General features: G+C 37.0%; 1 long non-coding RNA gene across 1 annotated transcript; it reads right to left on the bottom strand.

The window, feature by feature from the left end:
* Positions 1 to 78,155: 78,155 nt before the first annotated feature.
* On the bottom strand, positions 78,156 to 128,097 carry LOC309620118. Its single transcript, XR_014239423.1, has 2 exons — positions 97,799 to 128,097; positions 78,156 to 97,485 (listed from the first exon to the last, which is right to left on the bottom strand). It is a non-coding gene; the product is annotated as an uncharacterized lncRNA (long non-coding RNA).
* Positions 128,098 to 144,179: the final 16,082 nt, after the last annotated feature.

The raw sequence follows: 144,179 nt of genomic DNA, 5'->3' as shown, positions 1-144,179 counted from the left end.
AGTTTCTGCTTTATAACAAAGTGAATCAGTTATATATATACATATGTTCCCATATCTCTTCCCTCTTGCATCTCCCTCCCTCCCACCCTCCCTATCCCACCCCTCTAGGTGGTCACCAAGCACCGAGCTGATCTCCCTGTGCTGTGCGGCTGCTTCCCACTAGCTGTCTATTTTACATTTGGTAGTGTATATATGTCCATGCCACTCTCTCACTTTGTCCCAGCTTACCCTTCCCCCTCCCCGTATCCTCAACTCCATTCTCTAGTAGGTCTGCATCTTTATTCCTGTCCTGCCCCTAGGTTCATCAGTACCATGGTTTTTTAGATTCCATATATATGTGTTAGTATACGGTATTCGTTTTTCTCTTTCTGACTTACTTCACGCTGTATGACAGACTCTAGGTCCATCCACCTCACTTCAAATGACTCAATTTCGTTTCTTTTTATGGCTGAGTAATATTCCATTGTATATACGTGCCACATCTTCTTTATCCATTCATCTGTTGATGGACACTTAGGTTGCTTCCATGTCCTGGCTATTGTAAATAGAGCTGCAATGAACATTGTGGTACATGACTCTTTTTGAATTATGGTTTTCTCAGGGTATATGCCCAGTAGTGGGATTGCTGGGTTGTATGGTAGTTCTTAAATTACAGACCTCAGTATAGTTCCCTGTTCTATGCAGTAGGTCCTTATTGTCCTAAGTTCAATATCTTGTAATAACCAATAATGGAAAAAAATCTCAAAAAAATATACATATATATATTTATGTATAACTGAATCACTTTGCTGTACACTCGAAACTAACACATTGTAAATTAACTATACTTCAATTAAAAATAAAATAAATTTTAAAATTACAGACCTTAGAACCAGTTTTGGATGCACACGTGTTTAGTACCTTCTGATGATGCCTCATTTTGTTTTGTTGTTATTGTTTACCAAAAGCCATATTGTCATCTACCCTATTTTTTAGAGCTGATTTTCAAGTAAAATTCTACCCTTAACCAAGAAATATAACCATTAAGGGTTATTCAAAATAACATGCCATAGGTGCTGAGAGTCAGTGTGTTAGACTGGAAAGCATAAGGGCATTAGAATAAAACAAGCTTGGGTTTGAATTCCAGCCCTGCTACGATCTTACACCATTTTCTGTACCTTGGTCTGTCCACCTGTATGATCATTACAATAATACTACCTGGGGTTGTTGAGAACACTAAATGAGTCAATATGAGTCAATGCATGTGAAGTGTCTGGCAAAAAAAAAAATGATGTTTTCTCCAATATTTGCTGAACTTCTGGAAGGTCTCCAGTAGGACTACAACGTTTCTTCTGCTTGTATGTCTAAGGACCTCCCACTTCAGCTTGCCATATTTGAGCAATTGGATCTACTTTTCTCTTTCCCGCAATGTGTTCTCTAAACCACATCCTGTAACACTGCTCTCAGTCAAGGCTCTACACAAGCTCTCCAGTAACCTATTCTACATACGATAGAACCTCTAGTCATAATCCTTCACCACTGCTCTCTTCCAACAGAATCTAGGAAATCCAAATTCAAGAAAGCCTTTTTACATTAAGCTAAAATCTCCTAATATTACCTGTTTCCCTCACTTTACATTTCTGGTCCTGTTGATGTTATAACCATACATTTCATATCTAATTATCCACTGTCTATTAGATGGTAAAACACATGGTGTCTAGGAATGCTTTTTATTTTTAAACATATTGCAACTCAGATGAAGAGGGGAAGTCCTCTACAATGTGTATGGATAGACCGCCAGTAGAGTTCCCTACACTGACAACGAGTTGCACTTGAGTCAGAAAAACGTTTAGGCATTTTTTACAATGTTGTGAGATATATGACATGTAGATTTTACTACATCTGATACAAATATGTGGAACTCATTTACAATATATGAAGAGGTTAAAATAATGTTGCTGTCATTTTGAGTTACATATTCAAATATAAATCTGGCTCCAGATATTACCTTGGAGGAAAAAGGTAATTCTCATTTCAAGTTGGGACACATTATCCTTGAACCTAATTTTTCAGCCAAGTAATGATCCCTATGTTTCCTTTTTATCATATTACTCATCAAGTTATTTATGATCTGGGTAAGATGCTAAAATGGTTTTGGCATATCAGAGGAACATCAGTTGTGAATTGCTGGTCCTAGTTAGAATGACATGCTGTCTTTGACCTTCTTCATTTTTGGAGATAACTTTAGATGGCTAACTTATTTTTTTAAATCTTTGACAAATTGGTTTAGAGAACTCAATGCATGTCTTGGTATGGTAATCCCATGGAGAAACTATCTCAAAACTTTCATCTGGTGGACCAGACTTAGAAATGAGAATTATACACTATCATCCCCAAAGGGCATGGGGAGGGAGAAGGATAATACGAACAACATAAGTCCCAGCTGTCTTTCATAAATTACAGATTAAAATTATAGGTATCAATATATCTCAAGAAGACTAGATACTAAGCATCTGGATAATAGGAGTTACACATAATCATTTCTATCTCCCCTCTCCATCAGTTCCTATTAAGGAGGTCTGGAAAATAGTAGATGTTCCAAGATTCTTCCTAGCATCTTACACTTATAGTTGGAAATGTCCTACTGAGAGGTGCAGGCTTCCAGAGGGACGGCCTGATGTCCTTTCCTTCATCCTCTGATATGTAGTCTCCAGAAGATAACAGTAAACTCAGAAAGGAACACACAATTTTGAGCATGGAAATAAACTCTCACTTCAGCTGTGGATGATGGAAAAGGATGATGATGATGATGGTGATGATGTATGTGTGTGTGACAGGAGGATGAGTTTGACAGTGAACGGGCACACAGCACATAACTTCATGAATATCAAAATTTTCTCTCTCCTGTAGAATTATAGATCTGGTTTACTAAAGCCTTGACAAAAGTTAGTTTATACATGATAGCTACTTATCTGGAACTTGAATCTAGGATAGATAATTACACATTGCACTATTCCATTCTTTTAGCAGCTTTAAAGATTATACCTGTGCATGTGTGGGAGAGATTAGACAATTTCTCTTGTTCTGTCCAGTAAGCAAATGGATAGAACCTCTGAATAGAAAGTGGTCCTTTTCAGGCAAAAACAAAATAGTCATTTAAAAAGATTAAGATAGGCTCAAGGATGTATTGTACAACACGGGGAATATAGCCAATATTTTGTAATAACTGTAAATGGAAAGTAACCTTTAAAAATTGCATAAAAATTTTTTTAAATTTTTAAAAAAAGAAAAAAATCATTCTTTTATTCTCAAAGCCTCAGAGTTATTACAAATTATTTTACATTGAAAGTAATACAACTTAGCCTTGCTAAAATAAAATGATCAGTAATAGAGGGCACTGAGATTTGAAATAAATCATGCCAATTCAGCCTTTATTTATTTATTTACTTACTTGTATTCATTTGCTTAGAGAATAAGTATTTACTCACTTATTTTTGACACAAATTGTACTGTGTATAGCACATGTAGGAGGTTGATAGAGGACACCAGTGACTGCCTTCAAGGAACTGACAGTCCAGTGAGAGAGCTAAGAATAGATTTTAAATCTAGAATATACTACTTAAGAAAATATTTGCAAACGATGCAACCGACAAGGGATTAGTCTCCAAAATTTACAAACAGCTCATGTGGCTCAATATCAAAAAAACAAACAACCCAATCAAAAAAATGGGCAGAAGAACTAAATACGTATTTCTCTAAAGAAGACATACAGATGGCCAAGAGACACATGAAAAGATGCTCAACATCGCTAATTATCAGAGAAATGCAAATTAAAACTACAATGAGATATCACCTCACACCAGTCAGAATGGCCATCATCAAAAAATCTACAAACAATAATTACTGGTGAGGGTGTGGAGAAAAAGGAACCCTCCTACACTGTTGGAGGGAATGTAAAGTGGTACAACCACTATGGAGAACAGTATGGAGGTTCTTTAAGAAACTGCAAATAGAGCTACCATATGATCCAGCAATCCCACTCCTGGGCATATATCTGGAGAAAACCATAATTCGAAAAGATACATGTACCCAATGTTCACTGCAGTACTATTTACAGTAGCCAAGACATGGAAGCAACCTAAATGTCCATCAACAGAGGAATGGATAAAGAAGATGTGGTACATATATACAATGGAATATTACTTGGCCATAAATAGAATGAAATCATGCCATTTGCAGCAACATGGATGGACCTAGAGATTATCAGACTAAGAAAAGTAAGTCAGACAAAGAAAGACAAATATCATATGACATTGCTTATATGTGGAATCTAAAAAAAGGTTACAAATGAACTTATTTACAAAATAGAAACAGACTCACAGCCTTAGAGAATGAATTTATGGTTACCAGGGGAGAAGGGTGAGGGGAGGGATAGATTGGGAGTTTGAGATTGACATGTACACACTGCTATATTTAAAATAGATAACCAACAAGGACCTACTGTATAGCACAGTGAACTCTACTCAGTACTCTGTAATAACCTAAATGGGAAAAGAATTTGAAAAAGAATAGATACATGTATATGTAAAAATAAATAAATAAATAAATAAGAAAGAAAAAGGAAAAAAGAAAAGAGAGATGAAAACTGTTTTCTGAGAACTCAAAGCAAGCTATCACTTGTAGTTGAGAGGCTCCGGAATGGGCTCATGCCAAAGGTGGCTCTGAGCACAGCTCCAATTCATGGGTCAGACAGACACACATCAAGCTTGGGGACAGGTGTTCCAGAGAGAGGTTTGTTTGAATGGGTTGAAGGTAACTTAAGTTGGAAGCACATTGCATAAGTTCTTCAAGGTCAGGCTAAGGAAAGTAGAATGACAAATATTTAATATATTTAACATCTTAATACATATAATTCAGATGCCACAGATATACTGCAAGTCACTCTCCCAGCAGCTAGAGGGATCTTTTGGAAACAAAGACCTGATACTGTCACTCTACTTATTTTTTCTCTCTGATTTTTGGCAAAAAGTCCCCAAATCTTAACACACCTACAAGACCTTGCGTGACCTGAGTCTTCCCTTCATTCTACGAAATTTCCAATCTGCTTTCTCTACTTCCCTTAGACTGGGGTTCTTGTGGGTACCAGAAATATACCTTATTTCCCACATCTAGGTCTTTACGTACCCTTTTTTTCTGCAGAATATTCTTCCCACTAAACTTTGACTGGCTTATTCTTATTCATGCTTCAAAAGCTTAGCTAAAATATCACTTTCTTGATACTCCTGACTAGGTCAGATATAAACCCTGTCATCAAATGGCCTTCATAATACTTAAAAATGATCCCATGGTAAGGACTAATATACTGAGCAATCGTCATGTACCAGGTACTATACTAACTGCTAAATGAACTTTTGTTGAATGGATGGATGAAGGAAGGAATAAATTAATCAATATTGTTAGCCCAGAAAGAATGAATAACTCAGATATCATCAAGTTTTAAGTTCACACTTCCTTTTAACTCCCAAATTAAAATAGTATCTGTCCATATGACTGCTGGAAGTTCTGGCTTGTCCCTCAAATATGTGGAATCATCGGGAAATTGTCAGGTGTTCCAGAAACCATTCCTGGGTGTTACCCAGGAGAAAGCTCATATCACGAGATATTTGGATAACAGTGGTTAAAATCTATTGAACGACTGCCATATTCCAGGGACTGTTTACATATACTCTACATATGTAACTACATGAAATGTCTATGTATCCCTATATTCACGTGTGCATGTGTCTCTATGTGTGTATACTCATTTAATACTCATAATGCCCCAATGAGACTGATTTAGTGTCACAATATATTAAAAAGAGGATACTAAGTCCTGGTAAAGTAAGTAACGTCTTCAAGGTCTCCATGTGGTGGAACTTAAAACTGGAGGCTGGAGAGGGTGGTACTCACCACCCTCCTCCCTGCCCCACCGTCTGCTACAATATTTTGGGGATTGCTTTACCTTCTCCCAACAGTAGTGCTCTTAGGTAACATTTCTCCTGTTAATAGGGTTGCCAGATTAAAAAAAAAAAAATACAAGGCAACCAGTTAAACTTGAATTTCAGATAAACAGCAAATGATTGTTGAATATAAATATGTCTCAAATATTGCAGGGAAGATGCACTAAAAACGTATTTAGTTTTTATACAAAATTCCAATTTAACTGAGCATCCTGTAATTTTATTTGCTAAATCTGGCAACTAAACAAAATCTAGTCTCCCAAATTCCCAAAGTTCGGAGTAGGGAGACAATTTCCCCTTTCCTCTATCACAGGCCTGACAGTCAACTCCTCATTTCCTATCCTAGTAAGCTGTGGGTAACTATTTTTGTCTCCTATTTCTGCTTTGCTAGTCCCTTCTAAGTGGGTCTTCTACCTCCTTTTACATAGTACAGCACAATTTTTTCTCTTAATCTCAGCTCATTTTGGTACCACACACGTATGCTTCCTCATCTCTCTTATGCCTATGTCCTCCTCTCTCTTTACTCAGCCCTTTCCACTCTCTCATCTCTCAACAAGTTACAATTTACGAGGATTAAAAGAAAACTGCAACTTCTCAGTTTAACTGGGTTCCCCATCTAGAGAACAAGCTTCTTAATTTCTACTCTTTTCCCTGCCTCAATTCTGAGCACATGTCTCTTTAGGTAGTTAATACTCAGTAAAGATTTGATTGCCAAATTTTATAGGTGTGCTTATAATGTTCTTTCTGGGGATATGTTTAGGCAACACATTTTTCTCATAACAGGAGTTTAGCAGGTCACTCAGGGTGGCAGTCATCAGGAACTTTCTGGAAGAGAAAGAAAAAGCAAGCCACATCTTATGTTCTAGGGCCTGATGAATCCCGAGAGGCCAAGAGTGTGTACTTTGCAAAGATCTACAGACCATCAGAGCTAAAAACAGTCCTCAGAGCTGTCCTAATGCCACCCCTTAGTGAATTCAGATAAAACATGACTGAGGCTTATAAAGGAAAAGTGACTAGACTGAGTTCAGAGAGGATCCTTGGTTAATAATACACAACCATCAAGTTGTGTTGTCAGAAAAACTGCAGTGGGGGGAATCATTTGAATCTAGGCTCCAACGCTAGATAGCTTCCTGATACTTTAGACATCATTTATTCTTTTGGCACCTTATTTGTCTCTGAAATGAAGATAATAATATTGAGCCATGTACCTCAAGGAACTGTTTCAAGGATCAACTGAAATAATGTAGGTGACAGCATTCTGAAAACTGTGAAGTGTTATGTCAATGCAAGAAAGTGTTATTTGTAGCCACTCCTACTGTAGCAAGGATTGGAGTTAGTGAATTTGAGGCGGCCATTGTCCTCTGAGTTAGGCAGGGTCTGTGACCTGGCCCTTTGTTGGAGCCCTCTCTTCCAGATATGGGTTCTCTTAAACAAATATTTAACACTGTATGTTCTGATCATCTGTAGTCATTAAAAAGATTAAGGGTGGTTTTTTTTTTTCTTTCCTAATAATAATGTATTAGCCTCAGTAGTCTGACCAAATTCCAGACTCAGTAATTGTCTTCCTCCTTACTATTCCTTAATGAGGTTCAAAAGGTTAATTAGTTGTCTGCAAAATACCAAAGTACTTAATGGAGGTAATCTAGCATGACAATATCTAAATGTAGTGCTTTGGTGAATGACTAGATAGACAGTGGTATAAAGAGCTAAGAAACTGACAGTTTCTATTAATATTCTGTTAATTGAATACAAGGAGATTTAAAAATAAAAACAAAAACAAAGATACCTTTGTTATAAATAGTGATTTAAAGATAGAGAAGCAATTTTTGATGTTGGCCTAAGACTGTCAACACAAAAATAAATATTTTAAAAGAATAACAAAATATAATATCACATTGTCCTTGGAATTACAATAAATTGATAGCTGGGTAAAGCAGTAATTTGTATTGACTTGAATTGCAAACCATCGTAAGACCCTGATATATCCCTAAAGAAGAGAATGTGCTCTGTTTACACAGCTATACACTGTCATATTCTACTGGAATCTCTTTTTTTGCAGATATTGGCTTGACTTATTTAGGGGAAATCAATTTACATTATACATGCACATAATTATATTCTCATATGTATACCCAATGAGAAGTAGTATGTTTCTTCTTTTTTTTTTTGTTTCTTTGTTTGTTTGGTTTTTATTTGGTTATTTTTTCAGAGATATTTGTAAAATCCACAAGCTGGAGAAGGTACTAGCAGAAATTATATGAGATCACATGACTTGGTATGTGACTTTTTCAGCAAACTGCAGGTGGTTAGCTTCAAGGACAGTAATATCTAATTGGAAAATAACTGGAAAATGTGAAATTATCTTTCCATCATACACACACATGCATATACATATACATTCATGTGTGTGCATATGTATGTGTAATTCATTTTTAAATTCCTAATAATGAATATCATCTGTTACAGTTACATTGCTTTCTTGCCTACCATTCATTTTTTTCCTTGCAATGATGACCCTGTAATTTTATTTGAGGTGAGGGAGAGAGATAGCTAATTGAATAAGACAGAAGAGACCTTCAAGATGACGGAGGAGTAAGACGTGGAGATCACCTTCTTCCTTACAAATACATCAGAAATACATCTACATGTGGAACAACTCCTACAGAACACCTACTGAACGCTGGCAGAAGACCTCAGACTTCCCAAAAGGCAAGAAACACCCCACGTACCTGGGTAGGGCAAAAGAAAAAAGAAAAAACAGAGACATAAGAATAGGGATGGGACCCGCACCAGTGGGAGGGAGCTGTGAAGGAGGAAAGGTTTCCACACACTAGGAAGCCCCTTCGCGGGCGGAGACTGCGGGGGGCGGAGGGGGGAAGCTTCGGAACCACGGAGGAGAGCACAGCCACAGGGGTGCGGAGGGCACAGCGGAGAGATTCCTGCACAGAGGATCGGCGCCGAGCAGCACTCACCAGCCCGAGAGGCTTGTCTGCTCAGCCGCCAGGGCGGGCGGGGGCTGGGAGCTGAGGCTTGGGCTTCAGAGGTCAGACCCCAGGGAGAGGACTGGGGTTGGCTGCGTGAACACAGCCTGAAGGGGGCTAGTGCGCCACAGCTAGCCGGGAGGGAGTCCGGGAAAAGGTCTGGACCTGCCTAAGAGGCAAGAGACCTTTGTTTCGGGGTGTGAGAGGAGAGGGGATTCCTTCCCCATGTGCCCACAGAAGGCAGAGCACTGCTTAAGCGAGCTCCAGAGACAGAGGTGAGCTGTGACTATCAGCTCGGATCCCAGAGACGGGCATGAAATGCTAACACTGCTGTTGCTGCCACCAACAATCCTGTGTGCAAACACAGGTCACTACCCACACTGTCCTGGGAGCCTGCGCAGCCCGCCACTGCCAGGGTCCTGAGATCCAGGGACAACTACCCCAGGAGAACACACGGCGCGCCTCAGGCTGTTGCAATGTCATGCTGGCCTCTGCCGCTGTAGGCTCGCCCCGCATTCCAGTTATGACTGCTGTACCCCTCCCTCTCCCTGGCCTCAGTGAGCAAGGGAGGCCTAATCAGCCACTGCTTTAATCCCTTCCCGTCTGTGTGGGGAACAGACGCCTGAGGGCGACCTACACGCAGAGGCGGAGCCAAAACCAAAGCTGAACCCCAGGAGCTGTGCGAATAAAGAAGAGAAAGGAAAATTTCTCCATGCAGTCTCAGGAAAAGCAGATTAAACCCCGACAATCAACTTGATGAACACTGCATCTGTGGAACAGCTGAACAGAAAACAAATGTTCCCAAAACTGAGGTGGTGGACTTTGGGAGCAACTGTAGACTTGGGGTTTGCTGTCTGTGACTGACTTGGTTCTGATTTTTGTGTTAATCTTAGTCTAGTTTTAATGCTTGTTATCATTGGCGGAATTGTTTATTGGTTTGGTTGCTCTCTTCTTTATTTTTATTTTGTTTTATTTTTTAAATTTTATTATTATTTTTTCCTTTTTTTTCCTTCCTTTTCTTCTGAGCCGTGTGGCTGGCAGGGTCTTGGTGCTCCGGCCAGGTGTCAGGCCTGAGCCTCCCAGGTGGGAGAGCCGAGTCCAGGACACTGGACCACCAGAGACATCTCGGCCCCACGTAATATCAATTGGCGAGAGCTCTCCCAGATATCTCCATCTCAGCACTAAGACCCAGTTCCACCCAACAGCCGTCAAACTCCAGTGCTGGAAGCCCCATGCCAAACAACTAGCAAGACAGGAACACAACCCCACCCATTAGCAGAGAGGCTGCCTAAAGTCATACTAAGTTCACAGACAGCAAAAAAAACACCACCGGATGCAGCCCTGTCCACCAGAAAGACAAGATCCAGCCTCATCCACCAGAACACAGGCACCAGTCCCCTCCACCAGGAAGCCTACACAAGCCACTGAACCAACCTCACCCACTCAGGACTGACACCAAAAACAATGGGAACTACGAACCTGCAGTCTGCAAAAAGGAGACCCCCAAACACAGTAAGTTAAACAAAATGAGAAAACAGAGAAATACACAGCAGATGAAGGAGCAAGGTAAAAACCCACCAGACCAAACAAATGAAGAGGAAATAGGCAGTCTCCCTGAAAAAGAATTCAGAGTAATGATAGTAAAGATGATCCAAAATCTTGGAAATAGAATGAAGAAAATACAAGAAACATTTAACAAGGACCTAGAAAAAGTAAAGAGCAAAGAAACAATGATAAACAATGCAATACATGAAATTAAAAATTCTCTAGAAGGAATCAATAGCAAAATAACTGAGGCAGAAGAACAGAGAAGTGACCTGGAATATAAAATAGTGGAAATAACTTCCACAGAGCAGAATAAAGAAAAAAGAATGAAAAGAATTGAGGACAGTATTAGAGACCTCTGGGACAACATTAAACACACCAGCATTCAAATTATAGGGGTCCCAGAAGAAGAAGAGATAAAGAAAGTGTCTTGACAAAATATTTGAAGAGATTATAGTTGAAAACTTCCCTAACATGGGAAAGGAAATAGTCAATCAAGTCCAGGAAGCACAGAGAGTCCCATACAGGATAAATCCAACGAGAAACAGGCCAAGACACATGTTAATCGAACTATCAAAAATTAAATACAAAGAAAAAATATTAAAAGCAGCAAGGGAAAAGCAACAAATAACATACAAGGGAATCCCCATAAGGTTAACAGCTGATCTTTCAGCAGAAACTCTGCAAGCCAGAAGGGAGTGGCAGGACATATTTAAAGTGATGAAAGGGAAAAACCTACAACCAAGATTACTCTCCCCAGCAAGGATCTCATTCAGGTTTGATGGAGAAATTAAAACCTTTAAAGACAAGCAAAAGCTAAGAGAATTCAGCACCACCAAACCAGCTTTACAACAAATGTTAAAGGAACTTCTCTAGGCAGGAAGCACAAGAGAAGGAAAAGACTTACAAAAACAAACCCAAAAGAGTTGAGAAAATGGTAATAGGAACATACAAGTTGATAATTACCTTAAATGTTAATGGATTAAATGCTCCGACCAAAAGACAGACACTGGCTGAATGGATACAAAAACAAGACCCACATATACGTTGTCTACAAGAGACCCACTTCAGACTTAGGGACACATAGAGACTGAAAGTGAGGGGATGGAAAAAGATATGCTATGCAAATGGAAATCTAGAGAAACCTGGAGTAGCAATTCTCGTATCAGACAAAATAGACTTTAAAACAAAGACTATTACAAGAGACAAAGAAGGACACTACATAATGATCAAGGGATCAATCCAAGAAGAAGATATAATAATTGCAATTATGTATGCACCCAACATAGGAGCACCTCAATACATAAGGCAAAGGCTAACAGCCATAAAAGGGGAAATTGACAGTAACACAATAACAGTAGAGGACTTTAACACCCCACGTTCACCAATGGACAGATCACCCAAAATGAATATAAATAAGGAAACACAAGGTTTAAATGACACATTCGACCAGATTTTTCTTGAAAAATCTCAAATAAAAAATTTAACCTTACCCCTAAAGGAGCTAGAGAAAGAAGAACAAACAAAACCCAAAGTTAGTAGTAGGAAAGAAATCATAAAGTTCAGACCAGAAATAAATGAAATAGAAACAAAACAATAGCAAAGATCAATAAAACTAAAAGCGGGTTCTTTGAGAAGATAAACAAAATTGATAAACCTTTAGCCAGGCTCATCAAGAAAAAGAGGGAGAGGATTCAAACCAATAAAATGAGAAATGAAAAAGGATAAATTACAATGAACACTGCAGAAACACAAAGCATCCTAAGAGACTACTACAAGCAACTATACGCCAATAAAATGGACAACCTGGAAGAAATGGACAAATTCTTAGAAAGGTAGAACCTTCCAAGAGTGAACCAGGCAGAAATAGAAAATATGAACAGACAAATCACAAGCACTGAAATTGAAACTGTGATTAAAAATCTTCCAACAAACAAAAGTGCAGGACCAGATGGCTTCACAGGCGAATTCTATCAAACATTTAGAGAAGAGCTAACACCTATCCTTCTCAAACTCTTCCAAAATATAATAGAGGGAGGAACACTCCCACACTCATACTACGAGGCCACAATCACCCTGATACCAAAACCAGACAAAGATGTCACAAAAAAAAACTACACGCCAATATTACTGATGAACACAGATACAAAACCCCTCAACAAAATACTAGCAAACAGAATCCAACAGCACATTAAAAGGATCATACACCATGATCAAGTGGTGTCTATCCCAGGAATGCAAGGATTGTTCAACAAATGCAAATCAATCAGTGTGATACACCATATTAACAAATGAAGGATAAACACCATATTATCATCTCAATAGATGCAGAAAAAGCTTTCAACAAAATTCAACAACGATTTATGATAAAAACTCTCCAGAAAGTAGGTATAGAGGGCACCTACCTCAACATAATAAAGGCCATATATGACAAACCCATAGCCAACATCATTCTCAATGGTGAAAAAATGAAACCATTTCCTCTAAGATCAGGAACAAGACAAGGTTGCCCACTCTCACCACTATTATTCAACATAGTTTTGGAAGTTTTAGCCATGGCATTCAGAGAAGAAAAAGAAATTAAAGGAATCCAAATCACAAAATAAGAAGTAAAACTGTCACTGTTTGCAGATAACATGATACTATACATAGAGAATCCTAAAGATGCTACCTGAAAACTTCTAGAACTAATCAATGAATTTGGTAAAGTAGCAGGATACAAAATTAATGCACAGAAATCTCTTGCATGCCTATACACTAACGGTGAAAAATCTGAAAGAGAAATTAAGGAAACACTCCCATTTACCACTGCAACAAAAAGAATAAAATACCTAGGAATAAACCTACCTAAGGAGACAAAAGACCTGTATGCAGAAAACTCTAAGACACTGATAAAGAAATTAAAGATGACAGAAACAGATGGAGAGATATACCATGCTCTTGGATTGGAAGAATCAACATTGTGAAAATGACTATACTACTCAAAGCAATCTACAGATTCATTGCCATCTCTATCAAACTAACAAAGGCATTTTTCACAGAACTAGAACAAAAAGCTTTACAATTTGTATGAAAATACAAAGACCCTGAATAGCCAAAGCAATCTTGAGAAAGAAAAACAGAGCTGGGGGAATCAGGCTCCCTGACTTCAGAGTATAATACAAAGCTACAGTAATCAAGCCAGTATGGTACTGGCACAAAAACAGAAATATACATCAATGGAACAGGATAGAAAACCCAGAGATAAACCCACACACCTATGGTCACCTTATCTTTGATAAAGGAGGCAAGAATATACAATGGAGAAAAGACAGCATCTTCAATAATTGGTGCTGGGAAAACTGGACAGCTACTTATAAAAGTACGAAATTAGAATACTTCCTAGCACCATACACAAAGATAAACTCAAAACGTATTAAAGGCCTAAATGTAAGGCCAGACACTATAAAGTTCTTAGAGGGAAACACAGGCAGAACACTCTAGGACATAAATCACAGCAAGATCCTCTTTGAACCATCTCCTACAGAAATGGAAATAAAAACAAAAATAAACAAATGGGACCTAATGAAACTTAAAAGCTTTTGCACAGCAAAGGAAACCATAAACAAGACGAAAAGACAACCCTCACAATGGGAGAAAATAATTGCAAATGAAGCAACTGACAAAGGATTAATCTCCAAAATATACAAGCAGCTCATGCAGCTCAATATCCAAAAAACCAACAACCCAATCCAAAAATGGCAGAAGACCTAAATAGACATTTCTCCAAAGAAGATGTACAGATTGCCAACAAACATATGAAAGGATGGTCAACATCACTAATCATTAGAGAAATGCAAATCAAAACCACAATGAGGTATCACCTCACACCAGTCAGAATGGCCATCATCAAAAAATCTACAAACAATAAATGCTGGAGAGTGTGTGGAGAAAAGGGAACCCTCTTGCCCTGTTGGTGGGAATGTAAATTGATACAGCCACTATGGAGAACAGTATGGCGGTTTCTTAAATATCTAAAAATAGAACTACCATATGACCCAGCAATCCTACTACTAGGCATATACCCTGGGAAAACCGTAATTCAAAAAGAGACATGTACCATAATGTTCATTGCAGCACTATTTACAATAGCCAGGACATGGAAGCAATCTAACTCTCCATCGACAGATGAATGGATAAAGAGGATGTGGTACATATATACAATGGAATATTACTCAGCCATAGAAAGAATCGAAATTGGGTTATTTGTAGTGAGGTGGATAGACCTAGAGTCTGTCATACAGAGTGAAGTAAGTCAGAAAGAGAAAAACAAATACCGTATGCTACACATATATATGGAATCTAAAAAAACAAAAATGGTTAAGACGCAGATGTAGAGAATGTACTTGAGCACACAGGGAGTGGGAAGTGTAAGCTGGGACGAAGTGAGAGAGTAGCATTGACATATATACACTACCAAATATAAAATAGATAGCTAGTGGGAAGCAGCGGCATAGCACAGGAAGATCAGTTTGATGCTTTGTGGCCACCTAGGTTGGGATAGGGAGGGTGGGAGGGAGATGCAAGAGCGAGGGGATATGGGGATATAGGTATACGTATAGCTGATTCACTTTGTTATACAGCAGCAACTAATACAACATTGTAAAGCAATTATACTCCAAAAAAGATGTTAAAAAATAAAATAAAGACAATATGATGTACACACACACACACACATATATACACAAGATGGAATACTACTCAGCCATAAAAAAGAATGAAATAATGCCATTTGCAGCAACATGGACGGACCTAGAGATTATAATACTAAGTGAAGTAAGTCAGACAGAGAAAGACAAATACCATATAATATCACTTATATGTGGAATCTAAAATATGACACAAATGAACCTATCTATGAAGCAGAAACAGAATCACAGACCTAGAGAACAGACTAGTGGTTGCCAAGGGTGAGAGGGCATGGGTGAAGGATGGAGTGGGAGTCTGAGATTAGCTGATGCAAACTAATATATATATGTATAACTGAATCACTTTGCTCTATACCAGAAGCTGACACAACATTGTAAATCAACTATACGTCAATAAAATAAATTTTAAAAAAAACAAAAGACAAAAACAGAAGTCCAACTCGTGTGTTTCTACAGAGGATTTAGGCAAATTTCACAAAAATAAAATCTCTAATAAAATAGGAATAGAAAAACAAACAAAAAAACGGAAACTAAAATTGTGCTGACCACAAGTTCAGTTGTGTTTCCTGACAGACATGGAAGAAAGGAGACACAGTTGGATCTAAAAGATCCTGTTAGAGGAAAGAAGAAATGCTAACATTCCTCTAGAGGTACAGTTTTTCCAGCACTAAATTCAAAGAGAAATAGATTATGAAGTGTTTGATATAGGAGACACTGACTAATATGAAATAAATTATCCTCAACAGTGATGTTATCAGGGAAAAAGGGAGTTAAAATCCACACAGCTATTACTCCAAACTGCCATTAGTAAGCAGAGAGGGAATAAAATCCCTTGCTAGTCTGACAAAGGACTAGCCAAATCATGCAACTTTCTGGCGATTTCACTTGCTTTCAGTACAGGATGTGAGGTATCAGGTGGAATAGACATAAAATACATGGCCCTTAAACTACTTTCCCTAAACATGTTTTTTTGATACAGTAGAAATCCTTTATTATATCTTAAGTTAAAATATTATATTCTTAAGGAACCTATGCAAACTCTAGGCAAAATATATAATATATATATGGAACCACCTTATAGCCATCTAAAAGCTCATAAATGAGGCATGTCTGCCCTTATCTAGTGAAATCTCTTTCAAAAAAAAAAAAAAAAAACCTGACATTTCCCAGGAGCCAAAGGGACAATCAACCCACTTAGAACAGGTATCCATTAAGCCAATGGCTCAAAGCCAAACTTTCTGAAAGAGTTACCAATTTTTACCGTCTTCCCTATCTCACCTCCCATTCACTTCTCTTCTCAATGCAAATTGACTCAGTTCCCTACTACTTCATCTAAACTGTTTATGAGAAGGGCACTGATGATCTCTGTTTGGCTAAATTCAGTGGATATTTTTGTTTCATCATTCTTCCTTCATTTGTTCAATAAATATTTGTTGATTGAAAACCATATGCCAGGGACTCCCTTCCAGAATAGAAAGACAGATATCAATTAAATCATATAATTGCAGTGATAATAAGTGCAATGAAGAAAATGTACAGGGCACTATGGAAGCATACAACAAAGAACTTGACTTAATCGTGGGGAATCAGTTGACCTTGCAGCAGCACTTGGCTTCTGAGACACTATACTTCCTTGGCTTTCCTCCCTTCTTACTGACTGCACTTTCTGTTACTTTCTCTGTTTGACCTTTAAATATTTGCCAAGGACAATCATGGTTGACACAGGACAATTCTGGTTTATGCTTGCCATCCTGGCATAATGCTTAATAGTGTCCCCTTTAACTCTCAAAAGAGTCTGGGTTTGGACCATAAATGCTATGATCACCCTTTTTCTAGGTGACCTCACTCAGTATTGAAGCATTAAATAGCACATATATATGTTGATGACTCCCCAATCTTTCTCTAACTTGGCACTTTTTTTTCTGAGCTACTGACATGTATATTGAACTGCGGGCTCAGTAACTCCAACCTGATCTCTCCCAAGCTCAGTATAGCCCAAACTGAATTTAATTTGCTGTCCCTACTATCTATCTAGTTGTGGAAGCTATAAACCTGTCACTCAACCTTGAATCCTTCTTCTCTGACATATCCTTATTGTCAAACGACCACCAAAATCTCTAAACCACATTCTAAATGTACCTTGAGTCATACTGCCCAAGTCTAGCCAACCAACCTGTCTCACCAGAATGACTGCATCTGTCTCCTAACTGTGCTCCCAAACTTCATTCTCCCCCTACACACATCAGTTTCCTCTTCCAAACAGCCGTCAGAACGATCTCTCTAAATCTCACTAAATCACCATCCTGTTGAAAACTCTTTAGTGATTTTCATTGAATTCAGGGTAAAGAACAAAATCTCTATTACCTACCTACCTTTATTGTTAATCTCATTTTGTAGCTGATTCTACCTTTTGTTAACTACCTTCCAGACACCCCCATGCCGCACATCTGCCTTTTTCCTGTCTGGGACACTCTGCCTGCCATTCCAATGCAAATATCACTTCTCCAAAGAAGGCCATATGTCCTTTTTTATACATTCACATGTATTTATTTTTCATATCAATCATCACCAGTAATTAAATAATGATGTCTTTTAATTAATTTGGAAATTATTTCTTTTAATGTCAGTCATTTTCCGACTATAAAACTCAATGAAGACAGTGATTTATTGTCTGTTTAGAGCTTTTATCCTCAGCACCTAGCCCAGTACCTGGCACACTGCAGAACCTCAATAAATATTTCTTACAGGAAATAAAGGAAGGAAAGGACATTGATTAAATGGGAAACAGTGTCTTTAGACATGTCCTCATGACCTGAGAAGAACTTCAGAATCCTGATACTTTGCACTGTAATCAGAATATACTCTAGATTGAAGGATTGAAGACTGAAGACGTCAGGAGCTCTGAATGACTGCTTGTAAGGAGAACTTCCTGCCCATCAGGAACACTTGTTTTGCCCTTGACATGGGTAAGAAATTCCTGCTGTGTTAGTCCACTGTGATTTTTTTCTTCCTGTTCAGTAGCTCATGTTACTTTAAATACCCCTTGCTTAATACCTCAAGCAAATTTGTTTCAATTTGACAAATGAGATTATCAATGATTATAGAGTAGTACCAATTAGTCTCAGAGATCTGAATTAATGTTGAACTGACTCTGATGATGAGAGTGTTGAGAACAACAACAACCAAAAATGCGCCTTGATAGCCATGAAGGATACGTCTTGACACTTCTGTAAATATCATTATATCTTGTGATTTTCCAGGCAAAGGACATTTTAATTTTTTCTCACTGAGCTGGGGCCTTGTTAACTAGACACTATACTTCTACACTCCATTACTTAGTATCTCAACAAACTGGGACCATTTGACTGTTATGGGTAGAGGAGGAAGGGGTTGAATGGGGAAGAATGTCAGAAGAAAAATAAGGAAGAAATACAGGTTGGTAAGGCATCCAGTTACTGTTCAGATCTATGGGCTGCTTTGAGCTCCTCGTGTTAGGAGGACCAGATATTTATGGTACATATTTTCATGAGAAAACTGCTAATGATTTGGGCAAGGGTTGAGGAAAAGAGTAGATACAAATTTGAAAGGAAACTGAGAAGCCAGGCACAAGCAGAGCAGCATCAGGTTCCAGTAACAAATTATAACAACGTTTCCCCACAGAATTGAGACATGTTCTGCCACCCTGAGGGCTGGAAACATCTACATTCAGCATCCTTAGTATAATCATTGATTTTTCTCACAATTGGTCAAGGCCTGTGTAAGATTTCTCCAAGTGGACCCATATGCAGCAGGTGTGGACAAATGGGTGTCAGAGCAAGAGACAAACAACCAGGTATATTGCACAGCCACATGTTGGTGACAGGTAACAGACTGGTTTGTGCATGCTTATGAGGCAGTCCTTTGGAGATTCCAAGAGAGGGGCTAAAATATAGCCATTTAAACAATAGGATTCATATTTGGTTTGTGGAAAAGAAGTATGTGCTTGCTTAATTAATAATGACTAGTGGTAAAATTTAAGATAAGATAATTGGATTATAGCACACCACCACCATCATGAAATTAAGTCAAGTATAATTGAAAAAAATTAAGTAGCTCATGCAATTCCTTAATCAGAACTACAACATATGTGAAGGTGAATGAAGAACAGTGCACTGCATTTAGAGAAATATGTTGGGGGGACTGGATGCTTAAGTATTTCTATGATAATTTTATAAATGAGTTAAGTAATACACCAGAGCATTCAGTGGCTTTCATGAAGCCTCTCCACTAGGATTAAAAACAAGTTTCTGGTTTTTTTACACCACACTCCACACTGGAGCTCCCTAATCACATAGTTAGAAGGGAATTCATCTTCCTCTAAACTCTCATACTGAAATTCAAATTTTACTTGTGCATTTTCACTCCTCTGAACTTTGCACTTACTACTTTATTAATATTATTGATGTAAAGGGTTTATCTTTCCCGCTAAAATGTGAATTCCTTGAGGACAGAGATAGTATCAGATTAATTTCTGTGTCTTCAGTGATAAAATACCACCCAGTCCCTAGCATAAGTTCATTAGTTGTTTACTGAGTGAATGTTTGATTTTTTATCAAAGAAATTACATAAGTTGAAATAGCAGCCTCTTTCCAAACTCTCTGTTTCATCATGATAAAACTTGAATGGGTTTAGCATCAAAGCATCCTGCCAAGGATTGCTCAAGAGATTGCCCCAAATTCTCCATCTAAGTCAAGTTGCCCCTCCTGTATGAAGGCCATGGAAAGCAATTCACTTAACATTTCATTCAACAAATATTTACTGTGACCCTACCATATGTCAGGTACTGTCCTAGACACTAACAATACCTCAGTGAAATTGGCAGATAATGTCCCTGCTCTTATGGACTCTACCTGCAGTGGAGGGAGACAGACAACAAACAAATGATGTCAAGTAGTGTAAGTGCTGTAAGGGAAAGTAAAGCAGTGCAAGAACATAAGTGTATACCAGAGTGAAGGATGGGGAATTGTTATTTTATACAGAATGGAAATGAAGATTTCTCTGATATGCTCTCATGTAAGTAGAGATCAGAATTAAGTGAGGGAGAAAGCAATGAGATCTCTGGGGAAGATCATTCCAGTCATAGGGAACAGTGAGAGAAAAAAACCATGAGGCAGGACCATGCCTGGTGTGTTTAAGGAACAGCAAGGGAGACAGTGTGACTGAAACACTGTGAGAAAAGGATAGGAGGGCAGGCGATGAGATCAGAGGTAGAGGGGGTCAGATCATAGAGGGCCTTGTAGGTCAGAGAGCCTCGTGGCTTTTACTCTGAGTGAGATGGGAAATGCCTGGAGGGATAGGAGCAGAAGAGTGGCATAATCGGACATTCAAACTTTCAGAAATTACACTTCCTGAAAAAAATAACTTGAATACCTTGCCGGAAGAATGAAAAAAGAATCATTCAAGAACTAAAAACTGAGAAAACTGTCTCTAGAAGGATCTGTGTTTTAAGCATAGGATCCAATTAAATATATGGGACTGAGTATAAATATTTTTTTCTAAATATGGTTATAAATCTGATATTTTAATCTTTGAAAGAGATGCTCTCTGTAAAAAAAAAAAGTGATAATCACAGAATAAATAAAAGACTGGGGAAATGGAGAAAGGGGGTTAATAAAAGTAATTAACTGCTTTTCTACAATGGGCAATAAAAACGTTTTTTTTTTTTTGCTTTGTGGCAAGTTCAATATAAATTTGAGAATGCTTTGAAAAGCTTTGTGATGACTACTTCTGGAATTAAAAGCCGAATGTCTATCCTTTAAATCACTGCAGAAAATAATAATAAACAAAAATAGTCTATAAAAAACTAAGTGGGAATAAAACAACAAGAAATGATAAAAAACAGAGCTTTATAAGAAGATGGAAGAAGTAAAATCAAACACAGTATTAGTGATGATAAATGAAAATTAATTAAATTTCTTATTAAAAGAAAAATATTCTCAGGCTCTCAGTTGTTTTATCCATTAATGAGCTACTTACAAGAGAAACAGTGGCAATAAGACGTAGAAAGGCCACACACACACACACACACACACACATACAACAATGGGCAGCAATAATCCAGGCAATCAAAACAAGGAAAAAAAAATAGGCACAGTGCTAACTGGAATTAAAAGATTAATTTATATCAATAAAGTATATTATCTCTAATGAAAAATGAACAATTATGGGGCTCTATGTGCTATCATAACATGAAAGTATACAAAAGCCAGAAGTTCTTCTCGACTGAATTAAAAAAAGAAACATAGGAAGGAAGAAAGAAAGGAATGAATGAACAAAAGAAAGAAAGAAAAAAAAATACCAAGTGAAGTGCAGTGGAGATTGTGCATATCACTATCAGAATATGACAGATCACGGGAAATCATAAATAAATAAGTATAGGTCATCAAGATGGTGACATAGATTGTTCTCAACTTTGGCCCCCCTCACAAGATCAACTAGCAACTATTCATAGACAAGACACCTTTGTGAAAATCCCAGAACCCAGGGGTGAGGTCAAAGCATCCCCCAGCCCCGGACCACAGAGATGGAGAAGAACCATATTAGAAGGGAGAGAGGTGCAGCTACACTCTGACCATAGCACCCTCCCATCCCAGGCAGGCATAATGCAGCCTACTAAATGATAGAAAACATATGCAGACCACATATCTGATAAGTGGTTAATATCCAAAATATATAAGGAATAATAATAATAATAAACCAATTAAAAATGGGCAAATGATCCAAATAGATATTTTTCCAAAGGAGACATAAAAATGGCCAACAGCTACATGAAAAAGGCTCAATATCACTAATCATCAGGGAAGTGCAAATTAAACCACAGTGAGATGTCACCTCATAGTTGTTATGAAATCTGTTATCCAAAAGACAAGCGATAAGAAATGCTGGTGAGGATGTGGAGAAAAGGGAACTCTTGTAGCTGTTAGTGGGAATGCAAATTGATGCAGCCACTATGGAAAACAGATTGGAGTGTCCTTAAGAAATTAAAAGTAGAACTACCACATGATCCAGCAATCCCACTTCTGGGTATATATTCAAAAGAAATGAAATCACTATCTTAAAGAGATATCTGTATATCCATGTTCATTGCAGCATTATTCACAATAGCCAAGGTTTGTAAAAATTTGTTTCTACTGACAGATAAATACAGAAAATGTGATACATATCTATATAACTATCTGTTGATCGATAGATCGATCTATGAATGAACATTATTCAGCCTTAAAAAAGAAGTAAGTACTGCCATTTGCAACAACATGGAATGAACCTGCAGGGCATTATGCTCAGTGAAACAAGCCAGAAAGAGAAAGACAAATAATGCACAGTATCACTTACATGTGGAGTCTGGAAAAAAAGGGGAAAAAAGTCAAACTCATAGAAAAGGAAAATAGAATGATGGTTGCAGTTGCCAGGGGCTGGAGTGGTAGAGGCTGGCAAAAGGGTACAAATTTTTAGTTGTAAGTTGAATGAGGTCTGAGGATCTAATATATGATGTGGTGACTATAGTCTATAATACTGTATTGTATAATTGAAATTTGCAAAGAGAGTAGATGTCAACTTTTTTTTTTTTAACCAATAAAAGGGTAGGTGAAGTAATTAATGTGTTAACTCATTAATTAACTCAATGGTCAGAATACTTTTACAATATATACATATATCAAATCATGTTGTACACTTAAAATATATTACAATTTTGTCAATTATACCTCAATAAAGCTGAAAAAAGTTGCAGGTGATCTTAAAAAAACCCAGAATACTTTGCAAAAATACAAAATAATAGACAAATGAAAGAAGACAATAAGAAATACTCCCCAAATCTTCATTCTTATAAGAATTATGTATATAATAAAAATGACTTAAAATCACAAGGATGGAGTTTTTTAAGGTGTTATGGACCGATTGATTAACTATTTTTAAGAATCATTATATACTATATATAAATGTATGTTTATGTATTAGTATATAATATAAACATGATAAATGTACCACATACCAAAATAAATTCTAGATTCATTGAAAATATATATATTAGATAATTAAACCATAAATCAAAAGAACTAAATAGAAAAAATAAGTTACTGTTTATATGATCTCAAGTTGGAAAAAACATTTCCAAGCATACAAGCGAAAACAGAAACCACAAAGAAAAAAATCTCAAAGTTGAGCTACATAAACCCCAAATACCAACGTGTGTATTTTATCTACTTATTCTTAGAAGTAGTAGCTGTTATTAATGCTATTAGTTGAAAACATCGTATAGAACTAATTAAAGGCAAATAATAAACTTGGAAAATGTTTAAAACATATATGACAAAATGTTACTGATCTAATATATAAAGAACTGTTGTAACTCAATAAGAAAATAGAATTAGTCCAATAGAAAAAATGAGCAGAAATCATGAGCAGACAATTCAAAGGAGAAGGAAAATAGAGCTCTCGTCCACTGCAGAGCACAAGTAGGAAGGGGAAGCATTCACTTAGCTGTTCATACATAGAATCTATACTATAGATTCTAATATATCTATTCTCGTTTACGCTCTCTCTCTCTCTCTCTCTCTTTCTCTTTCTCTTTGAATCTTTCCAAATATGTGATCTCCTAATGGCTCTCTTGTCTTCCAGCATTGTTGTATGGAGTCATTATTTGTTTCTTTGTATTATGTCTTCTTACATTTCATTATATGAAATTTAGCATAGAGAAGTGAGCTCAGTCTGCAACTTGATATATAATCCATTATCCCTAAATATTTTATGACCCTTTCAATCATATCTACTGGAGCTTTCAAGGTTACCACTGGTCTACTCTCAACTCCTTCTAAAAGAAACTACCCAGTACGTAGGCCCTCAAGGCAAAACCACTGATGGACATGATTTTTACCCACTTACTCATTATCTTCTGGCTAATTAGACCACAGAGAGACCCTTGACACAACGGCTGCCAATCCATAGACTAGGTGATGAATTAAGGTACAACCTGATATGAAAAGATGAGATAGCTCAGGGGAATTTCTTGCTTGGGAATTGAAACGTACAATTGAAATTTAAAAGAACAAAAGGAAAAGTTAATTGAGACAGTTACTGGTGAAAGCCACAGCTTAAAGCATGGAAGCTATTCAGTAGATCACAGGACAGAGGATAAACCCAGAGAGAAGCAGAGGACCCATGAATAAGCCTTACGAGTTCCCACATAAATTTCAGTCCTTGCCAACTTTTGAATTCCTGTCCTGGTCCACAAAGAACCACCATATTGTTGCAGTAAGTTAAATGAATCATTAGTTTTCTATTACTGAACAACATATTGCCACAAACGTAGCAGCCTCAAAACACACACATAATTTTATAGTTCTGTAGGTCAGGAGTCTGATTCTAACTTAAATGCAACTTTTCCTCAGCATCTCAAAAGCAACAGTCAAGGAGTTGGCCAGGCTGCATTCCATTCTGTAGCTAGGAGCTCTCTTCCCATTGAGGTTGCTGCAACAACTCAGTTCCTTGTAGCTGTAGAGATGACATTCCTATTTTTTGCTAGCTGTAGGTCAGGGGACATTCTGAGTTCCTAGAGCCCTCACATTTCTCTGCCACATGGTCTACTCCATGGGCAATTCACAACGTGGATATTTGATTCTTCAAGATCAAGAAGAGAATTTCTTGCTCCTGGCTACTAAGATGTAGGCTGATATAATGGGAGGCATCCCATCATCTTTGCCATACTATATTGGTTAATACCAAGTTACAGGTCCTGCTGCACTCAAGGGGAGGGTATTATTTAAGGGTGTGATTCATTGGGGGTCAACTTAGGGTACGTCCATCACAGTGAGTTCCTGCTACCTGCAATCAAATGTGGCTATGGAACATGTTACCTCAAATTCTTTGTGAATGACAGAACTTTAATAAACAGATACAAGGACACATACATTCTCTCTTTTTTATTTACTTTCTATCAACATCTACCCCCCTTTGACAGAATAAGAAACCATTTTATTCATTAATATAATTTCTCTTCTAGTCGAATGTTAGTTGGCAATAACTCTAGGTCTGAACCTCAGAAAGTTGGTTAAACTAGCTGAAGAGGTATGCACTGTGTTTAATTTACCATTGTTCATTGATTTTGTTCTTTTTTAATCAGGTCTCGGATACTGCATTGCTATTTAATAAGGTGAATTTCAGCTCTGAGAATCACCAATGTACAACCTCACCTTTATCCCTGAACTGATTTTATCAAACATATAAAATAGAGGAAGCATGCTTGAGGAAATACGAAGCTACCATGAAAAATTAAATGGTTACATAATTTAAAATACAAACAAGCAGGTGTTTTGTAGAAACATACTGGTTTTTCTAAATGAAGCATTTCTTTTCACTAATTTAAACTAAATAAAAGATGCAGTAACTAATTGCAAGAACCTAGATTTTACTTTCAGGAAAGCAAGAACCATTCAATAGAGAATGCTTATGAGGCCTAAACCATGTAAAATGGCTATTTTAGCATACTTCTTCAAAGGACAGGGTTTCATTATATTTGAAAGTTCAACTCAACAGCAACCTCTAAGTCTGAAGCAATTAATAAAATGTGCATCTTATATAGAATTGCAGTACTATTAGGAAAAGGAGGAAGATGAGCTGTAAATATCAATTAATGGAACCTACTTATTTGTATATCTATTCATAGAGAGGAAACTCATAAAGCAAAAAGTATACCTATTTACTTTAGAAGATCAATTTTCCCTATCTAAATAAGCTCAGATAACATTTTAAAGTGTTTCTCTTTCTGCAAGAAAATATTTTGTGCAACCTTAAATGTAAGTACTTCCACACAGCCACCATCCTAAAAAGTTAGTGGCTACCTCTTTGAAAATATTAAATCAAAATTAGGCTGACACTGAATTTCTATGTAATATGCACCTGCTTGTTGATACATCCTGAAGAAAGGGCACAAACAAGGAAGGATAGAGTCCTGGTTCTTAAGTAGTTTGCAATAAAAAAGTTATCATCAACAAAGAAAAGGGAATTATCGATGTGAAGATGAAACAATGACTTAAAAATACAACTATAAGAGAGGTGACAAGGCAGTTCATGACTGCCTTGTCAAATGAGCTGCAGAAAGTGACTGCAGGATTTCACATGAGAGAAAAGTCATTGGGAGGAATGGGTGGTATATTGAATAGAGCACCAGTCAAGTAGGTAGAAGGAGTTTTCCATTTCTAGTTTTGTTACCGATTAGTTGTATGAACGACAAAAATCCATTTTCTTTTCTTGTAATTGCTTCATTTATTAAATGAAAGCTATGGCTATCATGGATGGTATATATAGTTCGTTCCAACTCTAAAAGTCTATGCTCTGATCATGGCTATGAAAAGCTTAATAAAGGAAGATGATAAGGCAGCTGAGCTGGGTCTTTTTGAACGTGATTTGACCAGACAAGAGGCAGCATGAAGATATTTCCTGAAAGGGAAAGTACCTAAGCCAATATGTAGATGTAGGTACCACAAGGTTTAATTAAATAGAATTCATCAATGTGGAATCAGTATTTTTTCCTAATTTTCCTGATTGTGAAAACACATTTTAGGTTATTTTTTTCTTTGACTATAACAAAAACTCTTTGTGAGATACCCAGGCTTCATTTCCCCAATAATAATCAACATTAGGACATTGGAAGGTGACTCTGAATAGACTTCCAGTATATCACTTTAAATGAACCATGGATTCCTTAAAGTAACACACATAAAATTTCAGAACCTCTGTCTTCACAGTGGATCTCAGGTCAAATCTATTAATTTTCAGTTTTCCTATTTGAAATTTAAAGTGAGGAAAGAAAAATGCAAAACCTAGACTGATCAGAATCTTTCTCTATTCAGGAGAGGTGCCAGGTCCTAGTCTTTATTAAATTTCTTGTCATTTGATGAATTAAATATAATTACAATGAATTCACCTGGGATTTGATTATAATCTATGGAGTTTTTCTTTCCAATTATATAGTTTCATATTAACTCTTAAATGGAAATGTGTAATCTTTCTCTCAAAGACTAGAGAGCCACATTCCTTTGAGCATTTTGCAGAAGTGTTATTTGAAAGGATCTTGAAGACTATACAAGATTCTTTTAAATCTGACAACAGCACTCAAAAGCAGGTGAGTGGCCCCAATTATTATTCTCTTTTCATAGGTTGGCAGTTCCAGACCCAGACTCATCATAAAGGACTCAAGGGACTGCTAAATTGTCTGTTGGCTTTTGCCTTTTGCTCGCGCTCCTATTGGTCAAGTGAAAACTTCCCATTCACTAGAAGTTCATTCTTAGCCATTAAGTGGGACAAGTGGCTAATGAAGACTGTGGGAAGAGTCTGGATCTGTCATTTTATCAAATGATTTGTTAACCTTAGGCTTCAGATAACGTGAAAAAAAACCTGAATGTTTCTGAATGGCTGAATGGATACGTGAAAAGAGGTGATACTAGTTTCTCAATGTTACAGGATATTTAAGGGAGACTTGTTTTATATATTTGTTCATTCATTAGTTCATCCATTCATCTTAATTTTGGCTTACCCCTTCAAGTGTTTGTATAGTATATATATCAGATAATTTGTGAATACATTCTGTAATTTTATTTTCAGAAAGCTTATAAAATGCATTTTACTTTTCTGAAACTTCTTTTTATGAATCTAAGTCCATTTGAGGCTGAGCCTCCTTCACTGTCTGAATTTGAAGTTAAAGATTCATTCTGTACATTTATTCATGCCATAACAATATGCCAAGCCTTGTGCTAGGCAGTATAACAAATACAGAGTGTTCCACATATATATATGTGGAATATTACTCAGCCATAAAAAAGAATGAAATAATGCCATTTGCAGCAACATGGATTGACCTAGAGATTATCATACTAAGCAAAGTAAGTCAGAAAGAGAAAGACAAACACCGTATGATATCACTCATATGTGGAATCTAAAATACGACACAAATGAACATATCTATGAAACAGAAACAGAGTCACAGACACAGAGAAGAGACTTGTGGTTGCCAAGGGGGAAGAGGGTGGGGGAGGGATGGATTGGGAGTTTGGGATTAGCAGATGCAAACTAGTATGTAGAGAATGGATAAACAACAAGGTCCTACTGTAAAGCATAGGGAACTATATTCAATATCCTGTGATAAACCATAATGGAAAAGAATACGAAAGAGAATATACATATGTATAACTTAATCACTTTGCTGTACAGTGGAAATTAACACAACGTTGTAAATCAACTATACTTCAATAAAAATTTTTTAAAAAAATGTTAGATCTCAGTGCCTACCTCAAAAAGCCTAATGTACAGAGGAAAGCAGACCAATTTTTAAACAAGTAATCACATAGTAGGACAAAAAAAAACGAAGTAAAGTATGTCCAAATTGCTATGGGAACCCAGAGGATGGTGTATTCTTACGTCAGTAGAGAAGGTCAGCAAGGCTACGTCTCTCTGTATTAGTTCCAGAGACACAATTTACATTGTAGTCTATGTGTTATGGTGTACTACAGAGTGGCAATATTTGAAGGAAATATCTAGAAAGACTTTCATGACGAGGTAGCATATAAGTTGATTCTTGAAGGAATAGCAGAAATTTGTCACCCAGAGAAATAGAGAAGGGGCACTGCTGGCAAAGAATATACCGAGTTCAAAGACTTGCATGTGGGAAAGAACATGTGACATCTGTTGAATGGAGACTGAGGTGTTTGGGGATGTCCCTAGAAATGAGAATGGTGAAGTTGCAGGAAAAGGGAATAGCAAAGAAGCAGCATGTTGAGAAAGAACACGTCATACCAGAAAGTGGCAAGAAGTTTGTGCGGCTGTAGCATTATCTGTGTGAGGTGTGACATACCAGTCTCTCATCTCAATCTTCAAAGGTTTAATGAGAAGAGGAAAGGTAAGAACTTGGCTTTAAAATTCATCTGTTGGCAAAAGGAAACCATTTAAGGACTTTTTTTTTGGGTCACACTGTGCGGGCTTGCAGGATCTTAGTTCCCCAACCAAGGATCGAACCTGCACCCTCAGCAGTGAAAGTGCCAAGTCCTAACCACTGGACCGCCAGGGAATTCCCTCAAGGACTTTTTAAGAATGAAAATGACTTGGTCAAATTAGTGTGTTAAAACAACCTATTATTTGTGTGGAGAATGAATAGATGGGACAAATAAGAGAAATGATTGTAGGACTGTATGGAGATCAGAGGTATAGATGAGTATTAGAGTCAAATAAATCTACAAAATCTCAGCCTCTCCCCACTCTGTGACCGTGTGCAAACCTTTTATTCTGAAACCTCAGTTTCCTCATGTATAAGGTGGAGCATGTATTAATAATTATCTTGTATGTGATAATTCAGTGAAATAAAATTTATTAGCACCAAGAATCTAGGAAAATAGATGGATTGGATGGGTAGCTGTCAATAAGAAGGAAAGATACATATAATGAATTCAATAATGTTTCATAGCAACAGTGAGAAATGTCTATGTGAAGTAATCATGGAACAGTATGGAGAAAATAACTATATCAACTCTTTGGTCTATTTAAGTTAATTCTTAATAGCATCTTAGTTATTGCTCTTCTAACAATGCTAAGATAGAAGTCCATAAAATGTTACTATCTTATAGAGAAATCAATGCAACACCAATCATTTCTCTGGCCCTTTGGTTGCCTTTGGCCCAGATTCTACCTGTGAGGTTTCAGAAGCTTTACAAGCCCTTGATGGAATCCATGGTCTTCAAAGCATGCAGAGGATCAGTAAGCAGCTCCTGCACCATTTGAGAACTGATCAGAGAGAATGTTATGGAACAATCCCTTGCAGTCTGCAGATAACCCTGGTTATGCATACTGCTGACCTCATTCCTAACTTGCCACATCTCCAGGCTAGGAAATACAGATTTAAAGTAAAGATCCAAAATCACAGAGCTAATTTCTCCATCACTTAGCCCAAATTTAAATTTAGATTTGACAGAATACAACATTAGTGTTTGCTTTATTCACTGAAGATATAACTTCTCTTCAAATTTGTTTGAATTACCCATGGGCAGTGCAGAGTGGAAAGGAAATGTGTTTATGCTATGGTTCCCTCAATATCTCCTGTAAGGAAGAAACTTTATATAGTTCATGGTAAAATTTATCATAGGACACTTTATAAAATGTATTGAAAATAACTCTATTGAAAAGAATCAGATATATGTGTATCTGTATTCTGTTGCCTAATTTTCTGTGTTTTTCTTCTCCTTGTCTTATCTCCTTACTCTCTCAGTTGACAGGCCATAGGCTGTGAAGCTAAATTATTTAGAACATATTTTATAGGGAGTGTTAGGTATCTATACCACTCTATACCAATGACTCTTCTGTCTACTCCATTACAAAACCACTTTCTCATCTGTAAAAGAAACAATATCTCACCTTGACATTCAGCCTAATCTTCAGAGCAGAGCCTGTGTTGCTTGGTTCCTATATCCTTTATGACCAATGCATGAAAATCTATGGTAACATCAACTTTTTCACGCTTACTAAATGGCTTTTGAGGATCATAATACATCTACTAACTCCTGACAAGGAGAATTTGCATGAGCCTGTTATCTGAGATTATAAAGCCATGATGAATGTATCTTGGCTAAACCATGGCCCAGTGGGTTAATGAAGTGACTCTCAAGCTAAATAAGGAAGAAATGGGAAAATGTTAGAAAAATAGAACGTGCTAAACTGAGAAAAGACTGATGAACAATCTGGTTATGCCAATGTTCAACACTGGAGCATCTCTACACTTTATAGCCAGACATTTTATTCTTGTCAGTCTAATCCCACACCATGCCTTTTTATACCTTTCATGCGCTCAACCACTCAGTATTCATTTCTCTGTGCTTCACTTCTCACAGTGCTCAGCACAGCATGTATTAGGTACCCAATAAATACCTATTGAATAGAAGAAAGTATATGCCTTCTTCTTTAGGTGTATGTTTCACAAATACTCTAAAATTTTACTCCTATTACTTTACATACTACTTTCTGGGTCAGTCACATGAATCAGCCAATCTTTGACTGTCCCTGACAGAGGCAATAAGAGATGTATTGTAGAAAGGCCCATGGCTTCCATTAACTTGTTTGAAACTCTTCATATATTAAGATAATGTCTCCTCCTGGGTCAAATTTCTCAAAGCTGTGCTTCCTGCTGTGTAAAAGAGACCTTCAATATGAGTTTATTTTATTGATGCTACCACTGCTTGCTTTAATGTTCTGGCCACTGCCAGTTCCAAAGCTTGATCAGCACACATCATTTTCTTCTTGATTTTCTTAAGCAACCAGTGCCGTTAACGTGGCTACGGAAAAAAAGAAACCTACTTAAATATGCAAAACTTTACTCTTCAGTGAGTAACAACCATATTCACTGATACAAAGGGGCTCTTGGATTTTGCAAAGCACTGAGTAACAGCTAGAATCAAATCGAAATAGAAGACATAAAGAAATTGCTTTCAACCCTCATTACTCTAGTATAGGCTAATGAAAATAGCTGCTATTAATATTTGCCCTAATTTAAAGAAAAAACACATGACACCAAACATAAAAAGAGACCTTTGTTCAAAATCTTGTAATAAACTCTAATGGAAAAGAATCTGAAAAAGAATATATAACTGGATCACTTTGCTGTACACCAGAAACTAACACAATACTGTAAACCAACTATACTTCAATAATTTTTTTTTTAAAAAGAGACCTTTGTCTACAAGATGGGAAGTGCTTATATAAGTGGAAATACCCAGCTGTTTGGTATCATTTGACAAAACTTCTGTTTACTGGATATCCAAAATTCCTTTGTATAGATGTTTGGCATAGTGTAGAAATAGACAAAATACATCTATTCCTAATGGAGAAGCTAAACTGTAAAACGTTAGAATAGTAATGAACCTTATATAAGTTGACCCAAAGCATATTTGAACATCATTGTCACTTGAAGAAACACTTGAGTGACTCTAAGTAGTAGCAGCCCATCAGTGGCCAGGCTGATTAGCATTCTCTAGCTGCAATGTTTACTGAAAGTTAGCCCAGGTGTGAGAAAATAAAACACAATCAAGCTTTGGACGCTTTGCCTGGACATTATAAAATAATTATACTGTCTAAAAAGGTAAGAAGTGATTTCCTGTATATAAGATGACAAAGACAGTGATTACCAGTAGAAATCCTATGTAAAAAGCAGATTGGAATGTCGGCTTTCAAAATATCTCGGAAATTATCTAAAGAGATGTCAATACTGGCAGAAACCAGTGCATATCTCTTTTATGACTCTCAGTAAGAGTCTTTTGGAGTGGTTTTAAAAGAATGATATTTGGGTTTTTTGTTTCCTTTGATAAAGGAAACAGATTCACAGTTAAAGACTTGAAAATGTGTATAAATTAAAATTTGTCTTTTGAATTTCTGTTTCTGAAGGAGTTCATGGTAAAGTCACATTTTGATCTTCAAGAATATTTTAAAATCATAAACTCAACAATCAAAATTTCATCTCTTACATAATATATAAGTACCTTTAGACAGGTTAAATGATGCTCGTGCACTTAGGAAATGACCATGAAGACCATTTTAAAAGAAATTAATCTGTGCAAAAAATCCCCCACCTTTACTGCCTGACCTTTCTAGATCCTCACTGTAAAGATGCCTTACTAGACAATGACTGTATATTGATTCTTATGATCTGGTGGAGTTCTTCATACAACAGATCATCTATACTCTAAATGATAAGTGTGACAAAACTTAAATTTCATGCCAAAGGCTGTTGCCTCATGCCATCAGGAATTTGTGGGAGTCATTTGCCTAGGCTCTGAAGCCTTACTAATGCCACCAGCACAGCTTGTATGTCATGGAATTGCTCTTGTACTGGACATTGGTAGTGCAGAGACCACTCTGAAAAAGTTTAGCCATATTGTTCTTTCTCATCCAATAAATATAAACAAAGAGAACTAAACAATAAAAACCAAAAAGAAGGTTTTGTTCAGTTGCAAGAACACTTTTCATTTTTTTCTTAGCATTATTACTCAGTATGAACAGTGCTCAAGGAAGAGAAACCAATTCCCCCAGAACTCAAAACATTCTTCCTTACTTTTTAACTCTTTCTCTTTTTTCCTTTCTGTGTGTCTCTTTGATGTTTCAGAGCCTAAATACCTGATGGAGGTGGAGATGGGAGTGTTGTTTTGACTCACAGGAATATAAAATATTACAAATGGAAATTCTATAAATAATTGCACATGTTTATGTTTGTTTGGGGGGGGGAGTGGAATGCCTCGTGTATCAAAAAATATCCTACTTAAGAAAATTCTAAAACACCATTATCCCATTGAACAGTTTAAATGATAGAGAACTTAAAAACCCAAAGGCATCCCACTCCGTCTGAAGAGGGTACTGTGTATCAGAAAGTACTCCTTATGTTGAGAAGCCATTTTTCTATATCGAAATGAACATAACATGCTTGGTAAGTTATGAACTGTAAAAAGTAGAAGAGGATACTTACTGCCTTCTTTTAAATAACTTATCTTTAGAGGAGGTGGCCAAGAAGGTGGAGTAGGAAGACCCTGAATTCACCTTCTCCCATGGACACACCAAATTACAATTATTTACAGAGCAACTATCTATGAGAACCACCTGAAAACTAACAGAAAGATTTTCTACAACTAACGACTAAAGATGAAATTACGACAAGACAGGTAGGAGGGGCAGAGATGTGGTATTGTCAAGACCTAAACCCCTGGGACAACGACACACAAATGGGAGAAATATCACAATCATAGGAGGCCCCCCCAAAGAGTGAAGGGTCTGAGCCCCACGTCAGGCTCCCCAGCCCAGGGACCTGCATTGGGAAGATGAGTCCCCAAAATGTCTGTATTTCAAAACCAGCAGGGCTTATTTTCAGGAGAGCCAGAGGGCTATAGGAAACAGAGATCCCACTCTTAAAAGGTGTGCACAAAATCTCACACACTCCAAGTTCCAGCACAGAGGCAGTAGTTTGAAAGGAGCCTGTGTCAGACCACTTGAAGAGCCTGCCAGTGAGGCAAGAGGCAGCTGAGCCTCCCCATGGGGAGAGAGACACTAGCGGCAGCCATTTTGGAGAGCTTGACCACTGACATTTTGGAATCCTCCTTCTACTCTCTTAGCACCAGGGGATTACCTACCCACCAGTGGGTTGGTACCAGCCCTGAGACCCCCCAGACCACATAGGCAGCCATGTAGGGACCTGCCACCACCCACCAGTGGCACAGCAAATACTAGCAAACAGAAAGGGATAAATTGACAGTACCACAATAATAGTAGTGGAATTTAACACCCCATTTACATCTGTGTACAGATAATCCAAATATTGCATTCAAAAGCAGCAGAACACACATTCTTTTCAAGTGCACATGGAACATTCTCCAAGATAACTCACATGCTAGGCCATAAAACAAATCTCCATAAATTTAAGAAGACTGAAATCATATCATGCCTCTTTTCTGACCACAATGGTATCAGAAAGCAAAATTAAGAAAATAATCCCATTGACAATTTCATCAAAAAGAATAAAATATCTAGGAATAAATCTACACAAAGAGGTAAAAGACTTTAGACTTGTACTCTGAAAACTTTAAGATATTGATGAAAGAAATTTAACACAATACACACAAATGGAAAGATATCTTGTGCTCATGGATTGAAAGAATTAATATTGTTAAAATGACCATACTATCCACGGCAATCTACAGATTCAAAGTAATCCCTATCAAAATACCAAAGGCATTTTTCACAGAACTAGAACAAATAGCTCTAAAATTTATATGGAAACATAAAATACCCTGAATAGCCAAAGCAATCTTGAGAAAGAAGAACAAAGCTGGAGGTATCACACTCCCAGATTTGAAACTATATTACAGAGTTACAGTCAACAAAACAGTTTGTTACTGGCACAAAAAAAGACACATAGATCAATGGGACAGAATAGAGAGTCCAGAAACACACCCATGTTTATGAGGTCAACTAACACATGACAAAGGAGGTAAGAATATACAATGGGGAAAAGACAAAGACAGCTTCTTCATTAAATGGTATTGGGAAAACTGGACAGCTACATGCAAAAGAATCAAACTGATTTACTTTCTCACACCATATATAAAAATAAACTCAAAATGAATTAAAGGCTTAAAGGCTTAAGTGTAAGACCTGAAACCATAAAACTAGTAGAAGAAAACATAGACAGTAGACTCTTTGATATTGGTCTTAGCAATATATTTTTGAATCTGTCTCTTCAGGCAAGGGAAACAAAAGCAAAAACAAACAAATGGGACTACATCAGACTAAAAAGCTTTTGTACTATGAAGGAAACTATCAACAAAATGAAAAGGCAGATAATTGAATTGGAGAAAATATTTACAAATTGTATATCTGATAAGGAGTTAATATCCAGAATATGCAAATAACTCATAAAACTCAGCATCAAAAAACCAAACCACCTGATTTAAAAATGGGCTGAAGGGGACTTCCCTGGTGGCGCAGTGGTTAAGAATCTGCCTGCCAATGCAGAGGACACGGGTTCGAGCCCTGGCCTGGGAAGGTCCCACATGCCGCGGAACAACTAAGCCCATGCACCACAACTACTGAGCCTGTGCTCTAGAGCCCATGAGCCACAAGTACTGAGCCTGCATGCCACAACTACTGAAGCCCACATGCCTGGAGCCCATGCTCCACAACAAGAGAAGCCACCACAATGAGAAGCCCGCACACCGCAACAAAGACCCAATGCAGCCAATAATAAATAAATAAATAAATGAATGAATAAATGAATAAATAAATAAATTTATTAAAAAAATAGATTACAAGTAAAGATTAAAAAAAATTTTTTAAAAATGGACTGAGGACCTGAATAGACATTTTTCCAAATAAGACATACAGATGGCCAATAGGTATATGAAAAGATGCTCAATATTCCTGATCATCAGGGAAATAAAAATCAAAACCACAATGAGATACCACCTTACACCTGTCAGAATGTCTATCATCAAAAAGACAACAAATAACAGGTGTTGGTGAGGATGTGGAGAATAGGAAACCCTTGTGTACTGTGGTGGCACTGTAAATTTGTGCAGCCGCTATACAAAACATTATGAAGTTTCCTCAAAAAATTAAAAATAGAACTATTATATCATCCAGTAATTTCTTTTCTGGGTATTTATCTGAAGAAAACAAAAACACTAATTTGAAAGATATATGCACACCAGTGTTCACTGCTGCATTGTTTACAATAGCCTAGATATAGAAGCAATTCATGTGCCCATCAGAATGAATAAAGAATATGTGGTGTGTGTGTGTGTGTATATATATATATATATACACATACACAATGGAATATTGCTCAGCCATAAAAAAATGAAATCTTGCCATTTGTGAAAAACATTAATGGATCTAGAAGGTATTATTATGCTAAGTGAAATAAGTCAGATAGAAAGATATCATATGATGTCACTTATATGTAGAATCTAAAAATAAAACAAACAAAACAAAGGAAAACAGACTCATAGATACAGGAAACAAACTGATGGTTGCCAGAGGGAAGTGGGTTGGGAGGGGTGAAATAGATGAAGAGGATTAACAGGTACAAACCTCCAGTTATAAAATAAATAAGGCATGGGATGTAATATACTACATAAAGAATAAGATCAACCATATTCTAATAACTTTCTATGGGCATTAGATTTATTTCTATGGTCACTAGATTTATTGTGGTGATCATTTCATAGTACATGCAAATGTCAAACCACTATATAATACACCTGAAACTAACATAATATTGGATGTCCACTATATTTCAATTTTAAAAATAACAAATAAATAACATCTGTAAATAAATTTTAAGAGTCTAACATCATGTTGTTGAATCACACTGCAATAACTATCAACTAATTCACCTTGTAGACCACATACACTTCTGAACCAGTATAGATGATGATTTGAATACATTCAGAACCACATAATACTAGCGTAAGGATACAAAGGAAATAACATTTGGCAAAAGCTATCACACAGTCTGGTGAAGCTGAAGCATGGCATGGACAGCTTGAACTCATCTGAAGGCATTTATTTTTCTGTAAATATATTTGGAAACAGCCAAAACACAAGTTTGTATTCATTAACTTATTTCACTGTTGGAAATAATGCAACTATCTTAACACATACAATTCCTCCACCACTTCTTTTCATTACCCAATCTTCTAGCTAAACTGATTAACTCACGATCACGCTTGCATATTTCGCCATGTTCCTCCATGCAGTATGCCCTTCTCTTCATTCTTCATACAACCCAACAAATATGTTTTAAATACTTATTGTGTGCCAGGCACTTTTCAAGGTGTTGGGGATTCAGTACAAAACAAAAAGACAAAAATTGCTGCCCTCACCTAACTCACTGTAGTTAGGGAGAAATAGATAATAAAAATAATAACTCTGACAAGACTTTTCCTCAATTCCTCATCGTGAAAGCTGAGAACAGACTAAGAGTTTGTAAATGGAATTATAATATAGAACTCTAAACGTGGACATCATATAGCTCTCTGCAGACTCCATACAGCCACTGGACACCTCTCTGAGTCCTTGTCTGCTACAGCGTTGCAGACACCTCTTTACTGCCTCTCAACGATAGTAAAAATAACTTATTAATATCATTATATAATATATAAGCAATGTCTAGAATATATAAAGCTCAAAGTGCTTTCTATTGATTAATCTAATACACACTGCAATCTTAGGTGGTAAATAGAAAAATCATTTCCATTTTCAGATGAGGAAACCAAAGCACAGACACATTTAGTAATTCCACAAGATCACTCAGCAAGGAAGTAGCAGAGCCCATAATATTAACCACATATGATATCTTGTCTCCCATGGTTTGCTGGTAAATGTTCAAAAGCTGGCTCTCTTGGGTGGGGTAGGGAGGTGGCTGATTTGTAGCATTTGTTGATTTCCATGGTGTTTTTCCAAGCTACCAACATGATGCTAACCAGCTCACAAAATTCCTGAAAATGTAGCAACCAGTACGAGCAGACCCAAGTACAATCATGGCTGCCCCCCAAAAGTAAACTTCTTGAGAGACATGTCTTTTCTAGCCAAAATCAAGTCCTTTATTCTTCCAAGGTCCAGGATGAAGAAATAGTTTCCCAATGGAAACTTAATCTACACAGGTTTAATTTTGTCCACATCGATGACAATCCTTTACTTTACGTAATCCAGTTTAATCACACTAGAAATAGAATTTTTGTGTGTTGTGTTTTCAAATCCGAATGCCAACTGATGTATTTCTCAAAAAGTAACAAAAATCAAATAGGATCTGCCTTCTAGGAAAGTACAGTCTCTTCGATAAATGGTGCTGGGAAAACTGGACAGCTACATGGAAAATAATGAAATTCGTCCTCTATCTTAACAGCATACACAAAAATCAACTCAAAATACATTAAAGACTTGAATGTAAGATCTGAAACCATAACCCTCCTAGAGAAAAACACAGGGGGTAAGCTCCCTGAAACTGGTCCTGAAAATGATTGCTTGTTTTTGACACCAACAGCAAAGGCAACAAAAGCAAAAATAAACAATGGAACTACATCAAACTAAAAAACTTCTGCACAGCGAAGGAAACCATCAACAAAATGAAAAAGCAACCCATGGAATGGGAGAAAATATTTGCAATTCATACATCGGATAAGAGCTAAATATCCAAAATATGTAAAAAAACTCATATGGCTCAATGACACAAAAAGCAACCAATTAAAACGTGGGTAGAGAACTGAATGGATATTTATTCCAAAGAAGACATACAAATGGCCAGCAGGTGCATAAAAAGGTGCTCAACATCACTAATCATCAAATCAACATATACACCTTACACTTACACAATGCTTTATGGCAATTATATCTCAATAAACCTGGAAAAAATAGTTTCTAACTTCCAGTAAAAATGCAACCTTCTTTCATAATGATAAAGTAAAACCATCTGGATATTTAAAATGATAGCCCCAAACTCGTCCACCCCCTCTAGCCACCAAGGTTCCAGGATTACTTATCACTTAATCTCAGTCTGGACACAAGGACTGTTGGGAAATCCATATGAAGTCCAAGAGCAGGATGATACACCTTTACAAAGGATTGTATGTTCATTGGATTCCACTGCCTAACACAATATCTGGGACATTGTAAGCACTCAGCAATATATATTTGAGAAAACCACATAGGTTGATCCATTCCATCATTCCAATAATCCCACAAAAATTAGATTAAAACTCATCCTAAGAAATAGGAAATAGCATCTCTTGTCATGAAGCTGGAACTCAATTATAATATATAATTAAATGGACCACAGTTCATAAAGTAATGTATCAATATTTATGTATGAGTATATGTGTACGTGTATACACATATATATTTGCAGAATATATGTGTGTATCTATACGTGTGTGTGTGTGTGTGTGTGTATCTTCAAGGGAAAATCTGATAGGTGTCCAAAACTGATTAAATTATTATTTTATCAGAAGGAGACACTTAATGAAGTTAATTAGTTGCTATACTGTTTCATTAAAATTAATTGACAGGACGTTTAATCAAATGTTCTCAGCATCCTGTTTTGGCAGCTCTAAGCAGCGATTCTGCCTCCTGGATATAGCTGTAGCCACATTTGATCTTCACCAACCATAAGGCTCTCTCTCACAGTATCAGATGCTTGCTGCCTAGACTCATTCTGTCATGGCAAGACAGTTAATATTCCACACCACAATGCTAACTGTACTTCAACGACAACTCATCTGAGCAAAGGGTACGGCAAATCTTCATAGAATTTGACAGATGGGAAATTGTCCAGTATTATTTATGTGAATGACCACTGCAGAATTAAGATGCTCTTCTTAGCCATTTCCTCATGATTCACGTACCGTTTCACTAACCCCCTAATTCCTGGTCCTTTAGATGTCATTTAAGTATGTAACTTTATAGCCAAATCTTGTGCTTGTGTGAAAGAACCTACATATACACATTTTTCAGGATTTTTTTTTTTTATTAATGTTGTGCTTTTCTCCTACCATAAGTGCTTCACATTACAAGGGAAATGAACCATTCAGACATATGTGTAGAAAAAGTAATTTTCCAGAGATACCAGTAACTTGATATAGCTTTCCCCTTTTCAATAATTTTTATTGAAAATTGTGTTTGATTCAAGAAAAGAAAATATAGACTATGAATCAGACTAGGGAGTGAAGATGTGAATTCCCTCTATTTCTGCAACAGACCTACTCTATAACACTTGATCCCCATTTTCCTTTCCACCATCTCCCCTTTATCTCTTCCCTGGAGTTTAGGCAGTAGCTTCCTTTCCAGTTTTCCAAAATCCAATCTCAACACCCCAACTGATATTACACACCACCACCAAAGTTACCTTTACAAAATGTTATTATCCTATAGGTTTTCAAAAGTTAATGGTTCCCAACTAACTACTGAATGGTATTAAAACATCTTAATTTGGTAGTCAAGGCCATAACCAGCATAGTTTCAACCTATACTTTTACCTTACACTCTACTTTGGCCAATCATCCAACTTACACTAAAAGACACAATCCCAGTAAATATGTTGAATGTGCTGTAATCTTTACCTGCTTTGCTCAGGTATTTTTACTTACCTAGGTCAAAGTATAGCGCAGTGAAACAAGTAAATAGGTTAAACTGTCTGAGTCTCAATTTCCTCAGCTCTGAAATCGAGATATCAACTCAATCCTTGTAGGACTGTTGTGAAATCAACCACAATACATATAAATCATCACATACAGTCAATCTTCAATTAAAGTTATTACCTATACTTCTCCTTCCAGAGTATAAGCTCTGTAGGCACATGCACCTACGTTAAGACACTGACTCTGTCACTTCTCTGCTGTGTGCCTTTGGGAGAGTCATTTCTCTGAGTCTCAATTTTCTCTGTAAAACAGAAAAGCAGCTGTACTTCTCATTGAGGTACTTCAGTGAATTAGTCCTTTGAAACATTCCACACTACTTAAAAGATGTAATTTACTTAATACTCATGATTATCACTATTATCTTCTTCCAATTCTTGGTCAAATGACCTTCTCCAGGATGCCATTCCTCATTTGCCCATCCAAGAGTAACTTCTTCTTGCTTTGCAATCCTGTACAACTTTTCTTATTTCTTTACACAACAGATAGTCTGTAGATTGGTCCCACCAAGTCCAACACAGCTGTTTCCCCCACAATATGCTACATATCCACCAGAACAGCCAAAAAAGAAAAGGAAAGAAAATGAAAAAAGAGAAAACCGACAATAAAAAGTGCTGGTAAGGATGTAGAGCAATAGTAATATAATTTCCATATATTTCCAGTGGGAGTGTAAACTTTGAAAAACATTTTGACTTTGCCTGCAGAAGTTGAACATTTGCATATTCTATTATCTAGCAAAGTCACACTCAACAGACATGTGAACAGATGTTCAACACAAGATGTGTAAGGTAATATTTATAACAGCATCATTCATAAGAGTCCCAAACTAGAAATACCCTAATGCCCATCAGTCATAGAATCAATCAGTAAATTGTGGTACATTCATATATTAGAGGACTACGTAGAAATTAAAAGGATGAACTTCACAAACGTAATATTAAGTAACCGAATTCAGACACAAAATGCATATTGTATGACTTCATCTATGTAAAGTTCAAAAACACAGAAAAATGAATCTGTAGTTTTCATGCATACTTGGGTGCGGAAAACATTTTGAAAATTGTGATTTGTGATAAAACATAGAATACTGGTTTACTTTAGTGGAGTGGGAGGGGAGTTGTGATTGCGAAGGAGCATATGGGGTGCTTCTGTGTTGCTTTCAGTGTATTTCTTAACCTGAGTAGTGATTAAGTGAGCGTTTTCTTTTTAACAATGTATTAAGCTGTACATTTATGTTTTATGGATTTTCAGTCTAACTTAAAATTAAAATTCACAGAAAAGAGAAAGACACAAGTGTTTAAGCCCTAACACATATTTAACTAGAGCTAAATGAAGAGTAGTAATTTAAAAAACAGGATTCAACACCTTAAAATATTCTAAAAACCTTCAAATTGCTAAACATAAAAAAAGCATCCAAAATTAAATTTTTAAAAATACCCATAGGTTACTTTGAACATCAGACTGACCTCAGACTTCCCAGCTATGGCACCGAATTCTTGAAGGTAATGAAATAATGGCTTTGAAATTCAGAAGGTAAATTATTTTAAACTTTGGCTTCTAAAATGAGGGCAAAGATTTCATTAAATGTTTGAGGAAAAATAAATGTACTTTTAATATATGTGTCATTTATATACGCTGTGCATATATCAGCGCATGTATGTGTTAATTTGGGAGTTAGCCCAAAATAATGTCAAAGACATACAAGAAGACAGATTTGGAATATGGCCAGTATGATGTCGGTACTTGGTTCTGCAGTAAATATACTTACATAATCAGAATAATGTTAATGCATAATAATGTTATTTTAATTTTTAAAGAATTAACCTAGAAACAAAGCACAGAGTACTTCATTACAGTCACTGAATAAAATGTAGATAATACAAACCTCAGTAGAAATAAAATAATAATATAACAATGTTGAGAGGAAGAGAGGAGGTAGGAAGTAACAATGAAGTAAACCCTTCCTCTTTTTAACATTAGGAAGTCAACATGTATTTTTTTTACCTTTTTAGCATTATGTAATGAACATGCGCCTAAATCAAGAAATAACAATATAAGATTATTCAAAAATATAATGATAATCACCTAAAGAATTAAAAGATAGAAACTGGCAAAATGCTTACATTTGTTGAATGGGACTACGGAATGAAGGTGGAGAAAAAATTATTCCTTTTAATTTTAGACTCTTCTATAAAGTTTCAATTTTTAAAAAAATGTGTGGGCATCTAATTTTAACAAGTTGGGGTTTTAAAAAAATAAACGGCACCCTCTTCTGCCTCTCCAGCTTCATCTCATGTCACTGGAACACTTTCTCTCTGCTCACAACCACATAATCTTTACTTCAGTTCCTCAAGTGTGTCAAGTTCTCTCTTGCCTCAGAGTCTTGGCTCATGCTGGTATCCTCCTGTATCTACTTTTCACCAGGTTAATTCCTACTCATCCTTCAGATCATAAATTCTATGATCAATAAGTTGTACTAGGTTCCAGGAGCGACAAACTACAATCCATAGGTCAAATCCTGTTCACACTCTTCTATACACAACCTGTGAACATAGCCACCATCATTTGTTTATCCGTTGTATATGGCTGCTTTTATACAATAGCAGAATATGTGGTTTTTTGAGCTGTGAAGCCTAAAATATTTACTGCCTGGCTCTTTTCAGAAAAATTTTGGCAATCCCTGGTGTATTCTTACAATGAAATGCTAGCAGGCTTCCCTGGTGGTGCAGTGGTTAAGAATCCGCCTGCCAATGCAGGGGACATGGGTTCAAGCCCTGGTCCCTGGTCTGGGAAGACCCCACATGTCACGGAGCAACTAAGCCCATGTGCCACAGCTACTGAGCCTGCGCTCTAGAGCCCACGAGCTACAAACTACTGAGCCAGCTTGCTACAACTACTGAAGCCAGCGCGCCTAGAGCCCGTGCTCCGCAACAAGAGAAGCCCCCACAATGAGAAGCCTGCGTACCACAATAAAGAGTAGCCCCCGCTTACCACAACTAGCGAAAGCCTGCATGCAACAACGAAGACCCAACGCAGCCAAAAATAAAAATAAATAAAATAAATAAATTTATATAAAAAAGAAGTTTTATAAAAAAAAAAAAAAGAAATGCTAGGCAGCCGTTGGCAGAATAAGGTAGGTCAATATGGACATTGGCGTGGAAACATGTCCAAAATGTAATGTTGAATGCAAGTTTCAGAGGATTATCATGAGTATAATCATAGTTAATATTAGTAATGTTCTTATCTGTAGTCATTCTTGCATATTGATTAAAAGAACCTGGGACAACACACCAAACTTAGCATGGACTCGAGAGAACTCTTTCAGTATTTGTTTTTCTATATTTCTGCATTGTCTAATTTTCTTTAATGAGCATATACTTCTTTAGTGACTTTTAAAAGCAAATATGATTATGTTTTCTCCATGCTTTGTGCCCTGTAGTGGTTTCTCACTGTATTTAGGGTAAAATTCAACCTCTTTATTATGACCTACAAGGGCCTCTTTTGACTGGGCTGAAGCTTGACTCTCCAGCTTCCTCTCATGTCACTGGAACACTTTCTCTCTGCTCACAACCACACAATCCTTACTTCCGTTCCTCAAGTGTGTCCAGTTGTGTCTTGCCTCAGAGTCTTGGCTCATGCTGGTATCCTCCTATATCTACTTTTCACCAGGTTATTTCCTACTCATCCTTCAGATCATAAATTCTATCTCACTTCTTCAGGGAAACCTCCCTGACACATCAATTCAAATTAAGAAACCTGTTTTATTCTGTCATAGCAATTAAAAGTTTTCTTTAGTGCATTTATAACTTTTCATATTATCTAATTTATGCAATTGTTTAACATCTGTCTCCCTCTCTGGATCTTACCCATTAGATACTATTATGGCCGATTGGACCAGATTTTTGGTTTTGAGTTTCTTCTTTGAGCAGTCTTAATGATTTGTAAGAGTTGATATTTCATGTCTTCTATTCATTCTTAGAGGTCTTCTGAAGATTAAACAGAAACTTTACTTTTTTAAAAAGTAAAACTCATTCTATCTTGAAATTACCTTGTGGATCCATTGGACACCTTAATAAATCTAACACAGCATTATGGGATCTTAGTTAACTTATTTTTTCAATATCTTGAAAGAGTTTATATTTCATCATCCCAGAAATGATTTAATCATTACTCATGATTACACAACAATAATTATGAACTATGTCCAAAAGAGACCAAGAAAATATGAAAATAGAAAAAAGACTAATAAAGTATAAAAATAGAATAAAATATGAAAATACAATTGCCAAGAAAATGATGCAACAGTTAAATAAATTGTCAACTTTCAGTTTTCTTAATGTATTTCCAAAGTACTGAATTGTCTTTCAGTAAAGTATAGAAGAAGATCAGGTGCAATATCCTTATAGTTTGTTTTTACCATACATTGATCATAACCATGAATTTGGATTTTTTTCCATCGATAAAGGCAAAGAGAAAATTGACAGAAGATGGCATCTCACAGTTATTAGACAAATCAGAAGATGAATGCAAAGAAATGGATAGCAGCACTTTAGACTCTAAAGGTGATGGTGAAATTAATCATACAAAAAGAGAAATTTCAGACTACAGTAATCTTCATGTGACATTATTCAAGTTGAATTTTCTCAAATTCAAGAATTCATAAGTAAATAATATATTTTTAAAGACAAAAAGGAAATATGATATTGTCTTCCAGTCCTTCAACAGGAAGAACTTCATCACTCAATATTTTTATACAAGTACCTGACCCATAAAATTTTGCTAAAAAGATATAGGACAAAATTCTTTCATATTTCAAGATGTTTGTGTACCAAAATTTACTTGGTACAAAGAAGTTTACTATGTTTAAATTCTTATGAAAGTTTCTAATGAACTTGGTTTTCACTGTCCCTTTATTCTGTAAATTATTTTTAAAGTGCCTATAAAATGTGAAAAAAAATCAAATAAAAAGGGTCCATTGGACACAGTAAATTTCAAGGACTAGTTTCCCTGTTATACTGAGGGTCAAATTAAGCCCTACAACGACATAGACCCTGTTTGTTTTATTGCTGACTCCTCAGCATCTAATACCTAACATCTGTTAAATGCCTACTATATTCTGGGGAGCATTCTAAATTCCGTACATGCATTAAACCACTTAAGCCTCAAAATAACCCTATGAACATGTCCTATAATTACCCCATTTTACAGAAACAGAAACTGAGGCATGACAAGGGTAAGTAACTTGCCCAAGCTTACACAGTAAGCAGAAAGGCAGGATTCCAACTGAGATCAGACTCAGAGCGCACAGCCTTACCCAACACAATGTCTTTCTAACACAGTGCCTGGAAGACAGTACATGTTCAACAAATATTTGTTTAATGAAAATGAGCATTGCACAGTTGCCAAAGCAATATGCAGTAGGTCTGAAATGAGATGAGCATTATTGACGAATAAACAAACAGTCAAAATGGATTTAGTTGAAACATTCATGGACAGGATTGAGTTATGGATAGTTCCAATAAAATCAAAATTCTGGAATAACATTTGCATTTAAGTCTGTACTATCATTGGACATTTTCTGGCTACTGATTTAATGGTTTGCTCCATTTAAATAGTGCTTCTGATATTCATTTAATTTTGTTTTATCATTCATCCATTGAATGAATATTTATCAAGTGCCTACTCTGTCTACTCTGCCTGATAAGCATTGTGTTAAATGTTGAGGGTTTTGCAGTTAGGAAGAAAGACATTTTTAAAGGCACTGTCAGTCTGGAGGATTTCCTTTTGAAAGTATAGATATAGATTTAGGAATATTGCATCCAATCTTTCATATTAAATATTAATTGAATATCATTTCATCTGACTAGTGTAAAACACACATCTTAATTGCCATGGCCTATTTTTGATGAACGGGGAAGGTTTCTTGTCCTCTGCAAAACAAGATTTTCTTATTTGAAAATCAGAAAGTAGCACTGATCAATGCCATTAGCCACATATGTTACTTAAATTTATATTCAAATTACTTCATGTTAAATAGCATAAAAAATTTAATCCCTTAGTCTCATTTCAAGTCCTTAGTAGCCATTTGTGCCTAGTGGTTAATGTATGGGATGGTGCAGAGACAGAAAATTTCCATGACTGAAAACATCCTATAGGACAGTGCTGATTTAGAGAATATTAATTGGCATCATCCCCACTATCACAAATTTTGAAATGTTCATCTTATCCTTCAGATGATAAAAAATGAAGCAAGCACTGCTTCTATTTTTAGAAGCAAAGAAACCATCTACAAATTCTATTACTATGAGGCTCCGTATAAAGGATTCCTGTAACATATAACATATAATTTAAAGAAACAGAATTTCAGAAATGGGAACCAGTGTTAGGAAACCACTCAATTCACAGGCCACATGCACATTGAAAGTAGTTGATTCAAGATCCAAAGGTTCAGTAATCTCAGGAACTCCATCACAGAACATAATACACAATAGTGAAGTTCATCAGGTTATTAACAAATTAGTTTCCTAGTGTTACAACTTTACTCTGCTTAGATGTGTTTGAAACATTGCTAATATTTCCACAGATGGATATACAGCACCATGCAAATAAATGATAAAATTCAGACAGATTCAGAGTTCTTTCCTCATAAATACCCTACCACAGATAAATCCAAACAGAATGTGCATGACAATGTATTTATAATGCTTTTGATTTTTCCTCTTTAAATTTTGTTACAATTTGGTTACATTTTCCACTCACATTAACTGTGTTATCATAGGCCTGGATGTACATTTTATTCAAATCAATTCTGATTTTCTAAGGCTCAGTTTTTATAACCTTGGATAAATATGTCCCAGTTGTCTCTTCAACACTGATGAAACTCAAGACACGCTCTTCAATTAAGATAGCCCTTGACATTATTTGTCCAAATTGACAGCTGTTTTTTCACCTTAATATCACTTTTCTTACCATGTATTATTGAATAAGGCAAGAAAATATTGATTTCACTCCAAATACCCTACAAAATTTCAGTTTTTATTATTCCAATGATTGAATTTTGTTTTGTACACATCTCCAGGACTCAACTTCTGAGCCCCTAAGGGAATTTTTTTTACTCATTATATCTTTCACGTAGATTTCTAAAAATGCCAAATACTTCCTTTATACACAAATAAAATGATCATTCTTAAAAATAAGCACTAATTCCAACAAATGAACACAATAAATCTGAATATGAAGAAAAAACATTCAAAGCATCATACATATCAAGACATTGATACTATTTTGCTGTTGAGATATTCAGTGGCTGCTCTCTGGAGTAAGATTACCTAGGTTCAAATATAGGGCCAGACACATAATTATTTAGGGCATATTTAGGGCAATGACTTAACCTCTCTAAGCCTCAGTTTCTTCATCTGAAAATGGAAATAACCATAGTATCTTTCTATTATGGTTGAAGGGATTATCAAAAGACCTAAGGCATGAATTGATGTTGGTCTTTGTTTTATTTAGGTTTCCCATCATTTGAAACTTCCCTCTGAGGTAGAAAATCAATCACTGTGAGAAGTTCAGAAGGTCAGATACTATCTCTTATCCCTGGTACAACACCTGATCCAAGCTTAGCCAAGAGAATGCTGAAATCTGGAACTTCGTATCTTAAGTGAATGACACAAGAAGCAAAAATAACATAGAATTCACTGCAGTAGTAGTTGTGATTCTGGTAATGGCATTTGGTATATATTTTCCTATTATAGCAATGAAAGTTATAAAGCCAATTCTTTTTCATTGATGCACATTGCATTTTAAGTGTGTGCTAAAGGAAAAAAAATCTACAATTTTTCCAAGTGTAGAAGAAAGTGTTAACAAGTTGGCTGATCCTTAGATATTTAGTGCCTTATAGTACTACATTTAAGTGTCTTTAATAAGCATTTTTCAGAATTTAGGGAATTTTTGATATATGGTAAATCCTGCAGTCACCATTACACATCAACTGCTACATTTATCTGCTGAACAAATGACATTTCTCCAATGCAGATTGCCATTTGTTATCACTGAAATGGGCACAATTATAAAGGATAAGGAGATTGGTCTTTATCATGTACAAAAATGGACATATTTGAAAGGTTTTAAACAGGGAAATAACATGGTCAGATCTGTACTTTAGAAAGACCACACTGGAATAAATGGAGCAAGAGTGAAGAAAGAGTTAGGTTACAAATTTACTACAATAATGCAGGTGAGAAAAGATAAAGTCTTGGCCTAGGTTAGTAATAGTTGGAAAAGAAGGGAGAGGATCAACTTGAGAAGTAGTAAGGAAATGTAATTGACAAAACTTGTTGGCCAGTTGGATGTTGGGAAATGAGATACAGAGAACAGAATAACTTTCAGGGTTTTGATATGAGTTGTTCATTTGTAATTGCTCTGTAGTTTCAGGTTTGATATCTTCTTTAAACCAAACATTATTAAGAAAAATACTTTGGGGACTTCCCTGGTGGCACAGTGGTTAAGAATCTGCCTGCCAGTGCAGGGGACATGGGTTCAAACCCTGGTCCAGGAGGATCCCACATGCTGTGGAGCAACTAAGCCCGTGTTCCAAAACTGCTGAGCCTGTGCTCTACAGCCTGCGAGCCACAACTACTGAGCCCATGTGCCATAACTACTGAAGCCCGCACGCTTAGTGCCCGTGCTTCTCAACGAGGAGTAGCCCCTGCTCGCCGCAACTAGAGAAAGCCCACGTGCAGCAACGAAGACCCAATGCAGCCAAAAATAAATAAATAAATAAATAAATTTTTTCTAAAAAAGAGAAGTACTTTTTAGGTTTTTACTGAAAATTTCAAACATAACCAAAGTAAAACAAAGAGTATAATATAAACTTCCATTTTCTGTTTATTCCCCTATCAATAATACAATTATTTTAAAAGTTCTTATTTGGTGATACTTACAAACATAAAAATGCACAAATCTTAGCTGCACAATTTGAAAAATATATACACCAAAGAAACCTCTATCCCTATCATGATACATAAACTCTCTCTAGAATGCTCCTGCATATACCTTCCCAGTCAATCCCCACCCTGACTAGAGGCCACCACAGGTCTAATTTTTTTAATGTTAGATCAACTTTGCCTGTTTTAGGACTTCTTATAAATAGAACCATACTTTATGAGATTCATACATGGTGTTTCATGTATCAATTTTTTTTCCTTTTTATTGCTTCGTAGAGTATGTAGAATATGCATTGTATGAATATACTACAGTTTTTTAGTCATTATTCTGTGATGGACACCTGGGCTCTTTACAATAGGTTTTTTTGTTTGTTTTTTTATTTATTTATATTTATTTTTGGCTGCGTTGGGTCTTTGTTGCTGCGCCAAGCTTTTCTCTAGTTGCGGCGAGCAGGGGTTACCCTTCGTTGCGGCGCGCGGGCTTCTCATTGGGTGGCTTCTCTTGCTGCAGAGCACGGGCTCTAGGCGCGCGGGCTTCAGTAGTTGTGGCACTCGGGCTCAGTAGTTGTGGTTCGCGGACTCTAGAGTGCGGGCTCTAGAGCACAGGCTCAGTAGTTGCGGCACAAGGGCTTAATTGCTCCGCGGCATGTGGGATCTTCCCGGACCAGGGCTAGAACCCGTGTCCCCTGCATTGGCAGGCAGATTCTTAACCACTGTGCCACCAGGGAAGCCCTACAATAGGTTTTTGACTGTTGTAAATAAATTTGTTATAAACATTTTTATAAACGTCCTTCTGTGGACAGATGTTTTTATATACTTTCGATAAATACTAAGATTGCAATTACTCAGTCAAGGGTAGAGGTATGTTTAATTTTCTAAGAAATTACTGAAACATTTCTCAGTGTGGTTGTACCATTTTACATTCTTTCCAGAAATGAGTGAGAGTTTCAGTTACTCCACATCCTTGTGAGCATGTTGTGTTGTCAATCTTTTAAAATTTCTTTGGTCTAGTGAATGTTTAGCAGTATCAGAAAAATATTTTTTAATTTAAAACAATGTATAGTTTTGTGGAATGCCCTTTGATTATTAACTTCTATTTTTTTTGCATTGTAGCAACAGATTGTGACACATATGATGTAAAATTTTAGAATAATTGAGATTTTTCTGACTTACATTATATTTTTAGGTGTGTGAATATTTCATTGGTTTCTGAAAATAGTATTGTTCTATTATTTGGTACAAATTTCCACATGCACATATATCATATATAGTCGATTCTCATTATTCACAGTAATTATGTTCTATTAAAGTCACCTTGAACACTGCATTAGCAAATACTGAGTCATTGCTCCTAGGAGAATTACCGGATTGGGTTCTTACAAGCCTCTGGTCACAGTGTTTTCATTAAGTATTCAAAACATAACCTTGTTTAATGTGTTTCTGTTTAAAGGCACCTTACTTAAAATATAGTGTTGATTTATTAACACTGGCCTCACAACCAACAGCTCTAAAATGCATGCCTGGATAAAGCTTATCTAACACAGGCGTATTCTCCGTAAGAAGCATCACAGCCTCTTTGCACTTCAGCAGTATGCTTGTGGTGCATTTTAAACAGTGAAACCACCAAAAAAAAGACCAAAAATGAAAAAAAGGTGGCATTAATTATACTACAACAAGGACATTTGTTTATAGTATGAGAATTAAAACAAGAAAAACTTGTTTGACCTCAGCTGGAAAAGTGCATATCAGACAACTCAAATTTTCTGCTGGTCTATTCATGTCTGTGAATAACTGTAAAGGTACTGCAAGTATCAACCTTGGGGTTACCAATAAATTTAAGTAAGTGAATTTGCAAATATGGAATCTGTGAATAATGAGGATGAACGGTATTCTTTGGAGAAAGTTTTATAAACTTTACTTACTTTCTGCCCAATTAGTTGATTTCTAGTGTGGCATGTGATTACATATCCTTGTATTTGTAATGGACTTTAATCCACTCATATTTGTTTTGATTTGTTATGTTGAAACTATTTTTCATTTGCAGTCCAATGCTCTTTCTTTTTTTTTTTATTGTGGTAAAAGACACATTACATGAGATCTACCTTAACAAATTTTTATGTGTTCAGTACAGTATTGTCAACTATAAGCACAATGTTGTCAATAGATTTCTAGAACCTTTTCATCTTACATTATTGAACTTTCATACAGCGTGAACAACAACTCCCCATTTTCCCCTCCCCCCCAGCATCTGGCATTCTACTTTCTTGGTTTTCTTTTTTATCTCTTCTTTTCTATTTTTTGTTAAATTTATTTTGTTTTTTATTCTATTACTATTATCTTCCTGACTTGTTTTTTAAACTATATATCTAATTTCTAATATTATATTAGTGGCTTTTTTTACCCTCATAATTAAACATATTATTCTATCAACACCTAAGTGAATCTCCACCTAAAACTCCCATTCAAAAATTTTAAGAATTTTTCTCATCTCTCCTCCAACTCCCACAACCTCCCATATTGAAATAATCTAGAATATTAGTGTCGAATAAGGTTAGCTGTTGGCGTGATGGAAGATTCAGGTCTGAATCATCATAGTATGCGTCTGGTAACTGTGGGAGAAGTTCAGGACTAATGGCAGGTCATGGGTGTTCAGGCATCTTTTCCTATCAGACACGGGGGACTACCATCTTATGCACCTCTGCAGTCATACAGGTGCAAATACACACACGGACACAAACACACAGAAAACACCAACATATGAACATAACTGGGATTATATACATGCTGTGTTTGCCATGAACACCTTTTTATTTTTTTTTCTTACGTCTTCCTTTGCCCTTCACTCCTCACCCAGTAGCCCCCCAGCACGCACAGAAGTAAACAGTAATCATTAATTGATGTGTATTCCCTTCAGCATTTTCTCCCTACTTATATAGGCACCTTGATTTCAATTAAAATGGCTTTATTCTAACACCATTTAGAGCCATTTGCTTCTGTCTTCCAAGATATAAGGACCCTTTCTTATTTACAGATCTGAGGTAGTCATGCCATTATGAATGTATGGACACTTTCAATAATTTCTGTGGAGCATTGAGTTTGGAGGTATGTGTCCCCAGTTCTTCACATTTAGACTTCCAGTAAAAGTACTCCTTTTATAGTTGGTTTTGTCATAGTCATATTCCAAATTATTTACAAAGAATATGAACATAAACATTTGTCTCTGGATATAAAACAAATTTTAACAGTAATTATCAGATATTTAAGATATAAGAAGTGATACATACATGAAAGTGAAACGTAGGCCTGTGTAAACAAAAATCAATTCAAAAAAATTGGGCAACGTAAAGTACCATTTAATGGATGTTTTCTATTCTCAAAACACTATATTATCAATGTTAATGTAAAGTTTGCCATTGCACTGTTACTCCAACTGGACTTTTCATACTTTAAGGGAGAAATTGTAAAGCCTTAGATTTGAAATGAAATCAGTCTCTCTGTGTCTGTCTTTCTCTGTCTTTGACTCTGGGTCTCTCCACCCACACACAACACAAACAACTCATAAATTCTCCCCTTACTTGTCTAACACATGGTTTCCCTTGTTCTAATTTATTTGGTATATCCAATGCAAAGAAAACTCTATACATTTTCCCTGAAGACAAAACAGTCTTTTACCATTCATATGGTTAATTTTTCACTACTTGTATTTTGGTGTACATCAAAAAAGGAAGAATAATACAAACATAAAAAAAGTAACTATAAATAAAGGCATGAAATATAAAATAAGAAAGAGGCCCAAAATGGAAAATACATAATTGCTCATGAATAAATAAATAGCCCTCAAGATTGGTTGGCTTCAGACAGGTTCAATTCATCAAAATGTACCAATGTTCACATAAAGTAATGGTACATGCCTCAAATATATTAAAATAAATATCTGTTAAAAACTGTGCACTGATATTTTTAAAGAACCTTGACTTTTATGTGTATATTTGCAACATTATATCAATTCTCAAGTTCTATGAATAAATTTTTAAATTGTTCAAAATCCTAGAAACCACTGTCAGCCTCGTCTTCCCAAATTACTGGTTTCATCAAGGCATTACCTTATTCAATAATTTACAGTGCTCACGAACTAAGGTCAAATTCTTCTGCTTAACTTTAAAGGCCATCAATCTTAGTACCTTGCTGAATCTTTGTTGCCTCATTTGTTTTCTAAATTTGAGTCAAAATATAGCATCTTATTTTGGCAATCCATTTTCTTTCTTATCTCCCTGACATAGAAGACTGTCTCCTTTCTTGTGTCCGGACACACACACTACAGTATAAACAACTGCTTTCTTAGGTTTTGCCTATGCAATCATTTCCCCCCGGTTTGAATAATGACAGCAGCTATACCAGCAAACATGCCATGAACTTGGAGACAACTCTCACCCTTCAATTATTTCTTTGCAGAATAGGGTTAATTATACCTATGCATCAGAACGGTGTAAGGATTAATTGAAGTAATATTTATAAAATACGTAGCAAAATATCTTATAAGTATTAATTGCTCGATATATGCCCATTTAAATACAAACTCCAAAGATAACTACTTAGAAGGGGTAACTTACATTTAGATGCTGAAGTTCCAGTGTATTTGTAACAATACTATAGTTATAATTTGAATATGGATAAAATTGATGGTAAAGTAATGGTTCATTTTTGGTTTTATCCATAGGGTTTTTTTAGAATTAACTGATGGAATTGTAATGAATAAATTAATTACTGTATGTAATAATAATCTGTACAGCACCTTATCACTTACAATTATCTTTCCCATACATTCTCTTATTTGAACCCAGACAGAAAATAAGGATGTATTATTACTACCATTTTATAGACATGAATACTGAGGCTTAAAGATACTAAGTGACTAACCTAGATAAAGAAGATATGGTTCAAACCAGTCCACCTCACAACAAATCAATTGCCTTAAGAATCCTGTGCAAGAATTATACTTAAAGGATGTATCACAGAGGTTTTGCGTTTAGGGTATGTGTGTATGTGTGTGTGTTTAGAGCATGATATGATCTTTGTTGCAAATACTACACAGTGGTTATGTAATGAGTATATACGCAGCTTAATTGGAGTTCAATTATTAGAGCGATGATTATGTCATTTTGTGCAATGTCTAACATCTGATGGTTTTATTTTGTCCTGAAAGATAGTTTGGAGATTTGACATCTCATCACCTGTTACCTTGGGATGATGTGTTGTGAATAGTAATGGAAAAAATACCTCTAAGTTAACCTGTGCTTTTCTCTGGTCTATTATTTCATGAAATCTTGGTCCAGAGTTTGATTATTATTCATCCTGCTTTGCTGGTCACTGAAAGTGGATTAAGTCACATATGTCATCATTGTCAGAAAGGATCCAAGTTGTCAATAAGGAATCATGGTACCTGGATTATTGTGTGTTACCTCTTTGCCCACTTGTCTCTACTCTACATAACTGCCTTTTACATTTACATCTATCAGGCTTTGCTTCTCAAGAGGATTATCTGGGAAAATTCCATATCAAAAGGAAAGGAGTGAAAAATACTACTGCAAACAAAAATTGAGAGAAAAGATAATGGAATAAAATCTGAAAGGATTTGTGTAAATGTTGAGATGGCAACACTTTACTTGTCACACGATAAATGAGCAATATAAAATGTAGATATTATGAAAATCTTGAAAATGTGTCATTTTAATTTTCATCAATGTGTGTAAACTCAAGCAGAAGCTCATTTCATGTCTTTCCTAATTAATGCTTATTAAAGCATGTTAAAGCATATGAACATTCTTCCTACCCTGGAAATTTGCAACTTTTTATTAAATAAGAAAATAAAACTCTTGGTTCATGTTCAGAGCTAAGATATTTATGAAGACCCATGAGGAAGAAGGTAAACTGGGAATGCATGAGGGTAAACTGGGAATGCATGAGGTTAAACTGTGGCCCAGCACTGGGGCAAGGAGGAGGCAGGTATCACTGTGGGTGCTGTGCTCCTCACCCTGGATTTTTTTTACTGTTCTAAAATTGGCAACTTGATCCATCATTTTTAAAATGTTTTTCATCTTGCTCTTGTAGCTAGATCCCAATCCCTTGGAACGTAATTGATCTTACCTAGCAATTGAATCTAACCTCCAATGTTTCTAATCCTTCTTCCTGTTGCCAGTGACTGGTCCTTCACTGCCAAGTTGATCTTGATTATTTATTGCTCCTTTGTCTTGATAGTGTTCATTCAATGTTCTTCTATACCCTGGTCTCTATCCAAGTCTGATTAACCTTATCACACTGGCTCGGCTGAAAAAGTGCCCAAATACCTTCATCTGACAAAAATGAATAATCAGGAAAATGTTATTATGTGTAAGAGAGACCTATGCTCCAAATGGAACTTGAAAATTCTAGTGTGAATGCCAATGAAAACTTGAAGGTTTTCTAGCATGGAAAATGCTGTGTTTAGTTTGTTGCAGAGCTAACTCACTCTTCAGTCTTTTAGATATTCACATTATCTAGGTGAAGTTCTGATTTAATACCCACGTTGTGTTTAGATTCTGATTCAATCAACATTTTTCAGGCATTGTCAGTGAGCTAGGCATTGTTTGAGATAGTTTTTCATGTGTTATCTGTTTTTCAAAGCCCATAAACCTGCAGGATGGACAAGGCTACTTTTAAAATATAATGGCTAGGGAAATGGGCATTCAGAGGTTAGTTAAGATGTTCAAGGTCACATAGTTAGTATGTAACAGAACCACTATGAAAGCTCTGTTTTCCAGATCCCAAGGCCAATGCTATTTCTACTTTACCACAACAGTCTATATACATATGCAGTGAGAAGTAAGTAACAACAAAATGTGTACTTTCTGCATATGTAATTGTCCTTATTTTTAATTGACAAAGTTATGAGGTTAGCCACATTCAGCCTCAAAAACCTAAAAGGATTTCTTCTTTTAACAGTAATAAATTGCTACAGCCTATAGGAAAGTAAAAACAAAAATAGCATAATGGAAATATAATGATATATTAGAATTTAGGTGCCAGGTTGGAAGTAATGAGAATTGTTATCTCTATAGGGGAAGTACAGAGCTCTCTTTCAAGCACAATATATCTACCTGAAAATCACTCTGAAGTGATACTTTTATCCTAAGTCAGTTTAGCTTTAGAGCCATGAAAAAATATAGTTGAGTTATGCCAGAATCAAATGCATTTAGAGACGTTAGTGGGATTAAAAAAAAAAAAAAAAAGAGGTCCAAGATAAATAAATAAGCCCTCACTCCATACATTTGCTTCTGTTCATATTGAAGTAACATCTGAGATTCTACTATATGCTAGACATTGTACTAGATACCTAAAATGGGTGTTTACATCTATTCTTCATGACTTTGAAAGATAGCTATTTCCACCACCACAACCACCATCATCATCCCTGTGATTGTTAGTTTTATGCGTCAATTTAACTAGGTTATAGTACCCAGTTATTTAAACACTAATCTGGATGTTGCTAGGAAAGTATTTTTAGTTGTGGTTATCATGTATGATCATTTGACTTTAAGTAAAGGAGATTACTTCGATAATGTGGGTGAGCCTCATTCAATCAGTTGAAACATCTTAAGAGCAAAAACAGGTCTCCCTGGAGAAGAAGAAATTTTGCCTCAAGATTGCAGCCCAAGAGTTTCCAGACTGATGACCTGCTCTATGGATTTCACACCAGTCTCCACAATTGTATACACCAATTCCTCAAAATAAATTTCTTAGGGTGTGTGTGTGTGTGTGTGTGTGTGTATCTTACTGTTTTTGTTTCTCTGGAGTACTCTAACACAACCTCTATCCTAAAAGTGAGAAAACAGCTTGAGATGTTAGGTGATGTGCCCAAGACTGCATGGCACATTAATGTGAAGGGCCAGAAAGGAACCCACATCTTCTTACTCTTAAGTTCTGTCCTCTTTTTGCATATCTTTCTTAATTTTGTCCTTTATTTCTCTTTCTACTTTCTCTAGCTTTAAAGCTTCTTGGTAGCTCTAAAACCGTCCTCACACACATGTTTATACATGTGAGGTCTAATGAGGGAAGTTGAAGGTCTCATTTACCTAAGCACAGAGCCTGATTTGCTGACACATGGTATGCATCCAAGCAAATGACTCTCAGATCCAGTTTGCTTACAGGGAAGCCCTTCGCTAAAGAGGAACTCAGTGAGTGGCTTCAGACAGTCCAGCAGATAACAGAGCAAATGGCAGGATTTCCAAAGTACTTACCAATGTTTATTAACATTTGTGATAGATATGATGCTAAGAGCTAACAAGAGCAGAATTTAGAAAGAGTATGATTAGCCTGCTGCCTTCTGGAGGCAAATTAACTCCATCTTTCAGGGATGACTTTAAAGACAGAAGACAGGGAATTAGATCATACTTCTGTCCTTGCTAGTTGAGTTTCATTGCAGAAATCACTCCATCTCAGTTTCCTTAATTTACTCATCTGTGATTTGGGGGTTATCACAGTACCTACCTCATGAGACTGTTGTAAAGATAAAATAGGTATAAAAGTTTCTGTTGGCTAAAGCATTATACAAACTAGAATCATAATTATCAATAGTTAAGCATATCTCCCCTACTGCTGTGTTCACAGCACTGGTCTATAAGTTGTAGGTAATGCAAAGAAGGCACGGTATTCATCCCCTGCCTCTGGAAAGCATTCCCGTTTTATGAATGAGGGATTAGTGCATGAAACACTGAGACTATAAGCCAGATGTATATTTGTGTCTGTGAACTGTTTCCTTCCAAACATTCACAACATGTAAGATGGCATCTTATTTGAAACATAACCATGAAAGTGGTGTGGCAGCTGAATATACAAAGAGCGCATGACATTTTGGCAGAGTTCGCTCCTACTGAGCCCTGATTAGGTCCTATGCCAACATAATGATAGGCCCTACCCTGTCACTGACCACTGTGCTGTGCTGCACAGTCCCATATTGTATTCTTCCCCCAGCCCATCATTTTATAAGCTTATATAGATGTGAATATGATTTATTATATTTTACATACAAAACACCACATATTGTTATTACAATGTATCACACACTGTGCTAGTCATTTCCAAATATATTCTCTAATTTTACTCTTAGACTAGTGTTAAAAGTTGTAACATAGAGAAAATGAAAATTCACATTTTACAGATAAGTTATCTACAGAGGGTACAGAAAACTGAACAGGCTTGTTCAATTATGCTGAATCCCAGATTTGAATTCACATCTCTCTGATTCTAAAACTTGTGCTCTTTCCACTATGTGGATTATGGGAATGTTGCTGTGGTAGCTTAGACCCAAACTTCCACAGAGAAAAGCGTTCTTAGAGAATATCTAATTAAAGCATTCTTAGAGAATATCTAATAGCTTTCATTTTGTAGATGAGCAAACTGAAGTCTCAAAATGAAAATGATTTTCTCTAGGTCACGTGAAAAGTAAGTAACAGCTCCATACTAGAACAATACAGTGTAGAATTAGAATATATACTTAATCAATGCTTTGACAATTACTGGTGCTCATTAGAATTTGATGATGTGATGAGTAACTGCTAAAAGTAGCAGTTTGGCAATAAGAGCTATAGAAGTAGCTCTGGAGCTGGATCCTAAGTTGGGTGAACTCAGACCAGCAGAGCAGTGTTTACACAAAATGCAATATAGTTAGTGCTGGAGAAAATGAATTTTGAGTCTCTAAGCCACAGTGACTAGTTTTCAATTCCAGCTTCACTATTTCATTCACTTATTTATTCACTCATCCATTCATTCAAGAACTATGGAATGCAAAGTATGCATCAGGAAATAGTCTAGGCACTCTAGAAATACTAGTGAATAAAACATATAAAAATCCCTGCCTGTGTGGAGCTTCAATTCCACTGGAAAAGACAGGTGAATAAACAATAAACACAGCACATAAGTAAATCATACAGCTCACTAGAAGATAATAAATGCTACACAGAAAAACATAGAGCAGATTAAGCATGATCATGAGTATAAGGAATAAAGTATAATTTTACACAGGATGATCAGGTAGGCTTCATGGAAAAGTTGACATTTGAACAAAAACTTGAAAGCAGTAAGGGAGTAACCTAAGCATATACTAGCAGTAGGTACATTTCAGACAAAGCAAATACCAACTGGGAAGGCTATGAGATTAGACAATGGTTGGCATATTTGAGAAATGGTGAGAAGAGCAATTTTCCCGGAGCAAAGTGGAGGAAGGGGAGAGTATAAGGTGATGAGCTCAAAGAAGTGATGGGGTGCAGATGGAAGATAATTGTAGGGCATTGCAAGGGTATTGGATTTCACTCTGAAAAAAATGGCAAGTCATTGGAGGATTTTGAACAAAGGAATAGTAGGAACTGCCTTACATTTTAACAAAATCACTCTGGCTGCTCTGTTGGGTAAACTAAAGGGGGATACAAGGTGGAAACAAGGATATCAGTTAGGAGACTACAGCAGTCATCCAGAGAAAACACAGTGGTGGTTTGGACCAGAGAGGTAGCTATGGAAGTGACAATAAGTGGTATGATTCTAGATAAATTTTGAAGATAGAACTAAAAAGATTTTTCCGACAGACTAAATGTAGGACATATGAGAAGAGGGATAAATGAACTTTGAGGATTCAGGTCCAAGCAAATAGAATGAAGTTGTCATTAATTAAATTGGGGAAGTCTGTGGGTGGAGCAGGTTTTGAAAAGAAAACCAAGAACTCTATTTTGAAAGATCATGTCTGAGATATTTATTGGTCATCCAAGTAGAGATAAAAGCAGGCAGCTGGATATACTTATATGGAGTTGAATGGAAAGGTATGGCCTGAAGATATACATTTGGGAATCAGGGGTTTATGATGGTATTTAAAACTGTGTAATTGTATGAGATCATCGAAGGAGTGAGCGCAGATGAGAAGGGGGTCTAAGAACTGGGTCCTGGGGTAGTCCACCATTAATAGCTTAGGTGATGTACAGGAATCTGGTAAAGGAGACTAAGATGCATGGGTGGTCAAGTAGGAGTAAAACCAGGAGATTGTGATGTTCTGGAAGTTGAGTGAAAAAAGTATTTCCACAAGTATGTAGTGGTCAACTGTGTCAGATGCCAATGTTGTTAGATAAGGACTGAGAATGGACCATTGGATTTAGCAATGCAGAGCTCATTGGTGACCTTGACAATAGCAATGTCAGTGAAGCTGTGGGTTTTACCTAACTACTTTGGATTTAGGAATGAATGAGGACAAAAGAATTTGAGGCAGTCAGTGATTATCGACAGCTCTTCTGAAGAAGTTTTGCTCTAAACAGTATCAGGGAACTGGGGCACTAGCTAAAAGAAAAAGAAGGGTCAAAAGTTTTTGTTTATTTGTTTGATTGCTTTGAGAATGAGAGAAATGATAGTATGTTCTCTGCAGTTGAGAGTGACCCAGTAGAGAGGGGAAATATAATATAGGAAAGGGGTGAGAATTGTTGAAGTTGGTATACTTGAGGAGGTGATGGGGATGGGATCTCTCTAAAGTGGAGAGGCTGACCTCAGGAGCACAGTCAGTTACCCATAGAAATCATATGTAATGGGTACATAGTAACAGGATGGGAATGAGTAGATGTGGAGGAGGAAATATGCACTTGCAGTTTGAACTTGAGTCATGTAACTTCTCTGTGGTGTTTAATTTTATGTGTCAACTTGGCTGGGCTAAGGGATGCCCAGATAGCTGGTAAAACACACTCTCTGACTGTGTCTGTGAGAGTGTTTCCTGAAGCGATTAGCATTTGAATAAGTAGACTGGGTAAAGAAGATCCCCTCATCCATGTGGGTGGGCATCATCCATTGAAGGCCTGAATAGAGCAAAAAGCTGGAGGAAGGAAGAATTCACTCTCTTTGCTTGAGTTGAGACAGCCATGTTCTCCTGCCCTCAGACATCAGTGCTTCTGGTTCTCAGGCTTTTGACTCAGATCTGGACTTAGACCATCAGTCCTCTGATGCTCAGGCTTTCAGACCCAGACTGAATTACACCACCAGCTTTTCTGATTCTCCAGCTTGCAGACAGCAGATTGTGGGATGGGACTTCTCGGCCTCCATGACTGCATAAGCCAATTCCTATAAGAAATCTCTCTCTCTCTCTCTCTCTCTCTCTCTCCCTTCCTCTCTATTCTATTTCTCTAAAGATCACTAATATGCTCTCTAAATCAAATTTTCTTCCTCTGTAAAATGAAGGCAATTGTGGTATGTGCCTATTAAAATGTATGTTATGACTATATAAATAGACTACAGCATGTAAAATACTTAGCATGCTGCCTGGTACATAGAAAGCACTCCCTAAATGTTAATTATTAATTCTTAGTAGCACAATTTCTGGAATCAGATAGCCTTGGATCAAATACCATTGGGTGCATTACTTGACTTCTCTTGGCCTTATTTTATTCATCTATAAAATAGAAATAATAACAATTCTCACCTAATGGGGATAATGAGATAACACATACACAGAGCATAGCACAGTACCTGTGTCAGCATTACTGAAAATCTCCCTCTGTGATTAGAACAATGAAATGCATGCCCTAGCAATGATGGTCTAGAAAGAGGAAAGGAAAAACATGGAGTAGGAAGCACAAAACTTGACTCCTTCTAATTGACTCCCTAAGCTTGGGCAAATCAATTAACTTTTGCAAGAGGAGGACAATATCATTCATATTGCTCGCTCTTTATTATAATTTTTAGAATCCCTCTGGATAATATAGTGAAACACAGGACCTAACCAAATGCTGTGTAACAATATGAATATTTTCTGAATCATAACAATGCCTATGAGTGGACAGGGCCAAAGTTAAAACTCATGTACAATATCCCAGGATAATGAAATATATAAACATAATCAGTTTGTGAAAGGAGGATGGGGAAAGGGACTACTTAAGAAATCCTGCCTGAGGGAGGAACTCTATTGCCCACTCTCTCCCACACAAAAAAGCATAAAGTATCAATGCTGACAATTCAATTAGCTATAGGCATTCAGTTGGGTAGCTATTCTGTGCCAGGTCCCATTTTAGGCTCTAGAATACAGACTACCAGGTAAAAGAGATTGAAAAAAATCAAACTGTAATTCAGTACAATAAGTGCAATAATAACGGTATGAACAAAGAAAGGGGATGGATAACACAAGCAGCAACCTCAAGTAGATTCTTTTTTTTCTACAGTTCTCTTTCTGGGAACAATGCTGTTTCCTGAGTGAACTCTTTTGAACCCAGCATTTGAGCTCCTTTTGGGCAAAGAGTGTTTTATTCTTTGTCTCTCTAGTGCCTGGCACAGAGTAGATTCCCAGGGTCTACTTTAAGAAAGGAGGAAGGGAGGAAAGGAAGCAGGGACAAGGGAGGGAAGGTTGATTGCAGATAAAAGGTGTGGGACTGTTCAGAGATAAATCAAAGAGTCTGCATATTTTATGTAGTCTTCTCAGCAAGAAGCCCCAAATGGGCTATTTTCAGAACTGCTTTGTGAATCTTGGGCTGCATTTTTGCTAAATGGCTTAGTTTAGCTGAACAACTGTGGCTCCTGTACATATGCAAATAGGAACAAATATGAACAGGAACTTTATATTGTAATAACAATTCAAAGTGACACACCAGCATCTGGATGGAAATTTCTCCAGCTGCACAGCTCACTCTTTATTGTAAGCAAAATAATCATTTCAGCCACAGAATGGGGCCTGAGAAGTGGGTAGAGAATATTTGCTGGAATACCATAAGATCAGCAGATGACCATCCCTCAATCTATGAGCAGACAAGAGGAAATTCTCATGTGGAGGTGTACTAGTGGAAAAGGCATGCGTCTGACATCCAACAGCCCTGGTATTGAGGCCTGGTTTTGCCACTTACTATCTGGGTCACCTTGTGTAAATTATATAATCTTTTTGAGTCCCAGATTCCTCATCTGCAAGCTGATAAGAATAATGACAATGATGACAAAGGACTGTTGAGTATTGAATACAATAGGGCATGGAGTGAGATTAGCAACAGGCCCAGTCCAAATGCAGCCAGGGCACTGTAAGTGGCATCTGCTATTCCTAGCAGGCTTAAAAAAAGATATTGAAACAGATTGGACTACAAGTTGTGTGAAGGGAAAGCTGCGTTTGGCTCACTACCATATCACAGCACAGCACAGGAAATTGACAAATGCAAGCTGAATGTCTGAGATTGTTAAAAATTGCTGTCTTAACTCCATGCCCCCATGTTTTCAATAACTATTTCCAATATAACACATAATTTAATTCTCTTTGAAAGATAACATTGTACAGTGACTTAGGTCCCAGGCTTCAGAGTTGGACTGCCAGCGTCCGAACTAGTAGAGAATTTTATCTCGGCTCTGGCATTTACTAGCTGAGTGACCTTGGGTAATGTACTTAATCTCTCTGTCAGTCTTCTCAACTCTTGAGTTTAAATATATGAACTTGCCTTTTTTGTAGGTGCAAAATAGTCAGTCTGCAATTTCATGTAATTTGATTAATACAAAATGGGAATAATAATAGTATTTTCCTCATAGAGTTTTGAAGATTAAAGGAGTTAATATATATGAAGTGCTGAGAAACAGACCTGGTACATAGAAAAAATAAATACACATTTTATATTTTTGCTATCATTATTATTGTTTGACAAAAACTGAGTAACTGTTTTAAGTACTACATCCAAAAAGAAGATATGGGTAGACAGCACGATGTGCCATCAAGGCATTCCTATGTGGTAGTTGCGATGCAGAGGCCCTTCCAAGTGCAATGAGATATTGATCTCCTCAGCCTTCAAGGCTGCCAGGCCAGGACCGGGGAGGCCTGGGCCCGCGAGTTGGCCATCGCTGGCCAAAACCAGTCTCCTCAATTTACCACAGAGTTAGCATTCCTTATAAACATCATTTTCTCTATGTGGCCATAAGGTGAAAGGGTTGGGAACCTCTAGTTTGGAGCATGAGCCATGGAGTCTGGCAGACCTGGTTGTGAATCAGTTGTCTGCCCTGGGAAGGATACATAATTTGTGGGACCCAATGCAAAATGAAATGAAGGGTATCCAGGAAAAAAGTGTCTTTAAAGGGCTTAAAATATAAAGTTTTTTCCCTTTCCTCTGTAATCTCTTCTTGACTTGTCATGGTATTTTTTATGTGCTACTTAAAATCAATACAAGTAAAAAAAACTTAAAATTTTAAATGGTTAGCGTGAATTTTACTGTTCATCTTTATACTGTGCAATGCCCATTTTAAATAAAAACATAAGCATTTAACTTGTATGTGGAGTCATCAAAAACACACAATTCATATTTCATAGCTCATACATGCGTATGTAATTTGTTCTTGCCAGAACAGTGGAAACAATTCACAAAGCCAACTCATCGATTTTTCTTTAAATTCTTAATACACACACATTAGCTTTGGCTGACTGATAAGGAAAGAATGAATGAAAGGAAAAGGAACTATGGATTGTCTTTATCTCTCCCTCCAGGTTATCATTTTCAGTGTAAAGGGTTGGCTAATACTGGGGAGTAAGAGTAAGAAAGAATATGATAGGATTAATTGTTTGTTTGTATTTCTTATAATACCATGACCTTTCTATGGCTTACTCATAGACATAACACGCTTATCACTGTACTCAATTGACTCTTATTCAACTCCCATGCATCATGGGTCAACCAGAATTCTGAACTCATGTGGCATCACAACCACTATATGCAAGCGGGGAGGCAAGGAGTAGCTATGGATCAACATATTGTGTGTATCTCCCCTGGTCACATACATGCTCCATTATCCCTTTGGACTCCACGTACAAAACACAAGTTCACAGATAAAATTATTAAGACTTTCAAGATGGCAACAGCAGAGCATTAAACCAAGCATGGGTCCTGAGTACTAGGTTAGCTGTTAGGGAAGATGCATGGTGGACATCACAAGTGCTAAGTATAAAGGCAAAAGCAAGGACCAGCAGCAGACCCACATGGTCCATATCTCCTCTGCTCACATTCATGTTCCATTGTTCTGTTATGATTTACTTACAAAACACGAGGTCAAAGAAAACCGTAGTAAGAATTTCAGTATGTCGAGAGCTGGGCATTAAATCAAGTGTCAGGTGCTTCTCAGTGTTGGGCTCTGCGAATGCACTGATCATATTCCCGGGAAGCCAGCCTGGGCTCTGCCCTGAGATAACCATACGATCCTGGGAAGACAGCTTTGCTAGACTTGGCCTCAGTTTCTAATTTTGAATACTAGGATAATTTCTACTACCTCACAGTCTTCTTGTGAAGACTAAAAGAGTTAGTATACTTGACACAGGGTCTGCTGCATAATAACAATGATGATGATAATAATAATATTTACTGAATGCTTATTAAATTTTCTTAATTATGGACATTACTGGAAAACCTTTATGAGGAGGTCAAACTCAGATTACATTGGGAACAATGTTACCCACTTTAAAGGAACCATCAAGTTCAACGTCAGCATCCCCTTAGCCTTTTTACCCCATCTTCAATGCCAAATGGTAAAAGTATGTCAAAACCAGACAGAGAGTTGCGAAGGAATGAATAGGTGGAACGCAGGGAATTTTTAGGGCAGTGAAACTATTCTGTTTGACACTGTAATGGCGGATACATGACATTTTGCCAAAATTCAGAGTACTCTACAACACAAAGAGTGAACCCTAATTAATATAAACTATGGATATTAGTTAAAATAATGTATCAATAGAGATTTATCAAGTTTAACAAATGTACCATATTAAAGAAAGATGTTATTAATAGGCAAAACTGCAGACAGGAGAAGACTGGGTATATGGGAACTCTGTACTTTCTGCTCAATTTTTCTATAAACCTAAAACTGCTCTAAAAATAAAATCTATTAATAAGACCCCAGACATACTATAAATAAATTCTGACTGTAAGTTATTTCTGGGGAGGCAGCAAGGTGCCTCCCTAAAATACTGAAAAGAAGCTTGCCCTCTGAGAATTATTCAAAGGCCAGAACAGGTCTTGACTAACATAATTAACAATCTGGTCTGAAGGCTGGGCTAGATCTGGTCCTTAAGTGGTATTTTGAAAAATTATCTCCACAAGTGTTTTTAAAAATAAAGGATTAGAATCTAGGATTATTCTTCCTGTTTTATTTGTTTGGCTTTGTTTTTATTCCATGCTCTAATCAATGTAGCATGAATATAATTATTCTCTAAGATTACAAACCCCTGAAGGGGCATAGATTATGTCTACCCTTGGCTTTAAAAAATTCACATGAAACCTGGTAGTAATGATAGCTTTCATGCATATAGCTTCCTACAGTTTATGCAGCACTCATATGTATTTATCTGCTTAGCCACTTGTTCTACACTTGGAAACTAAAGCCCCAAGCCAAGTTTTTTTGTTTTTTGTTTTTTAACAAAAATACCATCTTATAAGACAGGATGCCAGAAACTGCTAGTTACCTAGACAATATCTTTTTTTTTTTTTTTTTTTTTTTTTTTACTTCTTTCTTAGTAATAGAATTCCAATTTTATTCAGGGTACCAAATACCATATTTTCAGCTTCTCTTACAGCGCCGGTGACCATGTGACCAAGATCTTTCTAATGAGATATAAGCACCAGTTGTTGGGGGAGACATCCAGGAAGAATCCTTAAAAGGGGAACTGTTGACCAAGACCAATCCTTTTGCCTGAATTCTGCTCCCTGCTTGGAACACAGAGGTGATGACTCTTGCTTCAGCAGCTGTATAATATATTTCCAAAATATTAAAAAATCTTTTAATTTATTCTTGGAGATGCAGTGAGGTTATACTTAATGGTAATCAGTTTATCTTTCTCATTCTTTTAGGAAAATTATATTCCTTAGTGTGAGATTGTCCAATTATTTTATAATCCTTTAACTAGAGAAGAAGTTATAAATGTAATGCTGACTAGGATACTTCAAGAAATACTTCAGGAAAAACAAGTGGCATTCATTATTTTTCAAATATTTTTGCTGTAACAGATTTCTGAAGACAAATGCATTTCCTATCCAAACGTTTCCATTCACAGCCGTTGCTTATTCCTTGTTCAAATTATTTCACTTGGTGATAATCTCTTATGTACTCTTTTAAAGAGCTATCCATAATATACACACACACAGTGGAAACAATAATTCATACTCTATTTTACAAAGTCCGTGACTTTGCTGCTCCCAAGTTTTCACAAGTCCTGGTGTCTCAATATCCAGGGGTTTAAACAGTCTCTTTGGGGAAATCGTCAATTTAAAATTCAACCCCTTAAAAAGACTTTTTCTTTCTCCTCCTGCCCAAATGGCATTTAGGTAAAAGGGAAAGAAATTGTGCACTCCTTGAGGCATGTGGAAACAAGCAGTTCCCCTGTACACCACAAGCAGGTCTTGGTGACACAGGAGTGCCCACACATGCTCATCTATCCAATCACCTCTCTCTACTGAAGCTACATTATTATTCCTGGTCCACCATTTTGGACATGGCTCAGAAACAAACCTGGATTTAAGCTTCCTCCAGCAGCCTGCTAACTTGGGTATTATCAAGTTCTATTATCCCTATCTGGGTATTTCTACAGTGATGCCCAATCCACCCCACCTTGAGTTTCCATATTGACAAGAGGACACAAGGATGCATGCTTTTTAACATCTTTACACTGCCTGAGCTTTTATTCTATTTCATAATACTCTACAAGGGCCAGAAGGAAAGGGATGTCTTGAGTTTTCACTATGCTTGGCTTATAATAGCAACCCTGATGTTCAAGGTTCATCAGGCAGGCTTGGCCTTTGTTAAGGGGGTTGGAGTAGTGGGAAACCAAAACCAGAAATTACCAAGGATGAAAATATATTGGTTTCATATGCCGATATATTATCTTCCTTAAATTTATGTGTTCTAAAACCTATAGAAATCTTATATACCTACACAGTCTCCTGAAACCTATAAAAGTTTTAAAAGCTTCACATAGTGACAATCATAGGCATGACATTTTGTCAAGTCGTTTTAAGGAGGGGCATAGAGCAGAAAGAACTGAGTCATACAGGTAATAGATGACAGCTACTGCAAGTTGGTATATAAAAGAGGGGCAAGACAAGAGAGATGGAGTTGGAGCCTGCTAAAGAAACAGAAAAGAAATGGAATAAAAATAAGAGAAGTAAGTAATACATGCAGTTTTCAGAGTATATAAAATATCACATTTGGATTCAAATGTCCTGATATGAACAGTACTGAATGAAAATGTTTAGAGATATGGTGTATAATTCCCAAACTGCATAATTTAAAATGTTTAAGGACATGTGCTTCTAATGAGGAAATATAGTATAACATGGAGTGCATTTCAGAAATCAAAATGAATTTAATTTGACAGTACCTAATTACTCATTTAAATCACTGATACGGCATTCACTTTGAGAGAAAATTAACATTGTTACTTCAGTTTCACAGAATTGCTAATATATTGGTACGACATGAATGATGTATTGGTTGGTTGGCCTGCTTCCAAAATAAGTAAGTTTAAGTTTTCAAATAAATGATATCGCAGACCACAAAAATATTTCCACACTTGAGCTAATTCAACTGAACATTAGCATAGGAAGTCTTTCTTTAAAACTGATGTTCCTAGTTCTTAATAGCTCATTAATACATCTTTCTCATTCTCTCATGGAAAAATGCATCCCTATTATATACGATTCATGACGCTACATGGTTAGGCCATTATAGTTGTAAATGTCATAGCTGTCAGCGTCATCAGGTACTTTTACCGTGGAATCCATTTGAACTATCTACAGTAATACCTCCCTTAACTAGGGGTCAGCTTCCCAGAGACTACTGAGAAAACAAACAAACAATGCCTCTTCAAAAATCAAGCTGTCCTAACAATAATTTGGTAAGGAAAGGTTAATGTTAATAGTGACAGCTTATTGAGTGTTAGGAGATATGACAGGTGACAGCATGTGAGAGTAGAATGAAAGACAAAATATAAAGGAAAAATAAAGCATTTCATTATATATAATTTAGGAAATATCCCTCTACATCCATCTTTCTGCAAATCTTTGTTTCCTAAGAATGGAATTGTTTTAAAAAATAAATGTATGGATAATTTTAAAGAATTGGATACGTGTTCTCAGACTGTACCAATCCGCCACACTGTGTGGCCCTCAGCGGCAGAGCTTTGGGGAGGTGACAGTTGCTGCAAGTGCCTCTGGGTCCAGTGTCGAACGTACCGGCGGATCACACGCACCACGGCTGGTGGCGGTGGGGCCAGTAGCTCATGGTTGAGGGGGCTTGTGGCGGGGCTGGGGCGGGCTGGCCTCTGCATGCATGCGACAGCAGGGAACAGGGCCATCAGCGTGGGTGGAGGCTCGCGGCATGCGCTCAGCCGCGGTGGAGGTCTTCAGGTTGCCCTCAGCGGTGGGAGCAGAAGCCGGCAGTGGGGTCTGGGGTGAGCAGCAGGCCGGTGCCCTAGTGATGGTGGAGGTGGGCCGTGAGCCCTAGTTTGGCAGTGACCAAGTTAGCTCCTGAGACCAAGGTACCCACAGCAGCGCCGGCTGGAACAGGTCCAAAGTGTGGTGGAGTGACCGGGTGGGTGGTGGCTCAGGCAGCTGGAGTCCATGAAGGGGAAAACTGCAGTGCCCTCGGCAGTGAAAACTCTGGGGCATCTGCAGCGGTTGCAATGGCTGTTGGGTTCCTCAGTGGTGAAAGCTTCTGGGATCTGCAGAGCAGGCCTCTGGGGTCTGCGATGGCCAACACTGCAGGATTCTCAGAGGTGATGTTTGCAGGAAGGGTGCAGTGGCTGTGAGGGCTGTTGAGGTCTTCAGTGGCGGAGGTTGCTGGGGTACTTTGCAAAGGCGGCCACTGGGGACCATGGCGGTACCTGCTGCGTGGTTGGTACCGAGTGCCCCGCCCTTCTTTTTTATTCACGGCTGTTGACAGACGTCTCCGCTATGCCAGTCCCCCTTAGCTATCCCTGGGGGATGAACTTCAAGTAGGTCCTTCCGCAGTGCCCTGAAAGGCTGAAGAAGCTGGACACTCACCCTGATCTCCTTTTCCCCAGTGAGAAGAACTAGCTGACCAAGGAGATCCCTCTTGGCCCTAAACCATGCTGGCCTAAGGCGTGGGATGATGTAGACAAAAGGAAACTGTTCTTCCTACCCTTTGTGTGTGCTTATTCTTGGGTTTCTTTTCTCCACTGTGTTGCTGCAGCTTCTTAACTGGACGCCAGAGCTCTCCCAGAGTTATTCTGGTTCATGGATAGCTGTCCAATTGTTTTTTCTAATGGAATGAAGGCTGGGATCTCCTACTCTGCCATCTTGCTGACATCACTCCTGCACCCCGATTTTCTTTTATATTCTTTTTTCCTTCTGCACTTAAGGGATACCTACTTGTAATCCTTGCATTGAATCTCATTTCTTTGTCCTCCAGACCTATGATACATCTCTTTTTATTTCCATTTCTTTGTACTTTTTCCATAACATTTAGGAGAGATTACTCAAGTTTTACTTTGCTGCCATAGATTTTATTCTCTAGCTTTATTCTTCCTTTCTTACACTTCTGAAGGTCATTTGGGTGTCACTGCAAAGTACTAAGCTTTGCTAGTACCTAAGACTTCTAATAAGCTCACCCTTTAGAAAGTTTTGCCAGTTGTTAGAGTGGAAGAGGATAGGCTCCAAGCAAATAGATCCAATAATTTTTGTGACACTATGATAGTTACCTTTCCTTGAAAATTTATCCACTGGCGATTGAATTAATGTTTCCATTAACACTCTGAATGAAATACTTTTTGCTTATGGAGGAGAGTATTGTATAGTTAAGATAATTCTTAAACATGTCTATTCTGTAATGACCAAACATTCCTTTCAAATGCTCGAAAACTTTGCCTTTGGATATTGCATAAAAACCACCATTTCTCATAATGTGGGTGCTATAGAATACGTCAGAATATCATTTATGCTCATTAAAAATACATATTCCTGGGTCCCACCCTATGTATATGTCTTCTGATTTTTTGGGAGTGACATCCAAGAATCTGCATTTTAAATAAGCTTTGAAGTTGTTTTCAATGCACAATAAAGGACGATAACACCTCTAGACTCCCTAACTCTGCCTAGATTTCTGCTCATACAGTCTCTTTCTACGCAGCTGGAGCTATTTCAGTTCATATCTATGCTTGGTCCTATCTCTAACCCTAAACCAATCTTGTTTTTAGTCTTGGGGAATTTAAAGAGCTCTCATTACATATTCAGGTGACAAAATATCAAGACACCTTTCACTGACCTTGAGCAATTACCCAAGCAACTGATGGTCGAGGCTTCATTCCCTGGCTTAATGGAAACCTTGCCTGCTGCTGCAGCAGAGCATAAAATCTCAGTGGCGTATTTATTTAAAATCAACCAGCTTTAGGGGACAAAAGTAAAACAAAATTGGGGGGATTTAATTATGCATTGGTTGTACAAAACAAAATCAGCAAAGCAAGAGGAAGTAAGAGCAAGAAATTGACCTCTCCTCTTCACAGGGAGAAGGCAAGGACACACAATCAGGATATTGGACTAAGCTGCTCCTGACAAGCTAGCAGCACTTTGAAAGCCCGGAGAAATAGAGACCTCAATTATGCAACCATCAGCTTTTCCTCAGTCACCAAATCAAAAGTTACCAGTGAAGGAATGGAGGGAGAATACTTATTATAATCCCTGTTCTGTAATGACACTACCACCCAGAAAACTCCAGCCTCACTATTCAAAGCAGGATCCACAGACCAGCAGCATGAACATCACTTGGAAGCTTGTTAGAAATGTGGCATCTCAGGTCCTGCTCCAGACCTCCTGAATCAGAATTTAAATTTTAGCAAGATCCCCAGGGGATTTACATATTCATTAACATTGAGGAGCACAGCTCTAGGAAGCCAGGATTTCCAAAATATACTCCATAGTCTGGCAGAAGGTCTTTAGGGTAGAGGAACACAGAAGTTCAGAGTCATATTTCCATAGAAGAGTAAATGAAAGTTGTTGAACTGAAATTAAGAACAGCATAGCTAATCACATTCAAAAGAGACATGGAGTATACCATCATAGCGTTCAATAAATATCTGACATACAATAAACTGAATGTATGGATATATATATGAGAGAGTACCACTCTTACAGCTGCCAGACTTCAACAAGGTTGACTCAGAGATGTAAATCATTAAATATGGGATTGGAAGGCCAGACATGTCTTACTACAACTTAATGAAACATCTCTTTTATAATCTTAGTTAGCCATAATCCTGGTTAATAGGTTAGTCTGAGGGTTATTAATGTTGTCTAAACATAAGAATCACCCACAGAACTTTGAAAACTACAGAAGTATTTATCATTTCAATGAAGAAAAATGAGCACATGAGTGTAGGATCCAAAAAAAGAGCAATAAATACAGAGACACACACAAAGAGACAGGAGAGAGAGAGGCTTTCTTGACTAGAGGTGTCAGACTCACTGATATTTAAATGAAGGACATTAACCACTAAAGAGGAAATGCAAGGATGATGTTCTGTAGATGGAAAGAGAATTTTCAACAATCTGCATGCAAGCCAAAGTGAGGAAGAAGTCAAAGTTGACTCAAGTAATTTTCCACTGTAACATAATATATGTGATAGCAAGCAACTTACAAAGCTGTACTTGATCCTCATGGCATCTAGAGGATATACTGAAATTGACAACTATGACAGAGAATTCCAGGCAACAGGGCAAAGTATACAACTAACTAAACAAAAATTGAGAAGTGGTAAGCTATAATATCTGATGTTTTACTCCACAAATTTCAACTTATTTGAAATATGACTACATAAGTATTTAATATTTTTTTCCATATAGTCAAGCAATCACTCCCATACTGTAGCATGATTTTAAGTATTGGCACCACAAACTTCCATCAATTTCTTTAACAACAAAAACTGAATTCATACCCAGACCATGAGTTAAGTTCCTGTTTCCCTAAGGACTCTCACTTCTTTTGAAACAGCAGAAGTTCCAAGGACCAGAAGTTTCTTGAAAAGAGACAGATTGACACATTTGGTCAGCTGGTTAAAGAGATTTTTAAAAATTACATTTGGATACCTGTTGTCATGTACTCTCAGGAACAGGGAATTGCAATTGTTTTATGATGAGGGTAAACAATTTCTTACATATTTATGTGACTGGGCTACCAGGAAGAAAAAGGTACTTAAAATGTGAACTCGTATTCTCCACTTGAATCCTGATAATCAGTCACTTCAAGTCATCACTGCTCTCAGACTAACATCAGAACTCATCAAAGGTGGTATCAGCCTACTTAGCTTCTTCCTAGAGCAAACTGGAGAACCTTCAGAATAAATTAAATAAATGACTACAACTCTTGAATAATAATCTATTCCTTAAATACAGGAAGAATCATTCAGATCTTGGTTTCAAAAAGCTGGCAAATTATTGCATTATTTAGTTCCAGGGTGTCACCTCCACCACATAACTTATCTATCACAGCACAAAATGAAATGTGATCTAAAGGTTATAACATGGCATAACTTAGTGTAAGAGATTTCAGGATAAATGATAAAGCTAAAAATAAGAAGCACCAACATTATCAACCAGAGGTCATCTAAATCTTCTTATATAAGCCCACTCCAGATCAGTAAATCTCTCCTAGTTAGTTCCAGACCAAATCAGACTCCCTTTGGAATGCCTAGAACTAATTCATGACCATGGCCTCCCCAGATCCTAAGAACAGGACCAGGTTTTGAAATTCATAGGACACAGAAACTCTTTGACCTAATGATGCAAAGACAGAATCTATAGATGTCAACATGATCCTGGATTCAGCAAAGCATCTGACAAGCCTTGTCATGAGACCCTTGAAGGTAAGATGAAAATATATGAACTGAGAGCTAGGATGACTAAGTTGATGTATAACTAAGTCCCTGTATGAGCAAGTATACTTAAGATGTGCAATTTAACCACAGGTATCAAACTGGAAAAAAGTCTACAGTACCATGATACGAAGCCCCGTTGGAAAACTTTTCTTATTCAATGTTTTTTTCTGAATTAGTTGGATGAAAACCTAGAAGACATATTTAACAAATCTATGGACTTAAAAATAGAAAAATATTGACTATTAGAATACTTTAAAAAATAACAGAACAAATGGAACGAAAGAATGAATCTAATATGATGAAATCTATGAGTCTAACGTCATGGGGCCTGGTATATAAGATATGACGAGGCCTGGAACTTGGAACCAAAGACCTCAACTTCATAGTTGAAGGATGGGGAAATTAAGTAGCAGCAAATCTACTGAAGAAACTCTCAGGAATTATGTAAACAGAGAGCTCAGCAGAACTCAAGAATGTAATACAGCAACCACCCCTCCACCACACACACACAACAAAATAAAACCTAATGTATAATTTTTTTTTTAATTTTTAAAAAAATTTATTGATTGATTTTTGGCTGCACTGGGTCTTCATTGCTGCGCGTGGGCTTTCTCTAGTTGCAGCGAGTGGGGGCTACTCTTCGTTGCGGTGCGTGGGCTTCTCATTGCAGTGGCTTTTCTTGTTGTGGAGCACGGGCTCTAGGCACGCGGGCTTTAGTAGTTGTGGCACGTGGACTCAGTAGTTGTGGCTCACAGGCTCTAGAGCGCAGGCTCAGTAGTTGTGGTGCATGGGCTTAGCTGCTCCGCGGCATGTGGGATCTTCCCGGACCAGGCCTCAAACCCGTGTCTCCACGTTGGCTGGCGGATTCTTAACCACTGTGCCACCAGGGAAGTCCCAAAACTAATGTATAATTGAAATACAGGTTCTGGCTGGTAAAAAAAGATGAGAGTCCTCTTACTACATAATGTATCAAGCAATTCTATTAATGTAGCAATAACCTATTTGAGAGAGAGAGAGACTGAGATAGAGGAAGAGAACACAGAGAAAACACAGAGAGAAAAACTACTACAGAACGTTACAGAAGTCACAGGAATCCTGCCCTTTTGCAAGTTTTACTCATAGAAAAACCTTACAGTGAGATCTGACTGGAGGATGTGGGGCATTATCAAGGCCAGGGTATGAGCAGGACAAAGTCCAGTGCTGTCCTGCTCCAAATAACTAAAAATCCTTAACCATGGTTCCCTCAGGTACAACTTTAAACAAAAACTCAACCACCGTGCACCTAGCTTCAAAGCCAGCTTCCCAATCCTCTCCCCCCAGTGCCTTAAAGGCTCTTATTTAAGAAGCACACCTTCCTTTTGGTTTATATTGAATCCTTCATTGAGCCTTGGGGATGGGGTGAGATGGGAACTGGAGCCCAGGACCCTCTACAGAGCCCATATCTCAGGAGAGAGCCCCAGCTGCTGGGTGACAGCAGAAGGATCGGGCCCCCATAAAGATGCACTCAGCTCAGATGTGGAAGATTGAATTCTACATCTTCTACCCTATTGACCAAAGATATAAATTCTAGGTAAACAAATGGAGGTTCTGCAACAGAGATAAAAACATCAGATGACAGAGAGAGAGGACTGGCATTGTACTAAACAACTTTTGAGTGCCTTTTAAAATGGAAATTCTGTCCTTCTCTGCATTGATTGCCATTACACAGAAGAATAGTATAAAAAGAATCACTGTTTTGGTATCAGACAGATTCGTTTTTGAGTCCTATTGCTAGTTTCACTAGCTGTGTGAATGCGGGCAAGTTACTTATCTGAGCCTTAGTTTCCTCAACTAAAAAAAAATGGAAAAGGTGTTAGGAAGTAATAAAATGATCTGTCAATACTCTGATAAATAGGAGTAGAGAGGAAGAAACTGTCTCTATATTCGGCTACAACACATAATAAACAGATTAAGTGTCACAATTTTACGCTTAATACAAACTACACTTGAACATGCATAGAGTTTTACTTAAAAGGAAACAAGGAGTTCACGCAAGAAATCAGATAATTAAACCCCTCTACCTGTATCTTCAACTACACAGCCGGTATTTAAGATCAGATGTCTCACTGTGCTACTGTCTCCCCAAGATCATGTGGTTCCAAGGTTACTTTTCAGAAACAGAAGTAAAAGCAGTATCCCGTTAAATTATCTGATGCCTATCAAAAACTTTTTTTTTTTTTTTTGGCTGCATTGGGTCTCAGTTGCGACACACGGGATCTTTCGTTGCAGCACGCAGGCTCTTCGTTGTGGCACACAGGCCTCTCTCCAGTTGTGGCTCATGGGCTTCTCTCTAGTTGTGATGCACGGACATCTCTCCAGTTGTGGCATGCGGGCTCCAGAGCACATGGGTTCTGTAGTTGTGGTGCGTGGGCTCTCTAGTTGCTGCGCGCAGGCTCAGTTGCCCCACAGCATGTGGAATCCCAGGTCCCCCCATGAGCAGGGATCAAACCCACGTCTCCCGCATTGGAAGGCAGATTCTTAACCACTGGACCACCAGGGAAGTCCCCAAAACTCTTCTGCTGATAATCCCTGTGGTGCTCCTTTCCAGTTTTTGTGTGAAAATGCTGTTTTATATTGTTGATATGGATTAATAATGCTTGTATTTATGTGTTTGCATAGCACAACATAACCTCAGGGTGTGTATACACGTGTATATGTGGGTACATACATACATTTTCAGGTAACTCAATAAATCCTTCAGAGTGAATTGAACCCGATAGCCATGCACATTAATACGGCATATTGTATCTCTGAAAATAAGGTCTGAATTCCATTTAGTCTGACAGGAAAGCTTTTGTACTGCAAGTCTTTTGGATAATCTTTCATTTGCTCAGTGAGGTCATGAGGATGGAATGCTTCTCTCTCTCCTCCATCTTATCATACTTCCTTCTAACTCAGAGCTCCAAACCTTGTGTTAATGCCTCCCAGTCTCTACCCTAAAGCAAGATGCTTCCTGGAACAAATTAAATCCAAGTGACATTACAATCCTTGCCAGTTCTTGAAGTAATATGTTTTAAAGTTCTTTGGCAACTTAGAAATAACAAGGATTAAAAACTTTGGCGGCCACCTTCCTTCAATGAAGTGCTTTTAGGCATTAGACATTCCTCAAAAACGACCGCAAAATTTCATCTATAGTCGACATTTAAGCAAAATTTGTTTCTTGATGGTTTTGTAATGGCGTTTTATGCCTCATAGCTGAGGAGCTTGACGTAAGCATTTTTTCATCATTATCTATTCACCAAGAAAGCTGGCATTGCCTTGGATGAGCTATTGCACCTCATATTAGTATACATGTATACCAGCATACCTACATAAGACATCCAGATAGCACCGTTTTGTTTTGTTTTTTTAAATAAATTTATTTATTTATTTATATTTATTTTTGGCTGTGTTGGGTCTTCGTTTCTGTGCGAGGGCTTTCTCCAGTTGCGGCGAGCGGGGGCCACTCTTCCTCACGGTGCGCGGGCCTCTCACCGTCGCGGCCTCTCCCGTTGCGGAGCACAGGCACCAGACGCGCAGGCTCAGTAGTTGTGGCTCACGGGCTTAGTCGCTCCGTGGCATGTGGGATCTTCCCAGACCAGGGCTCAAACCCGTGTCCCCTGCATTGGCAGGCAGATTCTTAACCACTGCGCCACCAGGGAAGCCCCAGATAGCACTGTTAACACAAATGGAAGTAACATCAGCAATGCAAATTTATGGAATATTTGAAATTATGATGAATTCATACAAAGCAATCCTAAAATGACTCAGATGCAGGTAGGTTTCAAATAAAACATTAAGAACAGTGCTTCTACCACACTAATCCAAGACAGACACTGATGTAGATGGCTGTATTTTGTGACATATAATTATTTCATTCTCCTCAGAGGTGGTTACAGTGTTTATTACATCAGCCAAATGGACAGAGACCATGCAAATCGTAGGCGTCAAAGGAGAGGCAATTTGGACTCACCTTCTGAATGTGGGTCTTAGGATCAGGAATACAGTTTCAGGTGACATTATACTGTCACATATAGTAATCACTATTGTTAGCTACCTGTTCTACAAAAGGCACAAGTCTTTAGAAAGTGACCTGGGGAGAGGTATTCAGGGTTCTTGGTTGATAACAAGCCAATAAGGATTATTTGTGGTGCAGATATCTCCATGACTTTTTAGTTGGTGGATAATCACAAGTGTCCTCACTAGACTATCCAAGAGGCAGGGGTATCCAGATGGTCTCTAGGTTTACATCTACTAGGATGACTCCACTTTCCACCCTTGACGTTTAGAAATTTCCCAATGGCAGAAAAAAGGCTTTGTCTAGTACATTATGATACTGGTTAGAAGATGCAAAATGAGTTACAATAACATAAAAATCTGACCAGGGACCAAATTTACCCAAAATCAAAGATTCTGTGCAAGAGGTGGCTTAAATGCTTGCTGATAAATGAAGATGGGTAGGGAGGTGAGGGTAGGTTGGCAGTTCTGAGTCATTCTGCCTATGGCTTACTGTTGACAATATTAAAAAAATAATGTAAAAAGTGCATTATAAACTTTCATAAATTATTACAGACATATTTTGTAGACATTACTTATGATCACCAGTATTCTTTGTATCTTCCATATTTTTACTGATTTTGTCTACTTCTATTAATTACTGAGAGGTATAAAACTCTCCAGTTATAACTGTGACTATCTGTTGATGTGTGTAATTCTATCAATTTTTTATTTATGAAGTTTGATGTTCTGTTATTAGGTACATACATACTTAGGACTTTTTTGCCTCTATGCTGACCTGCCCATTTTATCATTATGAAATGTTTCTCTTCATCTCTTATAATACTCCCTGCCTTAAAGTTCAATTTGTCTGATATTAATATAGACTCTCCAGCCTTATTACTCTTACTGTATACATAGTATATGTATTTCCTTTCCTTTTACTTTCAACCTATTTGTATCTTTAAAGTCTCTTGTGTTTCCTATAACCAATCCCTAGTTAGTTTTTTATCCTTTCACCCAATCTGACAATCCGTATCGTCTAATTAAAGGGTTTGGTCTATTTACCTTTGATGAAATTATTGAAATGGTTCAGTTTAACTTTGATTATATATGAGTTTCCACTTGCTTCTCTCTTGTTCTCTCTCTCTCTCTTTGTTCCTCATTACTTGTTTCTTCTCATCTTTTGGTTGAATTAAATGTTTTTTATATTTTGTTACTGAACTCAGGTTCAGCTGCTCGCCACTCAAAAGCCAACAATTGAGAGGCAAGTGTCAGTAGAAAGGAAAGATGCTTTAATCAGAAAAGCTGGCAATCTGGGGAGAAGGTGGACTCATGTTCTGAGACCAACTCCAAAGATTCTGCTCAGCTATGACAGTTTTTAAAGGGAAAAAAGGGGTAAGAAGCTCAGTGAATCATCAAGGCAGGAGGTTGGATTCTACATCATTCTCCATTGCGTGCAGACCAGCTGACTCTCTCTTCAGATGCTATCTTGCCCACATGATCTGCCTGCAGGATTGCTAATGGGGCTGTTGGGAGTAGAGAATTAGCCATTTTTTAGCTACTTAATTCTTCATTCTTACTTCTTTTTAATCTAGGAAAAGAATCAACAGATTAGGCAAGGCATGGTGTGCATTCAGTAGAGCATAAGTCAGGAGTTAGGTTAAACTGCCTAGTGATCTCATTCCTATGATTAGGTTCTTTTAAGGTTAGAGGGAAAGAGAAAAGGGCAAAGAAGAAAGGGGCAAAAGAGCTGCTTTCAGTTCCCCACAATCAAATATCATTCCATTTCTATGGGATCATGGGTGAAGATCCATCTTCTGTAACTTCTTCATGCCGACCTAGGGTGCCATATTCACAGAGTGGAAGATGTTGACATGGGTCTGTAGCATCTCTTTGCTGGAAATTTTTGTTGCCTGCTTACCTATATGAGCAGAGCAAGCTATAATTATTTTGATGCCCACAAATATATAGATTATTATGAGCAATAATGTTAATCCCGTTCTCTTGGGGCCAGTTCTTGGAATTGTGCTAGCCATTGCCTCAGTACTGCTCAAGATGGAACAACTTATGTCATGACTATTGTCTGGTCATCATACAGTTAGCTTTTTTCCTCCGGTGGCAGTTACAGTATCTGTAAAACAACTCACGAATGTGCATCAGACACTGAGACTGTGACTCTATTATCCTAATCATTAACTGCTCAAGCCTGCTCTTTTATGACTCTGGGAGGCCTGGGAGACTTCAGCTTTTCTACAAACAAGGGGCAGGGGACATAGAGGGGCTTTTGTACTTGGGGGAGCCCTGCAGGGTTCTGCTCAGTTCCAATTTTATGTCCAATTTTATGCTTTACATTGGCTTCTTAGATATGCTTCCTTTATTTTTTAGTGATTGTATTAGGGCTAATATGTTAACAAAATCTAATCGATACTGTAACATCACACTTTACATTTTACACTTTCCCTTTCACATTTTCTACTTCATACTTCTTACATTTTGTTTAATAACAGATATTTCATACTTGCTCCTTTCAAATTTTCCATTTCACACTGCCAAATGCTCATAGAGCTGTCCCGCACATATTTTCGGTGCCTCCCTTTGCACATCTTCCTCCTCCCTTATTACCTGACAGGCAGAATCTAGCATCTTCAGCTGCCCAGAAGTCTGATCTCTGTATCCACAGCTGAGCAGACTCTCATGCTTTCTTATATCCAGCTCAACGCATTGTATTTTAAAAATTGCTCCAGTTGAGGAAATAAGATATTGTGGAGCTCAGTTATGTTTTTCTCTCCTCTAGCAGTCATAGGTCTCTAGCTGCCAGTGCCTGAAAAGCATTTCTTCATATAATTTGTCCAGTTTTTTTTGGTTGTTTATTTTGGGAAAGCTAGTTTGGTATGAGTTACACCATCATAGTCAAAAACAGTAGTTTATTTTAACCAAAGAGTTTTGAAGATCTTTTCTTTTAGAAACATGTTATTTGTCTACTCCCTTTCTGCAAGAAACCTGACAAAAATAAAAGACTCTGAATTTCAGTAGCAGGGGGAAAATAGAATTTTGTTTTCCAGCTCATAGTATTTACTCTTTCTTTTTTTTAAAAGTAAAATATATTTAGGCTACTTCACAGTTAAGCAATCTTAATGTTGCCCTCTTAAGCTTGCTCCTCACCCTGTCTGATGCTCAGATTTTTCTATACTTTTTCTGGTAAATAGTTGTAAAAACTCAGATTTCTTTCAGGAAATCTTTAGGATTAAGCAAAATAACCTCTAAAATTGTCCTCAGAGAGATAATACAAAGAATATTTTTTACATTGTTACTAAACTCTCCTATTCATATTAGAGATGTATTAGTTTCTGGGCTTAAAGTCACTCAGAAATGAACTCATTCTCATCTTATATCAAACCATAAAATTCCATAATGCATGTCTCTACTAGGCAGTTCCGCAAGTTAACCATATAGTACTTATCATAGAGAGCAACTAGAAATTCAGATGCTGATCAGTATACCTTAATGTCTAAACAGCACACAAAGAATGAGAAAGGACTTGTTAACGTCATGTCTTCCTTTGTCAGATACTGCATTTCAAAAAAAACAGTTCAAGTTGATCTCATAATCTATAAAATTAGGGAGAACTGGAGATCCAACTTTGAATGTAGCATTAAGAATCATATTCTGTGTCATAATTGAGTTTTATAAACACTTATTTGATCAGAAAAGTCCCTTCTTCAATATTACATTAGAAAAAGCTTCCCCTGTGCCCCACCATGCCTGACTCAACATGGTGGTTATCCACGCTGGCATTCTACAACGTTTCCATAGCACATAGCATAGTAGTGTTCACTGTGTTGCAATGCATTAGATTAGAAACACACTGTGAACTCTGAATGGCATTTCAGAGCATGATATGAAAGTAAGTGGAAGTATACACCTTGGACAATTTTTCCAGACAACTGAAAAATGAATGCATCTTGATGAGTTTCCATGTTGATATGTCTCTGCACTGGCATGATTTGATGCTCTGTTTATGAGTTAAAATAATAATTGTTAGAATTGTCATTGAGAGCTAATCTAATTACCTTGCATTTTGGTATGTTATTTGCATTCATTTTATCCTTTAATCACAGCTACCATCTTGGAAAGCATGTACCACACAATCCTCATTTTACATAGGAGGAAATTGAGGCTCAAAGAGGTTATATGACTTGACAAAATTCACATGAGATTTAAGGAACAGACACAAAACATATACCCAGGACTCTCTGACTCTAAATACTACACATCTAACAATTTCATTATACTATCTCACTTATTTTTGTATAGTAGCATTTAGTCATTTATGTAAGATTTTCACGTATTTTACCTTATATTTCCTTTTGATTTTTGTATCAAATCTCTGAGGCTTGAAGCAGAGCCAGAAAATCAACCCAGGTTTATCAAATGGTAGGCCAAGTGCTCTTTCCAGTAATTCACATTGTCTCTCTAACATGAACCACTCCAGGCCTTTTATTCTTACCCATAAACTTCTATTACAGTTCATTCTAACATGTTTTCCATAGAAGCAATCAAGACAATTGAGCTCCCAGAATTCAGGGTTAAGAAGGTACACTCTCTCCACAATGTACTCTTCAGACATGATTTTAACTTAAACATAGAATTGTTAATACCCACAATGAAATCTAAAGCCAATGTTAAAGCATTTTGCCCTCACCCATCAAGGGTCTGATTAATTCACATATTCATTCAGATAAGACTTCTATTCAGCATATATGTTCTAATCACCAACTTTTTCCCTAACGTTCTGGTAGGGACTGGAGCAAAGTTGTTCTAGCTGTAGAGACCAAGAAAAAATCAGAAAGTTACAGAATGCAATCTGAGATATAACAAAAGTATATACAAGGGTAAAAATAAAAAAATAAAGTAGTGATTAAATCTTATGATGGATAGGAAAGTAGAGAATCAAAGAAGGTTTCACAAGAGAGGTGATATTTGAATTAAACTTTAAAGAATGAATTGAATTTCAACAAGTAAAGAGGGAAACATGCTTTACAGGTAAAGGACACAGAATTATCAAAGATTTAAAGGTGGAAAAATCCACAGTATGTGAAAGCAAGGAGACCAATTAGCAGACTATTTCAGGTATCCAAATGGGAGATAATGAAAGCCTGAATTATCAATGTGCTAGTGGAATATTTGAGAGATGCTAAAACAGTGAAATCAGTAGTAATCATGATAGACTTATTGTGGAAAATGAAAGAGGACTCTAGGGTGACTTGTAGTTTTCTAGTTTTGTAACTGAGCAGATTTAGTTCTATTCAATGAAGTAATAAATGTCAACTAAGAAATTAGGATAGTCCTGCTGTATTTTGTGTGAGGAGAGTTAGAGGTGTGCAGTTCTGCAAGTTAGTCTCCTGAGCATGAGGAATCACACCTGAATCTGATGAGGTAAAATTTGTATTGGTGGGGAGGAAGACAGTTTCCTCTACCCTTCTAGGTTCTTGTGGTTTGTTTAAGAACTAAATTGCCATAAGGCAGATTAACAGGAGAAAATCAAACAAAAGTTTAATAACATGTATACATGGGAGAGACCCAGGAAAATTAACTCATTAAAATGGCCAAAACCGCACCTTAAACACCATCTTAGCTAAAGACAAAAGAGGATGTTGGGGGTAGTGGTTTGGGATTAAAAGGGGAGGAAGGGAATTCACATGGAGATGGAAAAGCAAAGGTTTCTTAAATAAATGTTTGCTGGGCCAGGCAGAGACAACGGGACATAGAATGGACTTTTAACCAAAAAATTTATCTAGGTCCATCCCTGTCCACACACCTAGTTCATGCTATAGTTATCTATGGTGATGGCTCTTTCCTGGAATATGTCCTCTATCTACATTTTTAGGTAGTTAAGGAGAAGTTCAAAGCTTCTTCTTGCGTCTTTTGGGCTTTGATTTTTTTCAGCTTGAAATAATCCTCGTGCCAAAGATACATTTTGGTTTGGCAAAATTTTGCTCCCCTACAGTGTCATCTAAAGATTCTTTAATTGGGATGAACACAATGACCTATGATCTTTTTTGTCTTCCCTAGTTGAATAGAGATGAGAGTGTTTGTATGAAAGATATTTGCTTCATATTGGGTCAAAGGGTAAAGATGTTGTGCATAGGTAGAAATGTGAGAATGAATGTCAAATGGCGACGGTGCTGTGCCAATCCTGGGTCTGTTTTACTTCATACCCATTCCTTACTTTCCCCTGCTCCATTCTGTATGACAAGGTGGAGGTGGGGTGGCCTCTGCAATCTGTTTCCCAGTCTCTATGGATACCTAACTTCAACCTGGATTCAGCCAATTCAGGGCACTAACAGAAGATTGGAGGGTGGGAAGAGGGGAGAAACCAGAGTATTTATTCCTCTCACTTTGCCTCAAATAGTATCTTAAGTGGCAATCTCTTCTCCTCTGTGGTTTTAGTTCTCCCTGTCATTCTAGTTTTAGTGAAGTTACTTCCTCTCCTGGGCTTTGGTAACCCTGCCTCTTCCCTTTGTCCTCCAGCCTAAGGCTGTCATCATTTCTGATATTGCTAATTTTGAGTGACCTCACTGTCTACTCCGACTTCTCAGTTCTTTCATTGCCCATGTAAGCAATTCCTTGCATTCAAACTTCTGTTTTAAATATTCCTATTCATGTGTGTTTTGTTTTTCTGGGTTAGAATTGTACAGATACAAATGGTCAATAATGTCAAACGCTGCAGAGTGATCAGAGAGGAAAATAATTGGGAAGAAACCAATGGGTTTTACAATTAGTTCTTGGGTGACCTTTGGGAAAGCAGTTTGAGGGGAAAGCCAGATTTCTTTGAGATGAATAATTGATGGGTGAGGAACTGAAAGTAGCAAATACAAGTAGCTTTTCCAAGAAGTCTACCAGTAAGAAAGAGGTTATTGTAGTAACCTGAAAGGAAGACTCGTAGGAATGTTTTATATTGTGTTGGGTTATGTTACGTTATGTTTTGTTTCATGTTATTTGGAAAGTCAGTTAGGCATTTGGGACATTAAATTACTCATTCAGGATTGCCCAGTCTCTGAGAATCACAGATACAGTGGGCTCAAAACAGTCTTGTGTGATCATTTGCTCTAGTGCATTACCTTCAGACAGAACCAGACTTAGAGCATCTCCAAAGAAAACCAGGTTCTAAAAATTCATCAGAATGTGTGTTAAAAGTATCAATAGAATGTGCTTGTAAAGAAAGCAATGCAATTTCAGGATGTACTAATAGAAAGATATTTTCCACTTCGTGGGAGGTCATAATAAGGACATATTTATACTCTGTACAAACGGGATAATATTTATGATCGTGTGTTCCATTCTGAACAGCCCATTTCTCAAGGAAGATATTCATACTTTTGAAAGTATCTTATTTAACGAGAGCAACCCAGGTGCCTTACCATATGAACAAGAGCTTTAAGGTAACTAAATGGAGAGGTTTAGACTGAAGCAAAGATTTCAAAGCAAAGGTGCTCAGCAGAGAAAAGACATGGAATGATGTCATTCCATAATTGATGGTTCGTTACATGGAAAAGGTATAGAGAATTAGCTTATGACAAGTACCTACTAGGCGCTGAACACTTTGCTAAACATTTTAATTCTCACAGAAACTCCTTGAGGTAATAACTATCTCTGCTTTACAGACGAGGAAATTTAAAGTTCAGGGTGATAAAGAAATGTTAAATATCTCACAGCCGTTAAGGACACCAGATATAAACTCAAAAGGACACATATTTCTTCTACTATAGCATAATAGAGATTAAACAGATGAGTCAAATTTATAGGGAATGAGTCGAGATGAGTATCAAACAGAAACTCACAACCTTTGCTTTCTCAGCCCAACCGCAGTAATAAAGTATCTAAGAAAACGACTGGGCCAAACCTCATCCCACCCCCCAAGGGGAAGAAATTTATAGTGGGAGAAGTAAAGATCATGATTAGAATTTAAACTGGACTAGGAAAAAATGTTTACTGTATTCCTGTCTTTTCTGTTTGTTTGTTTTACATCCCTCTCACCTACGGGACTGGCTGGTGTAGTACAAGCCTCACCGCCGCTGCTCTGCCCACTCCAAAGAGCAAGGAGGCAAGGAGAACGGTCACATTGCCTTTGCCCTTGAGCAGAATGCTCCTCGTGACTCAATTCCATTCAGCAACCTCCCAAAGCCTACCTGCACCCCTTCTTTCAGGCCTACACTTCCACTCTAGACTTTCTGTTTTCCTCTATCATATTACACCAATACCTGCATATCAAAGTTAACTGGTCTTATGTCATGCCATCTTAAGTAGCTGCTTTCTGTTTTCTGAATTTATAACTCACTTGTTATATAATCCAAATTATACTGCTTTTCCTTCTAAGTCAATAGGTGAATTGCAACAATGACCTTCCACAGAAAATAACCTAACCTATAGTACCTTGCACACAGTAAGCTGTCAGGAAATACAGATGGAATTGATATTAATGGATTATATATTTGGAATTGCAGGTACACTGCTAGGAGGCAGAGTCAGATGAACTTTGGACTGGTAGCCTATCTCAGTGTTTAACAACACTTTTTATCAGAAAAATCCTTCCTAGTATTTTGCCTAAATCCCTCATGGTGCAATTTACACCCCATTCTCCTTGTTCTGTGCAAAGAGAAAACTGAGACCAGCTGGTGAGGATTCTCTGTGTAATAGCTCTTTATACACTTAAAGACCATTATTAAATCCCCTCTTGGTCTTCTAGTTCCGAAGCTGAACAATCCCAGTTTCATTAACCTTTCTTCATAGCCCTCATTTTCCAACGATTTAATCATCTTGGTGGCAGTCTTCTGAACCCTCTCCATGTTCCCCAAATCTTTAGGTCTGTGGAGCTCCAAAGTGGACAAATTTTTACAAATGATCAAGAAAATTTTAAATGTCAGGACAGAATTCTTTCAAAATCTTGGGTCATATAGAGAGTTGTCATTCAGGGATCTTCCAATATTTAGCTATTTATCAGCGACCCTGAGCATTTTGCTACTTTAAAGAGTTGATAGTTTAAAATCATTGGCCCTGCAAAGCTTCTTGTGCATAGGATCCCAGGCAGTGAATAAATCTACGTGACCCTATAGTATCCACAGGTCAGCCAGACTAGATTGTTCTTTATTCGTTTCTGTATATGCCGTAACTCTTGTGCAGTGTCAAAAAAAATTAGTAGAAAATTTCCATTAAAAATTTATGTTGTAATAATATTAATAAAATTCATGATTTGAAAATATTGTAACTTTGACTTAGATATCTAGTATTCATTTGATAATATAAGCATATAGCAGATTCATGGCTTATTTTATGATTTACTATTAGTTTTATACCATGATATTATTAATTTATTCAGTCCTTCAATAAATGCATCCAGAGTCTGGTCTCTTTTCATCACCTTCACGGCCATCATTGTGGTCTAAGCCATATCACCTGTCACCTGGATTATTGCAGTTGCCTCCCATTCATCTCCTTGCCTCCACCCTTGCCCTTCTGGAGTATCTTCTTAACAAAGCAGCCAGAATGATCATATTACAATGTAAGTCAGATCATGGCATTTATCTGTTCAAACCTCCCCAGCGGTGCCCCATTTTTCTCGTGGTCTATCCAACAACAAGGTCAACAATATCCTGTTTATGTGTCCTTCTATTACATCTTTCATCCTGTATCTTAATACTTAAATTTACTCTCCCCTTGCTCTACTATAGCCACACTGACCTCCTTGCAGTTGTTCAAACCTTCTAAACACATCTCGGCCTCAGAGCTTTTGTCCTTTCTCCCTCTACCTGGAACACTCTTCTCTCAGCTGTCCACATAATTCACTCCTTCATCTAAGTCTTTATTCAAGTGACACCTTTCCAGTGATCCATGCCGATTACCTTATTTAAGATTGCAAACTACCACCAGCAATTCCAATCTCTCTTATTCTGTTCTGTGTTTTGTACGCATCTCTTATCACCTTGTAACAACATTACATAAGCCACTTTTCACATTTATTGTCCATTTCCCCTTCACTAGAATTGAAACTCTGCTGTTGTATCTGTATCTGGCACTTATTACATTTTGTTTTGAGTGAATGAATGAGTGAACAAATATTTATTATTTGCCAGCTGTTGACCAATGACTTAAAACACACACACACACAATTTCTTGACACTAAGAAGTGATATGAATTGAGACTATAAATTTAATTATAAAATATGCATTACATGTTTACTACCTTAAACCATGTGTTAGCTGTTCTGCAGGTACAGGGAAGTTTGAGACCTATCTTCTTGGAATCTAGGTCTGCAAAATGTCATAAAAAAAAAATCCATAATGGCAGGTGACAGGCTTGAGGATTGCTTGGGGGACACTGATAATTTTCTGAAGTTGATGCCACAAAGGATAAATTTATCTATTAAACATTTGGCCTTTGACATACCTGACAGAAAGAAAATACTCAACTTGACGACCCATCCACAGGATTCTACAAAGTGTTGCTGTACTGCTTTTCCTATTAACGGGAACAATTTCTACCTCTAACAGTGTATCAGTGTGTCATTTTTTAATGCAACTTCACTGTTCATGGATCTTAGCTTTCTTTTTATTTGTTGTCACTAATTTGATAGGTGAAAATGATACTCTGTGGTTGTTTTCATCTCCCTTTCTTTTTTTACCTGCAAAGATGGAATTTCTCTGTATGTTTGTTCATTCTTTGTATTTTCTCCTATGTGCAGTTCTAAGAGACTTTAACCATACTACTACACTGTAGAATCTCTGTCTCTTGCCTAATATAAACAAGGCCTGAGGGCAATTCTTCTAAGTTCCTAAGAAACCTGGTCTAAAAAAAATCAGTCAGAGGTTAGTAATACAGACAGGCCAACCTCAAAATCAACAAGTCATGCCTATTTTTCTTTTTAATCATTTGGCTCACACTAGTTCTTCTATCACATTTATGATGCACACTACAAATTAAGCTTCCTTCACCTAGGACATGTCCAATAGCAACTCAACCAGCCACTATCCTTTAGGACACTGCAAACATCACTTCTGCAGCACTTCTATCCTCTGCTGGCATGGAAAGCAACACTCCTATCAGGATTCTGGAGCTGTATGCTTCTGGCCTTGAAGGTCAACAGTCATCAGATAATTAAGGCTGAACAGTATATCAAGTCAATTCTTCCAAAAGTGTGAACAGTAGTGAAATCATTCTAGGAGGAATCAGATTGTTGGCAGTTAATGACCAACTATTTTTAAACCTACAAGGAAAACTTTGCCATATAACCGTGTTCCTAAAATAATTCAAATAAAGAACAAAATAATTTATTTGAGACCAAATCATTTAAGTGGTTTTCAATGGGGCAAATTTTCAAGTATAATTTCTGCTGAAATATATCTGCATTTTGAAGAAACATTTTTCATTCATCATGATGTAATTAACATCCAAGTGATGCCTTTCCAGCAACTTTATCTATGGCTACACTTAAATCAAGACCTAGCTAGAGAGAAGGAATTTGCCTTTCCAGCCACCACAACTGAGAGAGTACTAGAACCTCAATCTGCTGAGGCTGAGGCCATTGTGTTAACCAGCACCTTTTAATGTCAGGCAGAAAATGGTCAGGGACATGAGTGGTATATCTATCTATCTATCTATCTCCTCAACATGCCTTAGCTAGCTTGTCTTGGCTCCTTTGCCACTTTTACCTCCTCCCATGCAGCCATTGTACAGCAAATGTGTATAGGAATGAATAATCACATGCCCATGAAGCTAAATTCCATCTCAGCAACTTAGAGTCTGCCTCTGTTTTCCCCTTTGAACTAAAGTTGCATTTGCTCTTGTCCCTGCTTCCATCTTTGAAAGTCATCTGGTAATACGCATTTGCCACTAACAAATCAATGTCTGACTCATTTTTCTGTAATTCTAACATAATGCTACATATTATTAGGACGTTCAATCTCACTCCCTCATCTCTTTCCTCATGTGAAGGCTCCAGGTGTTTTACCAACTGAGGCCAGGACTCTGGTATTAGCCCATGACACGATTATTACCCAGACTTGCTTATACCATGCTTCTCCCTTCCCCTAAAACAACTTCTGATAAAACAGTATTTCCCCTCTGACTCTCTGTGCCTTCCAAGGTACTAATACATACTTACAGTAACTGACTGTGCTTATAAAAGATACCCTGAAAAACGCATATTTTGACAAAAGGTAACGAGTATGTCAATGTCTCTCATACCCCACCCCCTTCTGTTCACTCAAAGACTGAGTCTAATGCTGGTATTCCTAGGTCATGCAGGGCAGCTAGGACAGCATAAGTGAGGGATGCCATGGGGCGTGAAGTTAGGTAAGAAGGTCTTTGCATTTCCCTGGAAAAAATAATTGGGTGAAGTACAGGTACTGCCTCTGCTGTAGAAAAATTCCCTCATTTTATTTTACCTAGGCTCAAACTAAGTACTGAATGCCTTGCTAAGTGTATTTGTTTTCTAATCATGAAATGTGATAGTCTTGCTTTCTCCTTTTGGTGCCCTGGCTTAAAGCCTGTACTTGAGAGTCAGTATTGTCTGCTGCATTAACTCTCAATCTCCCTTATGGCTTCCTTCTGCGGAACTCAGGATCTCTGTCCAGCCCACCTGGGAACAGGCCCAGGCAGCTCTCCAGGCGATTTGCCATTCAAAGCAGGTGCTCGGTGCTTGGCGGGACTCAAGAGGGAGGATTAGAACACCATAAGAGGCTTTCCCCCAGAACTCACCTTCCAATTCTGCTTGGGTGCAGAAGCCCCATCAGGGACAACATAGCCTGGGGAAAAAGGAGGGTCCACCCGCAGGAACACACAGGAATTTTATCAATACCCCAAACTCCCAAAGCAAAGGAGGCTATTTCAGGCCTGAAGGAAATAGGACTGAACAAGGCAAAGAAATTCATGGCGTGAGGGACTGGGGCTGAGAAAGTAATGGGACGTCAATGAAAACCAAAATCTCCATCCCAAATGTTTTTTTTTGGGGGGGGGGGCAGGACGAGTTTTAACAAATTATGCTCTTTGCAATATATGCTTTGGTGGGACTTGGGAACAGAGTATGGGTTAGGGAACAGTAACATACTGTGCTCACTCCTATGGCTAACATTTTGCTGTGAGAACGATGCCCCATGACGTGTAGTTATTAGGGTCTGGATTCCAAATATACAACAAAACACCATTTCTAGAAAGTTGTTCTGTGCTGGGCAGGTAATGTTTGTTTTTTGTTTGTTTTTCTGTGCTCTGTGTGTGTGTGAGGGAGAGACAGACAGACAGACAGAGACAGATTGAGCTGACCTTTTAAAAAAATTTTCTGAACCCTCAAAGTTTTTCAAGAGTGGGATTAAGTACCTTTATTCTATATTGAATACTTAATCATTCTAGAAAAGAAGTAGAGAAATTAGATGACATTATCAAACATAGAGAATGTTTACTCAGGACTGAGAAAACAGGGGGACATAAAACCTGGGCCAAACATGCCACCAAGCCTCGCTCCCATTAAATTATGACTTAGGGCCAGATGGACCAGAGCAAAATTTTAGACCTTTTGAACAGTTGAGGAATCTTGGTGGATGGGGGCAGTTTGGCTTGTACAGACATGTTGAATAGAAAAAACAGGATGTAAACGTGTATAGTTATAATTGGAGATATCAATACATTACACAATGGCTATGACAAGAGGCTGCAGAAGTAAGAGGACTGCAAAAAAATGCTAACACTTTGAGGTAAAATCCTAAGGTATATATATATATATATGTATTTTTTTTCTTTTCTCAAATATCTAAATTCTCTAATACACACTGGAAATATAGAAATACAAAGCATAAAAGGAGAGAAAAAGAGCTGAGTGAGCAAGCACTGAGGCAGGTGGCATGAGAAAGAGAAAAAAAAAAGATACACAGAGATTAGGTCAGCTGGCAGCTTTCTAGTGTCCATGTCCCCAGAAAACATACCACAGCAATTCAGGTGCTCAAGAGGTTTTACCCCTCTCCTCAAGTCCTCCTTAGTTCCTAGAGGGTCCTCCTTAGTTCCTAGAGACACAGCTAGTGCAGCCTGAATCTCATCCCGTAGCTTGAGAGGAAGAAAGGAAGTAGGTACTGGAAGACTGGGTGCTCCAAGCAGTTAAACTTCTTTCCCAACAGCTAGCTTATGTTAAAACAACTTCTATACCATCTGAGAAAAACTGAGTATCTTGGCTTTACAATAAATGGCTGTTAGCTTAGCAATGCATGTCAGTAGTCTAACAACAGGGTTTTCCAGAGTACCACAATGTATACGGCAAACGGATGCACCTCTGTCTTTGTTTAGAAGAAAGGTTAAGAGCCATGCTTTTAAAAGTGATGTTTACTCCAGGTCAATGATCCTTTTTATGAGTCTCAATATTCTTTTTTTTGTTTTGCCTTTGGACTCTGGTGTGCATTAGGCAAACAGCCCTACATATTTTTTCCCCTAAACTGATGAAGAGAACTTTCTGATTTATTGAAATTTTCCTAATCCTTAAACCCTACATCCTTCTATCTGAAGGACAAAGATTATTCCAGTTCCTGGAGTCAAGGACGTGATTTGACTCTAAGGAGGGCAATGACTCTGAACTTGTTTTTTCTTTCTCTCATTATGATTAGAGATAACGGAGGTGTAAGTTATATCCCACAGTGCAAGCAGAGACACAGCTGCAGCTGATCCAACAGATTAAAAAGATCTAGCTGGTTTTAAAAAATAATAAAATTAGAGCTGCAAATTAAGTTTGAGAACTAAATCAATCTTTTGATGACTGGATTCAAGTTAAAGGGCATGAGGAAAAGCTTTATAATCTTCTCGGCATGGTTGGCTGTTTCTAGTCAGGCATGCAGACTGCAGCATAATGCCACACTTCCTTTTATTAAAATGTCAAATTCTATTCAGCTGGAAATTTTCTTAAACACCAGAGAAGGTTTATACTGAACACACCTGACCGACTCTTGGGTTTATATAGCAATTAAATGAAATTTTGGCAGGTTGGATCACACACCCTCTGAAAGTGAAACATGGTTCTCCTTTATATTTTCCTATATTGTATTTGCATGACATAAAAAACAGCATTCATTCTGACTAGAGCACTACTTGATGTTAAGATTTTTGATTAAAATAAGGTGAGTTAGGTAAAAGCAGTGAACACTGAGTAAATGAATAGAAACCATAATGTTATAGTATGCAAGCCTGCCAGAGAAGAGAGCTTAAGGGCTCAGAGTCATGTTTGCAAAACATGCAAGTGATGGTGATGGCCAGCACTGTAGAACCAGTAGGCTCGTGTTGCTTGTTTATTTTTATGAGAAAAAACAATCCCAGAGAAGAACCAGCAATGACCTAAGAAACTTAAAGTTTAAGAAGTGGGAGCCATTGCTACTTCCAGATCTGCATCTTAATCAGACACTAATATATTACATAAGAAGAAATAATGCATCCTCTCAACAAGAAGCAGCAAGGACGTGGAGAGTCGGTTCCCACTAGTTTTATCCATAAGCTTTTCAGAAAAGAAGTTAAGAACAAGAAATTAATCTTTTAGAAGTTAATTTAAAGATGGTAGAGTAGAAAAAAACTGAGCTCACCTCCTCTCACAGGCACACCAAAATTACAACTATTTACAGAACTATCAATGAAAACGACCAGAACTTATTATAAAAGACCTTCTATAACTAAAGATATAAAGAAGATACCACAACAACACAGGTAGGAGGGGCGGAGACGTGATATAGTCAAGACCCATACTGCTAGGTGGGCAATGCACAAATGGGAGGATAATTACAATTTCATATGTTCTTCCCAAGGAGTGAGGGGTCTAATCCCCACAATGGGCTCCCCAGCCCAGGGGGAGGAGTGTCCTACACTGGGAAGGTGAGCCCCCAGAACATTTGGCTTTGAAGGCCAGCAGGGCTTACTTTCCAGAGAGACAGAGGGCTGGGGGAATAGAGAGTCCACTCTTAAAGAGTGCACACAAAATCTCACAGGCTCTGGGACCCAGGGCAGAAGCAGTCATTTTAAAGAGGCCTGGGTCTGACTTACCTGCTGATCTCGAAAAATCTAGCAGAGAGGCAGGAGGCAACTGGAGCTCACCCTGCGGACACAGACACTGGTGGGAGCCATTTTGGGGAGCTCATTCTACCATGGGGACACTAGTGCCAGTAGGTGACATTTTGGAATCCTACCTCTAGCGTATTAGCCTCACAACCCAGCCCTGCCCTTGCCCATCAGCCTGTAGGCACTGGAATGCCTCAGACCAAGCAACTAACTGGACAGGGACACAGCCTCACCCACCAGCAGACAGGCTGCCTTAAAGACACCCTGAGCCTACAGCCACCCCTGGACATGGCCCTGCCCACCAGAGGGCCCAGGACACTGCCCCATACACCAGTACAGCAGGCACTAGACCTGGGACTCCCAGGGCCCTGCAGCCAGAGATCCTGAGACTCAGGTCCACATACCAGTGGAAAGGCACCAGAAAGAGAAATTAAGGAAACAATCCCATTTACAATTGCATCAAAAAGAATAAAATACCTACAGATAAACCTACCTAAGGATGTAAAAGATCTGTAATTGGAAAACTGTAAGACACTAATAAAAGAAATGGAAGATAACACAGATGGAAAGATATACTGTGTTCATAGATTAGAAGAATTAATATTGTTAAAATGACCATACAACCCAAGGCAGTCTACAAATTCAATGCAATTCCTGTCAAAATGCCAATGGCATTTTTCATGAAGCTGGAAAAAATAATTTTAAAATTTGTATGAAAACACAAATGACCCTGAAGAGCCAAAACAGTCTGGAGAAAGAAGAACAGAGCTGGAGGTATGATGCTCCCTGACTGTAGACTATACTACAAAGCTACAGTAATCAAACTGTGTGGTACTGGCACAAAAACAGACACATAGATCAATGAAACAGATTAGAGAGCCCAGAAATAAACACATACACTTATGGTCAATTAATCTATGACAAAGGAGGCAAAAATATACAATGGAGAAAAGACAGTCTCTTCAATAAGTGGTACTGGGAAAACTGGACAGCTACATGTAAAACAATGAAAGTAGAACATTTTCTCACACCATATACAAAAATAAACTCAAAATGGCTTAAAGACCCAAATGTAAGACCTGAAACAATAAAACTACTAAAAGAGAACATAGGCAGAACACTCTTTGATGTAAATCCTAGTAATGTTTTTTTGGATCTGTTTTCTAAGGCAAAGCAAACAAAAGCAAGTATAAAGAAATGGGGTCTAATTAAATATAAAAGCTTTTGCACAGCAAAGGAAACCACTGACAATATGAAAAGGCAACTTACTTGTTGGGAAAACATATTTGCAAATGATATGACCAATAAGGGGTTAATATCCAAAATATATAAACAACTCATATATCTCAAAATAAAACAAACCACCCTTTAAACCCATTAAAAATGGGCAGAAGACCTGAATAAATGTTTTCTCAAAGACATACAGATGGCCAACAGGCACCTGAAAAAGATGTTCAACATCACTAATCATCAAATAAATGCAAGTCAAAACCACAATAAGATATCACCTCACACCTGTCAGAATGGCTATCATCAAAAAGACCACAAATAACAAATGTTGACAAGGCTGTAGAGAAAAGGAAACCCTCTTCCACTGTTGGTGGGAACGTAAGTTGGTGCAGCCACTGTGGAAAACAGCATGGAGGTTCCTCAAAAAACTAAAAGTAGAACTACCATATGATACAGCAATTCCACTCCTGGGTATATGTCTGAAGAAAATGAAAACACTACTTCAAAAAGATACATGCATCCCAGCGTTCATAGCAGCATTATTTACAATAGTTAAGATATGGAAGCAACCTAAGTGTCCATCAACAGATGAATGGATAAAGAAAATGTGGTATGTATGTGTATGTGTATGTATATATATATATATACACACACACACAATGGAATACTACTCAGCCATAAAAAAAGAATGAAATTTTGCCATTTGCAACAACATAGACCTGGACGGTATTATGCTTAGTGAAATAAATCAGACAGAAAAAGACAAATCTGTGTGTTATTACTTGTATGTGGAATCTAAAAAATAAAACATACTAGCAAATATAACAAGAAAGAAAAGACTTTCAGATGTAGAGAACAAACTAGTGATTACCAGTTGGGAGAGGGATGGGGGAAGGGGCACAAGAGGTGTAGGGGATTAAGAGGTACAAACTACTATGTATAAAATACATAAGCTATAAGGATATGTTGTACAACATGGGGAATATAGCCAATATTTTATAATGACTATAAATGGAGTATAATCTATAAAATTTTGAATCACTATGTTGTTCATCTGAAACTATTATAATATTGTAAATCAACTATACCTTAATAAAAAAAATTAAAAATCAGTGGTTCTCAAAGGGGCAATTTTGCCCTCCAGGGGACATTAAGCACTGTCTAGGGGCATTTTTGATGGTTACGACTGTGAGGGATGGCTACTGGTATTTGGTGGGTAGAGGCCAAGGATGTGGCTAAAGTCCTACAACGAACAGGAAAGTCCCCTATGATGAAGAATTATATGGCCCAAAATGTCAATAGTGGCAAGGTTGACAAACACTGTTGTAGATTAACTTTATTATCAATTTATCAAGATCCAAAATCAATCCAATTTTTTTCTGAAAAAAAAAAGAAGCTTGGGCTTCCCTGGTGGCGCAGTGGTCGAGAGGCTGCCTGCTAATGCAGGGGACACGGGTTCGAGCCCTGGTCTGGGAGGATCCCACATGCCACGGAGCAACTGGGCCCGTGAGCCACAACTACTGAGCCTGCGCATCTGGAGCCTGTTCTCCGCAACAAGAGAGGCCACGATAGTGAGAGGCCCGCGCACCGCGATGAAGAGTGGCCCCCGCTTGCCGCAACTGGAGAGAGCCCTAGCACAGAAGCGAAGACCCAACATAGCAATCAATCAATCAATAAATAAATCTTAAAAAAAAAAAAAAAAAAAGAAGCTAATCTAAACCAGACTAGACCTCTGAATCTCTAATCATTCTCTCTATGATTATGTATATTTACTGGAATTATCCTGGGATCAGCAACTATACCACCCATACGTAACGTTCACTAAAAAATAAACATCATTCTGATGTTTCCTACTCATCTCTTCTTTTGGAGTCTGTAGTAGACTCATGATTGCACTCATAGTCATTTTTATTCACTTTTATTTACTGATATCTTTATTGAGATATAGTTCACAAATATAAAATTCACCTTTTTAGGGTGTATAATTCACTGAGTGTTAATATATTCATAGAGTCATACAACCATCACCACTATGTAATTCCAGTACATGTTCACCACCTCAAGAGAAAATCTATACCCATTAGCAGTCACTCTCTATTTCCTCCTCCTCCAGCCCCTGGCAAACACTAATCAACTTTCTGATTTAATGGATTTTCCTATTTTCGAAATTTAATATAAATTAAATGATAGGATACGCATACTTTTTTGTCTACTTTTTATCTAGTTTCTTTTAATTAACCTAGGATTTTTTCTCTTAGTGCATGTTATAATATTTATCAGTACTTCACTCATTTGGGGGGTAAGTAATATTTCATTGAATGGAAATACAAACATATGTTTATTGTTTAATCAACTGATGGACATCTGGGTGGTTTCCACTTCTTGGCTGCTATGAATAATGCTTCTATGAATATTCATGTACAATTTTTCCTGTGGACATGTTTTTAATTATCTTGCATGTATACTTAGATGTGGAATTGCTGGGTCATATGAAAATTCTATGTTTAGCTTTTTTAAGGAATGTCAAAATGTTTTCCACAGTGGTCATACCATTTTACATTCCCACCAGCAATGGTTCCAATTGCTCCAAACCCTCACCAACACTTATTATAGTCTCTCTCTCTCTTTTTTTTTTTTTAATTTTAGCCATCCTAATGGGTCTGAAGTTGTATCTCATTGTGGTTTTGATTTGAATTTCACAAATGGCTTATGATGTTGAGTATTTTTTCATATGTTTATTGGCTGTTTTGGTTATAAAAAGACTGTGGCTTCCATCTTGGAAGCTTTCTCTCCCTCTGTCCTGCAGTAATTGCCTTGAGAATAGCTACCTGCTATGCCTTGAGGCAATCCTTTGAGGAGGCTCACAAGCAAGGGACCAAGACCTACAGAAAACTACATAAGTGAGTTGGAAGTAAATTACCTGCCCCCACTCCCAACAAGCCTTCAGATGAGACTGCATCTGGTATAAAACTTGATTGTAATCTCATGAGAGACCTTGAACAAGAGGCACCAAAATAAGCCACTCTCAGATTCCTATCACAGAAAGCAGGCAATAATAGCTTAATGTTTTAAGCCACTGTTTTGAAGTAATTTGTTTCACAATAATAGATAATATACAATGACTGTTGCAGATCAGTGTCTTTCTGGTTTTCCATGACAACAACAAGAGAATTATTTTTCAAGAAAGTATTGAATCAAAAGCTCACCAACAAATAATTTATAAAATATTTCTATGGTAATTAAAAGAAAGAAAAAAGTCATAATTTCTATATATATTGCCTACCTACTACCACATTTTAATTAGGACACAACTTCAGTTTAATACATGAAATAAAATCAAGAAAATAGAGAAGTCTAGTTTGAGTCCCTGGTGAATGAAGAACATTGCATACTACAAAACTGGGCTGGTTCTCCTGGCCAGCAGATAGTTTACTTAGGAATTGCTATGGAGTGAATTGTGTCCTCCCAAAATCCATATTTTGAAGCTGTAACCTCCAATGTGATAGTATGTGGATATAATTACTACCTATGGGGCATTACAATTATTACTATGGGGCATTTGGGATATAATTAGGTTTAGATGAGGTCATGAGGGTGCTCTCATGATGGAATTAATACCTTATAAGAAGAGGGAAAAATCCAAGAGCCCTCTTTCTCTGCCATGTGAGAATACAGCAAGATGATGTGGCCATCTGTAAGCCAAAACCCTCAAGTACTGTGAGAAATATTAAATGTCTTGTTACTTAAGCCACTCAGTCTATGGTATTTTGTTATAGCAGCCTAAGACAGGAAACTTCAGTAAATGAGAATGGAATAATCAATTTCAGCTAATTTTAGACTACTGCAGCTGTATATGGAGTAATCACTGGTTTCTTTCTGCATAGGAGAACCCAAGGTTTGCTGTATGAGAAGATCTAGGGAAAGGTCTCTGACTCAATATCTTTCTCAGGAGATGGGGATATGAAAGCCAAGATGTTATTAAACTAAAGTCCATGTGCCCCACGCACAGTTGTAACAAGAAAGAGCCAAATCTGACTACATGTTGGATCTGTTCTTTTATTTTAAACTTTGCTTTCCGCTGTTTTCGTTCACTGAAAGGATACAGTCTATACATAATGGCCTGCCTCGGGGAACCCTGCCCTTCTGCCTGAATGTTAAACCAAAGTGCCTTTGTTCAGGGAAACATCCGGACCGCCCACCTGTGGATGGTTACAAGAAAGAAGAAATTAACACATCCCCTCCCCGAGGCTGGCCATTCCAGGGGATATTTGCAAAACTTATGGCCTTTTTACTTTACTTCCTCATCTCCTCCCCCTCTCTGTGCAGTAAAAGAAACTGGCATCCAGACCCTGATAAGATGGTTATTTTGAGACTTTAGTCTGCCACCTTCTCCGTCTGCCAGCTTTCCGAATAAAGTCGTCTTCCGTGCCTCAACATCTCGTCTCTGGTTCATTGGCCTGTCGTGGGGCGAGCACAGCGAGCTTGGACTGGGTAACACAGTGAGGCCAAATAGTACCAAAACGTCAGCGTGAGCAGCAGAGAAATGTTTACTGCAGAGCAATGCAAGGAGACGGGTGGCTCAGGCCTTAAAAATCCCAAACTCCCCAAAAGGTTTCAGCAAAGCCCTTTTATAGGAAAGGTGAGGGAGGGGCATAGTTAGTTGTTGCAAACTTCTTGGTGTCAGATCATTTCTTCTTGAGGTCAGGTCATGGTCAGGTCACAATGTTCCTGTAAACCTCCACCAAACAAATATTTCTCCTCTGTTCTGACAAGAAAGGGCAAGGTCCCAAGGCTCAACTTTCGCCCTCCGAGGTCCAGGCCCTGGTTAAGGGGGGGGGGGGGGGGGTCCCTGCCCGGGAGCATCCGTCCAGCACTGATCTCAGCTGGCGGCGCCCTCAGGGCCAGGTCCCCAGACCCTGCCCAGCCATCATCACTGAGGGAACAAGGCACCCAGGACCCCACTGGCCCTCAGGCTTTTCATGTAAACTGGAGAGAATCATCTGTATAGGATCGATAGGAATACATGTTGTAGCAAATACCAGTCACGTTAATTCCCAGCTCACGACAATTGCCCTTCTTTGAGAATAGCCCCACCACAGAGGTGGACCTGAAGTAATGATGTTCAATGTCCTGGCCACTTAACCCTGACCTCTAACCACCTCCTAGGGGTAGACAACTGATCTAAGCTGGACTAAGTTTTGAAACTTGAACTGAGAGACTGAAGCTGGTTGAAGCTGTTACCTTAATCGCAGGGTCCCGTATACTCCAGTTGCTGAGGCCTCCATAGGCGGCGACCCATGGAGACGGACGCCATTACGTCGCGGAGGTGGGTATGCGGAGAGGTTCGCCACTGCTTCCAGGCCTGGGCTCGGCCAGTTCGGAGCCGTGGCGAGGGCTCTGGAGCTCTGCGGGACACAGTCCTCAGCCTGTCCCGGGGCCCCTCAGCTCGCCCGCCGGCCCAAGGCCCGAGAGCCCGGAGGGCTCCGAGGAGACGGCCGATCCGCCTCTCACCACACTCTCGGCTGCGACGACCCCTGCCGGGCTGTGAGCGGAGCAGCACTTCTCGCCGCAGCGCTCAGGCTCTCGCGCTAACGGTCTCACGCTCAGCGTCGCGCGATAACGTGCGCCCGCTCCGCCCCTGTTATAAAGACGTGTTGAACAACAACAACAAATAGACAAGTGGAAGTACGTGGAACTGAAAAGCTTCTGCATTGTAAAGGAAACAATCGATAAGCAGAATGAAAAGGCAGCTTACAGAATGGGAGAAAATATTTGCAAACCATATACATGATAAGGGATTAATACCCCAAATATGTAAGGTACCCATGCAACTCAAAAGAAAAAAAAGCAACTAACCTGATTTAAAAATGGGCAAAGAAACGGAATAAAGAAGACATACAAATCGCCCACATGTGTATGAAAAGGGGCTCCACATCACTAATCATCAGGGAAATGAAAATCAAAACCATAATAAGATACTGCCTCACACCTGATAACAAGTGTTGGTGAGGATAGGGCAAAAAGGGAACCCTTGTGCACTGTTGGCAGGCATGCAAAATGGCACAGCTGCTATGGAAAACAGTATGGAGATTCCTCAAAAATTAAAAATAGAACTAAAATATGATCCAGAAATCCCACTCCTCAGTATACATACAAAAGAATTTTAAATTAGTATCTTGAAGAGATATCTGCATTTCTATGTTCATTGCAGCATTATTCACATTGGCCAAGATATAGAAACTAACTAAATATCTATCAACAGATGAATGGATACAAAAAATGAATACACACACACAATGGAATATTATTCAGCCTTCAAAACCAGGCTGCCATATGCAATAACATGGGTGAATCTGAAAGGTGTTAAAGTGAAATAAGCAAGTCACAGGAGGAAAAATACTGCATGATTTCACTTATATGAGAAATCTAAAATAGTCAAACTCATAGAAGCAGAGAGTAGAGTGGTCATCTTGAGTTGCTGGAGGGAGGGGGAAATGGGGTGTTCTTGCTCAATGGGTATAAAGTTTTAGGTATGCAAGATGAATAAGTTCTAGGGACCTGCTGTACAACATGGTGTCTAAAGTTAACAATACTGTATTATGCATTTCAAAATTGTTAAGAGGACGGATCTCATGTTAAGTGTTCTAACCACAATAAAAAATATATATGTATATTTGGGCAATTCAAATTGAGTAAATAGAAATCTGTTCAATAAGCACGATTAAACACTGGAGGAAATGTAGTCATATCAGTACTCCTTCCAATAAACCTAAATAAATGAATTCAATATTTAAATATAAAAAAGGTCACAACGAATATTTTTCCTATATTTTTATTTCTATAGCAGGAAGGATTCAAAAATTGGAAGTCATTAGTTTGCACTGAAAAATACATCTATTATTATTTTGTCTAAAGTAAAATATTAAATTATTTTCTCTATTTAATTCACTGTCCAACATTATTGAACTGATGGTAAAAGCAATATACCATTTTAAAGAAAATTTACTGTACTCTGTAGAGAATATCCATCATATGCTCATAATATCACTACTTGACTAATCATGATTCACTTTTCCATTTAGTTAAAAAGAAAACAGCAAAAAAAACACTGTAATAAAACTTCTATAAAACAAAACGTCATTTTTTATCCCCACATTTAATCATCCTGACTTTCACTAGAACAAGTGACTCTGGCACTCATATGTGCCAAAAAGTACCTCTGGAAGGATTCTCAGGAGAATCTTCCAGGTGTTTCTGGCTTCCTTCATCAGCATGCAGCTTTAGAACTGATGGCAGGGAGAGATCCAGGGAGAAAAGCCCACGTGAAGAAGGACATCAGCAGTCATGTGCCTCAGACCCTTCTTCCTGATCCCTTCTCCTCACTCCCATTGGTATGAGTGTTTTTTTTCCCCCTCTGAGCCCAACTCCCCAGATTTCTATTTAAAGATCTCATGAAATGGAAACTGCAGAAATTCTCAGTAAACTCTAATGTCTATATAAAGGCAAGAAGATGGTACTTCAATATTTCTTTGATTCTAAGTATACCTATATCTTTTTTACACGTTAATGTTTCTGAATTGAGTTATGCTATAAACTTAATGTGTATATGTAGTGTCACTGCTTTTATTTTTGCCCCCAAATCTTTGACTAAGTTAGTTTTACTCCTTACTCATAATATTTTGCAATCAAATAAATAAATATAATCTCTTATACTGCCCTTCAGAGAGGTATCACAAAGGTTGGAAAAATGCTAACAAACCCTAGGATTATAGTTTCCAATATGCAGTGAAAGATTAGTGTTAGATGCCCTTTAAGAGAATGTATTCTCCCAGCAGTAGGACTAGTCTTAAATGATGAGAAGGGAAATTTATTAGAATACCTGAGAAATTTATATCTTACTCCCATATTCCAGTGTGTACAGAAGGCATAAATCAGATAGGAATGGATCTCAGAAGTGCACAGATCCAATTTCATTTTATAGATCAGTTTTCTTTTTTCATAGGCAGTGAAAGAAGGGGCAATATGTGCTCTCTCTTAGAGACAAAGAGGTCTTATAATATTTTTACTGGCAGGCAAATTCTTATCTATATCTAAGACATCCCCAAGCTCTGGTGGTTTCAGCTGCTTCAATACCACCAAACCTACTTTCAGCGGGAGTCATGAAGAGATGTGATATGACCTTCAGTTCTCAGCCTTTCTGGAAATAGGAGACAAACCTCTTGCAGCCATGAGCTACATGACATTAATTTGCAAAAGCTATTCGATACCTCAGCACAGGTCGTTGAGTCAGCTCTGTTCCAGGTCACTGATGAATGCATCAGTTTCCATTAGCTGGATGGTGAAAAGACGTCTGAAAAAACAAATATCTGGAGAAACATTTAAAGTACCTACACACACGTATCGATTTACTGCCCCAGCCCAGGACTATGGCATTATGCCTAGTTGACCCTAGTACCACAGCACTCTTTCCTGTTGAGCCCTCTTGAATTCTAAGGAGCCTTCACAGCTCAGATCTCCAAGCAGCTGCTGTGGTGAAACTTATTTAGAATCCCTGGGTTAGACCCTATTGTTTTTGTACCCATGTCCAAACCAGATGGATCACTAGAAACCATTGTGAATGGTCAGGCTACCCAAGATGGCTGTTCTCTTGCTCTCTGTACATCCCCTGCCTGACCAGTGCCTGCTTCATCTACAGCCTATGCACATGACTGACCTTCCTACATACTTGCCCCAGGCCCTAGCTAGTGACTATTCTAATCTTTAGATCAGAATTATCTCCACCATGATAGCTTATCAAATGGGCTGTGGGGGGCATGCCCCTCTGCTGGTTTCCCTGGTAATGGATGAGCCAACCTGATGTCAATTCCCCTTATAACTGGTAACCTCACCCTGCCCCAGGGAGCAAACACTGCTGCCATGTCCTGCCCGTCTTCTGTAGCACACGGGGGAGCAGGGGAAATGTCGCTCCAGGACCTTGCTTCAGACGTGTAAGATCCCCCATCCATTAAACCATTGATGTCTCTGTCACTGACTCCGGGCTCTTTCTTCAGTCTTGAGGCTGGGCAAGTAGGCCTGCAGGGTGCAGCCCAACACATTGCTACATGTTCAAACTCAGCTCTAATTATTACTACAGATGCCCACTGCCATGGCCAGCTCATCTATCAAATGGCACCTAATGGATATATATAATGATAAAATATGTAATGTCTTATATGTAAAGTGTATGTGAGAGTATGTAATGTGCATGTAAGATATGAAAAGTGCTCAATGTAAGTAAATATTCTAAAGAAACAATCCTTTCCAATGAAGGACAAGTAGAAACTGTTGACATTGATTCAACTGTCAATTCCAGCTTCTACACAACTGATTCTTGACCCTGGCTGCGTATGTCAATACCCTGAGGAGCTTTTAAAAAATTCTGATATCTGAGCCCCACCCCAGGCTAATTGAAATCTAATCTCTGGGGGCTGAGTCTGAGGCATCTGCATTTTTAAGACTGGATATTATTCTGTTGTACCGCTTAAAGCAATAAAACCATCAAGGAACAGGTGGAATTATAAAAAATGGTCAAGCCATTTTGGCTGACTTATCAAGCACTAATTATTCTACTATCACTTTTTTAATGGTAGAAAAATAAATGGCTAAATATATATTTGTCCTCAGGGCTGAAAGTAAATCTTTTAGATATCTTAATGAGCACAAAGTCACCAATTTGCTTGTGTTCCATCTGGAAGGGGGAAGAGCAGGAATGAGAATTTACCAACTTTTTTAAAGTATGAATCTGGTGGCATAGATAAAGAAAACAAAGTTAAACAAAACACATTTCCTGACCTTGGGTCTAATAGAGAAAGAAATACACATAAGCTGCACTACCGCTTGGTGTGTGCCATACCAAAGCCCTCTACGCACTGGTGAACATAAAGCAGATTAATTAACTCTGTCATAGGGGAAGGAACATGTTAGGGAAGTCTTCAATAATATGCAGTCTTGTGGAATGAGTTTTACATGGCCAAGGAGGATGGCAATTCTAGCACACAGGACAGAAAATTAAGAAGAAAGGAAGCAAGAGCCTGGCGTGACAGGTGACACTTCGGATAGCTCAGTGAGCTCCAGTGTAGGTTACATATGTAGGGGATGCATTTGGAAAGGAAGTCAGATCATGAAAGATCTTGTTTGCCAAGCTAAGGAAAATGCACTTAATCTTGTAAGTGATAGAGTAGCAAGAGAGTGCAAACAGAGGTTTGTAATCTGGAGCATAAACGGATCAGATGCCATTAGGAAGATCACTTCAGTGGAACTCTGTAAGATGTGATGAGAGGGGAAGCATCAGCCTACATGGGTCTCTACTGCAATAGTTATTTCCTGCTAAGAGCAAAATCAAAGGGTTTTCTGTCTACCATGGGGAAAGAATGTGAATATCAATATTTAAATTGGTAACATTTGTACTTTACGCTTTCATCACAAAAGTAAAAAATAATGATTGGAAAGGCAGGTGTCCTTAGTTTCTTATGTTTGCAGGTCTGCTAACTGGCTTTCAGGGTTATGCAGAGAGTAGGTTCTCAGTGTCGCACTGCTGCATCTCCGCTAAGCGTTCTCAGTCCCCCTCCTGCCTTTTTTTCTTTATGGATTGGCCAGAAGCCTATTAAACCAGGGACAATGCATTTTGAGTGGTTAACTCTGCAGTGCCATATGAAACAGTTCCCTCTGCGCCCCAGTCAAGCAGGTGGTCATGGTGCTTTGTTGATCTCTCTGTCAAGGCAAAGCCTTTGCAAAGCTGTTCGACAAATGGATGTGAGGGGCAACCGGGAACGACATCAATAAGCCAAATGATGAATTTCAGAACACGTGCACTTTGCTGCCTTTATGGGAAGTAATTTGGATAATTGTGACAATTATGTAACTAAGTATGTCATCTAAAAAGTACACTAATTTTATAATTGTCAAGCTAACCATTGGAGACTTAAAGACTAAACCACTTCTAATTATCTTTATACAATAATGGCAGGAATGATATTCTGTGAAAGAAAGCTATCTCGTAGTGCCAGTCTCAGCGGCTGTTTCCTTACCTAGCAGCAAGGAGTATATAAACAATTACACCTTGCAATTAGGATCTGTGTGAAGCCCTAAACTCAGTATTCTTTATAACACAAGCTCCTGTTACGGATGCTTTTTATATATGGAACTTTTCTTGAAGGTATGCCTTAGCAGTTATGAATAAAAATTAGTGTCTCCACGCTTTGCAGTGAAAGCATGATCTAGTATATATAAGCAAATATTATAGTATTTCACTCACATATCATCTTCTGCGGAAAAAGACAAAAAAAATACTGCAATGAATTGGTTAAGTGGGAAGAACAGTAGCCTAAACTCTACAAATTAGGGGCAGGGTGTGTGAACTTTGGAAGTCTCTCCCCCTCTCTATTTAGATGTATCCTCCTCTGTACGAAGTACAGGAGTTGGAGCAGGTACCTTATAAAGCAGGATCTAACCTCCCCCGCCCACACACACCCATTTTGCAAATGAGAAAGTGTGAAAGGAGCTCATCCTGAGTTACTGTGGCTCCAGGAACCCCTGGATGTAATATACACAATCTTGTGAGCATACGCATTTTCATGAGGAGAAAGCTTTTCTCTGACACTCAAAGAGGTCCTTAACCCCTGAGAGATTAGGAACCACTGACCCAAAGTTCTTTTAGCTCTAAGGTCTAATATCTAAACAATCCAAAAAAGATCTGCAGCTGGCTCCATGTGGAAGGCTCATTATAATTTGGTTCTATCATTACACATACAATTATTCAAGAATGTAGTGCCATCACACACACACACACACACACACCTTCTAAATTTATCAGACTTTGTAAATCATTTTCCAGGTTCACATCATGAAAAGCCACCTAATAATGAGTTCCTTCTGAGTAAATTCCCAGCGAGCTCTAATACAAGCCTATTTTATACTAAAGTGAAAAGAGAAGTAGCTTTAGAAATGATAACCTGAGTTCCAATTTCAATTCTGCTACTACCTAGGCCTGTGACCCTGAGCAATGTACTTGACATCTCTTGGCTTCAGCTTCCTCCTTAGTAAAATGAGAACTACATGATGACGGCAAAAATTTCCAGATCTGTCCTTGCCTTGAAGTTGTATGGTGCAATTATATTGTAGCAAAGATTCACTGGTAACCCAGAACTAGAAATGTTATAATATCTGCCAATCTAGTCTCTGTTCTCCTACGTTTCTTTATAAATCTTCATTGTACACCCAGGGGAGATAATAGCTAAAATATCAAATAAATATCACGGTTCAAAATCAAGAAATCTTGACATATTGTGTAAGGAAGTAGATTTAACATATTTCTGAGCTCAAATGCTAAAACCTTCTAAAACAGCCAGTTTCCAGGCCAATTGTTTTACTGCTGTCATTGGACATTTGAATAAGTGCATCAAATTCATTTACAAAAACCATACTAAAAGTGACTTGATTATTAATTAAATGTTGTGTCAATGAAGTTGTTAATGAATTGAGGCACTGTACAGCAATGATTTTTTAAGATGGTCAACATGCCAATAAGATATATCAGGAAGAATGCATATGGGTACCCTATTTTCAACTAAGGGAAAATATACAGTGCTCATGAATAGGTGTTTCCATTTGCAGGTAGTCATGCTAATTTTGCACAAGTCAGATGCCATGCGAACTTGGACAGGTGGCAATTAATAATGCAAACTCTGTTGACCCTTGAGTTGATAATGAATGTTTTACAGCCAATCAGTGATCATCTGGCTATTTGCAGACAGTTTTGTCGCACTGAAAATGAACAGATTTCTACCTGTGCTGTAACATAGATATTCTTTACCCTGAAGGCTTTGGCATTGGTGTGTAAATCTCTGTAATGGCATTTTAGGACAGGCATAACTTCCCTCTTCCCTTCACCCATATGGCAATCTGATCTTCTAAAGAAATGATTCCCTGACACTCTTGGCAAACATCTCCTTCTATGGGGGCTGCCACAGTACTTCCTTCTCAAGTACTCAGTATGCATTTTCAGAATCAATCAGTGAATGAAGACATCACTTTCTATAAACTATTTTAATTACTCACTAGATTGTATACCTCCTATGAGTGGAATAGTGTTTTAGTCATAACTTCAATACTTCACAAAGTGAAATAATTTGATATCAGTATGAAGCTTATAGTCCATTCTCAGAAACATTGTAGAGAAGGAGGGAAAGTCAAGGCTTTCCCTGAAATCCATCCACTAAGGAGGACTGGAATTTGAAGCAATTAGGTCAGCAGTGTAGCTCAGCTAGACAGTCCAAGAGTCTGAGCCCTGGATTCAAGCTCAGACCTCTTTCCTGGACCATTGTGCCATAGTGTTGGGTACTGTAAGGTAGGTGAAACTACACTGGGACCTAAGGGCAACAAAGGCATCAGAAGTCTACCTCTGGAGGCACTGATCCCACATTTAAGGAGGACTTATGCTCAGCCTTATTCCAACAAACTGTAGTGGCAAGGCTGCTGCTATACATCCCAATTTAGTCATATTGACCTAGAGACTGAGTTTATACTAAGTTGACAAGTGGGAGGGTCATTGTTTATCCAACTGTGAAGAGCTAATTAAGGCAGGGATACCTTAATTAATACCATAAGTCCCTGGTAGATTGCCTTAATACTTAATACCATAAGAATTAATACTTAATACTTAATACCATAAGTATTAATAATTAATACTTAATACCATACTTAATAATAATACCATACTTAATAATTAATACTTAATACCATAAGTGTCTGGTAGATTGCCTTATGATAACCCTTTCTATTTACATATTACCTTACTGTTTATAAGGTGCCTTCATACTCTGACCTGAGTGGTAAGCACAATGTAGATATTAAATCATTATCTGTGGAATTGAACTGCATTGAATCTCTGGGTGAATAAAAAGTTGCAGACTTTCAAAATGTTCCAATGCCATTTGATTCAGAGGCCTATTATTTGACTGGGAGCCATGAGTGGACCACACTGGAGGCAGAGAGATAAACTTCTTGTAAACACCCTTTATTTTACATAAACAACCTTTATTGAGCTCCTAATGTTTGTAAGGAACTGTGATTGAAGATTCAGTGATGAAACAACCTGGTCCCTGCCCTCAGTTACCTTATGGAGCAGTGAGGGAAGCAAATAATTTTTTTTAAAGGTAACCATTCTGTAACATAATCAGTAAACTAAAAATTAGTTCATTAATCACTGTTTCCAAAATCAATTAAGCTCACAGAGACATGGCCTGAAAGTAGTTTACCTTGGGATAATGCACTATCATCAATGCAAAGTTCCATGAAGGTTGATACTTTCCCCTCTACGTTTGTCCATATCCCCATAGCACCCATGCACATGCTAAACACAGTGGACATTTGCAAAAAAACATGGTGACTACATTGCTTTTCCGAGAAAACTCTTTATTAAATGTAAGGTCATGTTAAATGGTATCTATACTATAATGATGGTATAGCATAATGATTAAGCATGCAGACTGTGTAGTCAAATTGCCTGATTAAATTCTTACTCTGCCTCTTCCTAGTGTTATATGACATTGGGCAGGATACTTAATGGTCTTGTGTAAGGAAGTAGACTTCACATATTTCTGAACTCACGTCACTTGTAAAATGGGATAATATAGTAATTACCTATCTCATAGGGGTGTTGTGAAGATTAAATTAGTCAAAACATGGTAAGTGCACATAGTAAAGACCCAATAAATGTCAGTGATTATTATTAAATGTATAACGTTGGATACACATGCTTATAAGAACTAAAAGGAGATTTGGATCAATGGGAAATTATGGCTTATTTGGGAGGTGGAAACTTGCATGGATTTATTCCTTGTTTGATTTCAAATCCATCAATAGTACTATAGTGCTTAAATAGTTTAAAAATTGTTTTAAAAAACTCATACAACCTTTAGAACTCTATAGACTATGTATCTCACTTGTTCTATTAGAAATAACAAACAAAACCCCATCAAATCCATGTGTTTGTACATCCATTAAGTTCCTGTTCTAACACCAAAAGATAACTGTTTCAGGGCAACACTCAAGGTCACTCAGTCTCTGACCCTCTACTCTCTCAGCTCTCAAATGCATTTATAAGATTGATACAGTGCATAGGAAGGTAACTACAGGAAGATGTAAATTATGTTGCTGCCTATATGCATGCATTTAATAATGATGTACTTTGGAAATGTTCTGGGAGTGCTGATTAAAATTGATGGAAAATCACCTTAAAAATACACACCTTTGCATCCTGCCTTTGATGCCAACTTATAGGTGTCAGTTATTTTCTCTAGATTACACAAAATACTAATTTGAATTCTGACACTGCAGGCTGGATAGTCACGTTTCTACCAGGACAAGTGTGTTTCCTTGGAGCCCAGCTTTCTGTCTATAGAGGATGACACCTGATCAGGACCACAATCCTTTGTGAATAAGCTTGTTCTCTGTATTATGGTGGAGCTTCATTAGCTCAAGTTTTCAATTTCATAGAGTAGTATTTTGTATACTATATAATATTTATGGGACCTCAATATTATTTCAGAAATTTACCCCTTAAGGAAAAAAAGAAACAGCAAAAAAAATGTACCCACATAATAAGAACAAAAATTAGCTGTCTATACGTAATGCAGATACATACATAGGTCAAAACGTGATTCATAAAATAACTCCTTCTTTAGGGTTATTAACAATTAATTTACTTACAATTCATTGCCCTATAATCTCTATTTCCCATTTCCTCTTCTACAAGAGACTATGACTTTCTGTCCCAAGCTTGGGAGCTATTGGCATAATCCTAAACTCTGATTCTGGTAGCTTAAATCCAGTTAGCTGCTACCAATCAGTCAAAACAGAAAAGATGAAATCTCCGTGAGCTCCAGTTAATTAAGCTCCCTATTGATAACACCAGTCTTTGTCACCTGATATTTGAAGGGCCCTGTACCAAGCATCTCGTGACAATTCATTTCTATGAGAAGTGCCCATTTACCCCCATTTGTTCCTTTCTCTAGCAGCAGGAGAGCTTTCTAATAAGTGAACCCAGGCAGTCACAGATATTTCTGCTGCCAACAGAAGAAAAGTAACTGAAGATACATCAGCTTCATTTATGGACTGGTAAGCAGTACTGAAGTTTAAACATTCAAGCACTTTGAAAGAGGACACTTTGTGATAAACAGCTATTAGGCTTGGGCTTAGGAAAAGGACCCTGCTGTGAAAAACACACACCTGCTGGAGCAAGCAGTCTTATTGAAAGAGCTTTTTCCATTAATAAAATATATAATTTGTGTATAGGGAATTCTGTATGTCATAATTTCATCTTCAGATGAAACCAAGTGTAAGTACTGCCTTAGTACACAGACTTAACTGCAAAATCTGTGGTATTTTATGAGCTTTATTCACAAAATGTTCAGATTCCCTATAGCAACATGTGATTTTACTTATGCAAACATAAAATGTAACAAATTTCTAATGTGTGTTTCAGAACGGAGGGAAAGAGAGAGAGAGGTATGGAGACAGAGACAGAGAAGAAAGTACAACACACTTTAACTATTTCGCTGGAAAGACAGAACTGAAATTCAACAAGGATAATTTCTGAGCTCTTGGCACGGGGGAGTAAATACCACATTTCATCTCTGAATTTTAGGTGTGGATGTGTGATAAGCATTAAATTTCAGCCATATAAGAAAACTACTTGGGAAAATTTTGTAATCCAACTTTATAAGCTACCAACATATTCTCTATAGAAAATAAAGAAAAAAACTTAGACTGCATTATATATGCTGTATTTACTGCCAGGACATTTTAATGTTATCTTTAAGAGAAATAACATTAATAATATTTGATAGGTGGTAGATAATGTCCTTAGAAAATCTGACCACCATCAGATTTCATTGCAATTTAAATAATCTACCACCATGGATAAATGTATAACATAAACCTATTATGGTGTGAACTTGGCAAGGGGTGTGAAAGAGAATTTCCAATTTTCATTAGTATCACTCTTCATTGGAATTGTTAGAATGATTTGCTTTTTTAAGAAAATGCCTTCCTGGTGATTCTAATGCAGACTCTTATGCAGATAATAACACATTGTGACACCTTCAAATTTCCTCCTCTTTAAGACCTCAACTACCACCTCCCTGTCCAAAAGAAATATGTTACATTTGCTTCAGGGTGGTTCTTCTGAAATAGAAAGAAATTTACTTGGAAATGTTTCAAATTTGAAGAGTATTGTAGTATAAAAGTTACAACCTTCTCATCTGGGCTCTGGCTAGAATAAAGTCTCCTAGGCGAATGAGTTAAGTCGAATAATATCCAAGTCATAAAAGCACTGATCCATTTATTCTTTTCATTGGGTAAAAGTCAACTGGAAATTGTGATAACAATGGTTATAATTTACTTAATGTGGGGAAAACTATAGATCTACAGCTAAATCTGCTACTTATATGCTTCTAAATCTTCTGGCTTGAAGCATGACCGGTCCAATTTTCCTTTTACTTAATCTAAATTTACTGCTGTGAAAACAATGGAAGCTTGTTCAAATTTTGAGTGTCCCAGAGGTATATACAGATCATTTTTCATCTCTACATTTCCAGATTGAGAAGGTCAAATTGCTTAAGGTTCTTCCGAAAACCAATAATGTGCAAATGACATGTACCAAGTTCTTTAAAAATGTGTTTTCTGCAGTTGAAATTAAAAAGATAATTTAATTCATTAAAAACCAAGGTTATTTGTCACAGATTTCTAATTAGAGGCTAGTACATCACTCTAGAATGTGACAACATTGTGTTATCGTAAATGTCCTTAATATGTATATGTGATCAAAAGGTGATGTTGAAGCACATTGTTAAAAGCACTCCATCATGCCTCAAGGGCTTCCTTAAAAAATGTTTTTAAAGGGTAGACATATCAAATCAAACTGCTTCAATTAGAAATTAATCACTCAAAGTTGACCTCATGTAAAGTTAGTTGCAAGTCATAGGCACATGAGTTTTTCTAAAAGTTAATTTCAATACCGTGTCTATAGACATTAATTCTAGTTGAATTTGGAAATGTGCGAAGTTCCTAAGACTGACCCTTTATATTTCTTTCAGTTTGTTACATTTTAAGAGAAGGAAATTAAACTCTAGTAATAAGTCCAGTTCATTTATTTTGCATATTTCTTACTTTGCTCCATTCTTAAAACCTGATTTCAACAAACAAAGCAATTACCACTTGTGTGTTACTTTACATTTGTTACTTTATTTTCAGCTACACAATAACATGTGAGTCTGGTGGAGAACTAGAATTACAGCCATTTACAGAAGAAGACATTGAGGCTCAAAAAGTTTAAATGATTTATAGATACACTTAATGAATGCTTCTGAGACCGGAACCAAAATTCTTTCCCAAAACCCATTGTTTTTCATTATACTATGACACTTATTGGAGCAATGATTTAATGCAATGCCAGTGTGATCTCAGGTATCTCGGATCCTATTACATGGCATTACCATTTTAATAAAACATTGCAATTAGTACTAGCCAAATGTCATAGTTGAGTTTAATTTAGCCATACCTGTAATGACATAACCGTAGATCTAAAAGACTAGCTTGAGTCCTTCATAGCACCTTTCTCCAAACTTCAATCAAGCATTTCTATCTTCCAAGTCTACCAAGAGTCATCCATTTTTTACTATAATCCTTTCCAAAATTGCAAAGTTACTTGCAACATTTACCCTAAGTCTCATTCATTGCAACTGAATCGTATTCATCTTTGCCTGGTGCTCAGACAAGACAGAAAAAAAATCTCCCTACAGAATTTCAGCTAAATAAGAGAAATTTGAAAAGTACTGATAAGATCAGAAGCTTAAGAGAAGCCACCTGAGGAGTGCTCATTGATGAGGAAAAAGAAAATCCAGTAGAAGACACATTCCTTCAGTTTCCTGGTCACAGAGTTAAATTTTGAAATGTTGATTCACTATTTGAATCACATTTTGCCCAATTTATCACTTTTATTTAACACAAATGCTGCACTTAGACATAGGAAATTAGTAGACAAATGGCAATAGATTCCTGATGCTATTAATACGAAAAAGTAATCAATAATGAAAGTGCTTTCATATTGCTATTATTAAGGTTGTTCTAGTATTTGAATTTTTAACATTTTATTTCCAGAGATTTATAATCTGTCTCTGAGCTGCATACCCAAGTCTCAAGACAACATTCAAAAACAGAATATTTCATTGGAAAGAAAAAAAAGACACATTCCATTCTTGTCAGTCTATTCTCTTTCCTTATCAAATTATGATTAGTAGTTAACTGGTTCCCTTCTTCGAAGACCTCGATTTTTTACAACAAATTTTGGAGATTAGTTTGCTGGCAATGTTTTAGTAAGTTTAGTACAAAACCCATTCAACAGATATTTGAAACAGGCAGCACAGACATGGTTATTCCCTTGGTTTGTCCACGGTCATAGCATCTGTAAGTGGACATGTGGTTGTATTTGTTTCCTGTTGCTGCTGCAATGAATTACCACAAACACTGGTTTTAACAATATGAACTTATTATCTTACAATTCTGCAGGTCAGAGTCCAAAATGGATCTCCCCGGACTAAAAGCAAAATTTTGGCAGGATATCTAAAGGCTGTCCACATTCTTTAGCTCAAGGAATCCTTTCTCAATCATCAAAGCTAGCAACATTGCACTTGTCTCACCATTATTCTGTAGACACATCTTCCTCTGACCACAGAAAGAAAAGATTCTCTACTTTTAAGGATTCATATAATTTGATTGGATCCACCTGGATAACCCAGGATAATCTCTCTATCCCAAATTCCTTAATTTTAACTCCATCTGCAAAGTCTTTTTTTCCCATGTAAAATAATATATGCCCATGTTCTGGGGATTGGGAGGTAGGCAATTTAGGAAACTTTTAGTATTCCTACCACAGTGGTAAAGATAAAATTAGAAGTTAGGACGTTTGATGTTCACCAGAGTGCTTTTGTCATAGGAGACATTCAATAAATATGAGATAAATAAATGCAATAAGTGAATTAAAGAAAAGTAGTCCTAGGAATCCAACTGGCAAAATAGGGTTAGGGTGAATGTAACACAGTGATTGGCTTCAGGGTGGGGATGATTTTTAGTTATTTTATATTTAATTACTGTTCAGCTTTTTAAGATGTTCACTTGATTTTTCTTTCCTGCAGTCAAACAATGATATTTAATGTCTGACCAAAGAGTAAGCAGTTAACGGAGATTTAAGCCCAAATCAGTGTGTATTTGACCTGAAAGAGAAACCACTTTATTGCCATGGAATAATTTCTCCTTTTTAAGAAAATGAAGTCAGAGATGCAAAAACAACAACAGTAATTTTAAAAATCTGATCAACCAAATTAAGGAGAATTTAGAAGAAGGCATTTGAAAAATTTAGAGAAAATTGTTACATTTTCTTAAATTTTTGTTTATTAATCTTCACCAACATACTGATTAGAGTGATATTTTAAAATGTTTCTGAGGACCATTCTGTGTAAGGGGTGCTAATTACATTCCTTGTTGACTTTTTATAACAGCTGTATTGAAGAGTAATTGACATACAATGAAATAAACATATTTAAAATGTGCAATTTGGTAAGTTTTGATATATGCATGCACCTGTGAAAGCATCACCACAATCAAGATAGTGAATATGTCCATCATTACTAAAATTTCCTCATGCCTCCCCACCCATCCTTCCCAAACCCTCTGCTCCAAGGCAACCACTGAGCTGTTTTAGACACCACAGATTAGTTTGCATTTTCTAGAATTTTATATAGATAGAGTCATACAGTATCCACTCTTTATTGCCTAGCTTCTTTCACTCAACGTAATTATTTTGAGATTTATCCATGTTGTTGATTCTATTAATAGTTTCCTAACAGAAAAATAAAGGAAGCTAAATAGACATTGGGTAAAGGAGGTAGTATGATAAATTTACCAAGTAGTATTCAAGAAGTGAAAGATGCATAAAGGAAATTTGTTGGAAGGAAATGGGATGATTCACATCTCTATTGAGATTAAATATGGCCATCTTAGTTGAAGGAAATCTGAAATACTAGATAATTATGAACAGTGAGAGACTACAGAATGAACTACTGAATGGGATAGCCATGGGGAATGGTTTGGAGGAGAACCCTCTCTCTGCCATGTGTACAAGTAGAAATGAATCTGGGAAAATGAGAAGAGGTGGCAGGTCAGGTGGGAAAATGTCTTTAGGTGGTGCTAAATAAAACCTCCTTTCTCCAACCTGAGTCTCTTGGCCTCACAACAACACTCCATCTCATCATGTTGTCAGAAGTGGTACTTTCCCATGTCTAAGCCACCTCACATGTATCTTAGACTCAGGGAGAACTGTGCTGACCAAACAAAGCTTAAGTGTATGCCACCTCATTGTCCTGAGGAGGGGATGTAAAAGCAGGGCAGGAGGCCTGGGGTAGGCCACTGTTGGCTTCAACGTAGCTAAGGTGATCAGGAAACCACCAGAGGCTAGAGCAGTTAAAGAACAACAAATGCCAAGCACCACCTGTGAACCTGGCTCTAGAGTTGGTGACAATGTGAAATGATCCCACTCAAAGTCTTCCTCTTCTTCCCCATAGATCCCACTCACAACTCCTACCTGTTCTTGCCTGGAGCAAATCTTCTCTTCAGCTAGCATTCCTCATGGAAACCCCCCTTTCTACCCAATCCCTATTCTCTTTCCCTGAACCAGTGCCCTTCTGGGCTTACCCTATTTCCCTACCCAGTGCAGAAGATAAGATGGGAAAAATACCCCCTCTAGGAACTTTAAGAAAAAAAATATGCTTAAATAATTACCACTCCTTCAGGAAAATGTAAGAGAGCAATAAGCCAACCATGTTTATCTGTTACCATGAGCTGAATAAGACATGGAAATTAAAATTAGCAGACCAGGAAGAGGGGACACTGGAGAATTCTACCATTCCAAGTAACGCCCTGTGCCTGGCAAGGCTCAGAGACCTAGAACTATCTGCTGTGTCTACAGAAGACGCTGTGGAGAGGTGGTCAATGGCATAGGGAACAAATCTTGCACTGATAAGGGTACATTTATGTTGATGATTAAAATAAAATCAATGATGTGTAAAGGAGGGGTGTGTGTGTGGTGTGCGTTTGCATGCATCTGCAAGTTCTCTGATGGTGGGGAGGGAGAGAAGGAAGGGAAAACAGTGTGTGTGAGAAGGGAGGAGTTGGAGTCCTGCAGGGCTGGAGGCCTGACTTGCAGGTTCACAGACAAGCAGACACGAGGGAGAAGGGTTGTGTGAGGACTGAGAACTGAAGACAAATTTCCGTGCTTAAGACTTTAACCCATAGCAAAGGGGGAAAAGGGCTTGGCATTTCTACATGTATGGAGGGGTGGACCCAGGTGCAGAGAGGTGTGATGTGAGTGACGTAGCGGTGCCATCTACAAAAACAGAAAAAGAAATCGTCTCCATGCCATATACTTCATAGTGGTATTTGTTGCACGTCATCCTATGCTGTAAGGAAATGAAGCCCTCAGAAGGACCCAAAATCTCTACCTCCTAAAGGTCACTGACAGCATGCCCACGTCCTAAACTAATGGTGTCTGGAGGCCACAAACAACATTAATTAGATCAGTTTCTTAGATCTTAATCCTTAATCACTTAATTAGGTCTAAGAAACCTGGAGGTGGAGCAGTGGCTTACCAAAGCTGGGACAGAGGCAGTGGTTTACCTCTGGTATAGGCGATGAAGAGGAGCATTGTTCAGAGAATCTTAATAAAAGAATAAACCTGAGTGATAGCTGCTCTTATTTTTACTATCACCTCCATACTATAGCATTTCTTAATTACACCAGTGATAAAATACTCTCCCCCACCCTGAAAATGATCTTTAAATTTTTTCCAGAGTTGTTTTTGTATTGTCTTCAGAAAATATCATTAAAGTAATTTTTTAAATATTGAGGTAAAGTTGATATACAATAAACTGCACAAAGTATAACATTTGTTTAGTTTTGATATATGTATACGACACCCGTGAAGCCATCACTACAATCAAAAAGTGAACATATTCATCATGGGCAGAAGTTTCCTCCTACCCCTTTGTAACCTTTCCTTGATGCCCCTTCCAGCATCCTCATTGCCAAGCAACTACTGATCTGCTTTCTGTCATTATACATTAGTTTGTATTTTTAAAAGTTTTATATAAATGGAATCATTCAGTATGTACTCTTTTTGTATTTTTTCTCAGCATAATGATTTTTTTCACTTTAATTGAGTTATAATTAACATCCAACATTATATTAGGTTCAGGTATACAACATAGTGATTTGATATTTTTATACATTGTGAAATGAACATCACAATACAAAGTTGTTACAATATTATTGACTCTATTCCTTATCTCACCATAATGATTTGATGATTAATCCATGAATGGTGTATATCAAAATTTCATTTGTTTTTGTGATAGAGTAGTATTCCACTGTATGGGTACAGCTATGTTTATCCACACACCTTCTGATGGGTATTTGAATTGTTCCCAGTTTTTTGGCACTTGTGTACAATTCTTTTTATTGATGAATGATTTATTTCTGTTTGGAAAAATACTAGGTTTAGGATGGCAGATTCATAAGAGAGTTGTATGTTCAGCTTTTGAAAAAGAAACTGCCAAATTGTTTTCCGAAATTGTAAGATTTTGCATTCTCACCAACACTGTATGAAAATTTCAGTGTTCCACATCCTTGACAATACTTGTTATGATCAATAGTCAACGTTAGACATTTCACTAGGTATGAAGTGGTATCTCATTGTGGCTTTGATTGTATTTCCCTAATGACTATTTTTGTTGAGTGGCTATTTCTGTGATTTTCCCTCTGAATGAGGAAGTGTTTTGCCCATTTTTATTTGGTTGTTTATTATATAGAAAGATTTTTATATATAAAGGTACAAATGCTTTATCACATATGTGATTTTCAAATATTTTATCTCAGTCTGTGGCTTGTCTTTTCTCTCTCAAGTACATTTCAAAGAGAAGATCTTAATTCAATGAACTCCAATTTATCAATTTTTTCATTAATAGATTCTACCTTTTTTTTGGTATCTAAGAATTTGTGTTGATCAACCTCAGGTAGCAAAAATTTTCCGCTATATTTTTTCCAGATAATTTACAGTTTCAATTTTCCATTCAGGCTTATGACTTATTTTTTAGTTTTTGTTTTGTTTTGTTTTATGAGCTATGTATTAAAGTTATTTTTTTTTTGCATGTGGATATCCAATGGTTTTAAAACCAGAATTTTCAAACCACATATATGATAAAAGGGCTAGTATCCAAAATACATAACTAACTCCTACAACTTAATAGCAAAAAACCAAATAACCCGATTAAAAATGGGCAAAGGAATTGGATAAACATTTCTCCAAAGAAGACATACAAATGGTCAACAGGTACATGAAAAGGTGCTCAACATCACTAATCATTAGGGAAATGCAAATCAAAACCACAATGATCACCAAATAATCACCTCACATCCGTTAAGATGGCTATTATCAACAAAAAGAAAAAGAAATTTTGGCAAGAATATGGCGAAAAGTGAATCCTTGTGCACTGCTGGTGGGAGAGCCACTGTGGAAAATAATGTAAAGTTTCCTCAAAAAAACTAAAAATAGAACTGTCATATGATCCACCAATCCCTCCTCCAGGTATATATTTAAAGGGATTAACATCAAGATCTCAAAGAGATATCTGTACTGCCATGTTCATAGCAGTATATTCACAATAGTCAAGACATGGAAACAACCTAAATGTCCATTGATGAACAATTGAATAAAGAAAATGTAGTGTTTACGTACAATAGAATATATTTAGCCTTGAAAAAAAAGAGAAAATCCTGCCATTTGCAACGACATGGATGAACTTGGAGGACATTATGCAAAGTGAAATAAACCAGACACAGAAGGACAAATACTATATGATACCACTTACACAGTGAATCTAAAATTGTCAAACTCATAGAAGCAGAGAGTGGAATGGTGGTTGTCAGGGTTTGGGAGAAGGCAGAAACAGGAAGGTATTAATCAAAGGGTACAATGTTTTGGCTTTACAAGATGAATTTATCCTAGAGACCAACTGTACAGAATAGTGTCTATAGTTAACAATACTGTTTTATATTTTTAAATTCTCTAAGGGGCTAAGAGGGTAGATCTTATATTAAGTGTTCTTGTCATTATCACCAACGTCATCACCATTATTATTATAATAAATAAGAGGAAAGGAGGAAACTTGTCCAGGTGATGGGTAGATTTATGGCATAGATTGTGGTGATTTCACAGGTGTGTACTTTAAACTCATCAAGTTTTATGCATTAATTATGTGCAGCTTTTTGTATATCAAGAAAAGAAAAAATTCTCGACAGTTTATTGAAAATAATATCCTCTCTTCACTGAATTGCCTTTGTAACTTTGTTAAAGATCACTTTTTAATTTATGTGTAAGTCTATTTATGGAATCTCTATTCTGTTTTACTGATCTATTTTTTCTACATTTAAGCCAAGTACATGCTGCCTTTAGTATGTTTTATAATCTCATGAAATAATATAGTATTATTTTTCCAGTTCTTAAAAAAGTTGTTTTGACTATTTTAGGTTCTGTGCATTTTATTATTATTTTTTATTTGTTTTTTCTTTTAGTGCTTAAATGGCCTTTATTTTATTTTATTTTATTTTATTTTATTTTATTTTAACATCTTTATTGGAGTATAATTGCTTTACAATGGTGTGTTAGTTTCTGCTTTATAACAAAGTGAATCAGTTATACATATACATATGTTCCCATATCTCTTCCCTCTTGCATCTCCCTCCCTCCCACCCTCCCTATCCCACCCCTCTAGGTGATCACAAAGCACCGAGCTGATCTCCCTGTGCTATGCGGCTGCTTCTCACTAGCTATCTATTTTACGTTTGGTAGTGTATATATGTCCATGCCACTCTCTCACTAAGTGCATTTTAGAATAAATCTTTCAATTTCTTCCTTATGGGAATTTTCATTGACATTATGTTGAATCTATAGATCAAGTTGTGGGGATCAATTAACGAGTCAAAATCCATGAACAAAGTATGTCTCTCCTTTTATTTAGGTCTTTTAAATTTTCTCTCATTAGTGTTTTTTTTTTAAATTAATCAATTTATTTAATTTTGGCTGCATTGGGTCTTCGTTGCTGCGTGCGGGCTTTCTCTAGTTGAGGCGAGCCAGGGCTACCCTTCATTGCGGTATGCAGGCTTCTCATTGCGGTGGCTTCTCTTGTTGCAGAGCACAGGCTCTAGGCACGCGGGCTTCAGTAGTTGTGGCTCGCGGGTTCTAGAGCGCAGGCTCAGTAGTTGTGGCGCGTGGCTTAGTTGCTCCGCGGCATGTGGGATCTTCCTGGACCAGGCCTCAAGCCTGTGTCCCCTGCATTGGCAGGCGGATTCTTAACCACTCTACCACCAGGGAAGTCCCTCATTAGTGTTTTGCAGTTTTCAGTGCAGAAGCCTTGCTTATCTTTGGTCAGCTGTATCCATATACTCTTGCAAATGGCATTGTATTTTATTTCAATTTCTGTTGTCTGTTGCATATATAAAGATATAGACCTAGATAGATAAAGATATAAAATTGATTTTATATTGATTATATATTCATTTTAATATATTTTGGATTTGATTTAGTAAAAGTTTGTGAAGAATTTTTGTGTCTATATTAATAAAAGATGTTCATCCATGCTTTTCTTTTCTTATATTTTCTTTGTGTGGTTTTGGTGTCAGGGTAAATCTTGCCATCAAAATAAATTGGGAAGTATTCTCTTCAACTTAATGGAAGAGTTTAGGTAAAATTGGTACTATTGGTGTTATATCTTCTTTAAATGTTTGACATAATTTGCCCTTGAAATCACCTGGGCTTGTAGTTTTCTCTGTTGAAAGTTTTTAGCTAAAAATTGTCTCCTTAATAGAAATATGACTATTTAGATTATCTATTTGTTCTTGAGTAAACTTTAGTAATTTGTGTTTTAAGCAATGTTTTCATTTTATCTAAGTCGTCAAATTTCTTGGCCCAACAATATTCATAAAATTCCTTTATTTTCTTTTGAAATGTGCAGAATCTGTAATGATGTCACCTCTGTCATTCTTTATATTGATAAACTGTATCTTTTTTTTTTCTGGTCATCCTGGCTAGAGGCTTACCAATTTTATTGATCTTATCAAAGAACCAGTGGTTTCCCAGATTTTTCTCTATTGATTTTGCTTTCTATTTCATTGATTTGCATTCTGGTTTCTCTTATTTTCATTTGTCTATTTTGGGTTTTGTTTACTCTTATCCTTTTGGTTTCTTAAAGTAGAAGCTGGTTTCATTGATTTGAGACCTTATTTCTTTTCTAAAATAGTCATTTGGTAATATAAATTTCCCTATTATCATTATTATAGCTAAATACCATAAGTTTTGATAGATTGTATTTTCATTTTTATTCAATCAAAATCTTTTCTAATTTCTCTTTGATTTTTTTTTTGACCCCTATATTAGAAGTGCATTATTTAGTTTGCAAATATTTAAGGACTTAACAGAGATCTTTCTGCTACTGATTTTGAATTTAATTCCATTTTGGTCTAAATACCAATTTTGTCTTACTTGAATCATTTAACATTTACTAAGATCTACTTTTTTTTTGGTAAATATTCTGTGTACACTTGAAAAGGATGTATATTCTGCTGTTGTTGATGGAAGTGTTCTGTAAGTGTCCATTATGTCAATTAGATACACTTTTTTCATACCTGTGTTGATTCTAATGAGAAATCTGCTGCCTTCCTTAATTAACTTTGTTCTTCTATATGTAACATGTGGTTTTCTTTTTTCAACTTGCTTCTAAAATTTTACTTTTATGACCATATTGAGTAATTTCATTGTCATGTGCCATGTCATACTTTTCTTCTTTTTGTGTGCTTAGAGTTCAGTAAGTTTCTTGGATCTTCAGGGTTAATGTTCTCTCCAAATTTTGAAAATTTTCAGCCATTATTTCTTCAGATTTTTTTGCCACCTCCCTCCTGCCCCAATCCTTAGGGACTCATTATACATATATTAGGTTGCTTCAACATGTTGCACTTTTCACTGCTTCTCTGTTCAGTTTTTAAATCTTTGCTATCTCTTGTTTTACTTTGAATAGTTTCTCTTGCTATGAATTCAAGTCCATTAATCCTTTCTTTTGCAACTTCTAATCTTGTGTTAATCCTATGCAGAGTATTTTCATCTCACACACTGCAATTTTATTTATAGAAGTTTGAGTATATTTTTAATCATCTGTGTCTCTACTTAACTTTCAGAACATATGAATACAGTATAACAAGTGTCAAAGTCCTTGTCCGTTAATTCTAACATTTGTATTCAGCCTAGGTTGATTTTGATTGATGAACTTTTTTCCTCATAATGGTTTATATTATCCTGCTTCCTTGCATATCTGATAACTTTATATTAGATGCCAGATGTTGTGAATTTTATCTTGCTAGGTGCTGATATTTTTATATTCTTATAAGTATTAAGCTTTGCTCTGGGATGCAATAAAGTTACTTGGAAACAGCTTAATCCTTTCATATCTTGCTTGTAGGAGTTTCTAGGTGGGACTAACATTGTGTTCAGTCTATGGTTAATTATTCCCCACTACTGAGGCAAAAGCCTTCTGTGTAATCAAAAGGCTCCATAAATTTTGAAGTTTTTCAGTTTGGCTTATTGGAACAGGCACTATTTCTAGCCCCATGTGAGCATCAGGTAATGATTCCTCTTATTCTTTCTCATATTTTTTCCTGAGTCTGGGCTAGTTTCCTCACATGTATGCTCTGATTAGTAATCTCCTGAATACCCGAGGGAGATTGTCTGCAGATCTCTTGAGTGCTTTCTCTGTACAGATATCTCCTTTCTGGTATTCTGTTCTGTGATCACTAGCTGCCTTGATTTTGCCAGATGCCCAATACAATCTACTCAGCTTTGTGATTAAAATCTGTCTCCACCTGAGTTCTCCCTCCCTGCACCGTTGGCTGGGAATTCTTACTAAGCAGGCAGTAGGGATAGCTGTAGGGCTCACCTTGTTTACTGCTCATCTCTCAGGGATTTCTATCCTTTGTTGCCTGATGTCCAGTATCTTGAAAAACATTGTTTCATATAGTTATCTGATTTGTTTGTTGTTTGAGGAAAGAAGGTAAATCCAGTCTCTGATACTCATTTGTAAACAGAAATCTCAAACCACAATAAGAACCATCTTTTTGTGGTTAGTGCTAATTTTTGTCTACAAATAACATATATCCATTATTATATGTCAGGCATTCCGCATGCATGATCTCACTGAATCCTGATTCTTCATACCAATTCCACACAGTAGGCATTGCTTTTTGTTCCCACTCTTCAGATGAGGTAAATGAAGTTCAGCAAGATCAAGTAGCTTGGTCAAAGCCACACACCCAATAAGTAGAAGAAGTTGACCTAAGACTTAATCCAGACCTATCTGAAACCAAAGGCTTTGATCTTAGCAACATTGCTATCATTTCATGACTATGAACCTACCCAACATTTTTGTGTTATCATTAGTGCAGAGAAAATCATAATCAGTTTTAAGGCATTTAGAAGTACGATTCATTTTTCTCTAGTGTAGAGTTTAAAAGTGCTTATTAAGCCAAGAATAATTATCATACCAGAAATATTGTATGCCTTGAGTTTAGATAAATAAATCTAAATGTCATCTTGTCAAGCCCAAATACCAACAATTCTCTGTGCAGCTTCCAACACCCTTTGAAAACGTGTTTTTCTTTAATTGCAAAAGATACAAGATCTGTAGGAGTAACAGAATGCTTAATGTTGAGTAGTGCCAAATGCAGGTAAAACAGCTTGGGAAAAACAAGTACCATCTGAAAGCTGTACCTAGGGTTTAGCAGGAGGTGTGTCATTTTATTCACAAACAAGTTACCCAGAATCACTGTAAAACTTTATTCCCCAAATAAACTGCTTTGGATGGAGTTGGCAACTGTTACTAAACCGACTGACCCCAAAGTTCCAGAAACTTGGATAAAATGACACATGGGGCCAGGGATTTGGAGAAGTAGGCGGCCCAAGGGCTAAGAAGAGGCTGGAGAGTTAGCATTGGAAAAGAAAGATCCAGCAGGAAAGTCTGAGGGGTTTGGGCCCAATGCCCTGTTGTACCTATCCTTTGTGTACTAACCGTATGAAAGAAAACAAACCTCTTAGGTGCACCTAGTTTCATAATTTTGTGGCTGAAAGTGAGAAAAACAGGAGGAAGGGATTAAGTCTTTCACCTTCCAGATTATTCTCAACACTGCTTCCAGCATGATCTTTCTAAAATATGAATCTGACCATGTAGTTTCCCTGACTACAAACATTCACTGTTGCTTTAACAGGCCGTACAAGGGCTTCTATGGTCTGGCATCTGTTCTTGTCTCATCTCTTATCATGAACCCACGCCTCAGATATATTCAACTTCCTGCTGTTCTCTAAATGTGCCGTGTTGTTTGCTGCCAACATGCTTTACGTATCTTCTCTATCTTCTGCTTCAAGTGGCCTGCCTCCACTTACCTTCATAGGAAAATCTTTCTTGTCCTTCAAATGACAGCTTAAAAGTCTCCCATTTGGTGAAAGTGTCTTTGACTTGCTGAAGTAGATGTTATCACTTCCTCCTTATCCCAACACTGCATCTATCCCTTACCTCAATGATCGCCTCCATCATACTATATCACATATACGTATGTTCACGCCCAACTCATCTATTATACTGTTAGCTCCTGGTGGCAAGGAATATATCCTCCACCATATTGGACAGGACAAATGATAGATAAGTAGGTAACATGAACAGAAGGAAAAAAGCAAAGATGATAGAAAGCATGAACAGACTGGAAAAGGCTATTCTTAAAAATTTTTTTGATTAATGTTACATATGTTTTAAAACAGAGAGGTACTAAGTTAACTATCAAGGAAGAAAAGGCCTGCAGTTATCCGCAGCATCAAGACACATCTGTACTATTAGCTTGATGAGAAGATGCAAAAACTTAACTTACTCATCAATGACTCTGATTACTTTTCTTCATTTTATTTTTCTTTGTTGGTGAGCTTTTTAACCTGTACTGGCAGTATGGAGTAAGAAATTGCAGAGAACATTTAATTAAATAATAGCATAGACAGAGCCACTCTTAAATAAAGCCCAAATATGTTTGTATTCTAATGTAATACAGTTAATGAGACATTTCTGATCTGATGTATCATTTGGTAAAGTTTTTATGAAGTTGAGATCACTGTTGTCTTGACTTCCAAGAGGATACAATAAATTGTCATTGTGAGCTTCAGGCAGTGTGTATTTACTAACATTCAGTACTAAGTAAAACGTGACAGTACATGTACTGTGATTCTAGGGTGATTGTAAAGTTAAGAAATAAAAACACATTTATGGAAGGGCCCTTAAAAAGCAACTTGTTACCAGCCAAATCTTTCACTTAATAGATGGGAAAACTACATCCCAGGGATGTTAATTAACCTGCCCAAAATCATACAGTGAATTGACAGGAAAGTGGAAATAAGAACTCAGACCTTCTGCTTCCTAGTCAAGGATACCTTTTAGCATACACAGGAGGGTATACTTTTTTACTATACGCAGGATGATATACTTGGTATACACAAAAATATCTTTTACTGATTATTTCAACAGACTATTAAAATATTCTTCATTTTCCAACTCTATACCTATATGGTGCCAGATTATCTTCATATACTTCAATAAAAACAACATATTGCGAATGATTGAATTCACTTGCTTCAATGAGAATTTTACTTTTCTCAATAAATATTTTAAAAATAAATAAATATTTTTGTTTTGCAAAAGAGTTATTTTTCATAAAATTTTATTTATGTTAACACATAATGGATTTATTATTGTTATTTCTAAATGAACTACTAAATAAATATTTTTAAAATCTCAGTTTTAACTTCAAATATGATACATTTTGATAGAGATAACCCACATATACAAAAGTTCTGTGGAGTCTCAATAATTCAAAAAATACGTAAAGGGATCCTGAGACCAAAAAGTTTGAGAACCACTGCTATATATTAACTTGCTCAATAAATACTCATTGAAAGTCTAATATTGTAGTGAAAGCTAAGGGATAATGTGGTGAGCAACACAGACATAGCCCACAGAGTCATGGAAATGATGAGCTTAATGGGAAAATGGACAATAAACAAATAACATATTCAATAATAAACTAACCACAAGTTTTAATAAGTGCTACTTAAGAAAGAAATAAACGGTGAGGAGTTAGTAACTGAAAAAGATCTTATTCTACTATGCCCTGCTTTCATCCCTCCATTCTCTCATTTCTTTCTCTACAACAACTTTGTAGTTTTACAGCTATTACTTTTACCTGTCAAGACCTCCTTTACTCTTCTGCTGGTAATATCATTCTAATTGTTTTCTGAAGAGCCACTTTTCCAGAAGTGGACGAATGACTCAGTCCTAACAAAAGGAGTGTATCCTCTTCCCAACCAGAGTACTCAGGGAGGGCTATATGATACAAGTTCAACTAGAGAGTTCTGGTGTACTCAGATCAAGAGTGATAATGACCATGTAAGCCTAGAGGCTTATAGACCACAAGGTAGAGAGAATGTACCTGAGAACAAAGCCAACACTGTGAAAATCAGAGGCAATAAATGGAGAAAGAAATGAGGAAAGAGATGAAGATATGTACAGGTGAAAAGAAAATGAGAAAAAAGAAAATGAGGGGGAGAGGGATATTATTCTATTATGAAAACCAATATATTACATTTATTGTTTTCTTTCCGTGTTTGTGCAAACTACCTTACCTCACATTCAATCCATTTTCTTTATGAACCACACTCAACATGAAGAAAGTACCAGAATAATTGTAGCAAACACTTATGTATCCATGATCCAGAATTAACAAGTAATACAAGTGAATTCTTTCCCATCCCTTTCATTTCCCTAATTCCCCAATGGAATCACTATCTTGAAGTCATTGTTTATACTTATTGTCTATTTTTGTACTTTTACATCACAAGGTATATACCAATGATTAATACATAATATTATTTTTGTATTTAAAAGTTTATATAAGTGGAACTACACTGCATATCCATTTGTACTTAATATTTTCCACTTAGTATTATATTAATTTTAAATATTTTCATTTGAAAAGTTTTTCTTTTCTGCTCTTAGAATTTCATTATATGAATTGACCACAACCTGTTTATATAGTCCTCTATTAATTTATATGTAGAGGTGTAAATGGTAGGTCATAGGGTAATCTGGGTATGGGTATCTTCAACTTGACAAGATATTGCCAAATCTCTCTCCAACATGCTTGTAACAATTTTGATGCCAATTTACAGTAGATGAGAAATTCCGTTTTATCAGTCCCTTATCCATAATTAGTATAATCAGACATTTTGATTTTTGCTAATCTAAAGGAATGAAACTGTTCAATATTACATTTTTATTTTAATGAGCATTCTCTTCATAAGTAATGAGTTCATGCATCTTTGCATATGTTTATTGACTAAAGATTCCTTCTCTGTGAATCAGTTGTTTTTATATTTTGCTCTTTTTATTGTTATATAGGAATTTATTCATTCAACCAATATTTATTGTGTCTGCTGTTTGCCAAGCTCTGTTCTGGGTACTAGGGATCTAGCAGTAAACAAAACAGACAAAAATCTCTGCCCTCATGGAGCTTATATTCTAGTATAGGAGCTATTTAAATATTCCTTATACAAATATCAGTTCTTATATTTCAAACATCTTTTCCAAGTTTCTGGCTTGTATTTATCTTTGTGGGGTTTTTTGATATACAGAGGTTTTAAATGTTAATGTAGTCATAATTATCAATATTGTATATTATGATTTGTGCTCTTTGAATTTTATTTAAGGAATTCTTCCTTACTCCCCAATTTTGAGGTATTTGCTTATATTTCTTGCAATGTTTTAAAAAAATTTTTACATTTCACATTTTGTGATATGGTAAAAATTAAGGCTTTTATTGTATCTTTTCACATACATAAATGTTTCAATAATATGTTTGAATAATCAGTTCCATCACCACTGGTTTATAATGTTCTGTAATATATCAAGTTTCTACATATAATAAATGGGCTTTTTTCCTGGGTCCTCCATTCTGCCTTCTCAGTGCTTAGCATCATGCCAGGTAGCACAGAGTTCCTCAATTCATAATTGAAACCTAACAAATAATAAATGATTATTCTTTTAATCCTAAAGAAACATTCAGAGATGCATGAAGAGATGTATGTACTCGGATGTTTTTCACACCATCTTGAATAATAGAAAAATAAAGCTTTTACATAATGAACATACCCAACATTGAAAGACTGATTAAAAATGTATACCATGTTCAGACCATGAAATAATGTGTACTTTTTGAAAACTAACCTGATATACATAAACTTACTGACATGGTGATATGTTCATAGCTTACTAATTGGGGCGTGGGTAAAAAACTCAGATTACAATAATAAGATGGCATTTTATTCAAAGAATCATATTATAACATACACAGAGAAGAACATCTGTAATGATAGACACTAAATTGGTAAAAGATGGCTATTTCAATGAAGTGGTATATTTCTTTTCTTTTCTTTTTTTTCACTCATTTGTATTTTCTCATTATCCAAAATATTTTCCTAAGCAATTGTTTAAATAATTCCATTAATCTCAGCTTCCTTTTCATAACCCTAACAGGTGGATGTATTATTTAATACTCAATGAACTTCACTGGGGGAGACCATGTAGTAGAAAGAACATTTGTTTTGAGGCCTATGGCGATATAGCATAGGTGAAGTCTCATGTCAGAATGGGTATGATAAATACTGTCTTAAATCATGTTTCCAACAAAATCATTCCCAAAGACAGTAAAGTAGAATGACTATTCTGACAGAGATTTTCTTCTTGGAGCTATGTCCCCAGAACATGCGTTGTGCAAGTATACCTTTGTGTGTGTTTGTGTACATGCACATGCTTGTATTCAATGTTGTTGTTGTATTGCTCCACCATAGAACAACAGTGCTCAATACATTTTGATTTGAAGAGAATGGTAACAATTTATGATACTGAATTTCTGTGTGAAGTCAAATAACTTTGGGCTCGGTTTCAGGAAATAGGACACTAAAAAGGTCATGTTTTACAGCTAAAATTTACTCTGTTATAATTTTGAATAATAAATCATTGTGGAACTTACCAAAAGTTCAAAGCCAGCTTTTTCTATGGTTACCATCACAAATAGCAAAGAACGTGAAGATTAATTGTAATCCATTTTAAAATAAAGCTATGTTATAAATTGTATAATTATATCTATACATAACATTTTAAATTTTTACCAATATCCAAGGAATGTGGTGTGTTAATGCATATACATATGTACATAAATAAAAGATGACAAATTCTCCTTGTGTGAGGCTTAATATAAAGAGCCTTGCAAAGTTATATATATATATATATCTCAGAAACAGAATTTGCTTTGCATTATATTCAGGACACAATGAGAAAAATGCATACCTTTTAAAACACTGGAAGCATTTATTTAATGAGAAGTTGTGTTTCACCTCTAAGGAACTAGCATTGCTCTTGTCTACAGAAGACATCAGTAGAATCTTGACCTTGCCTCACATACCTTCATTCTGTGGTTTACAATTACTCTATATCCTCAACCTCTTGTTTAGACATCCTCTCTTTTCTTTACTGATACTGGATATTCATGACTTTCCTTAAAGCCCGCTCAAAATAGATACTCATGTTTTCCATTCTCCAGCTACTTCAAGGTCAAGAAGTAATATCGTCATCCTACTTCTAGATCATTACTCCACCATGCTCATGCAAAATTCTTTGCTTTTGGAGGCTTATGGCATTCAGCTATAACACCTTCTAAATCTTTTTGTTATTCTACCTACTTACTTATTGGTTAATCCCTTAATTCAGGGGTCAGCACACTATAGCTCATACGCCAAATTTATTCTGTGTTATTTTGGAAATAAAGATTTGGAATACAGTCATGCTTGTTCACCTTATGTAGTATCTATAACTGCTTTTACACTACAACAACAGAGTTCAGTAATTGCAAAAGAGGTCATATGACCTTCAAACCCTGAAATATTTACTATATGGCCCCTTATAGAAGAAGTTTGCTGACATTGAATTATTTGCCACATTCTCACAATTCTCCCCTTCTCAAGCCCTGTCATTCTCTTTCATGGCTTAAGGATGATCCAAACAGCATTTCTCAGTGCCTTGATATCTTCTTTTTCAAAGTCAATCATCTCTACTCTCCTCCAGTGACCTTCCTCCATGATCATCCTCCAGATCTTGTCAACACCTGAAACTGTTTCATTTCTTTAATCTTAAACTCAAATATCCCACTCTCGGGCCACAACTACACTTATTTTTCTTTGTTATGGAAAACACCAGAGAGGGGAATGTGAGGGATATCAACAAAAAAGCTATACTTATCTGCATGTGATAAAGAAGTACATGCCAATAGAGACTAAGAAGGAGAATACAAAGACAGAACTTTGGGTCATATTCAATTTCGACAACTAGAGAAGCCATGGATGGATTCTGATTAGGAACTATTAGAGAGGTAGGAGGCGGGCTAGGAGAATGCAGTATTGTGGAATCCATGAGAAGGTAGCTGACAAGGAAAATATTGTCAATAATGTCAAATGCTGCAGAGAAGTCCAAGTGTATCAGGATTGAAGTGTCAGGGAGGAAGAAATATTCCTTTACCCTTTTAGGTTCTTCTGGCTGGCCTAAGAATTAAATTGACATGAGACAGATTAACAGGAGAAAATCAGACAAAATTTAATAACATGCATACATGAGAGAGACCCAGGGGAACTTGACAAAATGGCTTAAATCCTCCAGTGAAATACCATCTTCAGCTAAAGACAAAACTGGATGTGGATGTAGTTAGTGGTTTGGATTTCTAAGGGGAGAAAGGCAATTGACATGGAGATGGAAATGCAAATGTTTGGTAAATAAATGTTTGCTGGGCCAGGCAGAGACAATGGGACACAGACAGGAATTTCAACCAACAGACTTTTCTAGGTTCCTCCCTGTCTGCACATCTAGTTGAAACTATAGTTATCTATGGGGTTGGCTCCCTTCCGGAGCACGTCCTCCATCTACATTCTTTAGGCAGTTGGGGGGAAGGTCAAATGTTCTTCCTGAGTCTTTTGGGCCTTGATTGCCATCAGCTTGAAATAATCCCCATGCCAAAGAGACATTTTGAGGTGGCAAATTTTGCTCCCCTACAGAAGCAAAGTAGTGCATGCGTCATATAACACTGGAAGAAATGCTGCCTCAGCTTATGTCTTTCAAAGATCCTTATGGAGCATAAGTTTCATTAGATTGTGCAAAACTATTTTTCAGTGGATATATATTCCTAAGAATAATAACATTACACTTTAAAATCTAGCAAAGGTTCTGAAATCACACATTTAAATAAATATATTTTGTGATTTTTCTTTTTGTAATGCCAGTGCCTGACTTAAGCTGTGATTGCAAAGGCACAATAAACACATCTCAATAAACACATTACCAGCCACAGGACTAGATAAAGGGCCTGGATGCCACCCATGAAACAACTTTGTTTTAGAGAAACTGATTGGTTTAGAAAACTGACCATTTGTGCCATTTGTGGACTTTCTTTGTTTGGTGGGGTTTTGTTTTTTGTTTTTCCCTCTCTTCCATACTTTAAATTCTCGCTTATGTTTTAAATTCAGTAGTAAAGAGTGAGTTGGTGAAATCCTAGACCCTCACTTTCCACCCAGATAAAAAGCAAAAACCCCAGGTCAGCGCTAGATCTCTCTCTTTCCACAACCTTGCTGTGTGTCTGCTGGTGTGCCTTGTGTGCTCCAGGGCTTGTAAATAATAAACTTGTTTTTTCCTTCATAGTTTCCTGGTGGTTATTGCTGAAAGGTGTCTTGCAATTAACCATAGTAAGAACCACAAAGATCAGCCCAGCTACAACACTGGCTTGGAAAGGGGAGATGTCAGTGGGAAGCTGACCAGGGCCAGGTGAGAGCTCCCAGGCATTTCTAGCCATACCGTTACTATTGATAGGCTGAGACTGGTACCTAACACACTCCCTTAGCTCCAACTCTTTCCCCAAGTATCTACAACAATAACATTGTAATATTATCAAAATATTGTCTCTCAGACTGTTAAATTATATGGGAAGTATTGTCAAATGAGTAATAAATCTTCTCAGGTTATATTGTATGGTAAATATTATTAATGTAGATATTCTAGAAGTTATACAGAATTCCTAAAAATCTGATAGGTTCTGGTAAAAGATTATCAGTCATAACTCTAGTTATTATCTTAAAGAGTTGTATGTCACAACAGTAGCCAAGTTTCTTTGTCAATTGCACTGTAATCAGATTTTAAACATGCCTTAAGTCTTTTGCCATTATAGACACTTACGGTTTCACTCTAATACCTTCGCAAAAATGCTTCCTCTTCAAGAAGATTTATAGAAAGGACTTTTGGATAAATATGTTTCTAAATTTCCGACCATAATGCTGAACTGGGTCAGAAATTGAAGAATTCTAATGAAAAACCTGATGGCTTCATAAAGCTGTTAGCAAAAAGGATTACTTACATAGGACTGAGTGAACTGGTGAATATGTTTATAATTTTCATGGTTTTTATCTGAAAAATTACTGGTTTAAATCCGTGATAAGCCCTTGGCGTGACTTTCCTAGCCCTGATAGGTCTTTTAAAAGTTCAGTCTGAGACTCCCTATAAAAGTTTCAGTAAGCAAAAAAGCGTATATGATCAATTATAATTATATAAATCATCAGGCCAAGTTTATTGAGACCAGACTTATTTTGCAAACAAATTAGCCTTACTTTGGTTATATTTGGTAAAAAAAAAAAAAAAAAGAGGGTAATTTTAGAGAGAAAAAGATGTTTCAGTGAATATTAAGTTCCAGTTTTGTTAATGGAAGTCTATATTTACTAAGACTCACTTCCCAGATAGTTCCTTGTTGTTATGTTATATTAATGTAAAGTTTAATTGAATTATTAACAGGACACTCTAAGTTTGTTTCTGAAGCTTATCTCACTAATCTATCTTTGGATGAAGATCAGATGCCCTACAACCTGCAACCAGGGGATTATGCATACTGGAAAAGACATAATTTAAAGTACTATCTCCAACCTAGACGGAAGGACCCTTATCAGGTACTCTTAATGAGCTCATGCACAGTGAAACTGAAGGGAATTGACTCTTGGATTAATTCCCACTTACAAAGGACCCCTGCACCAGACTGGTCTATAGAGAGGACTGCTGAACTCAAAATCACCTTAAAACAATGCTCAGAGGAGAAACTACACTCACACTAGGACGAGAAGAAGATGACATCAGAAGTAGACAGCCAGCCCAGGATCCTGGACCTGACTCGTATGATCATTTTATAATGTTTTCTTGACTTCTTGGACCTTTGCACATGAATCAGAAGTTTTTCTATTATAGGCATGATCCTATGCTAGTTTTAAAAATCAATCCAATTGTTGGGCTCGTGGCCAATTACCTGTGTCTAGCACTTCTAGGTTACCTGGGTGGACTTCTCCATTCCAAGGCTCTAATTGGTTGGCTCTTAGGAAATTTATTTTAAAAGAAAAATTATAGTCATGTTCAGGCTACTATTGATATTACTAGAGGGTATCCCCTCACTTGACCAATTAATAATGCCTGCTCTGACCCTGTCCATAGATATTAACTTTCCTCTATTACTCAAGTTCAATCAGAGCAACAAGCAAAATTTTAGCCAAGGAATAAAACCTTCCACAATTATGGGATGGATTTATGTAGTTAACACCAGACTATGGTAATTTAAGTGTAAAGGCTCCTCTATGTTGGGAACAATTAAATCGTACTAAGGATAATCAGTCTAGTAACATTAGGAAATTAAGCTGGATGCCTTATGGACAGTGCCAATATATAATTTCCCTTAAAGATAAGGATTGGTACAGAACAGAATAAGTCAGATGACCTGGGATATACTGGGCTGCACCTAATAGAAGTTCTTGTCTTAATTCTTGCTTATGACCTTACTAATGCTGCTAGCTATGTTATATTTATTGCCTGTTTTACAAAGTTGTTGTTTATTACATCACCAAATGAGTGACTGAGCCTCTGATGAAATGAAGGCATATAGTTCCCTATGAGGTCAATGATGGTAATAGTGTAACTCTACATATAAGAAGAAGCAACAAGAGGGAATATTTTCCTGGACCATAAGGGACTAGTAAGGCAGGTGGTCCAGAGATTTTGGCCACTGTTAACAGAGCCTAGTCCAGTAATAGCACATTGAGTAGCCTATCAGTGAAATCTTCACCAGACCTGGGAATGAGTGTTCCTAGCACCGTGGAATGAAATGGTCATGAAATGCCCCCCTCCCCAAACCATGGTTGAACTTATGACCATGAAGGGGCCCTGCGGACTGGAAACTGGCACTTGCCATCTACCTCTACAAAGATTAAATCATGAGCTGCTGCAGCTTCTGACCCTCAACACCCCCTGAAAGGAGTTCAGGGTGGAGATCAGGAATGAGGCACTCTGTGCTCTAGGAAAAACTGTCAGAACAGGACTTCAGATAGTTAGACATTTTCAGGAGAATATTTTATGAGCCCCAATTCTTGCATCTTCTCAGACCTAGAGAAACACTAACATCATTGATGGTGACATCTGCTTTGGCTATTAAGGAGAAAATTACACTTAAAAGTCAAAATGTAGTAACTATGGTTCAGACATCCAAGGAAATAACTAGGTGACACTATGGGTGTGATTTCAGACAAGTCCTTATATTGCTAAGAACTTGAGTTTCTGAGCTGTGTCAGACTTGGGATGCCACCAACCATTCTCAAAACAATGTCTACTGGCAGCTGGTAACTACAACCTTACTTTTTAAAGATCTCCTCTTGTAACGATTACATATTTTAGACAATGAAACTGCTTTGGATCATACATTAACAAAAAGAAGAGACATGTATGATGACCAATAGCACCTGTTATCTATGTGTTAATACTGCATTAAAAGTTAAAACCTACTTAGATAAAACTAGACAACTGGCTACCTGGCTACAAGTCTCCCCAAAGTGCCAGGTCTAGAATCTAGACTCTAGAGTCAAAAATTCCCATTTTAGGTTATAGTATGAATTAAGGGTAAAAGATAATGAGATGTTTTAAAACTGCACACATTCAATGTGACACAGCTAAGAGAGATGGGAACATTTTTCCTGTACTCAGGTGTCTTAATATTACCTCCTATTCATCATCCTTCCCATATGGGAAAGATGACACTTAAGACACTTCTCCAGTGGGTAAACCATGGAAGTTTTAACTAATTCTGACACACTTAAATTTTAACTATTAACAAAGGGATTTTTAAAGATATCAACAAATTTAAAATGATGAATAATTCAATAACTATTAAAATTAAAGCAAAGGAATTATAGCTACTTTGGTTCTCCTTCCATTTCTGATCCTTCTGAATTTGGACTCTCCTCTTTCTCTCCTTCTCTGTCTCATCCACATAAAAACCAGTTTAGTTTTGTTCTGAAATTAGGCTATTAATTATGTTTTTTTCTATGTGATGTATATATTTCCATTGCTTTGCATCAAATATCAACGCTGAGTTTTGCATGTTTTAAAAAAAATAACAGCAAGAAGGAACAGCAATTACCAATTAGATTTTAACTGACTCTCATTTCTAAGAGCCAGGTGAAGCATATTTTGTCAATAGCATGTCAAAGTCATAGTCATATCTTTCATAAATCCATTCTTTAAAATGGCCAATCAATAAAAGAGTAATTTAACAATTATTTACCGAGTTAATACTATATGAGAGACATTGCCATAGGCAAATACAAGCCCTAAAAAATTTTACGATGCAGTAGGGGACACTGAAAAGTAAACATAATTTTTCAATAGTAGTAAGAGGCACAGAATATAACCAGGTACAAGGCAAGCATGGGTTAAGGTAGTGACAGTGAGTAAAGTCTTGGGAGATTAGGAGAGTTTCTCATAGGAAGTAACTACAACTCATTCAAACTCTAGGAGCACATCTGCCCCCAACTCTCATATAAACACAAGTATCACTAAAGCAACAGAAGGAAGTAAGATTATTTTGAGTCTGTCAGAGGCTTAGATCTCACAGAACAAAGACCTTCAAATTAAGGAGAAAAAGTTCTTAAAGAGCTGTGAAAGGTGGTTAATCTTCTAATTACCATTTCAAAGGAAAGTGATAGAGGGGATAGCACACACAGGATCTGTGAAAGCCAAGGCTTCAAATACTGCTTAGCTGGGTCTTCCTCTATTCTTTTTTGTGGCTGCTGAGGTCCAAAAGTTATACTTGCTCTACTCTTTGCTTCTTTCCTCCTCTATCTTACTTCCTCTCCATTTAAAACATTTTTGTCTTTGCTGCTGTTCTCTTTACACAGGCTCTAAGATATAATTTACCTTTAGTTTTAGGTATTGGTCGAATTTCTGACTCTCATTGTTTGCCTAAAAATCAATTGAGATGAAATTTCATTTTTTCCAATGATGAAAACCTTCCCTGAGAGAAAACTCATACCAGAAAAACTCTGAAGTGGGGATTGAGATTGAACGCTGTTAAAGAAAAAAAAAATTCATGACACTTGTTAAAATGGTAAGGTAGACATTATTCAGGACTATTACAGTAGGTGTAGGTACTACTCCACTGGTGTTTTGCAGTAAGGAAGAGAGATTGGACTCAACTCCAATAAAACATAGAAAAGTGGGGATTATAGTCAAGGAGAAGAGGTGGGGTGGGGGGGGATATTTCTGGATGGAAACTTACTACGAGGAAACATCATGGGTATGGTATGGGTGAATTCTGGCTAAGCAGTCTTAACAGGATTCTTGCTGAAGGCAGTCCAGATATCACCTGAGGGATGGCGGAGGACGAGGAATTTGATCAGATGTTGAGAGCCATCAGATATCAAGGGAGGGGGATTGCAGCTAAACTTACTTAGCAGATTTCTTGCTAAAACTGGACTCTTTTTGACATGTCTAAGGATGGAGCTTAGTTGAAAAAGAGCTCAGAGGAAACTGGAGTTTGGTCAAGGAAAGAATCTGTCAGTCCCTTCTCTGGTTCAAGGAGAGGAGTTATTCTTTTCTTTGAACAATGTAAGTCCATTTCTCATTTGGGTGGCTTTTTGTTCATTAAGGACCAGCTGAATCATCTGTTGGTACATGGTAGTAGAAGATTTTTGTTGCATGGTGCTAGAAGTCAGACATTTAAGGAGTGGAATTTCTATGAAAATAAAAGAATAACAAAGATTCACAGCTGGAAACCCAGTTTCTAAGTCCAGAAGGCAGCCAGTCAAGATTTCGAGATGTTGAGCTCAAAGATGGCAGTGGTCATCCAATGAATTTCCTGGTTTACAGTTTGAATGTCTTTGTTGATGACATGAGGTGTTCCAGTGAACTTTTTGAGTGGCTGACACAGCAGCAGACGTGCAGGTCACCCATACATGATCTGTCATGGTGATTTATTTAAAGTTTATATTAAGTTCAGCTCTAGCTTGCAGTACTTTGGGAAAAGGGTAATATTAGTTCTCAGTGATGACAAGACAGTGGGAAAAATTGGAAATGTTAGTTTGGAGAGCTGTAGCCACTTATTGAAGAAAACTAGAAAAATTGAGACTGTATGGGATATGCTATATTTTTCCATGGAAACACAAAATTTCTCTCTACAATCACCCCCATTTTTATTCTTGTTTACCAAACAAGACTGATCTCATTAGACTTGGCCTTATTATTTACATAAGTGCAGCAAAAATGATGATTGACCACATAAGCCTTTTTGAGTTTGCTTTGCTGGAACTTATCATAAGGAATCTCAGATTACACTTTTAAAAGACTCTTGAGGCTAGGAAGCCAAGCCAAGAACTTCCAATCAGACATCACTTGAGGCACCTATAGATTTGGTTCAATTCCTCTCTTATTCAGATCCGCGAGATAAGCCAAGATTCCTGGGTCTGCCAGGAAGTGACCTTCCTTACTCACCTGCAAGCCTGGGAACACTTTAATCCAGATACTAGGAAGGTTTTTCCAAAAGGGCTTTATAGGCTTTGGCTCAATAAAGTCAGCCTTAATTCCTTAGACCAGATTCTATGTGCATCATTTTCAAATATGACATTCTAGTATAAGTCTTGGTTATATAATCAATGTTTCCAACTATTGGAACTGTTACAAGAGGAATAGATTCTTTTTGAACTTATACAAATAATTGTATTGCCATAAAAATAAGAATATTCAATAAGATTTTTTGAATTCTGGAGGCATCATCAGGCAAGAAGAAAAAAAAGTGTTTCATTTCTGTTTACAAAATATAATTTACTAAATAGTTGTGAGTTATAGATAGCTAAAGAGAAAAGGGAAAAGGGTTCTTTATATCAGGAAAATAAAACATTAAATAACTAGCAATGTTCAAAACAAAAACCATAATCATCCCTCATCAATTCATTCAGTCCCATGTAATTAATATTTGTTCTTATTGATCTTGGATTAGCAGTTTCATGAACCCATAAGCTTCTCCACTAGAATTCCAGAACTTGTTACTCAGTCCAGTGGTATGGTCTGAAAGTTATTAAAGCAATGCCATCATGAAGCATTCTGGCCTGTAACTGATTGCAAATGTTTTTTAGAGAAGAAACAAAGTAAAACAATAGCTATCTGTGAATGATAAAAGACTTAAAATGGTCATAGTTAAAGGTCTGATGAGAGTTCATTTGACAAGGAAATTTGGTTAATTGTTGGCATACAACATTTAAAATAGTAACTAGAATTATGACTGACAATATTTCATCGGGACATACCATGGACAGCAAGAGTACTGACAAATGTCTGTGAATTTAATATAATTTCTGAAATATTTATATTAATAACATTTACTCATACAAATATAATACAGGGAAGAGTAAGCACCTCTTCTTATTTGACAACACTTTTTTATACAATTCAACATATCAAGTAAAACAAATTATTTTCAACATTTTTCCTTATAAGTTGAAAGGCCAAATCCTTTGAGATTTTTCAGGACCATTTGAGAAATCTTAAGGTTAGTTCTAAAACAAGATTTCATTTAGGATTTAATTTGGGGGAAGCAAAGTTGCCAAAAATGTAGAAAAACATTAGTTTATTTAAATGTGAGAAGTCCTGCTTCTCTTAAATAATCAAAGATATGATAAAGGTTTACATAAGGCATAGGAAATTATTCAGATAAGATACAAAATTGTTTCCTATGCAAATTACTTAAAAAGTAAAGAGAAACCCTTTTACAATGTCTTATTAGGAGCAGACTAATATTCTAAAAAAATGCAGTTTTAATACATAAATAGCTAAATTCTAGATTTGTACCAGGGCACTTTTGATATTAAGACTCATTTTTTAAAACCTTATAAATCATTCAATCTTTACCAGCTTGACCACACATGAAATTCATTTTCTACAAACCTTCTACAACTTTTATATACATTCAGATTTGTCTTATATTTTACCTCTTTCTCAATCTGAAACAACCATATTCTTGCTTTAGGATAAAATGGCTTTCTTTTTCCCTTAACATAAACACATCCTTTGTACCTTGTATACTTTTCCTTATCAAAAACATGTCCTACTTTCCTTGCATACTTTCATTCAAAGTAGTTTTTCTTCATCTTATTATTTCTAGTAGTTTTAATTACATATATTTATTATAGATTTTAATCATTAGTAACCTATCTTTTATAGAGAAAATTAGAACATAAACAGTTGTGAACTGTCACATACAAGCATCCTGTAGCAGACTAGCAAATTTTATGAATATAACACCTAAATTTTTATAGATAGATTCTTCCTCATAGTACAAATTCTCAGTGTGGCAAAGAAAACACATTTATTAATAAGCCAAATATATTAACTTCTATATATCATATAAAAATAGGATGCCAAAAATATATAAACTTTAACTTGTGCTTAGTAATTAATGTTTGGATTTTATCTTACTTAAAAATAATCTAGATATATAATGAATACATTAGTCCACCTTCTCCTCAGTTTTGCTTTCCAAGGTTTCAGTTACCAGCAGTCAACCTGAGACTGAAAATAATAAATGGAAAATAAACAATTCATAAATTTAAAATCTCATGCCATCCACTTCTTCCAGCCTGGGGCATGAATCATCCCTTTCTCCACCATATCCACCCTGTATACAATACCCTCCCATTAATCCCTTACTAGTCATTTGGTTATCAGATCACTGTCCAGTATCTCAGAGCTTGTGTTCAAGAGATCCATAGTTTACTTAATAATGGCCCCAAAGCACAAGAGTAGTGAATCTGGCAATTCAGATATCCTCTTTCTGTGCCTAATGTATAAATTAAACTTTGTCATAAGTACGTATGTACGGGAAAAAGGATAGTATATATAGAGCTCAGTACTATTCATGGTTTTAGGCATCCACTGGAAGTCTTGGAACATACGTATTCCCCACAGATAAAGGGAGACTACTGCATCTGTTATTTGACTTAACATAGCTCTTAGGATTCAAGTTACCAAAAAGATTTAGGGATCTGTTTTCAAGCAGACATTCTATAACACCAAACAAGGCTAGCCATCCCCTCAAGTAATTTCTCTGTTGATTACTGTTACAGCACATGCAGGTTAAGCAAGCATCACAAAAGCAAAAACTTAAAACAATGTTAAATAAATTTTTTTGGTTTACTATTGCTCTTGATATACATGAAGATACGGGTATCAAGCAATTCATCTTACTGCATCTTTATGTGTATATTTTTTCCCTGAGGGAAAAATGGAGACAGCTGGTGGCAGAGTTACAGTTATAATTTAAACATCCAGTAAATACAATATTAGTTTATGTGATTAGTAAGCCCAAGTAGAATAAAACTGTATGCTCGTATTATAATTAATGTTGATATTTCGTAAGACATAGTTTTGTTTTGTTTTTAATTAATTAATTAATTAAATTATTTTTGGCTGCATTGGGTCTTCGTTGCTGGACTTTCTCTAGTTGCGGTGAGCGGGAGCTACTCTTTGTTGTGGTGCACAAGCTTCTCATTGCAGTGGCTTCTCTTGTTGCGGAGCATGGGCTCTAGGCACATGATGGCTTCAGTAGTTGTGGCACGTGGGCTCAGTATTTGTGGCTCCTGGACTCTAGAGCGCAGGCTCAGTAGTTATGGTGCACGGGCTTAGTTGCTCTGCGGCATGTGGGATCTTCCCAGACCAGGGCTCAAACTCATGTCCCCTGCATTGACAGGTGGATTCTTAACCACTGCACCACCAGGGAAGTCCCCATAAGACATAATTTGTTTTAAATTAAACCAACGCTATTACACCAGTCTTAATTGCCAAAGATTTACCCAAGACATGTGAATTTGAAGGTCATTGGGTTAGTTTCTATATTTCTGGGTATTTAGGAATACAGGCAAACTTCGTTTTATTGTGCTTTCCTTTATTTCGCTTCACAGATGTGTCTGTTACGAATTGAAGGTTTGCGGCAACTCTGAGTCATTCAAGTCTATCAGCACCCTTTTTCCAACAGCATTTGCTCACTTCATGACTCTGTGTCACTTTTTGGTAATTCTCACAATATTTCAAACTTTTTCATGATTATTATGAAATTATTATTATTTGTTATGGTGATCTGTGATTAGTGATCTTTGATGTTACTATTGTCATTTTTTGGGGGCACCATGAAACACACTCATATAAGATGGCAGACTTAATTGATAAATATGTGTGTTCTGACTGTTCCACCGACTGGCCCTTCCCCCATTTCTCTCCCTCTCCTTGGGTTTCCCTATTCCCTGAGACACAACAATATTGAAATTTTGCCAATTAATAACACTACAATGGCATCTAAGCATTCAAGTAAAACGAAGAGTTGCACGTCTCTCACTTTACATCAAAAGCTAGAAATAATTAAGTTTAATGATGAAGGCA

This window comes from Balaenoptera borealis (genome assembly GCF_965194805.1).
Source record: "Balaenoptera borealis genome assembly, chromosome: X".
NCBI classification, from domain to species: Eukaryota; Metazoa; Chordata; class Mammalia; order Artiodactyla; family Balaenopteridae; genus Balaenoptera; species Balaenoptera borealis.
This window is presented reverse-complemented; position numbering and strand designations above follow the sequence as displayed.